At 44.6% G+C, this 106,180-nt stretch overlaps 4 protein-coding genes across 4 annotated transcripts; 3 read left to right on the top strand and 1 right to left on the bottom strand.

Moving 5' to 3' along the window:
- Positions 1 to 50,291: 50,291 nt before the first annotated feature.
- On the top strand, positions 50,292 to 56,950 carry LOC130383010 (glucosamine-6-phosphate isomerase 2). Its single transcript, XM_056590998.1, has 6 exons — positions 50,292 to 50,597; positions 50,958 to 51,059; positions 51,259 to 51,441; positions 52,053 to 52,237; positions 52,728 to 52,902; positions 55,759 to 56,950. The coding sequence occupies exons 1-6, from the start codon at positions 50,474 to 50,476 to the stop codon at positions 55,815 to 55,817; spliced, it is 828 nt and encodes a 275-aa protein (XP_056446973.1). The 5' UTR covers positions 50,292 to 50,473; the 3' UTR covers positions 55,818 to 56,950.
- Positions 56,951 to 58,717: 1,767 nt separating this feature from the next.
- On the top strand, positions 58,718 to 59,899 carry LOC130383147 (cytochrome c oxidase subunit 8A, mitochondrial). The gene is made up of 2 exons (XM_056591204.1): positions 58,718 to 58,945; positions 59,568 to 59,899. Exons 1-2 carry the CDS (start codon positions 58,829 to 58,831, stop codon positions 59,661 to 59,663), a joined length of 213 nt encoding a protein of 70 aa, XP_056447179.1. The 5' UTR covers positions 58,718 to 58,828; the 3' UTR covers positions 59,664 to 59,899.
- A 13,182-nt stretch (positions 59,900 to 73,081) lies between these two features.
- rrh (retinal pigment epithelium-derived rhodopsin homolog) lies at positions 73,082 to 81,106 on the top strand. The gene is made up of 7 exons (XM_056590547.1): positions 73,082 to 76,071; positions 76,638 to 76,828; positions 77,016 to 77,115; positions 77,218 to 77,371; positions 77,519 to 77,687; positions 78,110 to 78,288; positions 80,718 to 81,106. Exons 1-7 carry the CDS (start codon positions 75,960 to 75,962, stop codon positions 80,821 to 80,823), a joined length of 1,011 nt encoding a protein of 336 aa, XP_056446522.1. The 5' UTR covers positions 73,082 to 75,959; the 3' UTR covers positions 80,824 to 81,106.
- Positions 80,941 to 95,771, bottom strand: enpep (glutamyl aminopeptidase). The gene is made up of 21 exons (XM_056590546.1): positions 95,578 to 95,771; positions 93,984 to 94,623; positions 93,571 to 93,712; positions 92,919 to 93,053; positions 91,356 to 91,476; positions 90,695 to 90,849; positions 88,383 to 88,496; positions 87,595 to 87,729; positions 85,331 to 85,396; positions 85,039 to 85,104; positions 84,742 to 84,902; positions 84,313 to 84,395; positions 84,064 to 84,194; positions 83,736 to 83,791; positions 83,498 to 83,645; positions 83,302 to 83,381; positions 82,923 to 83,027; positions 82,620 to 82,793; positions 81,997 to 82,137; positions 81,644 to 81,725; positions 80,941 to 81,569 (listed from the first exon to the last, which is right to left on the bottom strand). Exons 2-21 carry the CDS (start codon positions 94,616 to 94,618, stop codon positions 81,423 to 81,425), a joined length of 2,877 nt encoding a protein of 958 aa, XP_056446521.1. The 5' UTR covers positions 94,619 to 94,623; positions 95,578 to 95,771; the 3' UTR covers positions 80,941 to 81,422.
- Positions 95,772 to 106,180: the final 10,409 nt, after the last annotated feature.

Genomic DNA, 106,180 nt, shown 5'->3' with positions numbered 1-106,180 from the left:
ATAACTCTCCATATAATCCATTTAATATATATATTTCCCTCAAGCCATATTGATTTTGTATACGTCTCAAATAATCTTCTGTCAATGTTCTTATTGCCAACTCCATACACTGTGAGACAATAAAGCAGTGCCTATAGAGGTCTAAACCGTGTCCTTGTTATGCTTTACAAATGAGACATGCTTTAGGAATGAGAAAAAACACTCAGGGACCAAAACACTTATCTCACATACACATACAAAATAAATATGATAGAATTATTGTTCTATTTCATCTGTCTATTTCCTAAATAATATATCTAAAACGGGTTTGTATGCATGCATGAAGACCCCTCAATTGGAGTATGACTTAATTATAAATACTGAGCTTGTGCAAGATAATATTTGGTCGAAAACAAGATAAGTACCAATGAAATATGTCTATCTATCTAGAAAGATCTATAAATCAATATAGATAGATAGAGAGACAGATAGATCAGTAGATCTCGCTCCTTTTAAGGGAGAGTGATTGACAAGGTTGTAGCACCCCCCTGACCTTACCCTGATCCTCTTGCGCCCTCCCCCCATATAAAAAAATAAAAATATTAATAACAATCCCACTCACACTTTTGTTATATTGGTTAAAGGTGTCATTGCATCATGTTTCATTGATTTTGCAGTGGTCACTAATGGCAATGAATGCCCTCAGAGTCGGTTTTGGTGAAAAAAATATCAAAAAATATTCATGGCATGCAAATGTCTCACCTCTGATTGCCAAGATCGCGCCCAGAGGCCTATATATTTTGTATTTGAACTGCAACAGTGTTCTCGAGGAGACTACGCTCAGAGCAGCTGGAACCGACCAACAGCAAGAGGAAGGAGGAAAACGGGCTGAAACAAAATTTGTTATTTTTTCTTCCTATCGGCCATGTTTGATTGTGTTGTGTTGGTTATTGAACTGTTAAAGGTTGGGTACGCGATTTGCGAAACGCCAGCAGATTTTGAAAATACACAACTCAAATGGTCCTACCCCCTCTCCTTCAACGCTGACTCTGACTCCACCCATTCCAAGTACCTGGATGCGCAATCATGCACGAGCGCGAACAGAGATTTCTGAAAACGCCGGTTATGTGTTGTCGTATCAACGGGGAGAAACGGGATTTTAGGTTCTGAAGCGTCACATTATGCACCAGGAAATGCTTAACGTCATGTGAGCGTCCGCTGTACCGTATTGGTCCGAATATAAACACAAACCCCATTGTAATACGACCTGTATTTGGAAAAAAGATTTGAAGACCAGATCTTGATTTCATGAATAAATAAATTGTATTAATTGAAATAATATACGAAAATAAAAAGGCATAGAATAAAACACTGCATTGCCCCTAAACAGTAGTGCAAATAGGCCGTACTGATGTGTACACCAAAGACTTCCTGACACTCCTCTGCCCCGCTGTGTTCGCTCTGGCTGTGGTCGCTCCGAACTGTTTCGGCCCGTGGCAAAGCGAGTCATCCTCGCTGCTGTCCAAGGCATGTTGAGACGCAGCATTTATTTAATGCTCATATGTGCTGAAAAAAGGTCATATGAAAAAGTGTGAGGGTAGCGGTGGTGCGCTAAACTTGTTCTGTGAGCAGCTGGATGTGAACCATGGTGTGAAGGAAGTGAACACAACGATCGATTTTCAACTGTGCGCGCATGCACTGGTGTAATTGAGCTGCGCTGCTATATATCTTTTTTATCAATGTGACGAGTTGCGAGTCTTGTGCAGGCCGGTTTTTTTTTTTTTCCAGCACCCCCTGCTGAGAATACGTTCTCGCGGCTATGGTTGCACCAGATGTTATAAACATTAAACGGTCACATAAATCATTACTATTTTTAGAAAATGTATGTTTGTTTCATATAATTGTATTGGAAGTCCTGGTTTTCACTAGGGTTGCCGCGCTGTGGACATTTTCACACCGAGTAATACACTCGTCTCAACACCGGTATTACCGAGTATAAACGGTATAAACTTTGAAACTAGGTCAACCGCCACACAAGCATCGGTTTTTAGACCCTTCTCGTCCTTCAGTTGCCGCCAACGTTCAAAAGCAGCGCCTAGGATTATTCTTGATTTCAGTTTTTCTCTTTCAGCGTTTTTATTATCAATTACTCTCTGAAAAAGAGTTTTCCTTCTCTTTGCTGGTGGTGGTGGTGGTGGTGGTGGTGGTGGGGATGGTGGCGTCTTGTCTGCCATGGAAATTGTCTTCTACTGCTAGGTCCAAATGTGTATTAACTAGTTCCAGTAGATACCGCAGGATAACAACAAACAGGAGCTTGCTCTGGGTCACGAGCTCTGGGTCACGAGTACTGCACGAAGGGGTCGCGCGCGGGGCGCGGGGGAGGGGGAGTGCAGTACGACCGTTTGATTGACGTACTTACTGTCCAATGCAACGAGGTGGCAATCCAAATGATTGGCTGGAGTTTTTCGAGCCCTGCCCGTTCCACAGATGATTGACAAGTTTAATTTTCATGTCAGTACTTCTGACTCAGTGGCTGTAAGCGGGTTATGATAAGGATTTCAAGTGATTTTGCAAAAATGGCCAAAAAAGCGAATTCCGTACCCAACCTTTAACCAGCGAACTTGGGTTATGTTTATCAGCGTTACTATAGAGATTATGACGATAGCTAATGCAACGGGGGTCCGGGAGTGTGCGGGACCGAACCGCGCTGCCTGTATGACCACTGTTGAAGGCCTAAACACACCGGCGCCGACCGGCCGCGCTATGAATCGTCAGGCAACGCCCAACTAGGCTTCACGCCTTCACGCCAATGTTCTATTTCCTAGCGTCGCCGCCGCGACTTTCCGTCTCGTAAACGGTCGTTGCCATTTGAAACGGTCGATGCCATTTCCGAACATTTCCGATTGCGTCCGCTCTCCGATCTTGAATTGATTAGCCGCGTTGCCCAATCAGCGTTGAGCTTGACCCGACGTCACTGGCAGAGAGTAGTGAGCTTGGACAGAAGCATACGGCCGACATCTTTCTTTATTCTGTGTGGAAATAGTAACATAGTTACGCCATTAAATGCTTTTATGGAAACATTTTAACGAGAAATGTGCATTTTACTTTCATAATGTTCGCTCGGTGAATGTGAAGGATGTGTGGTTTGATAGTTATGACGAAGAGGGAACGCTCCGTTCACTTGCATGGACAGAGTCTCTGGTTACTAAGCAATCTCAACGTCTTGGCGGACTATATATCTGCTGATCAACACTACGAATGCTGGAAACACACCAGACACACCATGTGAAGTTATTTAACCCGATTATTGTTATTTATATCCGAGCATATCAGTCTTTATCATGGGTGTCTTTACGGGGACAGTTGCTGTTGGCATCTTACATTCAAAGGCCAACTGTGAATAATGTACTTAAGGTAATCATCCTTAAATTTTATTGATGAATAGCTGACAGATGTAAGTTTATTTTATTCAAATATCATCCCTTAAATTCAAATGGTTGCTAAGCAAAAGAGCCATTATAGCAAAAAGTGTTGCAACTGTCCCAGGTCTCCTCTATTCAATCAATCATTATGTATGACTGGCATAGATAGTTTCATAGATGTTTTTTTTTGTTTTGTTTTGTTTTGTCTTGTTTTTGTTTTATTTATTTCTTATTGCTTATGTTTATTTATTTATTTATTTATTTATTTAATTATTTTTTCCACAATGTCTTGTTTTTTTTTTTTTGTTTTTTTTAAATATGTATGATGACTATATGCTCTGTAAGGTGACCTTGGGTGTTTTGAAAGGCGCCTCTAAATTAAATGTATTATTATTATTATTATTATAATTACTCACGGCAACTGAGCGGAAAAAAACATTCCACCCTGTGCTGTTTTTAACTGACTCCAAGAGCGGACGCAATCGGACATGGTCGGAAATGGCATCGACCGTTTCACGAAGCATTCGGAATTCAAGATCGGAGAGCGGACGCAATCGGAAATGGCATCGACCGTTTCAAATGGCAACGACCGTTTACGAGACGGAAAGTCGCGTCGCCGCCCCTGAAAAAGCGCTTTTTAAAAGATGGTTCGTACATCCCGGGTCCCGTAGGCACCTCTATATCTACTCCTCACCACTGGATGTCGCCCTCTTTCGTTTGTGAGAAACAATTACTAGAATGGATGATGAGAGACTGGTCGTCGAGGTGGAGAAATATGCCAAAGTTCACGTCATTACAAAGACAACTCCAAAAAGGACATTGCCTGGCAAGCCATAGCTCTGGAGATTGGCTCTTCAGGTGAGAAATCAACAATGGTGGACTAAGTACCCAAACCATTAACCATAATGGGAAATAGACGAAATCAAGTCACATCCAGTATAATCACACCATGTAGGTAGAAACCAGATTACTTGTAATATATATATTTTTATTTAAGGCAAGGCAACTTCATTTATATAGCACGTTTCATACATGAAGCAGACTCAAAGTGCTTCACATAGAAATACAATAAATATACAATAGCCTACAATAAAATAGATAGGCTAAGTAAAAGAAAACACAGGCAAAGTTAAAAAATGCATTGTCATGTATTAACTGTCTCTCTGGGTTTAAGGAAAAATAACATTAAGTGTCTCGAGCACTCAAATAAAATAGACTGCTGAGTCCAGCACAGCAATAACATCACTGTATTTATCCCGAGGGATCAAATATATGTATATATACATGTATATATATATATACATGTATATATATATATATGTATATATATATATATATATATATATATATATATATATATATATATATATATATATATATATATATATATATATATATATATATATGTGTATATATATATATATATATATATATATATATATATATATATATATACACACACATGTATATATATATATATATATATGCAAAAGAGTATTTTTACCAGAGAGGGATAATAACTAAATTATAGGTCATCATGACTAGGCTACACCATATGGTTCTGCCATTGTACACTTCCTAGTGGCGAATTGAAATATTGGCGGTGCCTCTCAGGATCTGGATGGAGCTCCTGGACCAGATTGTGGTATACCCCCTGTTCTTGTCTCCGTTCATTGATGGGGTGCACCCAAACCCTTCGTCTTCTCCTTGCCCGCCTACGGCGCAGCAGAAGAAGGGCAACCACCCTCTGTCTGGGAACAATTGTTCTGTTGAAATAAAAAAAACCTCAATAAAATGTAAAATAGCTTGTGTTCAATTAAAATGGATAACTACTGGCTGCATACATGTAAATGTGTGGCTATGTTAAGGCTATATAGATGGATAGATAGACAACTACTTTACTATATAGCCATCCAGTAGCTCAATACAATAAATACACACAATAACAATTGGCCTTAAAAGGTGACTGCACTATATACTAAAATGGCTTAATAGAAGGTCCTGCACTTATCGAGATTGTTGATGCAGTAGATGAATAATTGCAAAATATAAAATAAATAAGAAATGACAGTAAATAAAACAATAAAGTGCCCTACAAACTAAGTTGATCTGCTGCTTGAAAACATACTTTCACTGTGCAGATTGTAATTAAATTAATCAAATTATTCAGCCAAAAAGATGGAAAATAAATAAACTAGGCTACAATAGGCTACTCACCCATTGCGTTTCGTCTCTTTGTTGCGGTTGATTGACAGGTGACTTCCTGATTTTATACTGCAGCGCGACCATCGCGCCGCTTCCAGTTGGTGCTAGGGGCGGCTTTTGATGCGCGTGAAATGCGCGCCGCTGCGCTTCGGCGCCGGTGTGTTTAGGCCTTTAGGCCTTTAAGGACCGAGCACGCACCAGAAGGGGCAGACAGCCGAGTTGGAGAGACGCAGTAGGGGGAGAACGCACCAAACCGTACTAACGCCAATACGCTTCCCCCCAGGACTGAGCGCCGTCCACGTAGCCAGACCAGAGCCTGAAGGCCTAAACACACCGGCGCCGAAGCGCAGCGGCGCGCATTTCACGCGCGTCAAAAGCCGCCCATAGTATGGTGACAGATTAGTGCCATAAAGCACTCATGTGATAAAACATGCAAACATTTTCCGTGCTACGGCTCACGCCTAGGGATAATCCAATAGCGATAGCCTTAAAAGGCTGCGCCTATACTCATAGAATCTAGAGTTACAATACGTAACTATCGTTTCAGCCATTTACTGTACAATTCAGAATTGAATGAGAGGAGGGCTGAGGAGGGCTGTCAATCAAATATCGCGCTTCAGAAACGGCCAATCATAGGAAAGACCGCCCTGCCTTGGTTCCCTCCCCATAGTGCCAAAACTAAATTTGCGTGCGAGAGCAGAACATGGAGGGTGTCCAGAACATCAACGAGGTAATGCTCTCGAGGAGCTGTTTTCCTCGCTCGGGGAGCAGCGCTTTGAGTGCGCGCGCGCGCAGAGATAATTCGCGAGAGGCTGAGGCTGTTTTGTGCGACCAAAGTTATTTCCCGCTCTCGCTTGCAACGAGGTAATGCTCTCGAGGAGCTGTTTTCCTCGCTCGGGGAGCAGCGCTATGAGCAACCCGGTATCACGCCAAGGCGTAAAATAGATACGTTTGTCCACATCGCAAGGCGTGTTCAGGTTGACGCTTTGCTCGAGCAAAGCGTCACCCTGAACACGCTTTCTTCTCCATTCGAAATTAATGGGGGAATAGCACCAACAGGGGGCGATATGTTCTCCTAGCATTTGGTGAAATTGTTACGTAGCCCATATTAATCGTTATTATCTGAATGGGAAATGCAATATTTTAGGACAGATACACCATTAAACGTGTTTCTAATGACATTTTTAGCGAGAAATGTACATTTTCCTTGCATAATCTTCAGTCAGTAAATGAGTATGATCTTTATTAATCTTTATTATCTGAATGGGAAAAGCAATATTTTAGGACCGATTCACCGTTAAACGTGTTTCTAATAACATTTCTAGCGAGAAATATACTTTGCTAGGTTGCTAGGGACGCTGCTTTCGCTAAACTAGCAACTCATGTGTTTCCTGCATTTGTGTTATTAAAGCGTTACTTTATGTAACTTTTAATGATATTGTAATAACCACAGGCGAGGTAGTGAGCGAAGTAAGCTTGATAGCAGGTTTATTGGATTCCACAATCGGACAGGCAGGCACAGCTCCACCGGAAAACTACAACAACCAAAACTCCCGCCCGGAAGGAAACCCCCGGAACCCCCTCTCAGAAGGCCCGCCCCTTCCTCCCAAACCCTGTGACGCTACAATATCATCTTGTTGTTAGAAACACGTTTATCTGAATGCCAACCCAGTCGCCAAAAGCATACGTTGACAGTGTACGTTTTCGTGAACACTGGATTACGTCGCATTTCAACATAAAATAGTGTGTTAAGCACACACACACACACACACACACACACACACACACACACACACACACACACACACACACACACACACACACACAATGCATTTCTCTGCTAAAACAACAACTTGGGCTGCTTCTATGACATTTTGGGTGGATTTTGAACGGTATGTGGGCAGGACGTTTTTTGCAGGCAGGACCTGGCAACCCTGCGCTGTTGCCCGAGGTGCTGAAATGCTCCGGAACAGATCTGGATCCACCATGGCCAAAATAATTGTATCCCCCTCGGGGAAGACCCAGGACTAGGTGGAGAGATTATGTCTCAACACTGGCCTGGGAACGCCTCGGGATCCCCCCGTCAGAGCTGGTCAATGTGGCCCGGGAAAGGGAAGTCTCGGGTCCCCTTGGTGAGATGAGATGAGATGAGATTATCATTCAACTTGAACATGTGTTTTTACAGTATAGAGTGGTGGAGGGATGATGTATGTTGGCCAACCCGGAAGTGAGCGTCGACCTGGGTTTCCCTTGACAAAAAGCCAATGGATTATTGCAGAAAAATTAGCATATTTGAAGCACCTCCACAAAAACTGAAAATAAATAAATAAATAAAAATAACCGTGTTCCAAAGAACGAAATGTAAACAAATGCATTCTGAATGGGAGTGTTTCTCCAATTTTTACATGCTACACAGAACGAAATGTAAACCCATACAAATAAAGACTTCATGGTCATAATCATTTAAAAATCATTAATCTCCTGAGTGTGAAGGGTGGTATTCTATTTCTTTCAACGGGGCTGCATCCAGTCACTTGACCGTCATGGTTGCTCTGGTGGTTGCTATCGACTGCCCCCTCTATGGCTCCAAAAACCACGCGGCAAAGGAGCTGATATTCCAAGGTATCCTTAAAGGCACCTTGGATGTTTTTATTTTCTGCAGTTTAGACTTCTTCTATAACCTATTTTTGAAAGCAAAACACCAAACTCATTGATTTAACGAGGCAGGGTTATTTGAAACAATTTATTGAATAAATATTTGCGAGAGGTCATTCCATCTCCTGAGTTTGCTTCCTAATTATGGCTAGTGTACACCCCTACTGTCCACAAGTACCCTGCTCTCTATGGTGCATGCATAGAAGCTCTGCAGGACTGGTTTGGAGGCTCTGAATTTCTTCAGCCTCCTGAGATGGTACAGTCTCTGTCTGGCTTTCTTTCCCACGGTGTCCAGGGGGGTAGACCACGTCAGATCATCTGTGATCTGGACACCGAGGTACTTAAATGTATCCACCCTCTCCACAGGGGTCCCATTGATGGATACAGGCGTGTAGTCCCGTTCCTGTGTCCTCCCGAAGTCCACCAGCATCTCCTTAGTTTTGCTGGCGTTGAGGTGCAGATTGTTTTTCAGACACCATTGTGTCAGGCACCTCACCTCCTCCAGGTAGGCCGTCTCATCGTTGTTTTGGATTAGGCCTACCACTACGGGGTCGTCAGCAAAATTTATGATGGTGTTTGAGTCTGCGATGGCTGCACAGTCGTGGGTGTACAGGGAGTACAGTAGAGGGGACAGAACACAGCCCTGGGGGGGCCCTGTGTTGAGGGTGAGGGGGGATGAGGTGTGCCGGCCAGCTTTCACCACCTGAGGTCTCTCTGTGAAAAAGTCCAGGATCCACCTGCAGAGGGCGTCGTTCAGCCCCAGGCTCCTGGGCATTTTGATGCGGGGGGAGGGGAGGATGGTATTAAAGGCTGAACTATAATCAACAAATAATAGTCTCACATAGTTCAGCACTTTCCCCTTACTCTTGTCCAGGTGTGATAGGACAATATGTGAGTAATGGCATCCTCAGTGGATCTGTTGGGCCGGTACGCGAATTGTAGAGGGTGTTGGGCAGTGAAGAGCAGATGTGGGCCTTGACCAGCTTCTCGAAACACTTCATCACCACAGAGGTAAGAGCAACTGGGCGATAGTCATTATGACAGGCTGGTCTAGGTTTTTTGGGTATGGGGATGATGGTGGACCTTTTAAAGCATATGGGGATGATGGACTGTGCCAGGGACAGATTGAATATAGCCGTGAACACTGGTGCCAATTGATCGGCGCAGACCTTGAGAACCCGCCCCGCTATCTCATCTGGTCCTTCAGCCTTCCTGGCGTTCACCAGCTTAAGTGTCCTCCTGACATCATGTTCAGAGAGAACGAGTGGTCCTCCACTCCCTCCTACTCCGTCGCTCTCCCTCCCTGGTGCAACGGCTCCTTGGCAGGTGTCAAAGCGTGCAAAAAAAGTGTTGAGGTTATCCACCAACTCCTTACTTGCACCTCCCGAGGAGGGGGGCGGGGGTTTGTAGTCCGTCATGATTTTTAGCCCCTGCCATACGCTCCTGAGGTCTCCTTGCTGGAATTTGGATTCCATCTTCCCCCCATATTCCCTCTTGGCATCCTTCACTACCTTTCTCACATTGAATGCTGCTGCTTTGTAGTCATCCATATTGCCAGTCTCCAATCCTAATTTATATGCAGCCGTGCGTTGTTTCAGGGCATTCCGGGTATTATTATTTATCCATGGTTTCTGGTTTTCAAATACTTTAACTTTGGGGACATGCATGTCTGTGGTTGTGTTATGATCAATTAGGAGGCCGAAGCCCTAAAGGAAGTGATGCAATAGGTGACAACATTTAAGTAAGCTGTACCTTGGGGTCTCTTATATATCAAAGGGGGTCTCAAAGGACGCACATACGCTTCAACCTGTGGCTCCAGCCATACAGGAAATGACTGAGCAAGTGCTCCATCTCGTTGCACCTCACCCAGCGGCTCGCTCGCTCGCTGAAGTTCTTCCCAGACCTACACCGTAGCCATCCAACATGCATATCTGAGAATCAGGCCTCTCTTTAATAATGACAAAAAGTTATGAGAGAAATACACATTAACTTTTTGTTATCTCATAAGCGGCGTGGTGCCGGCTCCTGTTGACCTTTTGACCCCAGACTTCTGGGGGAATAGCTGAATCAATTCATTAGTCAATCAGAAGTATGTAAACATCTTCCCGGTGGAGTAAGAGGGCGAACAAGGTGTCCGTCAACATCTACGCTTCCAGGCGTAGTTCGAACATGTTTAATGGTAGTAATTAGTTGTCGAAATTGGAGGCCTTATTCAATAATGAGCAGCTATTGATTTGCTTCCCGATATAATTATGTGACAAATGACATGTTATTTAGCATCTACACATTGAGCTACATGCTTGGTGTCCAATGACACCAAGCATGACACTCTAGCAAATGGTAACATGTATTTTACATGGTACACCTATGGTCTAGGGCAGGGGTGCCCAACCAGTCGAAAAAATTTTTTTTTTTTTATTTTTTTTAATAAAATTAAATTTGCGAGGGACATATACGTGCGGTAGCGCATGTGCTGTTAACAGCAGTTGAAAGCCGTCAACAGTAGTTACACACTCCTAAACGTTGGCATGGCTGAGGGGAAACAAGCTAAGACCTACCATTTTCACCCTGAGTGGGAGGAAGATTATTGATTATCGTTGAGAAGGTGCCGTGCGCAGACGGAATGAAACCCCCACTGAAGTCCGTAGGTTCACGATACAACCCCCCCCCCCCCCCCCCCCCCCCCCCCGTCAACAATTGTTCTCTACCCCCCCCCCCCCCACCCCCCCCGCTTGAAGGTAGGTTTGCTGGTAGATCTCAGGAGGTTGGCTACTTGAAAAGTAGATCTTGGGTCAAAAAAGGTTGGGCACCCCTGGTCTAGGGCATGATCTCGGTGTGGCAAGAGGGCGAGCTTGATCTCATTGGACTCAGCTTAACGTGTAGATGCTAAATATCATGTAATTTGTCAAAAATCCCCATCGGGAAGCAAATCTATATTATATATATTTTCATACTTCGAATGGATTGATTCATATTTTAAGGTTCTCGCAGTGAGACTTTAAGCGGCTGCAGCAGAAGTGTTGAGACGAAAGATGATATCAAGACATTTATAGAATATTCCCATTCACATTATGATTCTTCGTCATAACTATCCAACCAAACATCCTTCACATTCACCGAGCAAAGTTTATGAAGGTCCTAATCGAAAGTGGTGATCGACAGGGAGGGGAGACAAGGATAGGGTTAGGTGGGGACACAGGGCCAGAACACTGAGGTGTGCGTGTCCGGGGCCCATTCGCACCGGTGCCTCGATAAGGGGCCAACCGGTCTCTGTGGAGAGCCACCCTCCTTCCCTGAGGTGGTAGCTGGACCCTGTACACCACCTCCCCCATCCTCTCAAGGACCCTGCATAGCACGAAAGTTACCTCTCTCCTCAGGAAATGGCACTTATCAGGATGGAGCTTCAAGCCCGCCGCAGCTACTCTCTCCAGAACCTGACGCAGCGAGACAAGTGCTGTCTCGAAGGAGCCCCCGTGTGCCAGTATATCATCCAGGTAGACGATACACTGCTGCCGGGGGAAGCCGGCGAGCACTCTGTCCATCAGCCTCTCGAAGGTCGCAGGTGCATTGCAGAGGCCGAAAGGGAGGACCCGAAACTGCATTCTGCTAGTGCAGAATGCAGACTTCGGTCTGGCGTCAGGGGCGAGAGGGCACTGGAAGTAGCCGGAGCGGAGATCGAGTGAGGAGAACCAGGACGACCCATATATATATATATATATATATATATATATATATATATATATATATTGTAGCGGGCCAGTGGGTGTGGGGTTTCCACGCCACCAAGTCAAATGATACACACAACACAGAGAGCAGTTCAATAAGGTGATTTATTCCAAATAGACGAATAAATGTCACCAGGGTGGGGAAAAGGGTAATCCAGAGTCTGTAGTCCGTAATCCGTAGTCCAGGGGTCGTCGCCGGGAGGGTTCTCACACAAAGTGGTCGGTACACAAATAATCTGTCAATGTTCAGGTTTCCTGCACTCTTTGGCCACACACAGTTCACAGAGGCTCACGCAGAGGCACTCCATAGTAGGCTTCCCTCCATGTGGTTACATGCTCCCTTTTATCCCCAAGCACTCCTGCCTAATGCACCTCAGGCTTGCATCATTAAGGGAGGCAGTCCCTGTAAAGGTTGGGGGTGGAGCCAGCATGCTGCCACGTACCTCCCCTCAATCACCACCCCTCCCTGGCGTCTGCCACACACCCTCCCCCTCAGCTCCGACCGGGAGGGAGGGGCGGTCCAGCTCCCCAGAGCATCCCTCCTGGATAGGGCATCCGCATTCCCATGGGCTGCCCCGGACCTGTGAACAACCGAGAAGGCAAAAGGTTGTAATGATAGGAACCAGCGGGTGACCCTGGCGTTACTGTCCTTATTCCTTGACATCCAAACCAGTGGTGCATGATCTGTGACCAGGGTGAAGTGGCGCCCCAACAGGTAGTACTTCAGGGTTTCCAGGGCCCACTTGATGGCAAGACATTCCTTCTCCACCGTGGAGTATTTTTGTTCCCTCGGCAACAACTTCCGGCTGATATAAATAATCGGGTGTTCCTCACCTTCATGTAGTTGTGACAACACTGCCCCCACCCCTGTTTCCGACGCATCCGTCTGCACCACCATTGGCTTGGTGAAGTCCGGGGTTACCAGCACGGGTCCTGAACACAGTGCGCTCTTTAGGTCCTGAAAGGCTTTCTCCGTCTCCTCGGTCCATGTGACTTGGGCGGGCAGCCGGTCCCTGGTCAGATCTGTCAGAGGGCTGGCTACGGATGCAAAGTGGGGAATAAACCTCCGGTAGTAGCTAGTAAGCCCCACAAACGTGCGTACCTGTTTCTTGGTCAGTCCTGTATCGCCTCCACCTTCTTCCTCTGGGGTTTCACACATCCCCTCCCAATGGCGTAGCCCAGGTACTCCGCCTCCTGCAGACCGAGCTGGCACTTCTTTGGGTTAGCCGTTAGCCCCGCCTCCCGTAAGGCCTGCAACACTGCGCTCACCCGCTTCACATGAGTGTCCCACTCACTCCCATGGATGACTATATCATCAATATAGGCCGCCGCGTACCCCCGATGGGGACGGAGTACCCGGTCCATCAACCTCTGGAAGGTGGGCGGGGCCCCGTGCAATCTGAAGGGTAGCTTCCTGTAGTGGAACAGCCCGTCAGGAGTGGCAAAAACGGTTTTCTCCCGCGCCTCGGGAGCTAAGGGTACCTGCCAATAACCCTTTGTCAGGTCGAGCGTGCTGATATACCGGGCGGTCCCCAGCCGTTCTATGAGTTCATCTATTTGGGGCATGGGGTAGGCGTCAAATTGAGATATCTCATTTAGCTTCCTAAAGTCGTTGCAGAAGCGTATGGTGCCATCGGGTTTCGGCACCAACACTATGGGGCTGCACCACTCACTGTTTGACACCTCAATGACTCCCGCTTCCAACATAGTCTTTACCTCGGTCCTGACGGCCTCTCTCCTGGCCTCCGGTATGCGGTAGGGTCTCAATTTCACCTTTTTCCCGGGCTCAGTGATGATGTGGTGCTGTACCAGATTGGTGTGGCCCGGTTCACTGGAGAACACATCCTGGTTCTGGTCGACCAACTCCATGAGCTCCTGCCTCTGTGCTGGGCTCAGCTGTTCCCCTAGGGCAGGGTTTTTCAACCTTGGGGTTCCGACCCCATGTGGGGTCGGCTGGAATTTAAATAGGGTCGCCTGAAATGTCTAGTAATTGATAAAAAAAAAAAAAAAACTCTACAAATAATCGTACATAACTGTCACCTATACTTTCATTTTCTCGAATATAAATCTAGTTCAAATAAAATGCAGCAAATATCTGAGCTGGTGCATCTTTGAGTTCAAGCTCAAACCTGTAAATTTTAAACACAAACTTGCAACCAGAGTGTATAAAACAAAATGGAACGATTTATTCGCCCGCCTGGCCCTGTCCCTCCAAAGATAGTTCCAAGAGGAACTGTGGCACAGACACCAAAGACACAGCGAACATACGATCAAAGTTTCATTCAGTATGGATTTACAAGTGTGATGGAATGCTACGAGGAGAAGCCGAAATGTCTGCTATGTGGTAATGTCCTGTCTGCCGAGAGTATGAAGCCAAACAAACTCAAAAGACACTTTGAGACACCACACAAAGAGCATGTCGGCAAAACAAGAGCTTTTTTCGAAAATAAATTTGCCGACCGAACAAACAGCAAGTGTAGGCCTACTTCAAAAAGGCTGTGACTGCTAGTGAACGGGCCCTGAAAGCTTCTCTTGAGGTGAGCTATCTCATTGCTAGGAATATGAAGCCACATAGCATTGCTGAGACTTTAATATTGCCAGCTGCCATCGAAATGGTAAAAACGGTGTGCGGGGAGGAAGAAGCTAAAAAAATAGCTAAATTGCGCCCACCTCAGACATACTGCACCAGGTCGTAACCATAGTGAATTACATCACGCCACATCTTCTGCGCGCACGTCTGTTTGCAACAATGTGCGCCCTCGTGTAGGCCACACATCCGGACCTCATCGGCCCTCGCCCTCCTCCGGTGTCCTCTTTCCTTTAGGTTCCCCCGATCTCCCCCCTCTCCGGCCAAACTGGCCCACAGTTGGCTGAACAGTGGGGAGTCCCTCCCAATAAGAACCGGCACTGGCAGGTTTGGGACGACTCCCACTGGTCCCGTGTATTGCCCCTTTGTGGTCTGTAGGTGAAGGAGGGTAGTTCTTAGTCTCCCCGTGTATGCATGTTACTGCCACAGTGTCCCTCAAGCTCGGGGACCGGGCGAAGTCCGGTCGGATCAGGGTCACCATACTCCCGGAATCCAACATAGCTGTCGTGTCCCTTCCGTTGGCCTTCACCGGAGTGACTGGGGAAGGACCACTTTCCTCCCCCCAGCAAACCGTCAGCAATCTGCAGGGACGCCCGGTTGTTAACTCACCAGCTGATGCCGACGGCATCGAGACATCACGACTCGGACAGGTCCATGAGATGTGTCCCGGCTCGCCACACTCGTAGCACTTTCTGCTGTCTGGGTTCAGGAAGGGCCGTCGTCTCGGGGGGCTGGCTCTTGGCGTCTCCCTGGCCGGGATCCTGCCGTGGTCCTCCGTCCTTATCCGCTCCTGCTCCTTTGGGCGAGGGTTGGGTTCCCCCCTCAGTGGACGTCCACTGCGTAGGACTTCCACAGCCGCCTGGTGACCTTCCACCAACTCCACCAACTGATCTGCGCTCTGCAGGTTAGCTTGGCTGGCTAACTTTTTAGCCTCGTATGGGAGGGATCGCAAGAATTTTTCCATGACCACCTTCTCTGTGGCCGTAAGCGTCAGTGGGGCAGCCGTCAGCCAGCCTTTGGCCAACCTAATTAGATCGTGCATTTGTGAGCGCGGCGACGCCGTTGCATCATAAGTCCACTCATGAAACCTCTGTGACCTACTTATCAACGTGTATCCATACCGGCGTAGTATTTCCTTCTTCAGCCCTTCGTAGTTAGACGCCTGATCATCCGTCAGGTCCTGATACGCCTTCTGTGCTGTGCCTGACAGGAACGGTGCGAGTAGGCTGGCCCATTGTGCTGGATCCCAATTCTCCCGAACCGCCGTCCTCTCAAAGGTATTGAGGTATGCCTCTATATCAGGGGCCAATTTTTTTTCAGACAATGGCATCGCGGGCCATAGCTTTTTTTTTTTTTTATTATATTAAAATAAAATAAACATCATCTAACTTTTAGAACGCATTTAATTTAATTCCATTAAAACGTTTATTTGCTTATGTTCGCTGGTTTTATGCCGCCTGCTGCATCTCGTGTCGTCTCTCATGAAACAGGCGCTTGCCTAGTTGCCTAGCAACTTGCCGTATACAAATATTATTTTAGATGACGTGTAAAAATGATTAGCTGAACATTGCTAAGCTAGTTATCGATGCAAAATGTCGTTGTCGAAAGCCTTGAAAAGAAAAATTGATTCAGAATGCAGGACCTACAAAGAAGATTGGAAGCAGAGGTATGCGTTTATCCTGCCTGCATTTATTAATGCCAAGCCTACATGTCTCATTTGCAACGAGGCTGTTGCCGTTTGCAAAGAATATAACATCAGAAGACACCATGAGACAAAACATGGCCAGTTCAAAAACGCGTATCCTCCTGGGACAGAGGTGCGAACGAATAAAATGAAAGCATTGGAGGCTGGATATGCACACAGCAACAAAATACTTGTCAGGTCATTCACTGAGCAGCAGAGGGTTACAAGTGCGTCCCTTAAAGCAGCATGGGTTCTTACCCGTCACAACAAACCATTTACGGACGCAGAGGTTTTTAAGGAAGTGATGGTGGCTGTTTTGGAGGAGCTGGCTACAGATAAGTCAATGGATGGAGTGATTGCCTCAGTGAAACAAATGCCGCTCTCAGCGAGGTCAGCTTCCCGACGCATAGAGAGCCTATCTGACGATGTGCGCGGATCAATTATGAGTGGCCTGAGTCAGGCCAACTACTTTTCCGTTGCCATTGACGAGAGTACAGACAACACTGATATCAGTCAGATGTGCATATACGTGCGGTATTTTGATGGGAAGGAGTTCAGGGAGGAGTTGTTGGCTCTAATTCCATTAGAAGGGAACACCACTGGGGAGGTTATGTTTGCCAAAGTGGAGGAATTGATTAAACAACATGTACTACCAATTGAGAAAATAAACCTCATCGTGACAGACGGTGCACCTGCCATGGTTGGTTGCCACAGAGGTCTGGTGGCCCGATTGAAGGAGATAGCACCACAAATGCAAGCACTACATTGCCTAATTCACCAGAGTGTCCTGTGCGCCAGACTCAGTGGCGAGCTGAAGAGTGTCATGGATAAAGTGATGAGAGTCATTCATTTTGTCCGGGGTGCATCAAGCACACAGCACCGTCTTTTTCGCCAACTTGTTGCTGAGTCAGAGCCCTGCTACGAAGATCTGCTACTTCACAATGACGTGCGCTGGTTAAGTAAAGGAAAGGCACTGGAGCGCTTCTGTGCGCTACTAGATCAAGTGAAAACCTTCCTGCGAATGAGCAAGATGCGTGCTTCAAACGATCACCTGGCCTTCCTAGAAGGTGAAATGTCCATCTCAAACATCGCGTTTTTAACTGATATTTTTGGCCATCTTAACCAGCTGAACCTGCAACTACAAGGGAGAGGGAAAACCATTGTGGACATGATCGAGAAGATGGATTAGTTTACAAGGAAGCTGGAGTTGTTCCAGTCTGATCTAGCAAGTGGAAGGCTCTTGCACTTTGCAACATTAAAATCACAGGGAGGGGGGCGAGTGACAGGAATTATGACTGAATTCCTTGACAAGCTACGGGACAACTTTCAGTCGCGGTTCCGAGACTACTGTGTCCCAAGGGAAATTGTTGGCTTTGTCCGCGACCCATTGTCCACGCGAAGCGAGGAATTCTCCTCACTGGCCAAAACAACCATGAGCTTGTTGGACGAGGCAACGCTTCAGTTGGAGCTCATCGATTTCCAGTCAAGCTCCCTCGTCCGTGATGCGTTTAGTGCGCATTCCGTGGAGGATTTCTGGATCGGATGCTCAGAAGAGTACATGGGTATCAAGAAACTTGCCCTTTATGTGCTGACGATGTTTCCATCTACCTACACGTGTGAGTCAAGCTCTTCGTCAATGAATGCAATCAAGACACACGAGAGGAACCGTCTGACCAATGCAAGCTTGGAGAACTGCTTGAGGATAAAAGTGACATCCCTGTCGCCCGACATCCACAAAATTGTGACCGAAGGGAGGAGCCACTTTTCCCATTAAGTGAGTAGCCTACTGGCCTTTTTAAATAGTAGGCCTAAATAAAATGCCCAGTTATATTGTTTGATCTTATTTAAATTGTAAATTCCCTTTTTTCTGTCTTTAATCAGGAGCAGCGCAGATCCTTCTCCCACGCGGACAATGTGCATTCATCTTTCACTTTCTTTAAGTTTTATTTTAATTGGGCCATTTCACATTTGAGCAGACCTTGTTATGTTGTTAATTTAACGAAACGTAGACTATTTTTTACCTTGCCCACTGGAGGAGGGAGACAGGACACTTTTGGGTTTTTTTTGCACAAGATTACGCGCACTGGCGTGCCAATACCGTTCCGACTTGTGCGTCATGGATAACTGCACAGATGTTCCACCTGTTGTTTTGTCACTTTAGGACTATCATCTATACCTCAATAAATGTTTCGAAATTTATGGGATTGCTGTATGCCTTTTTTTTTCTTCAAAGAAAAATTTTTTCTTCAAAAATATGGGGTTGAATTTTTATTTTTTTTAATTAATTTTTATTTTTTATTTTACATCAAATTAACGTCATCTCGTGGGCCAGACAGAATAGATGGCGGGCCAAAATTGGCCCGCGGGCCCCTATTTGCGACCCCTGCAGTAGATGAATAATTGCGCAATATAAAATAAATAAGAAATGACAGTAAATAAATCGATAAAGTGCCCTACAAACTAAGTTGGTAGATCTGCAGCTTGAAAACATACTGTCACTGTGCAGATTATACATTTTACAATTTATTCAGCCATCCGTGAGGAACTCGGATTAGAGCCGCTGCTCCTTTACTTAGAAAGGAGTCAGCTGAGGTGGTTCGGGCATCTGGTAAGGATGCCCACTGGGCGCCTTCCTTGGGAGGTGTTTCAGGCACGTCCAGTGGGGAGGAGACCTCGGGGAAGACCCAGGACTAGGTGGAGAGATTATATCTCAACACTGGCCTGGGAACGCCTCGGGATCCCCCCGTCAGAGCTGGTCAATGTGGCCCGGGAAAGGGAAGTCTGGGGCCCCCTGCTTGAGCTGCTCCCCCCGCGACCCGACCCCGGATAAGCGGATGACGATGAGGAGGATAAAAGATGGAAAAAAAAAATTAACTAGGCTACAACAGGCTACTCACCCATGGCGCAAAATGATCGACAGGTGACTTCCTGATTTTACACAGCAGCGCGACCGTCGCGCCGCTTCCTGTTGGTGCTAGGGGCGGCTTTTGACGCGTGTGAATTGCGCGCCGCTGCGCGTCGGCGCCGCCGCGCGTCGGCGCCGCCGGTGTGTTTAGACCTTACGCCTCGTTTCCACATACGTAGATTCTCGTATGCGATCCAACCGTCCCCGACCGAAAGTCCATTCATTCCTATGTGATTCTCCGTAATGTCAGTTTTTCCTCCGAGACTCCTCCCTAGCGTAAAATTTATGTCCGGTATGTACGTAATATACATTCAAAAAATGTAACTTTCCCCGTTGTTTTACGGAGATACCGTTTGAAAGTTTGTATGTTTTTCACAAAACATGTAAGTACCTGGCAGGCCAAACTCCTCACCGATCTCTTTCCAAGCCTGGTTGGTTTAGTTTTTATCTCTGTATATGCCGATCCTCATGTTCCAAAGTACCGGTCTCGTTAAAAACGGCCATTATCATACGCTCCCCCATCTTTTGTCCGTAAATAAATTCATGTCCGTACGTAAAACACTAGCGACTCCTTCCGTAAATTTACGGAAGCACGGATACGAAAAACATACGTATGTGGAAACGAGCCGTTAAAAAGTAGCTGAGACGGTAGAGGGGTTAGAAACCAATCAATGAAAATAGGCTAATTATTTCAGGTAGCCTATTTTCTCACTCTAAAAATTGGAAAACCCCCCAGGGGGGCAGTACCGCTCCCTGGGGGGCGTTCGATTGAGAAACCATGCACATTCCATTTGCTTGTGATGACGAGCATCAGATTAAATAGAATCACGTTATCCACAGATTAATTACTTGTGGAGAAGGAGGTAGCAATGCTGTTGCTATGGTGATACTCTTAGTGGTTTCCTTTCCCATTAGCAGTATGAACATAAACACGGCGTGAGGCAGAGTCTCGACAATAGCACAAAGAAAAATACAAAAGTGAACTAAAAAGGAAATGTGAGTACCCAGGCAACGGAGAACACTAAATGTTACACCAACCCAAGTAAGCATCAAAGGTGTCAAAGCATGTATGTGGCATACGGCCACATAAATGGCACACGGCCATTGAAAATCTGGATCAAATGACCATGGTTTTATATACCTAAACTATTTGGAATAACTTTCACTGAAAATATGTTCTGATCATCATGATTGACTTTATTGTATTGTGTGAATATACAAGTGAACACACAAGCCACAGACAGAAGGTGCATTCATGCTGTAGAGTTTTAAACCGTCTAGGAGTGAAGTGAATGATAAATACAAGACGAGCAACAGCTTCAATCTTCAATTGTCCAATAAGGCTGCGGTCAAAAGGCTTTAAGAGACACTCTGTAGGAGGACACATCTGAACTAAGTGTCAGTCACTTTTTTTTGTAAAATAAAGAGAGCGGGAGGTATTCCTTACACTTCGAAGCTTACAGTAGACGCATTGAGTACCAGCTGAGTACTAACTGAGTTCCCACCAATGGAATTAAATAATAACATTAATTTGAGGCAAGTGGGCTTCCCTTGGCCATGATGAGGGTTTATATCAGATCTCCTATCTAAAGAGGAACAAGCCTTGCTAAACAATTCCTGCCTGTCAGCTTGGGAGAGCTTGAACTTCTTAAGTCAAGAACGGTTATCTACCAGATATAGTTTGGAGCTGGAATATCTTTGGACTGGAAAAAAATATGTTTATCTTTTACTTCCAAGCGAGAAAAGATAAATTGGACTCACTCAGGCAAGGCAGGTAGGTCTTTAAGCCCGCTTGAAAAAAAAGCACTCCAAAGAGATGCCCTAAAGGAAAAAATTTAATTAAAATTAAAATTAACTTTTGTTTTGATGCTCATAGATGGACTAATGCCTGGAGGGGTGATGAATTCAAAACTTTAAAGCTTCCACCTTTAATCTGTATTATTTTAGTAGTAGTAGTAGTAGTAGTAGTAGTAGAAGTAATAATATCATTAGTAGTAGTAAAAAGTAATAGTAGTAGTAGTAATAGTAGTAGCAGCAGCAGTAATAGTGGTATTAGTAGTGGTAGTAGTAGTAGTCGTAGTGGTAGTAGTAGTAGTGGTAGTATAAGTTGTAGTAGTAGTAGTAGTGTTATTAATAGTAGTAGTTGTGGTAGAAGTAGTAGTGGTAGTAGTAGTAGTAGTAGAAGTAGTAGTAGTGGTATTAGTAATAGTAGTAGTAGCAGAAGTAGTAGTGGGAGTACTACTAGTAGTAGAAGAATAAGTAGTAGAAGTAGTAGTGGTGTTGTAGTAGAAGTTGTAGTAGCTGTAATAGTAGTAGTAATACAAGTTATAAAGTGTAGCACCCTCCACTGGGGTAACATTAAGCAATATATCACGAAATGGAGTGCTCAGCACGGCTGTGATCCGGTCGTAGGTACGAGGCCGTAGGCCGAGTGCCGAAGATAATCTCAGCCGTGCGGATATTCAGTGCAACAGCACCACCTCAAGTGTATTGCTTAATTATAATACCCCAGTTGAGAACACTTCTATAAGCACCATTTATTAGTTAGTAAAGAACTAATAACAACAAATAACTAGCAACAATAGATTAAGATTTGTTTGTTTATTTAATAATTATTTGGCTCCGCCAACACAAATAGGAACCGCATAGCCGTCGCATTTACAAGAATCTACAGAATGAAACCCAATAAACCGCCAATGTTTGCAGGGTCCAGGTGGATAAATTGGGGTTCTAGCTCAAGCAGGCAATTTATCTCGGAGAGTGTAAAGAGAGCGCGGACCGTGCCACGAAAAAGGCGTGCATAAAACGGCATATTTGGCAGTGTTAAAAACGCTCAGTGAGAGAGGGCTGTATCTGAGTGGAACGGCTCCAAATAAGCAACAAATTCAGTAAAGTGTCAACTGTGTTCTCTGTGTTGTTCTACTAAGCAGCGGACGCTTGGTGATGACGCTGTGGTAACCGGCTTGGTGAATGAGCCGAGGTTCAAGGATTAAACACGAGGCAGCAATGGGTTAAGCCGACTTCGGCGTTTATTCAGGAGTCTCTCTCAGTATAATGGCGCACTAGGGTCTCCGTGAGCCTCTAGGTCTCGCATTTGTTGCGTAGGCCTACTCCTGCCTTGTCCCTGCTCCCGCTCCGTAGCTTCTTTTATGCTGGTTCCAGGCCTTCCTCCTCCCAGCCGCCAGGTGTCCCCCATCCCGCTGATTGTGGGGAAGGTCCAGGTGCTCCCTGTCGCCGGCTGGTGGGTGGCGGCGGTATACCCCGTCCTCCACGGTCCCTCGGACCCGTCCGGGCCGAGGTTTCAGGGGCGGGATGCCACAACGCATTACGACGTGATGACGTATGTACAGGAGGCAACCGTACTCAGGCCGATTTGAGATTGCCTAGTGTGAGCACAGGCCAGCGCACAGCGGGAGGGGGGGGTACGGTACAGGTGTGAAATAGAAATGGGCAGCCATTGTTGTGACGTCAACTCGGAGGCTTCGGGTTCTTCTAATTCCGCACCAAGTTCCGAGGGAAATCTCCGACCTGAGTGTTCAAGGCGATTTCCTCCGATCTTAAAGTGAAAAGGAAGCAATCAAATAAACAGATGTCTATAGCACTATAAATATTTCAATATACCATAAATACAAATAAATTCGGAAATATGAACCATTATTCAGAATAAAGCACAAACAAGTTGCATAAATTATAATGTTTTCAGCCTGTGCGCCGCCATCTCTGTTTTCAGAATACGATGACGTCACGGGAATGGTTGGTAACATTCTATGTTGTTTACATAGCGGCTCATAGCCTCACTAGCCGCGTTTACATGGCACATCTGATCCGCATAGATTTCTATGCGGCATAGATCTGTTCCTAAAATGTGTTCCGAATGTACTGTATACATGGAGTACCAAAAGTGTCCGTGTCTCTCGCGCACACCTGACACATCTCTGGACTGGCGGCGACATAATGGATGTCTTATCACTATCGGGGATTTTAAATTTGATTTTAATGAAAGCACAGCAGGAGAGAGCTTTCCTCTGCCTGCTGCTTCAATTAAGAAGGAAGAGGACAGCGCAGCAACGTATTATTATATATTAACCCTAAGCTCCGCCGCAAACATGAGGAATTTGGATGCGAGTCCGCAGCCAAGACTGGTGGGAGAGAGTGGTCTTACGGGAATTTAGTGACCAGGAATCCTCGAAGGTCCAATTGCGAACTACTGCAGCTGCCATTTCTCTAAGTTAAGAAGTATTTTAACGTTCAGCCTGCAAAAGTACAAGTAGTAGCCTACTCATTTACAGTTATCTCGGACACTACGATACGCAAACACGTCATTAATAAACACCCATGTCCCGTCGCTTAGCAACCGGACACGCTTACCGGACTACTTTTACGGAGTGATAACAAAGACGTGAATCAGGCAATAAATCCACTTTCCTTGACAGCGGTGAAGTTCGGTGTGCTTAAAAGTACCGACGGTACATCCACCCCCCTCTTTCATTTTTGCATATTTGTTTATTCAGTTCATTTAATTACTCTCTCTCCCTTTCTCTGTAATTATAACCTACACATATTAACTAATTTCACCAGACTGAAACTCTCCTCTGTGCTGCTCTGGCCTCCCGCGGCCGGGGGCCGGCTGCCCTGGGGAGGGGGGGGTTCATCAGGGGGGATAGGGTGCTTCGGGTGTGACCTCTATCGCGTTGGGGGTCGGAGATGCCGGAGGAAAGCATCTGGCCACACACGCACACACACACACACACACACACACACACACACACACACACACACACACACACACACACACACACACACACACACACACACACACACACACACACACACTCTCTCCCTCTCACAAACACCTCCCCAAACCCTCTCGTAATCTGTCCTTGTCCCCGTATAATTCTTTATGTTTGGTATATGTTACATGTCTATCGCACATATCTGGGTTTTGTCGTGTTATGTGGTGTCTGTAAATGTATGTTTTGTGGTGGTTATCATAATTCACCCACGGAACTATGGGTGGGGGGGGTGTTTATTCCCGGACCCGTTTAGCGGACGGAACGACCGTCCAGTTTAGTCCGGTTTTGACTTTACGAATGAACGGCTTTTTGTATTGTGTTCATTAAAACTTGGTGCTGGATACTCCGCCTCCGACTCCCGTCTCTCGGCACTACACTGGTGACCCCGACGAAGGTCTCGCTGAAGCTTCAGAGACCAAAACGAACATGGCGAATAATGTTTTTATTAAGTTGCCGGAGTTCTGGGAGTTTTCACCGACGGCGTGGTTCGTGCAGACAGAGGCGCAGTTCGCGATCCGTGACGTCACGGACGACACCACCCGCTACTACCACGTCGTGTCGGCGCTGGGGAGATCCACTGCGACCCGGGCGGCGAATTTCATAGCGAATCCCCCGGACCACGGCAAATACAGGGACCTCAAAGCCTTCCTATTGAAGACTTTTGGGCTGTCACAGTCAGAGCGGGCCCAACGCTTGTTGGCTATTCGGGGCCTCGGGGACAGCAAACCCTCTGAACATATGGAGATGATGCTCAACCTGCTGGGTGCTGAAGAACCTAACTTCCTCTTCATGGAGCTGTTCCTCCAACACATGCCACCCCAGGTCCGGACGGCGCTCGCGGGCACGAGGATTACTGAGCCACGCGCGTTGGCGGAGGAAGCCAACCGTTTTTTCCTGGCTGCTCAGAGTTTCGCACCCGAAGTGCTAGCCCCAACACGCAGTGCCTACCCACCGGACAGGGACAGGCTGACCAACAGAGCCCCAGTAGCCGCCGATGGCAGTGCCAGCAATGGTATGTGCTATTTCCATGCACGTTTCGGCGCTAAGGCAAAGAGGTGCCGGTCCCCGTGCAACTTCAAGCCGACGGGAAACGCCAAGGCTTGCGCTCTTTAGTGGCCGTGAGTGCAGGCACGTCAACCCGGCTATTGTTCATCAGGGACGCCCTCTCCGGCCGCGAGTTTCTTTGCGACACCGGGGCTCAGAGGAGCGTCCTGCCGGCTACGGTGGAGGACACGGCCCCTGGCGTCCACGGTCCACAGTTGAGGTCCGCTAACGACACACCCATCCGCACGTATGGTACAAAGACCGCAGACCTGTGCTTTGGAGGCCAGCGATTCAGGTGGGATTTTGTCACGGCCGACATCTCCTTTCCCCTCCTCGGCGCGGATTTCCTTTGTGCGCACAATCTGCTTGTGGACGTGAAAAACAACCGCCTGGTGGACGCACGGACGTTCTCATCGTTTGAATGTGCCCGCGGTCGGGCGGCTTACGGCGGGCTCTCCAGCTCCCTCTCAGAGGGGGACGAATATCAACGCCTGCTCAGGGAGTTCCCCGGTATAACCCGACCTACCTTTTCCGCGGTCACGGCGAAACATGGTGTAGAGCATCATATAGACACCAAGGGTCCACCCGTCTACGCTAGGGCCCGACGACTCAACCCCGACAGGCTGAAAGTCGCTAAGTCGGAGTTCGCCAACATGGAGCGCCTGGGCATCATCCGCCGCTCGGACAGCCCCTGGGCCTCACCACTCCACATCGTTCCCAAGCCAGGGTGGCGACCTTGTGGGGATTACCGCCGCCTGAACGACACTACCACACCCGACCGCTACCCAATCCCGCACATCCAGGACTTCTCAGCACACCTGGCAGGCAAGCGGGTCTTCTCGAAGGTGGACCTGGTGCGCGGTTACCACCAGGTGCCGGTGCATCCCTCGGACATCGCCAAGACAGCGGTGGTGACGCCGTTCGGGTTGTTCGAGTTCCTGCGTATGCCGTTCGGGCTCAGGAACGCGGCTCAGACCTTTCAGCGGTTAATGGACTCGCCGCTCAGGGAGATGCCCTTCGTTTTCGTGTATTTGGACGACATCCTGGTCGCCAGCTCCTCCGAAAAGGAGCACCAGGGTCACCTACGCGACCTCTTCATGAGGCTCGACCAGCACGGGCTGATCGTCAACCCGGCGAAGTGCCTGTTCGGGTTGTCCTCCATCCACTTCCTGGGGCATCTCATCAACAAAGAGGGGGCCGCCTCTCCTCCGTCGAAGGTGGAGGCAATTTCTGCTTTCCCCCGCCCACACACGGCTCGGGCGCTCCGGGAGTTCCTGGGGATGGTGACGTTTTACCACCGGTTCATCCGCCAGGCGGCTCACGTCATGCGCCCACTGTACGGGGCTCTCAAGGACAAGTCCCCTAACCAGGCTGTCGACTGGACGGCGGAGAGGGAGAAGGCGTTCGAGGCCACGAAGGCCGCCTTGGGCGAAGCCGCCATGTTGGCCCATCCATCGCATGATGCCCCCATCGCCATCACCACCGACGCGTCTGACTACGCCGTCGGCGCGGTGCACGAGCAATGGGTTGATGGTGCATGGCAGCCGCTCGCCTTTTTCAGTCGCCAGTTGACCCCCAGGGAGCGCAAATACAGCGCGTTCGACAGGGAACTCCTTGGACTCTGGCTGGCGATCCGCCATTTCCGATTCCTCCTGGAAGGGCGGGAGTTTGCGGCTTTCGTGGTTCACAAGCCTCTGACGTTCTGCATGTCCAAGGTGGCGGAGCCGTGGTCGGCCCGCCAGCAGCGTCAGCTGGCGTACATCTCCGAGTACACCACGGACATCCGACACATTGCTGGCAAGTCTAACGTGGTCGCAGACTGCCTCTCGAGAACGGTCATCGGGGCTGTCCAACTGGGCCTGGATTACGTCCGCATGAGCGTGGACCAGGCCTCCGACCATGGGGTCCAGGCCCTGAGGGATTCGGACACGGGATTGCGTCTGGAGGAGGTCGCGGTTGACGGCTCGGACGTGAGGCTATGGTGCGACGTCTCCACAGGCCAGCCTCGACCGCTGGTCCCGTTGTCCTGGCGCCGGCCCGTTTTTGAGGCGTTGCATGGCCTTTCCCACCCCGGCAGGAAGCCGTCTGTGAAATTGGTTTCCCAGAGGTTTGTATGGCAGGGACTGAGAAAGGACGTTAGTGCTTGGGTCAGCTCTTGCGTTGACTGTCAACGATCCAAAGTGCACCGCCATATTAAGGCCCCCCTTGGAGAGTTTACTGTTCCCGAAAGGAGGTTCGACCACGTCAACGTCGACCTGGTGGGACCGCTTCCCTCCTCTCAGGGGTTCACCTACCTCTTCACCATGGTCGACAGGACGACCCGCTGGCCTGAAGCTGTTCCCCTCTCCTCGACGTCGGCTTCTGACGTGGCACGCGCGTTCATCGGCACTTGGGTCGCGCGCTTTGGGACTCCTTCAGACCTCTCCTCGGACCGGGGCTCGCAGTTCACCTCGGAACTCTGGAACGCGGTGGCTGAGGGGTTGGGGGTCAAGCTGCACCGCACTACCGCCTATCATCCCCAGGCGAACGGCTTGTGCGAACGTTTCCACCGTTCCATGAAGGCAGCCCTACGGGCCAGCTTGAAGGACGGCGACTGGGTGGATAGGCTGCCATGGGTGATGCTCGGCCTCAGGTGCGCCCCTAAGGAGGACCTGCGGTCCTCTTCGGCGGAGCTGGTCTACGGGCAGGCCCTACGAGTGCCAGGCGATTTTATTCCCGACGCCTCGGTCCCCTGGTCGGCGGCCAAACAACGTTCCTCCCTGCTGGAAACCGCTAAGGTTTTCGCGCCTGTTCCCACGTCGCAACACGGCACTCCCACTTTCCGCATGCCCCCCGATCTGCGCACGGTGGACTATGTTTTCATTCGCCACGACGCCCACCGTGGTCCCCTACGCCCTCCCTACGATGGCCCGTTCAGGGTTTTGAGCCATGGAGACAAGTGCCTGGTGGTGGACGTCGGGGGTAGGCCCGAGACCATTTCCTGGGATAGGGTTAAGCCGGCTAACGTGGACATTTCCAGACCGGTGGAGGTGGCGCAACCCCCACGCCGGGGACGTCCGCCTGCGCCGCTCCCCGCGCTGGCCGTTGAGACTCCAGCGACCTTGTTGAACCCCGGGACCTCCGGGGTGGCGGACGGCGCCGACGTGCCTGCTGCTTCCTCTTCCTCGGCCCCTGTCATCCGCTCGAGACGAGGTCGGGTCGTCGCCCCTTTCCGTCACGAGGACTTTGACTATGGGTGAATTCTGGGGGGGCTTGTGTGGTGGTTATCATAATTCACCCACGGAACTATGGGTGGGGGGGGTGTTTATTCCCGGACCCGTTTAGCGGACGGAACGACCGTCCAGTTTAGTCCGGTTTTGACTTTACGAATGAACGGCTTTTTGTATTGTGTTCATTAAAACTTGGTGCTGGATACTCCGCCTCCGACTCCCGTCTCTCGGCACTACAGTTTGCACTTTGGAAAATAAAAAATAAAAAAAGTACAGACGGAGCTCAGTGGACCAATTGCGAACTACTGCGGCTGCTCTAAGTTAAACCCAAATCTATTCGGAATAAGTGTATACATGGCGATTAAAACGGACTACACCACCTCTTCTATTCGGCATAGTATATATGCCGAACAGATAATTGTATTCCGAATGAGGCGTATACATGATCATTTTCTGTTCCGCATTGAAATCTATGCGGAACAGATGTGTCCATGTAAACGCGGCTACTGGAGGTGATAATAACTGACATCTCCCGGCTCTGCCCGTCCACAGGATGTTGTTTACAGCTATGAAAAGTAGTACACGGGTGCAGCAGCTGGGCTACCACGCAGTCTTACAGTTCATTCATTTCATGATACATGTAATTGTCGTGCCATTTGGGTGTGCACATGAATATGCGAAAATAGTGCAACCGACGGTGTTTGCAAATGGATTATTTCCGAAATCAATGGATTATTTTGGCGATGGATTAGAAATGATCAAGAGCATGGAGCGAGTCTGCAAACAAGACAATCTTCGAACAGTGAGTGTACTAATTTCTCTGTTTCTCTAGCACTAGAAGCTAAGTTTACCTCTCATTCCTCTGCCTGGCAAGGGCGTTTCTGCACTCTTTCTCTGCGCATGAGAGCAGCGCCCGGGTCCGATTTGACAGGTCTGTCCGTGTCTCCAGTAGCCTGGTTCTACCAGACTCTCGTACTTCACTTCATTTCATTTCATTTGTACAGAGAGTCTGGACCTAATCAATTGACAAACGTTAACTCACTTGAAGGCGGGTGTCTGTTGAAGTTTAAAATGATTGGATCTGCCCAGTGCCACTCTGGATCTGCCATAACCAATCGCTAACGTTTGGTTGTGACGCATGTCATGCGCCGGGAATCACGCGCATGTTGTACACAAACCAAACACCTTGCGCGTCTGCACGAAAATGTCCGCCAACGACAGCTGCAGGTTTTGTTTGTCGAATTTAATTTATCAGGGAAAAATTGCACATTGTAAATCAACTACCGACCTACAACAACAACTCAAACTGGCGTACGACTTTATCGTCATTGTTCTCAGACACGCCCTCTGTTCGCTGATTGGCGGCCGCTGTGGCGGCACCAGAAAACCAAATTACATACAGCAGGTCCAGACCTAGTACTGAAGGGAAATTCAAATTGAGCGGAAGTACTTAGGCGGGCGGAGCCAGGCTATGTCTCCAGCACTATAGCCACTAAAATTAAAAATTGTTGGCACAGCATCTGGCTTCAGCCGATTGGTGGGACAGCAAAAGCTCCCTCTTCAATGTAATCAGCCTCTATAAAGTGGTCGCTACATACTCTCTGCCCTCATCCCATTCGGGGGCTGAGGCGTTTCAATGCAGCTAACCATCTTTGGAGCAGTTTAGGCTTCTTGACAGGAATGACATGGCAATGAATTTTTTTACCACTCTCTTTTACCCGATAATATTTGTTTGAACATCCAGGGGCAATACAAAATGACCCCCCTGTTCTTCTTCCAAGATTTGACATGTTTATTTGAAAGCGCTAACCATTCTGATGACGTAGCGCCTGCATTTTTAAAACATGGCCGCGCCCTAGTTGCGAAAGTCGTTATCAACATTTCATTTTCCAGTGAAACTACTTGAATTTCAGGCCTAGTTGCGAAAGTCGTTATCAACATTTCATTTTCCAGTGAAACTACTTGAATTTCAGGTTTAATGAAAATCCATGTATTCTCAAAAATGAAAAAGCAACCAAAAAATTGTCACAGTTCTCATTGCTTCATCCAGCCCGAAGAACATCGAAAAATGGAGTGCGGATATCGAGCACCCAAAGAGAGCAGTCAAAGAACTACGAGCATTCTTGGGAGTATGCAACTACAACAGGAATTGGGTGGAAAACTACACTGAGATTGCCCAACCCTTGAACGACTTGCTGAAAGGACGACCAGACTCCAGGGATAAGATCAAGATGGAAGACGAAGCACGAAAAGCTTTTGAGGAGTTGAAGCAACATCTGTGCGAAGCACCAGCGCTAGGACTTCCAAATGTCCACAGACCCTTCACACTCTTCGTCAACGAGTACAACGGGTTTGTGACGTCAGTGCTGGCACAGGAACACGGAGGACTATTGAGAGCGGTGGGTTACTATTCTACAAAATTGGATACGACAGCCTTGGGCTTTGGTCCATGTTTGAGAGCGGTACAAGCTGTGTACCTCTCCATCCAGCTGGTGAACAATCTTGTGCTGGATCAGCAACTCTCCATCCGCTGCCCACACTCTGTCAACGCCCTGCTGGCCGGTAGGAAAGTACCATGCGTCTCAGACAGCCGATGGGGGAACTGGCAAGCCGTGCTGGAATCTCCTAACATTTCACTCCAGAAAGCATCAGTCTCAAACATCTCCACAATGATCGCCCCCACGGATGCAACGAATGAAGTGGAGGACCATGTGTGCGAGGACTTGGTAACCCTGATGGAAGAGGGGCACTTCGTGAAGGAGGACCCTCTCCACAACCCGGATCTGGTCTTGTTCACCGATGGTTCCTCCCTGGTCGAAAATGGGATCCGTGGAGCGGGATACGCGGTTACAACAGAGCACGACGTATTGGAATCCGGATCAATGGACCCTGGAACGTCAGCACAGCAAGCAGAACTCAAAGCATTGACCCAAGCACTCAAAATTGCAGAAGGGAAGTCTGCCACAGTCTATTGTGACTCCCGATATGCATTGGGTGTTGTAATGGATTTTGGCATTCTGTGGAAACAACGTGGTTTCGTAACGGCCAAAGGCACACCAATCAAGAATGGCGAGCTGGTTGCAGAACTATTGGATGCTATGCTACTTCCCAGAGAATTGGCGGTAGTGAAGGTAAAAGCACACACAAAACTGGAGACGCACGAAGCAAGAGGCAACGCCCTGGCAGATGCGGTATCCAGAACAGCCGCAAGACAGAAAGACGAAACGGAAAACGACAATGGCAAATGTATGAGACTGAAGAAAACGGAGCAACCTACAACAAAGGAGGAACACAAGGAAAGCTTGAAAAGCATCATGGAGATGCAAGACGCCGCGAGTCGAGAAGAAAAATGGACATGGATTGAGAATGCAGCAAAACTCCACGACGACAACTTATGGAGACATGGGAACAGAACTGTTGCACCACAGAGCCTACTGCCATATCTGGCGACGCAGATTCATTCACTCGGGCATGTGGCCGTGGAAAAGATGCGTCACAGGTTTGGGCAAGTCTGGTGGTCACCCAAATTCAATGCTGCGGCAAAAGACATTGTGAGGAGATGTGCTACATGCCTCAAGAACAACCACGACAGGAAAGTGAAACTGCCAATGTTGAAAGTCCCCGCACCACCGGGTCCTTTCCGATGCTTACAGGTAGACTACATCACACTCCCTCCATGTAAAGGATATCGAGAAGTCCTTGTGGTCGTCGACAAATTCTCCCGCTGGATCGAAGCATACCCAGTCCGACGGGCAACAGCTGCAAACACAGCTAAAGTGCTAGTCAAAGATTTCATTCCACACTACGGGCTGCCCGATCAGATCTGCTCAGACAATGGAACCCATTTCACCGGAGCGGTCTGCGCCGAGGTGAGCCGTATGCTGAACATAACATGGTCCTTCCATTGTCCGTACCACCCCCAATCGTCAGGGCAGGTGGAACGAGCCAACAGGACACTGAAGGAGCGATTGGCGAAGATGCACCAAGAAGGGACTCCATGGGTAGACGCGATGCCCATCGCCTTGTGCAGCATGAGAGCTACATTCAACAAAGACGTGGGACTGTCCCCCTACGAGGTCGTGTTTGGCCGATGCTTCAGTTTCCCAGGCTCTGTTGACTTGCGGACTGCAGACGTCCACCTGACATCGGACACACTGATGAACTACTGCATCCAACTCTCCGAGGCTCTCCAGGTGACATCAAACCAGGTCAAGGAAGCTTGGGCAGAGCCCCCAGAAGGAGGACACTCGTTAGTGCCAGGACAATGGGTTATGATCCACAAACCACAACGATTAGCATTAGAGGCTAAATATGAGGGGCCATACCAAATTCTATTAGTTACTCGATCCGCTGTTCGTGTAGCTAAGAAGACGAAGTGGATACATGCAAGCCACTGCAAATTAGTTGATTCACTGACTTGGAATGACACTCGTTAGATTTGGCACGCAATCTAACTGATACGGGGTGAAGAGTAGGGAGTGTTTGAGTGTTTGTTATTTTCATTCCTTTATTTTCACGAGAGGTTAGTTTCGGAAGATGCTAGGACTTTTGTCACCACCTCTCTAAGTTCATGTTGGTTCCTTCTTGACACAACTGCTCAGCTTTAGAACTTTTTGTTTGTTTTGTTTTATTTTTGAACAAAGGTTCAATCATTCATTCATTCACACAAGGTTTATTGAGAACTATGATGACTGATTACTGATTACTGATATAACCATTTTCGAATCAAGCGATTTATTTTTGTAAAATTTGTATCTGTTTTGGTTTAATCATGTGTAACCTAATGAGTTTGTTATTTTCTTTATTATAGTGGCCTACACCTGGTTTACTTGTGTATGATTTGAATTTACTTGTCTTTTGCCTTTTATGCTTTCTTTCATTGATTTAGTTAATTATTAATGGGTCACCAGAAAATACACTGAATTCTCTTTTTGTGGGTGATCTTTAAACTATGTTTAGTATGATCAAGAGGGAGGAATGTAGAATGTTGGTGTATTTTAGTGTCTCTCTTATTGTTCACATTTCTAGTCTAGGAACAGGCCAGGGCCTCTCATACTGATACAAGGTGTTATCCCCAACATTCTGCCATTGTTATGTCTCAGGGTTGAACCTGGTCCTCCGGGACATGGCCAGGGCCAAATACCTTATCAAGGCTGAGAGTGCGTCTGTTCACGTGTTATTCATCTATCCCCTTTATGTATTATACTCGCCCCAACTCTTTGGTTCGACGAGAAGAGGGTTCGACAGCCAAGGAACAAGTCATCGACCACCGGGTCCACTATAGATTATTCAACCTAAGTCTGTATCTCGCTGTATTACATCCTGGAATAAACCATCTATTCAACCCTCTAAACCAACCTGTCAAGCTGCTTTGATTTCGACTTCAAGAATTACTACTACGACTGAAAATACACAACGCAGAGTCTGTCCGAACAGTTTAGAAATAAGCTGAAATCTAACACCACTTTAAGGTCCCAACCTCCGAAATTCCCGGAAACTTTGACTGTTTTGAAGGCACCATTGCTCCAAGAACGTCACTTTATTAAGATGTTGGATAATGTTAGGTTTTGTGTGAGGCCACTTTGTGAAATACAGCTCTTCGCTGCTCTCGACGCGAATGATATACGTCACCACCCGCACTTGGAACTCCGGTACAGACATGGCGATCTCTCTGCTCCACTTCACCGCTTTTTTCTAAGGGGAGGCTAAAAGCATCGAAAGAGGTGAAAACCATTATAAGTTGGGGCATGTGGAGAGTTTCAGTTATGCCGATGGGGAGATTGTTGGTCTTGTCCACGCCAGTTGCAGGGAGCGTGACGTCACATACGAGTCTTTGTCATTGTGTTTTCTCTACAGCCTTTAACTGAACAATAGCACATTAAACGGTCAAACTCTTGACATGAAAGATCATCATTTATATCCACAAACAGCATGTGTTATCCGGGTAATATTGTAATGTGTAATATTATTCGATCTCATAGGTCACATGGGCTCTACCGAAGGGGCGTGACTGAAAAGAACAGAACTGAGTGACTTCGCCACTCTATACGGCACTTTCTATCAAAATAAAAGTCCAACAAGGCAGAATATGAGTCAATATAAATTCACAAAAAAATAAAACAATAATTATAGCTTGTGACGACTCAATAGTGCTGTGTATTCTTTAGAACAAATTTAGAAATTGGGTCCTTTACATTACTCCTGAGCAACCTTTGCGAAAGGAAAGGAGATAGTGGTATCCCATTATCCTTTACGGCGGCAATATTTAAAACGACATGCCACCGATGAAGTTTACCGACTCTACGCGAAGACGCATGAGAGACGCGGTAAAGCAGAAGAATAGAAGAGAAGAACATAGGGCCCTATCTTGCATCCGGCGCAAGTGACTTAGTCACTGGCGCATGTGTCGTTGCTAGTTTACAACTGGCGCAGAGCGTTCTTTTCCCACCACCGCCACTCGCCGGTAAATTAATAATAATAATAATAATAATAATAATAGATTCAATTTATATAGCGCTTTTCACGTTCTCAAAGCGCTTTACATAGGGGAAGTTGATGGGGCTAGAGATAGTGAGTGATCTAGGGGTAGGCAGAGGAGAAGAAATTAGGGATTGATCATGCGCCCCAAGGGGCGGTTCGGCGGAAGGAGGAGGCGTGTTCAAGTGCAAACGGTATTTTGCCGTTTCTGAATACCATTGCGCTACTGACCAGGAAATACCTGGTTTAAAGTCAGTGGCGCGTTGTTCAGATGCTATTTTAAGGGCGCATGCATACATGCGCATGCGATGCATACGGATTGCTTGTGCACCTCGCGCATACACTTTGCTTCTCCCATCTACCTAGCCGCACATTCTTGGTAAATTATTTGGGAAAGAACAGCTGATGCAGCGGTAATAAGTTGTACTTTTAAATCAATGCATCTGCAAACACCGTACAGCAAACACATATTTTCTTGACAGAGACATCGTGTAGGCCTACATGCCCATAACTTTTAGGATTGATGAGTATTTGATCGTGAAAAACATTTTTTTACCGCAAGTGAGTGTTAAAAAGAATGAATGAATGCGGGCGCGCGTGTGTGCTCTGTTTAAACACACGCAAACTAAACACGTAACGCATAATACAATCAATGGCAATGCCTAATATGCATGTCTATAACATGCATATTAGGATAGCATACAATACTGATAAGAAACAATGTTTATAATGTATTGCGTATATCATTAAATAGAACCACAGTTACCGCATATCATATGTTATATCAATCATATACGTTTTCTTTGCCGAAATTTATTTAAGGATTCAGTATTTCTGAAGTTGTGGAAGAAAACCCCTTATTCCATGTGTGAATTAGGCCATATTATTTGGCAATAAACTGAGCCATTTGCAGTTTGAAATTCATGTGCATCTGTCTCATCGGAGACTGCAGACGCGCTGTCAAAATATCAACTCGTCCGATTCAAATGCGCTCATGGCTCTTAAAGGGGATGGGAGCTGGCACTCTCATTGGTTTGTTGGACGTTACGCCCAAACCACACCTACGGGTAACTAGGCTGCTTCAGACCAACCCTTTTGACACTTGCGCCGCGACGCAAGCGTCATTTATCCGCCTGTAAAATAGCGATCGCACCGTAGAACCGCCCACAAAGCTACTTGCGCTTTGCGCTTCCCACTTGCGTTTCAGACCGTTAAAATAGGGCCCATAAAGTTCATAATAATAAATACCAATTCCAGAAACATAATTATTTGAATATAAATGAATTCATTAGTACTGGGGGCAGTTAATTTCAACATCAACATAAGTTTAGCCTCTTTTTTTCCACATGTGAATTGCAATTCAAGTGGCCTAAAATATTCCCGTTGGCCAAGTCCGACCCAAGTGATTCTCACTGTTGGCGATAACCTGATTGAAATCAATACGACAAGAACGCATGGATCTGTTTAAAAACTTTTTTGAACAGTGCTGTCTTTTCCTATGTTCGAAAGGAAGCACCTTATCATCTCTCCTTAACCTGATGACGTTTTCCACAAAGTTTAAGGAGTCTGTTTCTGAGTTCATCTGGGTGCTGTGTGTTGTTCTCATCAGGTGGCGCCTGTTGCGTCTGTAGTGCTGACCAAAAGATGTCACTATGTCAAAGGACCATGGCTCGTCCCTCTCTGCAGGGACCACAGCTAGACTCCAACCTTGCGGTGTCTCCATGTGAACAGTACTCCCAGGGTGCAGCTCTGGAAGCCGCTTTGCTCCTCTGTTGTAGTACTGCTGCTGCCTTGTTTGCAGATTTTGGAGAGTTGAGTGCTTCTAAGGACTCGGCCCATGAGAATCTGTGCTGGGGAGTACTCCATGCCTTTCACAGGTGTGTTCCTCAGGGGGAGAAGTGCGAGATGGGGGTCGGTGTTTGTTTGTTGTGCTTTCTTCAGCACGTGTTTCACCATCTTCACTGTTCGTTCTGCTTGTCCGTTTGATTGTGCATAACACGGACTGGAATGAGTGAGTAAAATGCCCCATGCCCCATGCTTGTCATTTCCTGACTTGCAATTGGAACATGGTCACACACAATCTCTTTTGGTATTCCGATTCGTGAGAAGACCGATTTCATCTTGTTGATGACAGTTTGTGTTGTTTTGTCTTTAATGTTCAGTACCTCTGAGTATTTTGAGAGGTAGTCCACTATCAGCAGAAATTATTGACCTTTTATTTCAAAGATGCCGACTCCCACTTTAAGCCATGGAAGCTCAGGGATGTTGTGTGAGATCAGTGGCTCCTTCTGGTTCCTGGGCTGGAACTGCTGGCATGCTCAACACATCCCGACCATCTGTTCTATGTCTCTCGTCATACCCGACTAGTACCAGTGTTTCCTGGCCAGTGCTTTAGTCCACTGTATCCCTTGATGACGAGCTACATGCAGCCTCTGCAGCATCTCCGATCTCATGGTTGTTGGTAGGATTATCCTATCTGCTGCAAACATTACTCCCTCTCTGACAGCCACTGTGTGTCTGATTGGCCAATATTGTATCAGTCTAGAGTCTACTTGTTTTCTGTGTCGGGACCAATCAAGTCTGTGTGTGTCGTACAATAGCTGCTGTGTCTTGTCATTCTTCGTTTCACTCTTGAGCTGCTCTATAGCCTCTGTACTCAAAGCGTCTGTTGGTTCCAAAGCATAGACAACTCTCTCATCTGTGACATCATCTGCAGCCATGTGTCGCTCGTGTAGTACAGCTCTTGAGAGTGTGTCTGCATTCAGTAGCTCTTTACCTGGTGTGTAGGTGACATTTAAGTCATATCGCTGTAGCTGAAGCAGCATCCTCTGCAGCCTAGAAGGAGCTGTTCCAAGTTGCTTTCTCAGGATGTTTTCCTATGGTTTGTGGTCTGACTGAACATTAACCCACACCCCATATACATACTGGTCGAACTTTTTGACAGAGAAAACTATGGCTAAAAGCTCCTTCTCAATTTGTGCATAGTTCTTTTCTGTCTCTGTCAGTGCCCTTGACGCGTACGCTTTTGGGAGGTCATCTTGTAAGAAGCATGCTCCTAGGCCGCCCTTAAACGCGTCAGCCTGTATGACGAGCTGTTTCTGTGGGTCGAAGAATCCGAGCACAGGAGCATTTGTGAGAGCATCTTTCAGTTTTTTGACTGCTTCGTCATGTTCGTGTTGCCACTGCCACATATTGTCCTTCCTGAGCAGCTGTATCAGTGGCACTGATATGGTGGCCTCGCCTAGGATGTACTGCGCCAGTTATTTTGTCATGCCTAACATCTGCTGTAGTCCCGCTTTGTCAGTGGGCGGAGGCATCTCAGGTATGGCTTTAAGTTTTGCCCCTACTGCTTTCACACCCTCTGAAGTGACGATGTGGCCCATGTAGTTGACGCTGCTCACATTGTACTGCACTTTCTCTTTGTTGAATTTCACATTTGCTTCTTTTGCGCTGGTCATCACTTTCTGTATAATCTCATCATGTTTTTTTTCTGTAGCTGCAGCGATGATCACATCGTCAGCTATGATGTGTACTCCTTGTATGTCACCGAATGCTTCACAGTTGTGCTGTTGAAAAACTTTGCTGGCTGACTTGTTTCTAAACGGCAAACGTTTTAACCTGTATCCCCCGCAAGGTGTGTTAAATGTGCACAGCAGCGATGACTCTTGAATATCTATGCAGCCGGGTAGGACTAGCATAGCCTTGGGGTCTGTGTGGATGCAAATGCAAATGGCGGCGCACGTAGTTGCAGCGGCTCAGTGCTTTCCCTGTCGGTACTTTTTATGCATGTGTGTGTAAATGCTGTTTTGTATCCGGTCTACATTCTGTGCGGAAAACAACTACAGCCGGCAGGATCTCCTGAAGCTTGGAGTTTGCTGCGAGCAGAGTGTCTCATCTGACTTTCTCCACTCACACAACATTCCTCCGGACATCGTGAGGTGCCCCGGCTATTCATGGATTACCATCCCAGCGGGAAGGCGAAGAAGACGCAGGGAGAGGAAACAGAAGCGGGGCTGCAGGGCCGGCGTGCTAGCAAGGCTACGGAGGCAACCCCACAAACCACCGCTTCCCAGCATCTTCCTTACTAACGCCAGATCCCTCGCTAACAAAATGGACGAACTGAGGCTACAGGTTGCAACCAACACCACCATCAAGGACAGTTGCATCCTGTTGATCACAGAAACTTGGCTTCACTCACTAATCGCGGACTCAGCTATACAGCTAGCAGGCTACACAGCACAACACCAGGACAGGACAAGTAACTCCGGTAAAAGCAGAGGAGGGGGACTGTGTGTTTATGTCAACAACAACAGTGGCTATAGACCGTCACTGCTCCCCAGACGTAGAGTATGTGACTATCAAATGTCGGCCCATTTATCTCCCTAGAGAGTTTACTGTCGTCTTGATCACTGCTGTTTACATCCCACCGGATGCTAACGCTAACATAGCTCTCGGACTTTTACATAGCAGCATTAGCAGTCAGCAGAGCAAGTATCCTGATGCAGTGTTTATCATTGCAGGGGACTTCAATCGCGCTGACCTAAAAACAGTGCTCCCAAAATTCCAACAGCATTTTAAGTGTGCGACCAGAGGAGCTAACAGATTGGACAAGGTCTACTCAAACATCAAGGGTGGCTACAGGGTCAGGCCACTACCACACCTAGCTCAGTCCGACCACCTGTCACTGCTTTCTGTTCCTGCATACACCCCCCTCAGGAAAACTGCTTTGACTACTAAAAGGACTGTTAAAACATGGCCCGATGGAGCCTCTCAGCAGTTGCAGGACTGCTTTGACAGGACCTGCTGGGAGATATTAGAAGATCCAGACCTGGAGGTGTTTACAGACAATGTATTATGTTATATTAAGAACTGCATAGACATTGTCACAGTGGACAAACGCATTTGTGTCTATCCCAACCAGAAGCCCTGGATGACTAGGGAGGTCCAGCAGCTGCTAAAGGAGAGGAACACCGCCTTCAGATCAGGTGACGGGGCTCTGTACAGTGCAGCACGCTCCAGTCTCAAGAGGGGCATCCGGAGGGCGAAGTCGGACTACAGGAGGACCACCTGGACAGCAACAACACCAGGCAGGTGTGGCAGGGAATCCAGAACATTACCAACTACAAGACCAACCCAGGAGCTGCTGAAGGTGATGTCTTGCTGGCGGAGGAGCTGAACCACTTCTTCGCCCGTTTCGAGGCAAAGTCACCAGATGCACCACCCCTGTGATGATGAAGTGCTTTGAAAAACTGGTTCGTAGTCACATCATGTCATTCATCCACCCACCTTTGATCCACATCAGTTCGCTTACAGGGCTAATAGATCTACTGAGGACGCTGTGGCCACAGCCCTCCATGCTGCATTGTCCCACCTGGAGCAGCAGGGGAGCTATGCTCGGCTGCTCTTCATGGACTTTAGCTCTGCTTTTAATGCAATCCTGACCCACAGACTGGTGCTCAAACTGTCTGACATTGGAATACCTCACTCAACGTGCCTTTGGATTAAGGACTTTTTAACGGACCGCACTCAGAGGGTAAGAGTGGGCCCCCACACCTCCACCGCCCTCAGCCTCAGCACTGGCTTCCCACAGGGCTGTGTGCTGAGTCCCCTGCTCTATACCCACGACTGCACCCTTGCCCACCACAGCAACACCTTCGTCAAATTCGCAGATGACACCACAGTAGTGGGGCTCATCTCAAGGGGGGATGAGACCGCCTACAGAGACGAGGTGGAGTGTTTGGTGGGGTGGTACAGTGCTAACAACTTGCTCCTCAATACAACAAAGACCAAGGAGCTCGTTGACGGTCATCCAGCCGCTGATGATAGGCGGGGTCTGTGTGGAGAGGGTCTCTGACTTCCGCTTCTTGGGAGTGAACATCATGGAGGACCTGACCTGGGGCGTCAACACCACTGGGCTAGTGAAGAACGCCCAGCAGAGACTATACTTCCTGAGAGTTCTCAGGAGGAGCAACATCCCCCAGAAACTGCTGGTGTCCTTCTACCGCTGCTCAATAGAGAGCATATTGACCTACTGTCTGTGTGTCTGGTTCTCAAGCTGCACTGTGGCACAGAGGAAAAGGCTCCAGGGGGTCATAAAGACAGCGCAGAAAATCATCGGCTGCCCTCTTCCCTCTCTGGACGAACTGCACAGCTCCCGCTGCCTTAAAAAGGACATATCCGTCCTGGAGGACTCATCACACCCCGGTCACAAACCGTTTGAACTACTGCCATCGGGCAGGAGATACAGGTCCATGAAAACAAGAACAAACAGACTACAAAACAGTTTTTATCCAACAGTCATAACCTCACTAGGGCTGGCCCGAATTATTCGAATATTCGAATACTCGTTCGGAAAATTAGTATTCGAAGCTTAAATCAGTATTCAGAGCTTCGTTTTATTTTTTTCACGTGCCTGACGTTACCAGAGCGAGGGAGGCAAACTATAAGCGAAACCAAGCAGAGAAGCGAGAGAGGTGGAGGAAGAATAGATATGTTTCCCTTTACTTTACAACACAACATTAGCGGGATCTTGGGAGGAAAAGTAATGCTTAGCGAAATGCTAACCTTAGCTTAGTTGTTTGTTTACGTTCGCTGTACAGCGCTGCGCCAATCAACTGTGACTGGCTTGCTGCAGAGCGTGAGCGTCTTGGGAATACCCGGTCAATATAATGGATATAATATGGACACATAAGACAATCAATATTCGGTATTTGTTATGGATTTATTGTACAAATTCCCTGAAAAGATGCATGTTCCAGGATGAATTTAAAAGCTCCCCTAATGGCTGAGATGGCTGTTCGCTTCAACGGGGAAAAACTAAGGAATTCCAACTTACTTGGGCCTACTAATTAACGTTCAAAAGCTATTAAATCTTCAACAAAATATGAGATACTGTCAAAATCGGTTCCACAGAGTATATAGGGATTATTAATGTTGTTTTTGATGGTGTGTTTTTCTGGAACGAGTATTCGAATATTCGCTCGGAAAAACTAACGAGTATTCGAAGCCTGAAAAATGGTATTCGGGCCAGCCCTAAACCTCACTAAATGTTGCTACCAGAGCATAGTTGTGTTGTGTATCACATTTATAAATGTGAATGTTTGTGTGGGTGTGTCTAATGTGTTTTTTTGTGTACTTAGTTGATTATAGTTTTTATTTATACGTACTACCTCAATGTGATGTTTTTGCACTGAACAAGGACTGCACTTAATTTCGTTGTACTTGTTACAATGACAATAAAGATCTTCTATTCTCTATTCTATTCTTCTGGATGTGATAATCTCCGGCAAACTCCCCCAGACCTTCAAAGACTGTTGGGTGTTGAGCTATCAGCTCTTCCTTTGTAGTTGGATGTTTCATGTCCAGTTTGTTGATGTCCAGCCTTTTTCTCAGGTGCAAGTCTTCACAAGCATCTCCTCCTAGGATAGGTGTGGATGAGTGTCTTGATATGTAAAACGGCAGACTTGAATGAGCTTTGGGTGTGGAGCACGTGATTGTGAGTAACCCCTCTGGGCCTCAGCCTCATCCCTCCATAAGCCACCAGCACTGTTTTTGTAGGCTGAAGCCACAGGTGTGCTCTCCTTTCACGTCTTGCCTTCCTTTTCATGGACTTTAACGTCCTCAGTGGTAGGACATTGGCCTATGCTCCTGTATCCAATTTGAACCTGATGGGCATGTTGTCAACCCGTATTTCAGAGTACCAGGACTTGTCACGGCTGGAGTCTAGCTGGTCACTGTTCCAATAAACAGAGTGTTAATTTCTGGATTTATATCATGAACTGTCCTTCTATGCTGTGCTTTACCTGACCCACACATCTTTGCATAGTGGTTCTGTTTACCACACTTATGGCAGGGAACTCAATATGCTGGGCATTGTTTGGGCTGGTGTGATTTTCCACATTTTCTGCATGTGTTTACATTACGGATGGACATGATTAATCGTCGATCGACTAATTGATCGTTAAGAATTTCGTTGATTACGTAAAATTTTCATCGATTAAACTAATGCAGTGTGCAATTAAACATTTTACCACACAGGGTCAATATTTAAACTTGCGGCTCCTCCCCCGCAATAAAAATCCCGCTTTAAACGGTGAACTCTTTACGCCTAGCAGCTATAAAAAGCTATAAAAACTGCAAAATTACTATTAATGCAGGCTATGTGGAAAATGCGTCGACTTCGGCGAAGCCTGGCTCCGCACTCTTCCGCTACATAGCTAAGATGGCTGCCGTTGAGGACGAAAAGTGAACATCGCCACACACTTCGCGATTTGACCGTTTTCAGTACACGCCCGATCTGAATCGGAACGCCCTACGTACTCAAACCTAGGCTAGTAAGTACGGATAGTATGGATATTGGAACACGGCGATGTAATCATGAAGCGGACGAGGCCACGGCGAAGTCTGGTGTGGGACCATTATGTTATAAAACATGACTTCTTGGAGAGCACTATAGGCCTACCACTCAAGGCGAGGTTAGCATCGAAGCAGAAATAAAGAACTTTCTGAGCCCCTGGATTGTGGAAAGTTGTTCCCCCGCCTTGCCAAGTTAGCATCACGGCAACGTCAGTCCCCTCAGAGCGGGTGTTTTCGGCGGCTGGACTGACGGTCACCAGGCTGCAGTCGCGTCTGACCCCAGAGCATGTCAACATGCTCATCTTTCTGAACAAAAATCCGTAGACTGGTTGGTTAAGTTATAAGTTATAACATGATTGTTTTTTTTATATTATTATTGTTATTATTTTGGGGAGAAACTAGGGTTGTGTTTATTTTTAGTTATGTTCATGAGCACCGGCTTCGAGCTGCATGCTCCGTTGCTTAGAGCAGAGAAGCGCATAACTATTGAACGGATCTGGTTTAACTGAGGTGTTCATCTAATAATAAAGATCTCAATGAGGAAAACACTCTGCTTTTGTATTTTCATTTCATTTTGAATATAGCATATAAATACTTAAGTAATATCACACGAGAGGGAGTGCGTTGTATCAGCACGGCTGTGATTGTGCCGAAGATAATCACAGCTGTGCTGATATTCACTACAACTGCACGACCTCGAGTGTGATATTGTTTTTATACAACAGTTCTACAAGCACCATTAATTAGTTAACATTTGTTTGTTTATTTAATTATTTATTTGCCACCGCCAACATAAATGGATCCGCTACTGGGACTGAACTGTTGCAAAGCAACACACACACTAGCTAGCAGAACATAAACAGCGGAGTGATACAAGTATAGTTAAAAGTCCCGGTGCTGTTATACTTGGTCGTAACTCAATTTTAATGTAATATATTAACGATTTATCGACTAATTGATCGTTAATTCTCCCGACGATAGACTAAGACAACTTAATCGAATGCCCATCCCTAGTTTACATGCCCGCTGCTTTGTGTGTGTTGAATAGGTTGCTTTGGTCCTTTATATCGTGGTTCACGGTCTTGTTTTTTTTTACTTATGCCTTTTCGACTGTAAGGTTTGGCTCTCTTAAAAGTCTCTCTTTAAGCTTTAAGTCGCAGGTCATCCATACTGAACACAATCTTGTCTCTGATCATTTCATTTTCCGAGGCGCCACATTACAGTCCTTACTCTTTTGTCTGAGCTCTGTCACATATTTATCAATGGAGCCAGAGACTGTCATAGCATAGGGTGCGCCCAAAACTGGTGCCTTTCAAACACTGTATTCTTCTTGGGCAGACAATAGGCTTCAAAAGCCACGAGGACATTATTCATAGTCTTTTCTTCAGGAAGGCTGAGTGTATTATACACATCGAGAGCCTCCTCTCCTAGTGCGTGCAGTAAGATGGCAACTGTGATCTTCTCGTCCTTACCCTCTGCACCACTCGCGTCATGTAGATTTGGAAGTACTGTTTCCATCTTCTCCAGTTTTCTCCCAGGTTGCCTGTCATCACTAGTGGCGATGGTAGTTTGAACTGCTTCATCATACCGTCTCCTGTCGCTGCAGGTCTCCCTGCGTCTCCTATTCTTTGAGGGATGCTACCGCTAGCACAACTTTTAGCAAGCAAAACTCTGGTGTTTTTCTACTTCGGCAAACTGATGAACTGGACCGACTTCTGACACCATGTTATAGTTCTTCATGACCAGGTGAATCGACAAACATGACGGACATCCGTAGGCTTGTCTTTAACTCCAAGAACGTCACTTTCTTACACACACGTGTGGCCTGCATTACATGCACTCCAGTAGACCGGGAACTAGACCCCTAACAACAATGTATCACTCCGCCTACACCTTATTAACATCATAATGACAGTATAAGTGTGCGGCACTATATACTACAGCCCGCAGGGACCTCTTTGCGCTTATTTGCTGAATCAGATAAATCAGTTATTAAAACTGCTTGCGATGGTTGAACATGAGGGAGAATTTATCAGTTGATGCTTATAATTTTAAGCTATAATGTATCGGAATGCGAATGTTTGATTGGGTGTTAAGTTCGCCTCTTAGTGCTTGCTTCAAGTTGACTTTAGTTTATCAATATAATGGGCAGCCATTGTTGTGACATCAACTCGGAGCCTCGGGTTGCCCTACTTCCGCACGTAGTTCCGAGGGAAATCTCAGACTTAACACAGTGTTCAAGGCGATTTCCTCCGATCTTACGCCTCGTTTCCACATACGTACATTATCGTATGCGATCCAACCGTCTCCGAACGAAAGTCCATTCATTCCTATGTAAACCTCCGTAATGTCTGTTTTTCCTCCGAGACTCCTCCCCTCCGTAAAATTTCTGTCCGGTATGTCCGTAATATACGTTCAAATTTTTTTACTTTCGCCGTCGTTTTACGGAGATACCGTATGAATTTTTTTTTTTTTTTTCACAAAACATGTAAGTACCTGGCAGGCCAAACTCCTCACCGATCTCTGTCCAAGCCTGGTTGTTTTTGTTTTTTTATCTCTGTATATGTCGATCCTCATGTTCCAAAGTACCGGTCTCCTAAAAACGGCCATTATCATACGTTCCCCCATCTTTTTTGGCTGGCGTAAATAAATTCATGTCCGTACGTAAAACACTAGCGACCCCTTCCGTAAATTTACGGAAGCACGGATAAAAAAAACCATACGTATGTGGAAACGAGGCGTTAAGGTCCCAACCTCCAAAATTCTCGGAAACTCCAACTGTTTTGAAGGCACCAATAGAGTTGCCCAGTTGGCAGTCTGGCTGAATGGAAGTGGACAGCGTCTATAGAGTGGCGAAGTCACGCCCCTTCCGGTAGAGCTCATGGGACCTATGAGATTGAAAAATACGAATGGGTGTCAATTGAGAGAAAATAATTATTTTCTGGTCCCAGTCTTTATATGCCCTTGATTACACATACGTTGTTTGTGGATTTAAATGATAATTTTTCATGCAAAGAAAACTAAAAATGTTCGTGAAAAAGTTTGATAATTTTAGGTTTTATGTGAGGCCGCTTTGTGAACTACAGCTCTTCGCTGCTCTCGACGCATATGATATACGTCACCACATGGCACAGAGAGATGGCACATAACTAAAACTCTCCATATGCCCCAACTTATAGTGGTTTTCACCTCTTTGTATGCTTTTATCCTCGCCTTGAAAAAAAGTGGTGAAGTGGAGCAGAGAGATCGCCATCTCTGTGCCGAGTTCCAAGTGCGAGTGTGGTGACGTATTTCATATGCGTCGAGAGCAGCGAAGAGCTGTAGTTCACAAAGCGGCCTCACATAAAACCTAAAATTATCAAACTTCTTCACGAACATTTTTAGTTTTCTTTGCATGAAAAATTATAATTTAAATCCACAAACAACATATGTGTAACCCAGGGCATATAAAGACTGGGACCAGAAAATAATTATTTTCTCTCCATTGACACCCATTCATATTTTTCGATCTCATAGGTCCCATGAGCTCTACCGGAAGGGGCGTGACTTCGCCACTCTATTGCCTAGCGTTGGATTTCACCGCTACTCCTCCCCTTCTGGTTGCTGGCATTTCCCCCCGGAACTATTTTGAATGGACACCACTGCTGCTTCCCGGGCCTAGCCCCGCCCTAGACGATTGTGATTGATTTAAAGAAATAAAAACAGGACCGCCCAGTTTCCCCACGGAGAGACGGCTCGAGGTAGCGTGGGTGGATTTAATGAATCGCTTCCGTGACCCAGTTCGCGTAATTCAGTTCGCCACGAGGAGTCGTTCGTTCGTTCGTTCAGTCGAGTTTCCGGTAGCACTAACTCCACTGAGTCTGACTGACTCAGCTGAGAACCGTGGAATGGGGTCCATTCCATGATGCGATTCACCGCTACTGGAAACCAGGCTGAACGAACATACGATTCGTGAACGACTCCTCCCAGTTCAGTCGAGTTTCCGGTGAATCGAAACTCGACTGAACGTGGAGGAGTCGTTCGCGATTCAGCCTAGTTTCCGGTAACGGTGAATCGCATCATGGAATGCACGCCATTGTACGGTTCTCAGCTGAGTCAGTCAGACTCAGTGGAGTTAGTGCTACCAGAAACTCGTTCGTTCGTTCAGTCGAGTTTCCGGTGAATCGAATGGTGAACGAGACGACCGAACGAACGAGAGAGAAGAACCGGTTCGGTTCGTTCGTTCTAAAGACTCGTTCATTCGAACCGGTTCGCGAACGAACGAGCCAACACTATTCCAGACCATTTTACTTGCTGTAGTTTGGTCTGGCTTTGCGAGACTACCCAGTTGGTGATGATTTACGAGTGACGCGCATGAACATGAACGTTTTACTCAATAGAATCAACCATCATATCAGATACTTTACTATCGATTGACGTTGTAACGTCTGTTAGCATGACTTTGCTCAGTTTTAACCATTGTGTACTGGTAAACCAGCTCTAGATAAGGGGAAGTGTTGCCTTCCATACAGTGGCAATAATGCATAAATAAAAGTGCTACTCATAACTAAAAGCAAAAGGATAGTAGGTGATAGGCATCAAGGAAACAAAGGCATGCAAACTTGAAACTGATTCTAAGTTCTGACTGGTTTTTATCGGATAAAAACCCCCTGCTGTGAAGAACTTTTAGATTCCTAACCAGCTGTTTCCCAAATGCACATGAACGGTCGCTGTCGGGAACACACGTAACACCGGGATTCCACCGGACGCGTACGCGCCGCGGAACGGCTGCGCCGCGGAACGGCTGCGTCCTCTGCCCTGCGTCCATTCCTACCGGGCGCGTAACGGCAGCGTAGCGCTGCCTTGCGAGCCAGCCGTATTCACGCAAGTTCACGAGATCACGCGATAATTCTAAACCTAATGTACTCACCTTCCACTCCCAAAACTATTGCAATTAAATGCCACACTTTGTCCTTTCTGACATTTTCCTTATAAAAAGGATGATTTGGTACATAAATGACTTCATGTTGCTGAACTTTGACAATGAGTCTCTCGTCGTCCATGTTGCCGACCCTCTGAGACCCTTTGATTGATTGACTGCTGACCTGGTGCCACCGGTCATGACGTAATAATGTTGATGTGAAGTTACATGAGCTGAGTATTGTGTTTTATTTTGAAAATTGACCGGATGCTCTATGGCTTTTACTTTTCACTTCCTGCCCGGCTCGACCTGCTCTGTCGAAATTGACGCGGTTTAGCAGTTGCTCGCGGCAAAAATAGAATTGAGGCCCAAATACACCGGCGCCGAAGCGGTGTATTATATTATTCCGGGTGTACTAGCCCACACCGGCGCCGACTAGCTGCGCGGCAGCGTTCCGCGCCGCGCCGCCCAACTATTCTTCGAGCCAATGTTCTATTCCCAAGAGTCGCCGCCCCTGAAAAAGCGCTTTGTAAAAGCGGGTTTGTACATCCCGGGTCCCGTAGGCACCTCCATATCTACCCCTCACCACTGGATGTCGCCCTCTTTCGTTTGTGAGGAACAATTACGAGAATGGACGATGAGAGACTGGTCGTCGAGGTGGAAAAATATGTCTAATTGTATGACCAAAGTTCCCGTCATTACAAAGACAACTCCAAAAAGGACATTGCCTGGCGAGCCATAGCTCTGGAGATTGGCTCTTCAGGTGAGAAATCAACAATGGTGGACTAAGTACCCAAACCATTAACCATAATGGGAAATAGACGAAATCAAGTCACACATAATCACACCATGTAGGTAGAAACCAGATTACTTGTAATATATATTTTTTTATTTAAGGCAAGGCAACTTCATTTATATAGCACTTTTAATACATGAAGCAGACTCAAAGTGCTTCACATAGAAATACAATAAATATACAATACAATAAAATAGATAGGCTAAGTAAAAGGAAACACAGGCAAAGTTCAAAAATGCCTTGTCATGTATTAACTGTCTCTCTGGGTTTAAGGAAAAATAACATTAAGTGTCTCGAGCACTCAAATAAAATAGACTGGCTACTGAGTCCAGCACAGCAATAACATCACTGTATTTATCCAGAGGGATAAAATATATGCGTATATATCTATATATATATATGCAAAAGAGTATACCAGAGAGTGATATAACTAAATTATAGGTCATCATGGCTAGGTTACACCATACGGTTCTGCTATTGCACACTTCCTAGTGGCAAATTGAAATATTGGCGGTGCCTCTCTGCACGGAGCTCCTGGACCAGATTGTGGTATACCCCCTGTTCTTGTCTCCGTTCATTGATGGGGTGCACCCAAACCCTTCGTCTTCTCCTTGCCCGCCTACGGCGCAGCAGAAGAAGAGCAACCACCCTCTGTCTGGCAACAATTGTTCTGTTGAAATAAAAAACTCAATAAAATGTGAAATAACTTGTGTTCAATTAAAATGGATAACTACTGGCTGCATACATGTAAATGTGTGGCTATGTTAAGGCTATATAGATGGATAGATAGATAGCTACTTTATTGGTCCCAATGGGGACCAATAAAGCCATCCAGTAGCTCAATACAATAAATACACACAATAACAATTGGCCTTAAAAGGTGACTGCACTATACTAAAAAGGCTTAATAGAAGGTCCTGCACTTATTGAGATTATCGATGCAGTAGATGAATAATTGCAAAATATAAAATAAATAAGAAATGACAGTAAATAAAACGATAAAGTGCCCTACAAACTAAGTTCGTAGTCTTTACATACTTTCACTGCACAGATTATACATTTTTCAAATTATTCAGCCAAAAAGATAGAAAATAAATGAACTAGATTACCATAGGCTACTCACTCATTGCGTTTCGTCTCTTTGTTGCGGTTGATTGACAGGTGACTTCCTGCTTTTATACTGCAGCGCGGCCGTCGCGCCGCCTCCTGTTGGTGCTAGGGGCGGCTTTTGACGCGCGTAAAATGCGCGCCGCTGCGCTGCGGCGCCGGTGTATTTAGGCCTTCAGGCCTTTTAAGCGTGAGCGTCATCACTGGCGAGCCGTCTCGTTATCACCAGGAGAGTGAACGCACCTCAAAATTTGGCCCGAGTTGCTGAACGGAAGCAGAATCATAACAGCGTCATGAGGTGTCGTTCACGCGCACATTCCAACGTCGCCAAAATGTTTTCCCCATAATGTCCAGCAATGTGAACGCGCCATTTCTTCCATACACGTGACCACACCGTTCTATAATCACGTGACCACACCGTTCTGTAATCACGTGACCACACCGTTCTATTATCACGTGAATTGTGTGAAGCGATCACGTGAGCCAGACTTAGTTGATCTGGGACACATTAACAGATACTGGGGTTTCACTTTATGTCCGTTGCTGCCGTGTCAATTTAATCTCTAGAGTTTCGCATTGTTTGGGGTGTGACCCGTCATTAATCTGAGGTCTAATCTGCTGTTGACCACCATGAGGCTGGTGATCCTGGAGCACTACGACCTGGCCAGTGAGTGGGCCGCCAAGTACATCCGGAACAGAATCATCACGTTCAGACCCACAGCCCAAAGGTACTTCACCCTGGGCCTGCCCACAGGTGAGGGACACAGACACACAAACACTACTGGCATGCTATCTTTCTATCAGTCTATCTTGTCTATCTTGTCTATCTTGTCTGTCTGTCTGTCTGTCTGTCTGTCTGTCTGTCTGTCTGTCTGTCTGTCTGTCTGTCTGTCTGTCTCACTCTCTCTACACGCAGATTAAATAAAACTATGTTGGTATTATCTAACGGAATTGCATGATGCCATCTTTCTTCATGAAATAATGCAATGGAAGGAGGCATTCGTTGAATGACCAGCATGACAATAATCTATAAGCCTACACATCATTTGATGTAACAAATATAAATGTGTCAATCATGTCATGTGTTTTTTTTAATTATGGCATTTTATTTTAGGAAGCACTCCATATGCCTGTTATAAAAAGTTAATTGAATATCACAAGAGTGGGGATCTTTCTTTTAAATATGTGAAAACCTTCAACATGGATGAATATGTGGGTGAGTAATTGCCTTTTTCTGTGTCATCCATGTGTAACATAAATATATAACATTGCCTACACATCAACATTTGCTATTTAATTTAAATGAAACTTGTGTCCAGATGTTCGTTATGTTACGTTTGAATCAAACTGCAGTAAAATAAATGCATTTGTACTGCCATCTAGTGTGTAGATGGTTAACATGCACCCCTCTGTAGGCCTGCCCCGCGCCCACCCTGAGAGCTACCACTCATACATGTGGAATAACTTCTTCAAGCATGTTGACATTGACCCGGCAAATGCTCACATCTTGGATGGAAATGCACAAGACCTTGAAGCAGAATGTGCTGTCTTTGAGAAAGACATTGCAGACGCCGGAGGAATAGATTTATTTGTAGGAGGTTGGTAGTGCTCTTTATTTGTTGGTGAGTGTTTACATGTACACAGCAGAGATGGTTAAATTAAAGTATTAGGTTAGAGATGGTCAGAAAATTGTGACGTTTAGGTATGAGAGTTAGAGATGGTTAAAGTTTGAGGTGTTAAGGAAGGTTAAGTGAAAGAGTTAGAGATTGTTCAATTTAGTTATTATGCTAGAGATGATGGGTGTTGGTGTTGGGTAAGAGAATGGTTGGGTGAAGGTATTTGGTTAGAGATGGTTCAGTTTAGGCAGAGATTGGTTTAATTTGGTGCTACCCACCAGCTGTCAGTCGTTCCATTTAACCACGCTCTATATTGTGTTGAACTGTGTTTTCTTGGTCTGTTAAAATCTTTAACCATTCATGCATTTATTATGTAGGCAATCCATGCAATCATGGATATAGCATTTCATTATTTTAGAAGTTATTGGATTTGCAATATTGTCTGCTATGAATAGATGAAATGCTCCTTTTAGCTGTATTATTATGCTAACAGAGGCCTTAGGTTTATTTTATGGTAAGAATTTGATTTCCCTTTTTCTGTGTATTCTATGAATACCTTTTTTTTTTTTTTGAGTATCTGTTATTTTGTCCAGGCATTGGCCCGGACGGCCACATAGCCTTCAATGAGCCGGGTTCAAGCCTTGTATCGAGGACCAGAGTGAAGACCCTGGCCAAGGACACCATAGTGGCCAACGCTCGCTTCTTCGGGAATGATCTCTCCAAGGTGCCCACCATGGCACTAACTGTCGGGGTTGGGACTGTCATGGATTCCCGAGAGGTGAATCTCTTATTCTTCCACCATCTAAATTTACCCAAATACCGAATTGAATCTAAATGCTATCCAAATATGGAGCTTGAATCTTCGGGTGCCATATTTGGATTTGGTAATTATTTAAAGTTGTAATTTATAAGATTGAGCCCCTCCCACTTAGTTGGAGAATTTCAGAATTAAAACAACTCTATTACTGGCTGTGCCACTGTGTGATGTGAAGTAGCGTAGCTGGGCTGGCTGGGTGGTGGGGGGTGTTTGGGAGTGAAGATGGTACGATTTTTGTCAACAAACTGGGAGGTACGGGCTAGCTCAGTATTTATTTCGAGAACATATCAGTTGTACGATGTGATTTTATGACTAGGAAATTTCATAAGATGGTACTTTATAAATCCCAGAAATATCTAATGTCATTGTCAAGGAATTTTAAGGAATTCTATGAATTTTAAGATATCAAGTGGTGCTTTAGATGTCACATTTGTACTTCCTTGTTGCTCAGGTGATGATTGTAATCACGGGTGCTCACAAAGCTTTTGCGCTGTACAAAGCCATCGAGGACGGGGTGAACCACATGTGGACGGTCTCAGCCTTCCAGCAGCATCCACGCACCATCTTTGTCTGCGACGAGGACGCCACACTGGAGCTGCGCGTCAAAACCGTCAAGTACTTTAAAGGTGAGACTGAAACATTATGCCTCGTTTTCACTGTTTGGTTCGGTGCAGCTTGGTGGAGTAGTGAAGGTGCGGTTTGGCGCAGCTCAGTTACGGCTCGCTTTACCATCGTGTTTCCCTACCCTTATGGTAGGGAAATGCCTGCTACTAAGTCCAAGGGAACAGAAGAACGCGACACAATGAACAAAGAGCAGAGGTGTCAAAAGAATTCACATTCATTACTCAAGTAGAAGTATAGATACTAGCGTTTAAAAATACTTCTGTAGAAGTTGAAGCATCAACTCAAGCTTTTTACTTAAGTAAAAGTATAGAAGTACTGGTTTCAAAACTACTTAAAGTATTAAAGTCAAAGTAATGCAAGGGGAAAAAAATGGCATTACGGACAAAAGCTTAGGCCGTGAAGACACATACAAGGAATTTGGTCTCTGCATTTATCCCATCCGTGAATTAGTGACACACACGCAGCACACCTCTATAGCACACTGCCCCACTTCCCCCCAAAAAACATTTTTCTAAAGGCCATCTAATGACTATAATGTTAATGTTGAAGAAATTGGGGTGCACCTGTTTCAGACACATTTATGCCCATTGAAAATGAACGCATATTAGTACAATGCAAATGCATTAAAGAACCATATATGTGTACTACTGAGTATTAACATGTATATCATGGAGCGGAAGATATGATGACTAGTTCCCTGTAAGTATTGGAATGGTGCAAAAAGTCAAACTTCAGAGGCATGTTATCAAAAGCCTTTATTGGGAATGTAAATGTATGTATCCAAGCTTAGCTGCAGGAATTTAACATGTGACGAGTAAGAACTTGGCGAACTGGGACACACCATTACAAATCAGCAGTGCCCAGCTGACGGTGCTAACCAAACTTTTGCTAGTGATTAAACATTTCCTGAAAAAAACCCCACAATATCTACACCAGCATCTACATCAGTTATGCACCGACCATGCAACAAAGAGTTACCAATAGGCTTTAAATTACTCTTATAACATTAACCTCACTACATAACACACCCTCATTACATAACAATACTATGGAGTTAGATTCATGCCAAAATCCCGCACGCACGCAAAACGTGTTTTGCTCACGCAAAATGATTCACACACACGTTCAGTGTGGTTTGCAAATACAAAACATCATTCACAAACTAAAGCATTTTGCTTCAGAAACAAATACAGTTTGTTTTACACAAAGTACAAAAAAAAATCCTTCAAGTACACAAAACAATTCTACAAGTACGGAACACGAAAGCTGCGCGTGGATCGGAATGCATTTGCGCACGGATCGGATTGCATTTGCGTGAGGAACAGCAAGGCGGAAAATTAGTGCCAAAAGTCACGTGACAAATAAATGTCCTGTTATTCACACTACACAACAGCAGGTGGCGGTGTTGAGTCAGTTTAAGGCCGCCAGGACGATCTTTTTTCTCCCCAAAATCTTTATTTGATGCCGGCCAAACGTGTGTGGATTCAACTCCATACTATGCGACTTGCCGCCCCTTGTCACGGAATCGTACGACACGGAGAAAAGCTAGTTTGGGAGATTAAATTGAACAAAATGAGCGGCCAACAGGTGAGTCCAATGGAAGTGTCGCCACTCTGTTATGGCATCAAATAAAGATTTTGGGGAGAAAAAAGATCGTCCTGGCGGCCTTAAACTGACTCAACACCGCCACCTGCTGTTGTGTAGTGTGAATAACAGGACATTTATTTGTCACGTGACTTTTGGCACTAATTTTCCGCCTTGCTGTTCCTCACGCAAATGCAATCCGATCCGTGCGCAAATGCATTCCGATCCACGCGCAGCTTTCGTGTTCCGTACTTGTAGAATTGTTTTGTGTACTTGAAGGATTTTTTTTTGTACTTTGTGTAAAACATACTGTATTTGTTTCTGAAGCAAAATGCTTTAGTTTGTGAATGATGTTTTGTATTTGCAAACCACACTGAGCGTGTGTGTGAATCATTTTGCGTGAGTAAAACACGTTTTGTGTGCATGTGAATCGTTATGCGTGAGCAAAACACGTTATGCGTGAGCAAAACACGTTATGCGTGAGCAAAACACGTTATGCGTGAGCAAAACACGTTTTGCGTGTGTGCGGGGTTTTGGCATGAATCTAACTCCATACAATACCCTCACTACATTATGTTACCCTCATTATATTATCCTCATTACATTACCCTCAGTAAGGTGACCTGATGGGGAAGTGGTCTTCTTCTAATGGATAGATTTATTTATTGTTGGGTCAGATTATTTACCTTGGTACAGGATATATATACCAAGTTTAATTTTGAAGGCATTTGTAATAGTTTAATTCATACTGCAGCATTGGTGAATAATTGATTTTGATTTGTCAATAATGTTCCATAGGAGTGCATTATCTAAGGAAAAAAACAAGAGGGTGTCTCGTTATTGGACATTCATCATGTGTGACAGGGCTTGTGATGAGGCTGCCACGGCCAAACAACATTATATTCCAATAATGGGACACAACAGAATATTTTATTTTGCTTTTACCAACAATGATTAAATATTACTTAATTGAATTTAAAATATCCTTCCGGGGCACTCTAAATATTGGTTTGCGTTGGCTAGGAAACATCTCGTTAATTTGCCCAAGATGCTGCCATGACCAGCAGACTAACTTTGGATGGATGTTTTAACTTTTTATAATGATGAATTAAAATGTTTGAGCAATTCATTTAGAGAAACATAATTGTACTTCGACTAATTCATGATGTTTGAGGTTGTATCAGGCCCTTTTGGTAGGCCTATGTGTCTGTTTCTGTGAAAGATCCTCATATTATTATATTCACCTTCTACATTTTCTCCTTGATTCTTACCAGGTTTAATGCATGTTCATAATAAACTTGTGGACCCAGTGCTTACCATGAAGAACGATTAGTCTTGAAGTGAAAGTGATGAATAAATACCAACCAAAATGTTGAAAAGGAAAGAAGAACCATATCCAGAAATTCTTCAAGCAACCACGATTGTCCCCTTTACCTTCAATAATGACTGTTTGGTTTAAGCTAGTATTTGGCAAATTTGCCTGAAAAGCATTTTAATGTTTACATAAAATGAAAATCGGTTACAAAAAAATACGTTTGTACTTGTACGTTTTAGTATTTCTTATTCTTATTCAAGTCAACAGTTGTTAATTGTAGGCCTACTTACGGTTAAGTGTTTTTCAAAAGTTACAAGGTCGAAAGGCATTTGTCATCAAACCACTCTAGTGAATATTCCATAGTAAAGGTTTATTTTTTTTCTTTGCATAAAAACATTGCAATACAAGATATACTTGTTCAACAAAGTTACTGATGGGATAGAATCAAACATTCTTTTTTTTTTTTTTTCGTATCTGAGCAGAACCAGAATGTGTGCGAATGGCTTAAAAAATAAAAAATTCAGGTTTTGCGTAATGCTATTAAGAAATGCCTTTAATCATTTTGTTGCAAAATGGCTTGTTTTAAATATGGTGTAAAAGTAGGCCTATATATTAGTGCTGGCAGTTTAAGGCGTCATTAACGACGTTAACGCAAACCAATTTAACTGCGTTAATTTTTTTGCTTGGCAGACGTTGTAGTTTTTGTCACCTGCTGTCTAGCAACAATCAACAGTCACGTTAGAAAAACTACAGCAACATACCTGATCTAGCTACACGCAGCACTCGAGTTGAGGGGAGATGAGGGGGGATGGCATCCCCCTTTGGAATTAAAATGATCAAAATCATCCCCCTTCTGAAACAGCCATCCCCCCTTCCCATCCCCTGTTATTTTATCAATTAATGTGGAAATATTACCGCTATTTCATTATAGCGGTTTCCTTTTTCAATTCGGCGCAACGTATGGTTGCCACGGTGTGGACGTTTTCATACCGAGTAAAAAAAAAAAAAAAAAAACTGTTGCCGGTAATACCGCATACCACGGCAACCCTAGCGCAACGTTACTTTTCTCAGGGACAGATTTGACAGCGATACTGCATTCTCGGGCAGTATGCTATTGCGCAAGCACGCAGGCGTAGGCCTACTTGCGCATTAAGGCCGATGCATACCTCCGGATACGGACAGTTTCGTCCGGTCCCGGAGGTGTTTCATCGATCTATCGATCTATCGATCTATCTATCGATCTATCGATCTATCGATCGATCGATCTATCGATCGATCGATCGATCGATCGTAATTTGTATATACTTATATTATACTATATACCTGACAATTTTATTGTTTATTGTTATTGTTCCCACGAAACACCTCCGGGACCGGACGAAACTGTCCGAATCCGGAGGTATGTATCGGCCTTTAGTGCCACGAGCTCTCATTCCGCACCGTACGAGACAGACACTGGTAGCATGAAGCTGTCTCTGCATCTCAGACATCGCTTCCACAGGCAACTAGCTCTCTCCCCTTTTCTCCCTTTCATTCCAACCTGTGAGCAAAGCTAGTTTCCCTTCTCTGCCGAATGCATTTTTGAAAAAAACGAATAAGTATCAGTTTTTAAAATCCTTAAATGTGATTCATGCCTCCGAATCGTGTGATGCGTCCGATCAGCTGCAAAATAAGAGCGATGACATGACAGTAGTCATAGCTCTTATTTTATCTCCAAAAATATGATAATATAATAATAATAATAATTATTATTATTATTATTATCACACCGTTGTTGGTCTCCCACCTGTCATCAGCACAAATGATCTGTCCCTAAAAGTAAAAATCCACCACCCCCCCTGGCTTTTTTTACACTCGACCACTGGCTACACGGGTAACAAAACGACAAGCACGCTGCACAAACTTGTTGGGACAAGCAAGGATACGGAGCGGGTGAAAAACTCCTTAAAAGTGTGTGTGTGTTTGTGTGTCACTCTGTTCGAGCCTGCACAAGAGTTGTGTGCGTATGTTCAGTGGGTGAGAGGTTGCGGGCGCACCGCTCAGGCTGACGGACAGCGCTGGAAGGAACTTTTATAAACGCAATATTGTTATCCCGCAGTATTCAGCCTGACAGCCCCGAAACGTTAACGGCCCACCGAGAATTCTCCCGGATTACGTGTGTGTGTGTGTGTGTGTGTGTGTGTGTGTGTGTGTGTGTGTGTGTGTGTGTGTGTGTGTGTGTGTGTGTGTGTTAGCATTTGTGCCAGGCAAACACACGGCAAACGGACAAATTAGAAATAGATTTTTGTGCGGTAGCCTATGTCCCTGCTTCTGAAATGCGCGCACATCTCCACCCACTCTTTCCATCAGCATTCCTCTGTGCGACCATCCCTGTTGCGTAATGCGGATTGCGTATGTCCTCATAGATTGTTGAAATCATATGCTGGATGCTTTATTCTTTCTATGTGTTTTTTAGTTTATGATCGGGCTATAATACTAATAAGACCACGTTGGTTATGCAATCGCGGACAAATACGATGCCCTGCAGCCGGAGCCGCAATTATTCTCTCACGCACCATGATGAAGGAACAAATGTGTGTACTAGGAACTAGGAACTAAAGTTCTCGCGTATGTTTACTGGGACCCACGCCGGCGAGAGACATCTGCATTCTGATTGGCTGGCAGTCATTTACAGCCGAAACGCTACTAGCTCATTTGCATAGAGTTTAGCTGTTTTCAACTCTCATTTACAGCTTTACAGCTTTAAAGCTATTGCTCAAGCGTTTTATCGGTCCTATCGCATTATCGCTCATGTCTAATATAAAGTTAATGGGTGTTTATCGCTCAAAACGCTTTACAGCTTTTGGTGTGAACGCACAGTAACAGAATATAAAGGTCCAGGGATTATTGTCATTTAAATTTCACTCCCTAGCACTAGGAGGCGCTAGATTATTTTCTTTTTTGTTGTTTGGCTGTGAAAACGGAACAGAAGGATACGACCTCTAGTCGAGTCGATACCGCACAAAGCGTCTCTACAACAGAACCGAATCATGTCTGGACTCGTTAAGGCTGCCGCGGCCCGTGTGGCCCCTGCAATGCGGACCGGCATCATCACCCAGCGGGCCTCCCTCTACACCCGGCCCGCTAAGGAGAAGCTCGGCACCGCCGTAAGTCAAGTTTATATCGAAACGCTCGGTCGACTAGGACGCTCCTCACAAGGTGGCGTCTTTCGCTGCACGTTTCGGGCGACGTACTTATAGACCTGTGTTTTAACCTGATCTATAACATGTTTAACCTCATCTACAATGCGTTTAAACCTAATCTGTAATATTTTTTAAGCATGTATGCCAGCTCTACGCCATTTAAAGTGAGGTAAACTACTAGGATTCCACATCAGTGTCTCTACTTCCTCCCATTTAGGTCTAACGACTGAAGCGTTATGACATTCATGCATGCAACCATGGATACATTAATTGTAGATTGACTAATGATTAGGATTGCCTTATTCTAGAAGGTATTGTATATGAAATGATTTTCTGTGCGAATGGTCCTAATAGCTTTTTTATTGGGTAAGGTTATGATTAGATATTACAATATATGTTTCATGTGCGAAAGGATTCTTGTATCAATAGGTTGTGGTACTTTCACGTGTATACATCATGTATCATCTTCTATATAATATCTCGAAGGTCAGGGATGTTATTGTGAAATATGTTTTTGTTAAACTATGCAATATACGTTACATGCTGTAATTAATAACTTTAATTGCTGTTCCTATTTGTTGTTTAGGAAACTGCCATCGGACTGGGCATGTTCTCCTTGGCCATCCTGGGACCATCTGGATGGATTCTAGCCCACTTGGAGGAATACAAGAAGAAAGAATGAGGACATTTGATTGGTGCATACAACTCCTCAATGAGTTTCCTGGGACCATGAGCAGATACATGAGTGAGAGGGCGCAGTCTGAACCTTCTCTCTACTCCTACCTCAACGGCAGTTACATTCTTCATGTTCCATTTGAATACCGTTGACTTGTTATTTGACATGTGCCCTTATAAGGGCATTCTAACAATGTTAATAAATTATATTTAAATACTGAAATCAACATCTTGCGTCTAGAAGGTTATACATTGAGGTAATGAATAACCTTGAATAACCTTTAAATATGCTTTTCAACTATTTAAGTGAAGATTTTGAAGGCCCAATTTTACCACAATGCAACTTTGTCTCATCGGCAATGAGAAGTGATTGATTTGCTTGGTAGAATTACATGACGGAGGCATAAACCAAGAGGAATAACACATAACTGCACAAATTGTAATGATACTGAAAGCTGCATTTGTTGCTGTGGAGAGTGGTCTTCCAACCAGTAAGACAGGCTGTGTTATATAATATGGTAATGGCATGTGCAAAAAAGAAAGGTGGAAATGTGGGTAAGAAAATTTAGGAGGGCCAGAAAGACGTTATCAAGCCAGATTAATGGTGGTCAAGAAGGTAAAAAAAACATGTTCTGAATTAAACGGACACCCGTTTATTAGCAGAAGGGATGCAAACAGGCGGGGGTGAAAAAGGTAAGTACATCCGAGGAATGGAGGGTGCTGTAAACCAGTGATGGAGGGCGGGGAGGGGGTTCGCGTCGGGATGGTGCACAAATGCTATGAGGACTGGAGCAAGCCTATGTAACTGGGTGCTGCTGTTCACAATATATACAATACTCATAACCGCTAACCTTTTCTATAGTTTCTAGAACTTATCATGTGCTCAGACTGCGTGCCAGTTCCAAGGGATGGGAAGTCTGACACCGAGGCGCCGATGCTCGTGTCACTTCAGCAAAGCATTCTGCGTCCGCACAGTATGTGGGAGCTTGTTCCAAAAGGAGCACTCTCTTGGTAATAAAGACACGGCTCGCCAGTGATGACGCTCACGCTTACGTGTGTTCCGGATCCCGACAACGACCGTTCACGTGCACTTGGGAAACAGCTTCGTAGTAGATATTTTGAAATGTTGTATTTGGGTTACAACAAACAAACATAAACCCATCCTTTATTATAGTTGACAGGGAGATTTTATAACCCGGATTAGAATTGTTTTATCTTTGGTTGTTGAACAGAACGATCAGTGTAAGTGTGTGGGCCAACGATAGCATGAACATTTTGCGCAGCAGTAGTACATTCATGTAGCTACTCAAGTACGTCACTTTGTGTACGGAATTGCAGGGAGTTGGATTCGGACCATGGACGATTCAGACATCGAGACGACGCTGAATTGGCATCCGATTCGCAGCATCCGATTCGGCTTGAAAACCACTTAGAATCTTCAAATCGGTCCTGATTGAAAACCACTACACCTAGACTCTTCAAATTTGGACTGTCATTATCACAGTGAGGCTATACATTATGTAAAACATAGTTTCAGATTTGTGAAACCTTTACCCTATTTGTGAAAATGCAATACAGGCTTATTTGAATGCTTTTTAGGGGTCCAGACCGCATTGCATTTTCACAAATAGGTTAAAGGTTTCACAAATCTGAAACTATGTTTTACATAATCTATAGCCTCACTGTGATAATGTAGTCCAGATCTGAAGAGTCTAGGTGTAGTGGTTTTTAATCAGGATCAGTTCTAATGCGGTCTGGACCCCTAAAAAGCATTACAATGTGCCTTTATTGCATTTTCACAAATAGGGTAAAGGTTTCACAAATCTGAAACTATGTTTTACATAATGTATAGCCTCACTGTGATAATTTAGTCCAGGGCCCCGTTTCCCGATAACGATGGATCCACGCTCGTACGAACATTCTCACGATGGATCTTGCGATCCATCGTCAATTTCTTTGGAGCGTTTCCCGAAACTCCTCTTAACGTGAACGCGCATTCGCTGCACCCACGACGTCGTAGGATTGTAACTGTCTACTGACACGGTGCTGAAATGGGCTCCGTAGGAGGGGGAGACGCAGGAATGTCGCAGGAAAATTGTGTTAAAAAGGGTTAAAATATATCCCCATCAAGGACAACAGCAGAGTAGCCTACGAAAAAAATAGACTGCAATTATATGAATGCTAAAGACATTAAAACACAATTGATTAGGCTTAAACCGACATATATCAGTCCTAATCCTGAATGCACTGTGCGATTCACGGCATTTTCCCCCCTTAAATAATTCCTCTTCACACCTGTGAATAACCCGGGAGACGTCCATGATGAGGAATACAACGAAGCCCACCGTCTGGCCCGGTGCATCGTTGAGCGCACGATCGGGAGGTGGAAGTTGCGCTTTAGATGCCTTCACAAGTCAGGCGGAGAGCTCCAGTTTTCTCCGGCCAAGTCATGCGCCGTGATATGTGTGACGGCTATGTTGCACAACATTGCAGCTAAGGCTGGGGTGGCATTGCTTGAACCGGAGGACGTTGAGGACGATGACGATGAGGAAGATCGGTGTGAGGACGGCCTCCCTCATAACTACGCGGCTGGTTTTCATGCGCGTCGAATAGTGATTGAGACTTTTTTTTAACCCCCTCCACCCTCCCTCATGTCACTAAACATTCCCGTCAACGTGACCAATCCCCACCATATCCCAGCCTTTTGCCTGCTCCTTTGCTTGTTTTTTATAATTGATTTTATTTCTTTATTTTCTTATTTTTTTTAATTTCTTTTATTTCGTTATTTTTTATTTTTTTTGATTTGTTTAATTTAATTTATTTTAGTAGCCTATGTCAGTCTGCAAAAATCCCCCCACTTTCTCTCACACATTTTGAGTGCCCTGCCTGCAAACATTTTCTGGACTGTCCCGTTTTATTTTGGCCATTTGAACATCTTTATTTATAAATTAATTAATAATCTTTATTAATTACCAAACTAAGAACATAAAGGCGCAATGCGTTTTAATAAAACGCATCCAATAGACGGAATGTCCGATGGTGTCGCCACTGAGGCTATAGCTGACGATGCTCTTAGCGTCCTACGAGTACCTACGAGCACCCCTGGAGTACTCGTTAGCTACGAGCGTTTTCAAGACGTTCGTTCCCCACGATGCTTTCGGGAAACGCGTTGAAAACTCTACGATGCCCTTTCGACGCACTTCACGATCCACTTAGGCTAACGACGCTTTCGGGAAATGGGGCCCAGATTTGAAGAGTCTAGGTGTAGTGGTTTTCAATCAGGACCGATTTAAAGTGGACCAGCTGCTGAATCGGATGCTGCGATTCGGATGCCAACTTCAGCGTCGTGACATCGAGAGGGTATGCTGTCGCTGTCGCCAGTCCCCGCAGGAGAGTTGTCATAGCCAGATGCTGTGCGGAAGATAGGGACACATTTATGTTTACGTGTCAATGTTTCAAAATAAGCATTGTAAATAAATATTATTGTGTATGATTTTAAAATGCTAGAAAATTATTATTTTGGATATTGAAAAAAATGCAAGTGACAATTATGGAAGCATATATGTAGCAACATTCATTGACAATTCATTATGCAATTTTATAATGTAATTTGTAAATGCGTTATTCAAAGTGTATTATATGCAAAGGGATAATGTAATCCTCAATTAAATTTGCAAAAGTTATAACAATAAAAATAGAATAACATTTGGTCAAATTCTTGAGTTCCTTTATTCAAATTGAAAAGCTATAGCGTCCCCGTGATTGCAATCCACTTCGCCACGCTCCGTGTGTTGTGATATTCAAATGCATCAATCCGCAAAACGCTTTGCAAAAGATTTGGCAAAACGTTTTGCAAAACGTAATCCAAAACGTTTTCCAAAAAGTCAATATGCAAAGTGGCAAATGTATCAGCCAATCAGTGTCTGGGCGGGAACTACGTCACTTGCTCGTAATTTCCTTGTTCACGTTCGTATGTGTCTTGTATTGAACATGTATTGTTTTTGTATTGAACGTGTATTGTTTGTTGTATTGAACATGTATTGTTTGTTGTATTGAACATGTATTGTAAGGTTTCTTACATTACACCTCTAGTCAAGCAAACCAATATTTTATTATAAACCTTATACGGGCAATTGCCCTGTCGCTAGCTTAGCCACTTTTGAGAGTTTAACATGGTTTTAAACTCAAGAACTCACGTGACGTCTTAAGCCCCATTGCTGTGTCATATGTACTTGTGGTTTAATCTGCAGCTGCGTTTTACCTTGATCTCAATTGCTGTGTCTTCAGAGAAATTCACATTAGACACTAGAGGGCGTATTTTGTGCGTGTTATGGTACGAACACACCAAACGCGTAACCCGCGTAAGATTTACGTGCGTAACGCAGCTAAAATGTTGCTTGACCATTTTGTGTCAAAAATGGTCCTACGCAGCTACGCGCCTATGCTCCTACGCGCCTAGATGAGTCCATGTCCATGCAAGTTAACGGAGCGTTCCCTCTTCGTCATAACTATCAAACCAAACATCCTTCACATTCACCGAGCGAACATTACGAAAGTAAAATGCACATTTCTCGCTAAAAATGTTTCCATTTTGGCGTAACGTAATGGCGTAACATAGTTACGCCATTACGCATTTAATGGCGTAACTATGTTACTATTTCCACCCAGAATAAAGAAAGCTGTCGGCCGTGGCTGCGCTGGAGTCCGAGGTAGGAAACCCAAACGCCGCCGTGTTTGGGTGATAGAGTTTAGATCGGGTTAGATTAAATAATCTCGGATATAAATAACAATAATCGGGTTAAATAACTTCACATGGTGTGTCTGGTGTGTTTCCAGCATTCGTAGTGTTGATCAGCAGATATATAGTCCGCCAAGACGTTGAGGTTGCTTAACAACCAGAGACTCTGTCCATGCAAGTGAACGGAGCGTTCCCTCTTCGTCATAACTATCAAACCAAACATCCTTCACATTCACCGAGCGAACATTATGAAAGTAAAATGCACATTTCTCGCTAAAAATGTTTCCATAAACGCATTTAATGGCCTAACTATGTTACTATTTCCACACAGAATAAAGAAAGATGTCGGCCGTATGCTTCTGTCCAAGCTCACTACTCTCTGCCAGTGACGTTGGGTCAAGCTCAACGCTGATTGGGCAACGCGGCTAATCGTCATGCGTAGGAGCGTAAAAAGTTCAATTTTTTGAACTCCGCGCGTATATATACGCAGCTCATACGCGGCTAAAATGTTGCTTTAGCGCATGTAACGCATCTACGCAGCTCATACGCGCGTAAACCAATGGTTCCCTATTGAAAAATTGCCGATTTTATACGCGTCGTACCCGGGTAACGCGGTTGGTGTGGCCGTACCTTTAGTCTAATCTCGACACTGACGTGGTTTTAGAGGAGACTAAACCAGTTTCCAGGATGAAACAAGGCTCCATCAGAACCGACACACACACACAGAATTAGTTTTATGAATTATTATTAATAGGTATGATACATTTACACTTATTACACCAGATAGGCCTTCAGTACAATACAGGCTACAATATAGAAGTTGCTTAAAGTGCCCAACTCTACAAAGAACAGATTATTTGTCTGTAAAAAAATAAATGAACGCACAGAGGATCGTACCATTCAACGAAACCTAAAAAGGTCAATGCTTAACTGAAAATGGTTAGCAATGACAAGTAATTGATTGACGTAGGTGAGGGCAGATTCCAGACTCAGATTTCCACAAAAAGTAGCCGAGATTAGGCTATTTCATGATTAGCGTTTTTATTTATTATAGTTTTATTAGGCCTATATTAAAGTTCACTTTACATTCCCATTAAGTTTTTGTTGGTAATTATAGCACAAAATGCATCCACCATCTGCTGGGGTATACGAGAAATCAGAGTACTTCCGCTTTCCAAGCAGTTTAGTTTTAGGTCAGCTAGAAATCAGCTGATCCTGTACGAGTCGTTACACAGCAATCACGTTCAACCTCGTGCGCAGCTGCGTGTTAAACTCCAAAACCGCCGGAGTACGGTTTAAAAGCGCAGCAATGCTAACTGACAGAGCAATTGGCCCCATTATTTTATTAGCTAAATGGCATATTCATAAATGTAAATACTTGAATCAGAAACCGCTTTTTGTTGTGTTTGAGAATGAAACCAGGCAATAGGAATGGGAAAGCTATTAAACACTTATTAAATACAGACACACTATTTTTTGTGTCTGTATTTTGTATGTCTGCCATTTCTGTACCCCCTGGCTGTAATGCTAATTGTCAATAAAATGTATATAAAAAAAAAAAAACTTTTGTATGTGTCAGGTCAATGGTCACCAATGGAGGAGATTATTGATGCGTCCGAAGTTTGGCCGATGATGTGGAGAACAATCGTGTTGAAGACACAGATGCAGTTGATAGAGGGTGTTGTCACGGCTTTCAAGCATGCAAATTATTGAAACCTTACGCCCCGTGCCCACTACATGCGTCCGTCGACTGATCCCCATTGACTTTCAATGGGGACGGACGTGATATGCATTGTGGATCCGTCCGTTCCGTTGGAGCCGTCGGCTCCGTCAAAAAGTTGAAAAATGTTCAACTTTTTCGGCAGCGACGGATCCGTCATCCAATCAGATCGCGTATGCAAATTTAAGCACTGTGACGCGACTCGGGCTCTGACGATACTGGAAAGCGGGAAAGCGGGTCATCTTGCATCGCAACCATGGACATAATAAAGGATGGACCACGGACTGGAAAATGGCCGCCCATTCATTCCTATACAAACTGCTCAGTGGCACAGGGTAACATACAGGAGCGATTTGCTTCCGCGTTATGGGGCCAAGACACGTGGCCTAGTCTGTGACGTACCGGATGCAGAAATATAGAACTGATACCGTAATGCACCGCTTCTTTGTCTATGGATCTTTTGAATAAATGGATCAATGCATGATGAATCACAATGATCGCAAACAGAGGACCGTGAGAGTTATTGAGCAGCAGATGAACCAGTCCAAAAATCGGACACGTTAGCGGAGCACTGAACTAGGCCCTCTCGAATGCCATTTGTTTCACTACGACTCCTTTCAGCTGCACACCCCTCTTCCCCAGCGAGATAACGGCTAATAAAACGCTTGAGGTGGTGTTTTGGAAAGAAAAAACTTTGATTGATATCCAGATTGATGATATCAATCCTTTGATTGATATCCAGACATTTTTTGCGGAGACACAATCCTGTTCCCCACTTGTATTGGAGTGGACGGCGATATCTACTTCTGGGCCACATGAAATGACGGACCCCCGTCCACAGCCAGCTTAAACAGCTACAATACCAGGCTTGGCCTCTGAGCACTGGTGGATTGCGGAAGTATGCGCCTATCATGGGGGCCTGATCGCAACAAGCAGGAAGAAGCGGGAAGAACCCGGCGAAGCGATTTGATTGGCTGACGGATGCCTCTGCAAAGACTACTCCCCAGCCACGCCTTCCCACGTCCTTTGACTGACTGGTGCAGTGGGCACGAGGCGCAGAGACCGTGGAGATACCCTTGGAGGCAATAGGAAGTGACGTAATTCCCGCCCATACGCTGATTGGCTGATACGTTTGCCACTTTGCATATTGACTTTTTGGAAATCGTTTTGGATTACGTTTTGGAAAACGTTTTGCAAAACGTTTTGCCAAATCTTTTGCAAAGCGTTTTGCGGATTGAAATGCCAATTGAATATCGCAACACACGGATCTTGGCGAAGTGGATTGCAATCACGGGGACGCTATAGCTTTTCAATTTGAATAAAGGAACTCAAAGAATTTGACAAAATGTTATTCTATTTTTATTTTTATAACTTTTGCAAATTTAATTGAGGATTCGTTGTCAATTTGCATATTAAATTACACTTTGAATAACGTTTTTACAAATTACATTATAAAATTGCATAATGAATTGTCAATTGCATAATGTAATGACTTATTGAATTGCAAATTGCATTGCCATTTGAATTTTGCTACATGTATGCTTCCATTGACAATCCTTCATGGTTTTGTTTTTTGCCTTACGGCTATTGAGTAGCATCTCCTTGATGGTTCTTTGGATTTCCTCGTGACACTTGTACCCGCACAAGTTTGGATGTGGGTAGTGGCTGTATCGGGGCAAGCAGGCCGAGCCATCCTGGTTCATCGAGCCTCGTAACTATAACCAGAGACGGACAGAGTACACAGCTTCCTTGAGTAAAAGTACAGATACCCCTTGCTAAATTTTAAGTATCAAGAATACAAGAGTACATTTTCTAAATATTGCATTACTACTGCCACAGTGCGTACATTTATGTAAAGAAACGTCCTACATGGAGTTATGAAAATGTTAATAACTTGGAGAATGTAAAAGTAATTGAAAGTAAAATCAAGTCATTTTCATATTTTTACCATGTTGCTTTATTTAACATTTCTCACTTGCCCACAAGGCAATAGCACAATAGTATACAGTATAACAGTATACTCAAGAACATAAAAACAATTGCTCAGCTTACTTAAATATAGTATCAGAAAAGAAAATTCAGCTAACAATGGTATGTGAGTTTCTCAGTTTCTTCATCAATCAAATCAACAATCGTCTCTCATCTAAATCTGACCATGGAGTTGACTTTGGAGGAAAGTGAAGATGATTGCTGATAGGCTGAAGGCTGTCCTAATCAGTGACACCTGCACAATCCAATAACGTTTGAGAGGGAAACAACAAATTTACGGTTTCCGAGATTTTTCTTTTCTCCTTTTTTTTTCTTTTTTTTAGAAGAAGTAACGGGTACTCACGGTTATGGATAGAAATGTAACAGAGAAGAGTACAATATTTGCCTCTCAATTTACCTGAGTAAAGTCATGAGTACTCCCCAAAAATGATACTCGAGTAAAGTACAGGGGTATCATTTATAAAACTGTGCGTGGGATCGTTACTAAAAGTGTACGTACGCCCAAAAGCCAAGTTTTGCGTGCGCCAAAAAATATTCAGATTTATAAAACCCTGCGTACGCACACCGTACGCAATCTTTGCTTTATAAATCACATACTGCCTACAAGTGTGCGCAGCGGAAACAGCTTCACGTTCCGCCTTGCACACGCCCCTTTTTAACCATAAATGGTCAATGCAAATGACCTCATGAATGCGATCTGCATATAAAACAGACTCAGATGCAAGTATTATGTCTTGTCGGAAACAATGGCAGAAGTACTGAGAAAAGTAAAAAAGCGAAATTTCACGGAGGTTGAAGTGGAGACACTTGTGGGTGAGATGGAGGCCCGAAAAGTAGTTTTGTTCGGCGGTCACGGGATTGAGATCGCCAACAACAAAAAGCAGAGTGAGTGGCAACATGTTGCTGCAGCAGTGAACTCTGTCAGTAGCACGGAGCGCACAGTCCCAGAATTAAAAAATAAGGGGTCTGACATAAAGTTACATATTTTTATGTAGCCTACCAATAAATCGTTATGGTCCCTAAAGACCCTCTCCCTCCGAATCCTGCCATTTGCATGGTCCGCCAGAAGTGCCATATGGTACAGCATTACCACGGCGCTCACCTCTGTATTTATAGGGTTAAGGTAATAAGACTGACCGAGAACACCTTGGATAATCAGTTTGTAATCACCCACGTAAAATGTTCTTGAACATAACCCCTTTTTAATGCCTGATTTGTCATGAAAAGCATCAAGAGTAACGGACAACGATTGTGATGAGGAGTGTGGCTTGGTTTTGCACACTTGGGATTTAATTTACATTTGATTATGTGTTTACAGTGTCACATAAAAATATTATGTTATTGACACATGTTTGACACATGCTTTATTCCATGCAGTCGCGCCGTCAGTGGACAGTATGGAGTGACGGGATTAAATATAGAGATTTTTTATTTTATTTCTGTTCTAAGGGGATGTTTCTGGAGCTATAACTGAGAAATAACGCAGTTGACTTAAATTATTCTGATTACATCGATTTAACGCATGATACGGGTTGAAATTAAATTTATGAAGGGCGATGACAAAACATAATCGTTCTTCTCACTCTACAATTCTTCTGTCTGACTTCAGTTCACCACCACACCATCTGTGTCGCCAATTCTCCTTTTCCTCCAAACCATGCGTACTCATGGGTCAGAGTTTGCTTAGGGCTGCGCACATTCTCCCGTCAAGTTGGTTTTTATAGATCACAACCTTGGCGTGGAAAGTCACGTACGCCAATTTCAGCCCCGTTTTGTGCATACGCAACGGTTATAAATGAGACCCCAGATCCCTCAAAATTGTACTTAAGTACTGTACTCAAGTAAATGTACTCCGTTACTGTCCGGCTCTGACTATAACTTTTTAACAAACGTATTTACAAGCGGGAAACTACACCAAAGGTATAATATGGCTAAAGCTATAATGGAGGTTGACGTCTCGTAACAGTTCTGTTACCGCTCTCGTGCAGGGTTCTGCATTATATGGCCAGCCGGACATATCACATGATATAGGCTAAACTCTGAAAATCAGAGGCATTTGAATACAAGCTATGATCTAATGATTCTGTGATTTAGCCTGTATCTGGGGGACGAGATCGAACAGCAAAACAACCATGGAAACAAAGGTGTTTGGTAGCGAGTACTCTTACACAAAGTGTAAAACACAAAGAAAGTAAGCAAGCTAGAAACATACAGGGCTCACAACAAAACGGTCGAGCAAACACATTTTTACAGAGACTATCAACATCAAGAAGGCCACGAGGACTTTGCCGAGGAAACTTCTAACAGAATAATACCAACATCAGCATTGATCGCAGTGGTGCCAATTGAAGTTTGCTATTGCAAAAAAAATGCAGGCTGTAAAGCTTGATACAAATGAATATCACTTACCTCAAAATGGTACCCAGTTTTCTCTGTCCATCCCCCAGGATCTATCCTTTGTGCAAGATCTCTGTATTGTGCAATCAATCAGAAAGAAACAGTAAACCCCTGATGCACTCACTATCATCTCGTCTTTATGATGGCATATGAATGTGACTGTCTTAGCGTAAGGTCCACATGGACCTGACCTTATAACATAAAGCAGGGGTGTCAAACATATGGTCCAGGGTTGAAACCACCCCTTTACATCATTTCATGCGGCCTGATCTCAAACGCTTGAATAATAATTGCAGCTCTGTGGCCTGCTTGAAATCAGTTTTAATGATTCACAAAATAATAATTGCAATTCCGCAACACAACTCAGGCAGGTCGGCATGCACGGCATGTCACTATTGAACTCAACTATGGTGCAAAACGGAACCGTTTAGCGACAGGAAAGGAAGACGAGATGAAGTGGTGAGGAAGTTAGAACACAGACTTATTGGGACTGTGATTGATATGGCCAGAAACCAGACAGTTTATGGTCACGCATGTAGACGAGACGAGGCATGGCGGCCCTCTGAGGAAAACCATAGTGCTCATGTGGCCGTGCTAAAAATTAGTTTGACACCCCAGAAATAAAGGAACTGAACCACTGAACTGAGTCTATAATGCAAATGTGGTTTTCATTTTGTTGTTGGGCAGTGCTTCTCTCGTCCCCTGTACTATCAAGGACAAAGGTTTACTGGCAATTTCATAATCGAATGAGCTTAATACAAAGAGGCAAACCAGACATTTTTCCACAAATGGTAAAACTGGGTGTTTGTGAGTCTTCCTTCTATGTAAAATGAGCAGCAGACTGACTGATATCTGTGTAGCATTAAAAGACAGAATAACCTATTCCGTCTTTTAATGCTACACAACCATATCTCTATTGAGGTTATTAGGTACCAGATAGAAGTTTTTTTATTGAAACATGCAGTTTTTTTCTCTAAACAACCATGTAATGCAGGAGTAGATTGTCTTCTCCTGCATTACCCGGTATGTTGGCCGTCTAGGACTATAGGCTGTTAAATGAAACAGAAACAAGAAATATATAAAATGTTGGTATCAAGAAATCCAACATCCTGGCCTATGAAGCACACAACGGTCACTGAAACATACTGGTCAGGGTGAGTAAATAGCAGAATTTGAGGATAAAGGATCTCTTATTAAAGGTTTAACCTCACAGTTGTACCTTTTGTGGCATGTTGGAGAGAGCTTTATAAGTATTGTCGTGTGTGATGGAGATTTGATATGTAGACTTTTTGTTGGGTTCATCGAAGCAAGGGAACGACTTGCGGGCATCCGTAGGCTCGTGATCGGTCGCTGCAATCTTTCTAATACACAAAATAAAAAATAAAAAGGTCTTACTGGTACGTGGTAAGGCAATAAAATAGGGATCATGCCATTCTGGATAGTCACACGATTCACACTCAACATATGATTAGCACTTTAGTAGAATTGATTTCAGTTCACCGCGTGTGGTGTACCTGCTTCATTACCAGGTATGTAAGATAACCATATTTATATATTTTTGTAGCATATCTGTTACTACTTTGATGACTTTTAGCCTATTGTGCTGAGTTGTCAAATGTATATCAATGAACTTACTTGACAATCCCATCTTCTGTATAGATGACCCTGTAGAACCCAACCACCGACCCATTGAGCCATCCACGAAAGTCCAGGCTAAGGATGTACATCTCCCCTGGACCAGTGGCGGGCAGCTCCTCTGTGGCCTCCACTGGGTCACCAGCTGCAGCCTTGGGACTGCTGTGACAAATGTCTCCCGCATGTGGAGCCACAGGTGGCGGGTGGGCCGGCTCACCTCCAGATGGATTGCCACGCTCCCCTGGTAGACGTCCGTGATCAGGTCGGGCAGCAGATGGAGGTCGTAATGCACAGGCTTCACATAATCAGGGAGACGGAAATCCCCCCAGCCACCGCTGGAGTCATTCCAGGGCGTGCATGGTCCCCTTTGGACGGGTGGCGGTACAGGCCCGGTGGTGGGCTCTGGAGGCTCTGCGCTGGGGTCGATTACAGAGCACGGGGGGCGGCTGAGACCCACACCCAGACCCACAGCCACGGCAGAAGCCACGACAGCTAGGCAGATGAAGGCTACATGCTTACCACGAATACAGTGGGGCTTGACCGGCTCATCCTGGTCCATGCGCTCCATCATTCAGTCTGGGTTGAAAATGTAGAATAGAGGGACTTAAAGTTCTTTTAACAGGTGTGCAAAGTTCAATGATATCTCATGTAGTACAGCCCCTCAAAGACACACACACACACACACACACACACACACACACACACACACACACACACACACACACACACACACACACACACACACACACACACACACACACACACACACACACTTAAAACAAAACAATTAACATGCAATTTGCATCTCTCTCTATCTCACACACACACACACACACACACACACACACACACACACACACACACATACATACATACATACACACACACACACACACACACACACACACACACACACACACACACACACACACACACACACACACACACACACACACACACACACACACACTCAGGGACACAAAATATCTAATTCTACTCACAGATGCATGCAGAGGGAGTTAAACTTGAATAAGTAGTTTGAGATGTAGGCCTATCTGTGCAATATCCATCTGTGCAATATCCATCAACATCCACCAGAAAGTAAACCTCCAACATCCACCTAAAATAAATGTGACACTCGTGAATCCGCCTCTCATCTATGCTCATGGGTGTATCTCCCAAAGTGCATCTAACATGTCTTTCAGGTCCCGTCTTTAATAGGTCCATGGTCCGAGGGTGGTTTCAAATAAAACCAGACCTATGCGGTTTTGCGTTAGGATTCGTGTGGACGCCTGAAGCAACGTTAGAGTTGTGTTGAAAGTTACAGGTTTTTTTTTAAATTATTTTTGTAGCTTTGAATACAGCCCCTTGGTCAATTTAATTACTAACTCTACATTAAAAAGTATTTCAACTCAATCTAAAAGGTTAAACAACTACTTTCTCCTCCTAAACTTGAATGTTTTTATACACCCCGCAGGCTGGATGCGCGCAGGCTTGATGCGCTCCACTTTTTTTTGTGGAGAACCAGCGCCTTGAATATGTAGGTACTACAGCGTTTGTACAGCTCATTGCGTTTCCCCAATGAGTCCGTCTATACGGAGATATTCCTGAAACGCATTAAAGGAAAACGGAGGGGGAAAGATCGTTTTCGCCTTGTTACTTAGGCTACTTGGTTGCTATTTAAGGGGCGCCCCAGTGTCTCCGCTCGGACGTCCCTTAGAGAGAGCATGGCCACTTCCAAAACCTCTCTCTCGCCACACATCATCCGAAATGCCCTATGAATGGTTATGCAACCTAATCCCACCATAAGATGGTCAAGGTTGACCGGGACCTCTCGGCAGCAGACCGATTCAATGGCAGTGTCCATGCTCCGGCAGCACCCACACGCACACCAGTCACATCGAGAGCTGGAATCTGAAATTGATGCCTCTCCACCGGGTGGTAGTCGGGCATTACTGGCATGTACCTCACAGGCTCAAACGCGTTACCAGCCATATTAAAATCACTATTTTCCACGGTGGAGTGTAGAAGACATTTGCGTGTCTGCAGCAACGACCTAGTCCTACCATGCCAGTGACGTCATCGGCGCTCTAATACTTAAAGACACATTTTCTTTTGTTGCTAAAAAAAAAGCTATATATTGATTTAAAAAAAAAAATGTAGTGTCTTTTTTTTATAATGGTCATATCTAACACGTTATCGATGTTAATTATTTCAGTTCAGTTCATCTTTAAAGTGTTGACATTTTCAGATACATCGACATAGCTTCGAGTTTTCCTGTTGCCTCGACACAAAACAACATGTGATGGATAATCCAAGAAAACGCTCACGAGTATGGGAGAAGTTTGAGTTTATTGCTAATAATCTTAAATACGACTCGCACTGATCGTTGTAGGCCTAACTGCAATAATAGAGCATCGCCTAACTATGACGTGAATTAAATTGTGGGAATCGAACCCCGGACGTCTGCAGGATTGGTGCCACGATACCATTCCTCCAACTATAAGTCTGTTTTTGGAATAACTATACTACACTATATTATTGAATAATTAATATAATGTCATGTAATTTTTTACATTCAGTGAATGAATTCATATTCATTGAAACACTTAGAATGAATAATCTAAGTGTTTGAGGCACGAAAAGTGCTGTTTTAAATTCAAGAGAATGATCACTTCTTCCTAACAGTTGATGCTGTATACAGATAACGTGGTGAAAAGGGATTAAGATTGATTTAAATGACTTCTATACTGCAGAAAATATGTGACAAAAATAATTCAGCTCACTTACAAAACGGCTGAGGCCACTAGAGGCCTGTGTGTGAGGGCAATAGACTCTTATTAGCCTACCGTAAATTCACAAAATCCCAAGAACGTACAAACGGTAATGTAAAGAAGGCCTTAACTCATTTCATTTTCCAACATATATACTTATTGGCATTATAAGCTATAACTAGTATGTGCATGAGTTTCAGTGATTTTGGAGTAGGCCTAATTAAGTTGCACATGGCTGCAAGGGCTGGATGTGTCCGAGTCAACGTGGGAATGCGGTGGTTATGAATGTTATGCTGATGATATACAACCTCCTTTATTCTGTCCAGGTTAGGAACCCCCAGTGGAAACTATTTTAAGCATAAATAAAACTTGGGGAAACGCAAGATGTCTGATTGCAGCATGGTCTCAAGTTCCCTGTGATCCCGTCCATAATACGGTCATGGCTGTGAGGGGTCAAAGCAAAACAGGCTGCAATAGATTTACATCAAGTTGAAAATCTATTTATTGTTGTCCCATCACCTCTCTAGAAACTTGGAACACGATGGAGCTTGAAGAAGAGAACATAAACGCCAGGTTAAAAACAAGCACACAAAAATACAAATATGGCGGATTTATTAATGAGTTAGTATGTTGTATCATGATAAATATCCTAATGAATTAATCAAAGAAAAACTTGTTTTTATTAGAAGGCAATGCAGGCCACTACTTAGCATTTTTGTGAAACCAAGACTCATGTTGGCAACTACATAATCCCACGTGAGATGTAATCCTCTACGGCTAGAAACAAACAGGCTGCTAAGAATTGGTAATAAGGGTGAAGGTTCTAATCCCTCACTTAAAACCCCCTCCCAAGCTCCTCTACCAAGTCCCTGGAATTCTGCAACAGGTTTTAGGGTGAAGTGGCAGAATAGTTTTTTTTTGGTATTATTTTTGGTATTATTAATATTGAAACTCAAACCTAGCTACGTGAATTCGACTGAGTATAGTATTACTGGGAACATTGTTATTTTATTTAATCGACAAAAGCGATTCACTTTGTAGTTCATTAAAATGGGACTAGATTCTTTGGTTAACGCTTCAGATGAAGTCATACCTTATGGGGGGAAGAGTGCTTTCACACAGCTGGAGCATAATATTGTGGCCAGCTACCTCATCACTGCAGGTAAGTTTATTATATGTATTTTTTTTATTAGTCTAAGTGGCATAATATAAATAAATGTAATGGTAAGCAATCTAACATTTTTATTTGAATTCATTGATAATATTTTCCTGCAGGTGACGACAATAGTATCCCAACTTCCTAATCACAATAAGCAATCTCTATTTGGTTTTGGGATTGCCTACAGCACCACAAATATAGAGCGCTTAATTACTGAAATCAACAATGCACACATTATGGAGAGCTAAGAACTGGGTATTGAACACTGAATACTGTTGAAAATGTATAGTAGACATGTAATTCGTTCAATTCTAGTCATTTATCATTCAAGTTACGAGGTCTTGGTATTGTCAAGGAAACCAGATTTTGAATCTGGCAGTTTATTGTTGTATATTCTTTCAAAAGTCTATTCCAAGTCCAGCTAAGAAAGCCTGAGTGCTTAGAAAGCCTCTTTTAGCCTTATGTAACGACTTTGCCAGGCCAAGGTATCACGGGACAGCTGGTCAGCTAGACAATAGAAATGATTGTTAGAAAGAGAACCTATAATGTGTGTACTTTGTCGCCATCAGGCATTGTCAGTTTAGCCAGCAACATTGTGGTGCTGCTAATGTTTGTGAAATATAAGGAGCTCCGTACAGCCACCAATGCCATCATCATAAACCTGGCATTTACTGACATCGGTGTGGCTGCCATCGGTTATCCATTATCTGCTGCCTCCGATCTCCATGGCAGCTGGAAATTTGGATACACTGGATGTCAAGTTGGTTGATTTATATTTATAATTTCCTTTATTTATTGAAAAAATACCACATCACCTACTTTTGTTAAGAATTATTGAGTTGAAAGCAGACCATGTCATCTCTGAATTGTCTAGTGACAAAAAGTACTTGCACTCTACAAGTTCAGTGTGTTTCGATAACTTCACCCTGTGTTATTCATCATTTCAGATCTATGCAGCACTCAACATCTTCTTTGGCATGGCCAGTATCGGTCTGCTGACTGTGGTCGCCATTGACCGATATCTCAGCATATGTAGACCTGACATAGGTAGCACATCCACACAATCATTCTGTATCCACCCTCTCCATGTGATAGTGCTGTCAATCAATGAAACCAAACCCCTATATTTGTTTCTTTTCCCCCGCAAAGGCCAGAAAATGACTGTTCGTTCATACACACTGTTGATTCTAGCAGCCTGGCTCAATGCTGTGTTCTGGTCGTCCATGCCCATCGTTGGCTGGTCGGGCTATGCCCCTGACCCCACCGGAGCCACTTGCACCATCAACTGGAGGCAGAACGATGCGTAAGTTCCCTAGTCCTATATAGATGTTAATATAGACAATTCTGTGTGGCCCTGTTCTATATATTTAATCATTTTTGTATCAATCATATATAGGTTCAGAAAAATATATTAAAATGTGCATTATCTTTATTTTCCTCTCTTTCGCAGCTCTTTTGTTTCTTACACAATGGCAGTGATAGCTGTTAACTTTGTGGTACCCCTGGGTGTCATGTTCTACTGCTACTACAATGTGTCCATCACTATGAAGAGGTTCAAAGCAAGCAACTGTCTGGAGAACCTAAACATGGACTGGTCGGACCAGATGGATGTTACTAGGGTGAAGAAACCTCTAGCTGAGCCTATATCCAAATAGATGAGGTGTTATATACGGATATCCCCATTACTTGAATTAGTAGCATTTCATGATAGTTGAATGTGGCCAATGTGGTATTTAAAGCCCACTGTAGGTACATTTGGACTGATATGTGTCTTTAATAGCTCAAGTCAGAGGTCATTTGTTCAAGGCAAGGGTTGCCCATCTTTCACAGGTACAATTTAAGCGCTAGCTTAAATAACAAATTCTTTCAATCAAGATTATTGAGTGTACCGATGTCCACCTTCAGATGAAACGTATTCATATTTCATTATTGATTGTAGTATATGAGGTTAACAGGAAGGGTCAATTGGTTTGCTTGCTGGAATTATCAATTTTTTCTTCAAATGTTTTAATGATGCTCTACATTTTTTTCTGCCCCCCAGATGTCAGTAGTGATGATTGTCATGTTCCTGGTGGCTTGGTCTCCATACTCCATAGTCTGTCTGTGGGCATCATTTTCAGACCCAAAGAGCATTCCTGCCGCAATGGCCATCATTGCTCCACTCTTTGCAAAATCATCCACCTTTTACAATCCCTGTATTTACGTTGTTGCCAACAAAAAGTGAGTTTCTCTCTTTCTTAATGCACATGTGATTGCTATGTATGTGTGTGTGTGTGTGTAGGGACTTTAACAAAGCAAGTCTTGCTTGTTGTTTACAGTTGTACTGTTCTCATTGAAAATTGACAGTGCTAATCTTTATTTTTTATATTGTCTGGCTAGTTGCTGAATCAATCCATGAACCTAAATTTGCCTATATATATATATATATATATATATATATATATATATATATGGGTTGATCCAATATTTTGAATCAACCCATCAATTGGTTGTAAAATCTTCAATGATTTACATATATTTACAGCTCAGGCTTTTGTTTAATATATTTGTCTCATTGAGATGGGAAAATATGATAGTAAAATGTATTGAAAGGTTTAGGCCTTACTCTGCTGTCTAAGGTTATGGCCTTGTGAGACCATCCAAATTTTCCAGATCTTTAAATTAGTCGGAATATCAGTCTGGCTCTGTCAGTATTTGAGTTCCAAATATGTCATCAGCCTTAGGTTTTTTAAAAACCTCCTGCCATGTACCGTTACCACTAGCACGCTGATGTTCTGCTGCCTCCATTTACCTCTTCTCTAATATAGAAAGAAGTTTGATAGTACTGTTTTTAGGATTTAATGAGGCACAAATAAGACATACATTCTAATTAAAAGTTTATTACTATAGCTTTCACTACTGTTGATACGCCGAGCAGCCATCTTGGATCCTGTGGTCTCAGTTTTAAGGTCCTTCTTTCTTTACAAGTCGGAAATCTGACTTCCTAGTACAAATTGAACGTACCAGCCCTAACCCTACTTTCTTTATTGAACGAAACTAAACCATCATTGGGTTGGTGTGTGTATTGTGAAAGGTTGACTATTTCCCTGGGTGGAAGTATTCAGGGTATGGGCGTAGAGAGGCAATATCCTTTAATCTTAGACATAAGCTCCCGCCACATGTGTAAGCTGCATACTTTTTTATACCTTGATGGTTAATTTAGTCTAAACATGTGCACATGATTAAGTGCGCGTGAGCATGCACGTACCCGGGATTAAGCCCATGGCATTGAAATGTTTCTCTTGAGTGGTACAAGCTCCAGCAAGAGTTTCTTCACCAGCGATGTAGAGCCTCCCAAACAACATTGGTTGTCTAACCCTCCCTGCAGCACAGGCCCACCGGTGGCCATGCCATGGCACACCACCAGGCTGGGGGCTCTCGCTGAGGATGCAGCCCACTGGGGGGCCATCTCTTCCTCTTAGTTCCACCTCTTGTTTGCGTTATCTGGAAGGCGGATTAAGTTGACAACATGGAATTGACCACAGCCTGCTAATGCTATGGAAGAAATTAACCCTACATTTTATGGCAAGCTATGATTATTATTAGGCCTATATATCATATAGATACATTAATGGTGGAAAGTAGCTGAACACCTCTCCCCTATAAGTTAGGTTTGACACGGCGCCAGGGAGCAGGTTCACTCTGTTCCTATCTTGTGCGCTGCCACATGCAGGGTCCAAGGATCAGGATGCACGGACGTCAAACTTTAAAAAATATGCTGACACACACACACGAACACCATCAATAAAGTTCAAAGGTAAATCGTGACCTGGAAAAACATGTTATGTAAATCAACATTATCTGTATGGTCTGACATGTTGTGGAAGTCTTGGAGGATGACTTGCAAAAAGTGAAAACAATATTGGGTATCTAAGGAGCAGGACGAGAATCATTCTGCAGTGTGTTTTGCGAACCACAAGAAACATCTGTCAGTGTGTTTTGCAAGCCACTCTGCTTTGTTGTCGCCTGTTCGCGGGTAGCAATAAAGTCTTCTGTCATTCTTGCTCCGGACCCCTCGATTCCTCAAGCTCTCTTAGTTTAGTTGAAGTGATAGAACTCGGTTATTTTCTACTACAATGCTAACTGGTTCGCGGGGATCACCGAACCAATCTACAACCAAGTTGTGCCACTGCTCTTATCAATCCCCGGGATCACAAAGCCAAAGTCCTGAACTAACCCTGTTTCTGACCACAATGTTAATCTGTGCTTGGTTTGTAGGGCTCCAGTCGAGACTCTATACCCCTCTGTACACAAGAGTAATATCTTGATTATATAACTTTTTAATCTAGATTTAATAGCCCACCTGTTTTTTCAAACACCCTCCTCCTCATCTCCTTGCTATGTAGAGTTTGCCGACTGACATATAAGCTTAGTACAAGACAACGCTTCAGCAAGAGATTCAAGTAGCGCAAACTACCTGCAAAGGTGGATTTGACAATTGATCTTTTTTGGAGATTTGAAGTGAGACTCAGACGCCCATTTGGTCTTTCCTCAAACTTGACTGTTCCTGGTCTTTGGTCTGGCCTAATCTTTGGCTAGACTGAAGGGACTAACCGTAGTGTGTACATGATTCAGTTGTGCGCTAATGTACTGTTGGACTCTTCCTTTAGGTTCAGAAGAGCAATCATAGGAATGCTTCGATGTCAAACCAGGCAGCGAATGACCATCAACATCGAAGTTCCAATGACCGCCTCACAAATACCATTGACCCAATAGTTGATGTAAAACGACATCGCTTAGTTGGGTGTCTTAGTATCGTCTGTTGGATATCCTTTGATGTTTTGAACATTCTTTAATTATACACATACTCTGCTGATTAGAAAAAATATGCCATGAATACGAAAAACGAAATGATGGCAGTTTATTTATCTGAGAGAATTCAATCTTTTGTTTGTTCTGAAATTATTTTGTATTGTATAAAACATTCAATTAAAAATGGACTGACTGTTAATGGCAATTCCCATCAGAATATAGTTTTGTAGTATGCATACAGGAAAACATTATAAAGATGGTATACGTAAACAATGGTGGTTTACGGAATGTTATTTAAAAACGACTTTATAAATCAATTGATCACTTAAGGGTTGAAACATACAGATTTGCATAAATTGATTATAAATATGAAAAGTATAAAGAACAACGTATTGCTAACAGAGCCCCAGATTTAAGTCCTTTTAGTGACTTAAATTTGATATCAGCTACGACAGCCACAAACAACATATATGAAGTTGTGTAATGGGAATGTTTGAAATGAGACACATACACTGGAATTGAATGGTTGTGTATTGAGATAATGTACGTGGCCAACAGAAATCTTATTCAACGTTGGTTTCCAACCATAAGCGAATGGCTTCCTTGTTTGTCCTGATCCACTCGATGTTGTTCCTGACCGTCTCCAGGGCTTGCTTTCTGGGCATTTCCCCAGCACCAGCATTGGGTCTGAGTTTGAAAAAGTGCTCCATCTAAAATACAAATATGGCTGTATTAAGTATTTCCTTCCCATACTGGTGTCAAGTTTCGAAGTGTATGTTCTCACCTTCCAGAGCTGAACTTCTGTGTTGTAAGTAGTCGTGATTCGGCTCAACAGGCGGCCCAGGTTTCTGTCGTTAATGGTGTATCTGTTGATAATGTACAGATTTGATTATATAAAAATGTACATGCTCCATCCCCTCACCGAAAAATAGCTTGTCTAATACAATAATGTTACTAAATTGTTGTTGCGCAGAAATTAGTTTAGATGATTCAATTTTTTATTGAAACGTATTACTACTGTTGTTATTGTTATAATCATAATTATTATTATATAGTATTGCTGGTACAGTCAATTTGACAAATTTGAGTGAAAATCCCTGCTTCTCCGTTCCACTTTGGCACTTGGATTGCACTGACCTGTTCACTAGGTAGTCCCAGTTTAGGGTGGCCCAGTCCCAGGCCATGCTGCTGCCCAGTGGATTCAAGGACACATACCGCACCACAGTGAACAGATCCTGGCTCCTCATCACACTCTCATCCTTAGTGGCCTCTAGCAGCCTGGGAGACATGACACACAAAGTGTTTCCAAGAAATATATACAGATAGAGAGATAATGTGTGTTAATTTATTTATATTTTAATTCTGTAGATTGCTCTACAGAATTGCTCCAATTTATTCACCCTTATTGTGTGGAAAGAGCCTGAGGGTTCTGGTAATAGTACGTGCACATGGTGGTTTGTTGTGTGTGTACATGTGTCGTTTGCCTTGAATGTACACATTAGTCTTTTTTTTTCAGGAGATTCGTCAATTGTCTAGTCTATTTGGTTGTTTCACTGCTTCATCAGGTTGGATTCTTCATGTTCTATCACTAAATATCCACATACGAGTGTCCATCTTTTATACTTGAGCTGTGTCATTGTCTGTTCTTTAGTAAAGTAAAATAAGTTAATAAATACATAATAATAATAATAATAATAATAATAATAATAACAATGTACAATTAATATTTGTGCACATAAGAGGGGGAGGCTTTAAGTTACTTGTAGAGAAGATTCACATCCTTCACAGATGCCAGCCCATACAACAGCTTGTCCTTCTCTTGGGCCAATGTAGAATCTTTGTATTTCTGGAACATAACGTTCCATTTGTCCTCCGTGCCAGAGTTCCTCATCCCATAGCGGTAGACAAGCAGCCTCAGGTTCACCGATACACGACTAAAGAGGGAGAACATGGGATAAGTCTATTTGGAGCACACATTAATGTCTGTATCAGTGATGTCTTTTAAGTGAATGTGTGGTGGCATGACCCTGATAAGACACAACAACTGTATTGTGGGCAGATACCTGATGTTACCAACAATCCACTGATCAAAGAACTCTGATGCCTGAGCTGTTGCAATAGGATCCTCCATCTGGCAAGCAATGCCCAAAACGGTCTCTCGCAGTAACCTGAGAGAATTTGCCCGAATGAATTACAGTATAAATGTAATAAATAGCAGTGAATTTAAATCTACAAATGCATGATTTACTTGTCAACAAATCAAGTGTATAGTTTAGATTAAAAAAAAAAGCAAACAAATGAATCAACTAGTAGGTTCATTGTAATATATTTGCTAATTTAGTTAAAAATATGAGAAAAAAAACACCAAATCAGAACTGAAGAAAGCAATGGGTAGTATAACAGACTTGATTTAACAACAGTTATTTTTCTTTCAGGCCCTACCTTTCTGTCTGTGTCTGTGTTCCATCATCTTTCCAACCAAGTTGGGTTGATATTGGAAAAACAAGGTTGCGAAATAATTTCTGAATCATAAAAGTTAATAGGTTACATACGTAAAATAGAAAAAGGATCAAATGTAAATGTTAGAAATGGAATAATGGTTTGACAACTAGGGGGGGTAAAAAGCAGGTGGCTTCACCTGAAATGTAGGGTACAGTGTTGTGTCTGACAACATGTCCCGGACGTAGGCGATGGAGGATGCCAGGCGATCCCACACTATATAGTCCTCCTCACTGACCAAGTACTTGGTCAAATTAAAAGCAGTTCCATAATCTACAAGGCCAGCCCTGATAAAGAGAGAAGGAAAAGTAAGGGCACAACATACAGCGGGAGGAACATGCTCAATATGATACGTTTAGAATCAATGTATTATCTACCTGGCCAGTGCAAAAACATCATCAACATAACCGGTACGATCCGCTGCATCAAACACCTGTTGAAGCGAGATGATAAAAGGTTTTTGTTTCTCAATTCACTGTCAGGCGAATTAAAGTAGCATTGAATCCTAAAATCAGCTTTTAGGACATGTGGGCATCCATTATCTGTCATAAATTGCAAGTAACCTTTCCCACAACCAGTTGCATTCCACACAACCATACACAACATCTAAATCTTTCCAGCCTTAAATTGTTGTCCCCTATTCAATTATGCTGTTGTGCACTTATGATTCACTAGAAGTGAATATGCAGATTTAGGATGGATTACCAAGTGGTTGGTTTGAAATTGTAGACTTATTTCCATCCACATGTCTTTGTCATGGTTGACTCTGTAGAATCCAACGTAATTGTTGTTCACTTTAATAAGTTCCCCTGACGTAGAGTTGCTAATAACAAGACCTGAAACATCAGAATCATCATTTCAGACTGCAGGTCAAACCAACCACATCAATTGCTTTATATTTAAATGATCTACAATAATTTCCACAATTTTCTCAAATTCAAAAGGCAATAGTACTTGAGCTAGTTTTGTTGAACATCGAAGTTATGTTGACATCACTACTCAAAACCTTTGCTTTAACTGGAAATGTCCACTTGTAGCTGCAATGCAAACAAAAAACACAAGATATACTTGTCAACTGCGGATCATGGATCAGCACATTAATGTTTTGTCTGTCAGATGCTTTCTGGAAAATATTTTCTGGCCGCAGCCGGTACTACAGACATTTTAGTTAGATTTTCATAGCCGGATGAGTTGATTAACTTTCAAATAACTAACTTTAATAAGTTAGGGTTAGAAAGTCTCTGTTGAGGAAACAATTAGAGCAGTCTTTTTTGTCTTTATAAATAAGATAAAGCTAGCGTTACTACGGTTTGAATGGAAACATCCGTAACAATTATGGAGTTCAGAAGGAAGAGGTTTCTGAATCCGTTCAGTATATCAGACCCAAGAGGTGACGGAGGCTGGCTCGGGTCGGCTTTTGGATCCAGGAGAAAGCGCTTCTGAGTCAAAGTGGCGACGCGGCCTGAAATTAAAAGGTCTAAAACGGGATAGCCCATCTGCTTGGTCCATGTGTCCATCACCTCTGCAACGGGCAGCCCATTCACCTGTGGGAGGATCCAACCAATACCAGTTTGAATATGTTCTCTAAAACAGTGGCCCAGTCCGGCGATATCTTCTCCCGGTATATTATAATGAATCACGCTAACGTGTAATCGAAAAGATGACCAAATACAACCATACACTAGCAAGCGATGCCCAGAAGTCCTCAGTCTTGGCATTCTTAAACTGGTTATCCTTCAAGTATTTCTATTGGGAGAAAAATTAAATGAACACAACTAACGCAATAACTAATTTTTATGTGAGAGAAGAACACAGCAAAAGAAAATAGCAACTAGTATTGGAATAAGTTGAAAATATTTGAGAGTTATGGTCATTTAAATATTGTTATAGAATAGCTAATATACTAAACAACTTCAATTCAATTTGGGGGCACTTCCGACAGCTAAATATCAAGTGTATGTATTTCACGTACCCGACAGCCATCTCTGAAGTTGTCTTTTCCCATCCAGTCCTCCAGCATCCGCAGGATAGACGCCCCCTGACACCAAGAACAACTCAACATCACATCCTCAGAACAGAAGCCCCCTGACACCAAGAACAACTCAACATCACATCCTCAGAACAGAAGCCCCCTAACATCAAGAACAACCCTCAATATCACTGTGGTCTTCACAACATCTGGCCCCATTACATTTTAATTTATAGTTGATATTCCATCGCCACCAGTTTTAAATGTTTCAATCATTGAGGTGCTTTCTTTTTACAAGTAGCAGACTCTCACCTCCGACGAGGTCAACAGAATAATAACATCTAACCATGCCACCACCTGCTCCCTTGACACTATCCCTTCCTCTCTCCTCCAGGCTTTCTCAAGTGACATTCTGCCATTTCTCACCGCACTTTTTAACTCCTCCCTCACTTCATGCATTTTTCCAGCGTCTTTCAAGACAGCCAGAATAAAGCCTCTCCTCAAAAAACCGACCCTTGATACCACCGACTTCCAGAACTACAGACCGGTATCTCTTCTTTCATTCCTCTCTAAAACACTGGAACGTGCTAACCAACTGTCCTCCTATCACTCATCTAACAACCTGCTTGACCCTCACCAGTCAGGCTTCAAGAAGGCACCCTCCCCTGAGACGGCTCTCCTTGCGGTGACTGAGCCCCTCCATGCTGCCAGGGCCTCGTCCCTCTCATCGGTTCTCATTCTCCTCGACCTTTCCGCAGCATTTGACACGGTGAACCACCAGATCCTCCTTATCAGGTAACATGGAATGGCTCCTGGTGTCTGGTGTCCCTCAAGGCTCGGTACTGGGGCCCCTTCTGTTCTCCCTCTATACCAGATCCCTGGGCTCTGTAATTACATTACACGGCTTTTCCTATCACTGCTATGCTGACGCCACCCAGCTATTTCTCTCTTTCCCCTCATCAGACAAAGCCCATATACCAACACTCATATCTGAATGTCTGGCAGACGTCAGCACTTGGACAACTGCCCATCACCTGAGGCCTAACCTCAACAAGATTGAGCTCCTCCTAATGCCAGGGAAAGATTGCCCACACATGGACTTAATGGTTACTGTTGAGAACATCACTGTATCTCCTTCTCCAACTGCCAGAAACCTTGGTGTGGTACTGGACAATCAGTTATGCTGCACCGCAAACATCATCGTCATCCGATCCTGCAGATTGGCACTTAACAACATCTGCAGGATCCGGCCTTTCCTCACAAGGGAAGTAGCTCAGCTTCAAGTCCAATAACTGGTCATCACCCGCCTCGACTACTGCAAATCGCTCCTGGCTGGACTCCCTGCCGCTGCGATTAAACCTTTGCAGCGCATCCAGAATGCGGCAGCGCGCCTCGCATGTGACCCCCCTCTTCCGGGACGTCCACTGGCTCCCTGTAGTAGCCCGCATCAGATTCAAGATGATGGTACTGGCATACAAGGCAGTCGATGGAACTGCTCCTGCCTACCTCCAAGCATTGGTAAAGCCACACACCCCAACTCGATCCCTCCGCTCAACTACCTCAGCTGGACGTCTGGTACCGCCACCGCTAAGAGCAAGCAAAGGTCGATCAACAAAGTCACAACTTTTCTCTGTTTTGGGTCCTCAGTGTTCGAACGAGCTCCCTGCCGATGTCAGGATTGCAGAGTCGCTCACCAGCTACCGCAAAAGACTCAAATCTCAACTGTTCAGAGTTCACCTCGACTCTGCATAGCTACCCAGCCCCTTCCGGCCACCATTGTATGTTGTACGTCCTGGCACTTAATGTACGCCCTTATTGTACGCACTTAATCTACATGGCACTTATTCATTGTACTTAATTGTGTAACATCTGCAGTAGCTGCTAGCATTGCTATACACGGGGAATGGGTTAGCCTAGCGATTGTTAGTATTTGCTCTTGCACTGGCTTTATGAACATCTTTACTGTACTGACAGCGATATATTGTTTCACTTCTTATGACAAATGTAATTATTTTAATTCGCTTTGGATAAAAGCGAATGCTAAATGCCCTAAATGTAAATGTAGCAGACAGATAGTCTGAAAGACATTAAAGTATCAGATATTAAATGAAGACATTCAAAATTTATGACACAAACTTATAAGACCAGAAAATCCACATGAACATTTCAATTAGAAAATAATTCTCCTAAATTGCAGTTTGAATTACACCAAATGTGTAATTGAAATTAGTTCACATCCAATGAGATTAAGGGCATTCATGTTTCACCTTGCTGTATGATATGCCATCGAACACGGAGGTGATCTCTGCAGGTGTGGATACGTTGACAATGATCGGGTGAGAGGACAATAGGGCGTCGTCTACCATGACCGGCAGCACGTCGCTAATGAGCATGATATCGCGCTGTTGGAAATGTAAACAACATTTAATGGTGTTGAAAAACTGTATATCTTTCATGTGTAATACATATTAATTAGAGCTGTCAAGCGATTAAAATATTTAATCGTGATTAATCGCATTAATGTCATGGTTAACTCACGATTAATCGCAATTAATCGCAAATTATTTTTCTATGCTAAATATCCCTTGATTTTTTTGTCCCATAATTCTTCTCATTTTAATTCTCTTATCAACATGGTGAAGTGCATCGGCTTGCCTTTTGCAAATGATTTTTTATTGATAACAACATTAGCATATACTGATCAAAACAGGACGATACAAAAAAAGAGCCTATAGTGCAATTAAACGACTGCTTTGAACAAATGTAATTTGAACATAGCAGTCAGGCTACTGCTTCTTTGTTTTGAGCCAAAAAATAAAAAAAAAAATCTTTTTTTTTTTAAATAAAATAATTGCGTTAATCGCGCACTAAATTTTTTAACGCCGTTAAAATTGGTTTGCGTTAACGCCGTTAATAACGCGTTTAACTGACAGCTCTAATATTAATACATCAAATCATACACATCACACCATATTCTCAGGATATTATGTTTCCAATGACCTTAGCAGATGAGTTTACATAATAATGCAACAATAACCAGGGCAGGAAAGCTCACCATTCCCCAGGTAGGTTCAGCCTTCTCTACGCCGATGTACTCAAAGAAACTAGCAAAGCCCTCGTTCAGCCACAGGTCATCCCACCAATCCATGGTCACGATGTTTCCAAACCACTATGGAACCCACATAAAGCATGACAGACAGACAGATATAGATGTAGATAGATAGTAAGAAAGATATGTAGGTTGCAATGTTTACTATCATAGAAACCAATCTTTACAGTACCCTCTACAGTATCAGCCTTGAGCTCTTTTTCCGAAGTCATAACAACGTTTACCTTGTGTGTCATGTGCAGATTTATTTCCTTATTGATTTGATAAAAAATGGAACCAAAGAAGTTGCTATCAATGTTTGCTGTTCCCGCTCAATGTCATTAAAATCAAGTTCTTTGATCTAATCTAAATTAGTGAGTGCAGATATCTTAATTAATTGCATCAATAAAGACTGCTAACAATTCCACGACACATAACGTATTATTTAATTTCTCAGGTTTACGAGGCCCAACACAACTCAAGGCCTCCTAAACCAGTAGCAGGAGGTTGTTAGGGACAACCACCCAACTTAAAGGTCAGCGTTAATCCAGTCTCTGGTTAAACATTGGTGCTTGTTATGGCCCTTTCCCCTAGAGGTTTTGGACCTTTCCCCTAGTGGTTATGGCCCTTTCCCCTAGAACAGTGGTTCTCAAACGGCACTATTTAGTGGTAGGCAGAGGAATTACATTATTATTATTATTATTATTATTAATAATAATAACTAATAATATCTAATAATACTTTAGCCTATACCGTAAGTCGAAAACTCTTGAAATCTTCAGGTATGGTTACCAATAACCCCCACTACCCATAAACCCAAATTTGTGGTACTGCACCCAAAGGCGGCGCTATTGTAAAGATCATGAATTAGGCTTATTTCTCCTAACCAGATTGACCTGGACTCAAAATTCTTTCAGAATATAAATCTCTAGAATCAGATGCATCTATAAAACCCTGGTCTTCTGCTCTAAAAATGTTTACATTTCCCACAATTTCATAGAAAGGCCAAACGTCCACAGTCTCAACCCATTTTCCCTATATGACCATTTTGTTATTGTATAACTACCATTCGGCTATTTTTAGGTGGATACCTTTAACAGTGCACATTTTCAGATCTGTACTCTTTTAAGAAAGCCCTTAATTCTCGTGAAATATTTGCTTGGAGTTGTCTTGATGTTGGGTGCTTATCAATCAACATTTTCACGTTTTGAATGAGGCTTGATGCAGTTCAGGAATGTCAGTGGCTCAACGGGATAATGCCGTGTACTGGTGATCCATAGGTTGAGAGTTTGAAGCCTGATTAGAGCATTATGAACAAGCTGAACATGACATTCTGTCATTGCCACTCATTTAAGAAACACAACATTGAACAGCACCTGAAATTCATCAGGCAATCAACATTCCGGCTCATTCGTTTCCAAGAATCGGACTGCCCAGACACAGTATGGCGTTAAGGGGAGCTTCTTCATTAACCATTTTTCCTTCATAATTAACTCTGTCATATTTATATTTCTTCTGTTAGTGTTCTTGACTACAACTGTTTATTTCCCCAGAATTTCAAAGATTTTTCATATGCTTTGAAGAAAGCCCTTAATTCACTTGAGAAATGTGTGCTTTGTTTTCTGGATGTTATTTTATTAGTTTTCTGGATGTTGTGTGCTTATCAATAGACATTTTGACCATGTGAATGAGGCTTCAGTTCAGGTTTATAAGTGGAACATCTTTCCTTAAATATGAAAATTATATGTTCTTCCATTAGTTTGTTCTTCACTTTTAATTTTGCTCGGACCCTGTTAATCACAGCTTGTGGTTATATTTATTATTTATTTGTTACGTTTTTCCCTTCCTGTAGTATTTTTTTTTCAATATCAGCCTGTTTTGTAGACATCCACGATTACAAGCTAAACCGAGGGCAAGATATATACTGTAAGTGCTAAAATTATTAATGGTTAAAATACACTTTGATCGTGGCTCCAAGCGGGATCTATTTGGAAATGAAGTGCAGACAGAGGCAGAATACTTCAAGCAAAACTGTAAAAAACAGTGACGTGAACAGAGCAAAGGTGGTAAGTGGTGGTATGTGGGGATGTTCTTAGAAATGAATCCATGAAACCATCGCATCTCAAACGTCATCTTACAACCACCGAACACACAGCCTCCTCATTACCCTTATTATTTCATATAATAATTCCCCTAGAGTTTGACCGTCAGTGTCCAATGCTAAAGCATTGGACACTGACGGGCAAACTCTCCTCCTCTTCTCCTTGACATTATGTCACCTGATGGACCAGCTCGTGGGCGATGACGCTCGCCACCCTCTGCTTGTTGTAGGAGGAAGACTCCTCCTCGTCGTACAGCAGGTTGTTCTCTCGGTAAGTGATCAAGCCCCAGTTTTCCATGGCACCCGTCCCAAAGTCAGGGATGGCGATCTTATCTGAATAATGATAACAAAGTGTAGATGAAAGAAGGAAGTGATTAGGGATTTCTATCAGGTGTTAAGGTGAGGTGTTAATGGCTTTAACTACGATCATGACAAACATTGAGCAGTGACGGTCCTGAGATTATCATCATGAGTAGTATTATGATTGATTCCCTCATAATAGGAACTATTAACCCTACACTATTGGTTGGCATGAATTGGAATTGTCCAACTACAAATATCTAAACGTAGTATTTAGTGATCTGTCTATAGTTGCCAAACCAATAGAGGGTAGCTTGCTATATTTTTTAACCATTAGGATCTATTTGTGTTATGGTCTAAAGTTACACAAGGAATACAATGCATACAATGAAATCCATTAATTGTACTCATTCTTCATTCAATATATTATTTTCACATTTATTATTTAATTTTTTAATAAAAAAACATTATCTACACATGAGGGAGGAGTGCATACTTATGCCAATAGCTGGTATGGTAATACAATTGTTTTAAATTACCTAGTTTTCCTATGGAGTACGTCATGTTGAAATATTCCTCAAAATAGTCAAAGATTATTTTGGTGGTGCTGGCTGCGTAATCTGCTGTTCTGATCTGGCTCGGCTGGGCATAAATTCTTAGCTGTGAACAAAAAATTTAACAGGACAGAAATGTGTGAATGTGTATGTGTGTGTGTGTGTGTGTGTGTGTGTGTGTGTGTGTGTGTGTGTGTTACTGCGTATCCCTGCATGTGCATTGGCCTTGTGCGATTATTGTCACTAATTACAAAAGGACTAAACTAATTTCAAAATAAACATGGCATCATCACCTCCAGGAGTATGACAGACTCCCAGACCATCAGCCATGGGGACATGATCCGGTTACTACCTTAAGGCCTCCCTCAGCTCTCCTCCAGCCCTTAAGGCCTCCCTCAGGTCTCCTCAGGCCCTTAAGGCCTCCCTCATGTCTCCTCCAGCCCTTAAGGCCTCCCTCAGGTCTCCTCAGGCCCCTTAAGGCCTCCCTCAGCTCTCCTCCAGCCCTTAAGGCCTCCCTCAGGTCTCCTCCAGCCCTTAAGGCCTCCCTCAGGTCTCCCCCAGCCCTTAAGGCCTCCCTCATGTCTCCTCCAGCCCTTAAGGCCACCCTCAAGTCTCCTACGGCCCCTTAAGGCCTCCCTCATGTCTCCTCCAGCCCTTAAGGCCTCCCCTCAGGTCTCCTCCAGCCCTTAAGGCCTCCCTCAGGTCTCCTCCAGCCCTTAAGGCCTCCCTCAGGTCTCCTCCAGCCCTTAAGGCCTCCCTCATGTCTCCTCCAGCCCTTAATGCCTCCCTCAGGTCTCCTCCAGCCCTTAAGGCCTCCCCTCAGGTCTCCTCCAGCCCTTAAGGCCTCCCTCAGGTCTCCCCCAGCCCTTAAGGCCTCCCTCAGGTCTCCTCCAGCCCTTAAGGCCTCCCTCATGTCTCCTCCAGCCCTTAATGCCTCCCTCAGGTCTCCTCCAGACCCGTAATGCCTCCCCTTAACGTGCTCTGAGGTTTGCTCCAGGTTCCTACAGACCTTTCAGAACCAGGTGCCCCCTCCCCCCTCAGACTTTAGTTATTGCTCAACTGCCTCAATTCGGTTTTTTGTCCTGGGCCCTGGACCCAGCCAACATCACTAGATGGGTCTCCTACCCCCTCGACCACCCCTCATAGAGACCACGGGTAACGCTCTCTCCTGGCTTCAGCCAGGTTTCCCCAAACAGGTTACTGTCCTCCCTGCCCCAGTCGAACAAGGCATGCTCCAAGGTTCTGTGCTTGGAGCTCTCCTTATAACCAAACACATGCTTCCTCTTGGTGAAATCATCAAATCGGCCATTGTAACATGGCCTCAGTTACAACTGCTCCACAGATGCCTTGGTACAGAACCCTACCAGCCCTTCTCAGTTAACATCGACATGCATTGGGGGGAGCTTCTGTTAGAGTTGGCTGTAGAAGCTCAAAAGCATTTTTTCACCCTACATGGTGTAAACCTTTTATTATCTGTTCTCTGAAACATTTCTGATCTGTTTCACATTTAGCATTGCAGGGTGTATGAAAAAACAAAGACAAACTCACTGGAACGCCTTTTGCAGAAATTCTCTCCACATGGTGAAATTGGTGCACAGCAAAACAAACTAGATAAGTACTCATTGGTACCGACTTCTCAAATGTGGTTTTCATTTTGTTGTTGGGCAGTGCTTCTCTCGTCCCCTGTAATATCAAGGACAAAGGGTAACTGGCAATTTCATAATCCAATGAGCTTAATAAAAAGAGGCAAACCAGACATTTTTCCACAAATGGTAAAACTGGGTGTTTGTGAGTCTTCCTTCTATGTAAAATGAGCAGCAGACTGACTGATATCTGTGTAGCATTAAAAGACAGAATAACCTATTCCGTCTTTTAATGCTACACAACCATATCTCTATTGAGGTTATTAGGTACCAGATAGAAGTTTTTTTATTGAAACATGCAGTTTTTTTCTCTAAACAACCGTGTAATGCAGGAGTAGATTGTCTTCTCCTGCATTACCCGGTATGTTGGCCGTCTAGGACTATAGGCTGTTAAATGAAACAGAAACAAGAAATATATAAAATGTTGGTATCAAGAAATCAAACATCCTGGCCTATAAAGCACACAACGGTCACTGAAACATACTGGTCAGGGTGAGTAAATAGCAGAATTTGAGGATAAAGGATCTCTTATTAAAGGTTTAACCTCACAGTTGTACCTTTTGTGGCATGTTGGAGAGAGCTTTATAAGTATGGTCGTGTGTGATGGAGATTTGATATGTAGACTTTTTGTTGGGTTCATCGAAGCAAGGGAACGACTTGCGGGCATCCGTAGGCTCGTGATCGGTCGCTGCAATCTTTCTAATACACACAATAAAAAATAAAAAGGTCTTACTGGTAAGGCAATAAAATAGGGATCATGCCATTCTGGATAGTCACACGATTCACACTCAACATATGATTAGCACTTTAGTAGAATTTATTTCAGTTCACCGCGTGTGGTGTACCTGCTTCATTACCAGGTATGTAAGATAACCATATTTCTATATTTTTGTAGCATATCTGATACTACTTTGATGACTTTGTTTTAGCCTATTGTGCTGAGTTGTCAAATGTATATCAATGAACTTACTTGACAATCCCATCTTCTGTATAGATGACCCTGTAGAACCCAACCACCGACCCATTGAGCCATCCACGAAAGTCCAGGCTAAGGATGTACATCTCCCCCGGACCAGTGGCGGGCAGCTCCTCTGTGGCCTCCACCACCACATACTCCTGGGGCTTGTATTCAAAGCACGCCTTCACCCCCACTTCCTTCTGACCTCCCTGGGTCACCAGCTGCAGCCTTGGGACTGCTGTGACAAACGTCTCCCGGATGTGGAGCCACAGGTGGCGGGTGGGCCGGCTCACCTCCAGATGGATTGCCACGCTCCCGTGGTAGACGTCCGTGATCAGGTCGGGCAGCAGATGGAGGTCGTAATGCACAGGCTTCACGTAATCAGGGAGACGGAAATCCCTCCAGCCCCCGGTGGAGTCATTCGAGGGCGTGCATGGTCCCCTTTGGACGGGTGGCGGTACAGGCCCGGTGGTGGGCTCTGGAGGCTCTGCGCTGGGGTCGATTACAGAGCACGGGGGGCGGCTGAGACCCACACCCAGACCCACAGCCACGGCAGAAGCCACGACAGCTAGGCAGATGAAGGCTACATGCTTACCACGAATACAGTGGGGCTTGACCGGCTCATCCTGGTCCATGCGCTCCATCATTCAGTCTGGGTTGAAAATGTAGAATAGAGGGACTTAAAGTTCTTTTAACAGGTGTGCAAAGTTCAATGATATCTCATGTAGTACAGCCCCTCAAAGACACACACACACACACACACACACACACACACACACACACACACACACACACACACACACACACACACACACACACACACACACACACACACACACACTCAGGGACACAAAAGATCAAATATGCCAACTGCACAAGGCTGTTTTGGGCTATTGCCCTGTTTTATCTTTATTGTCGGCCTTGATTTTTAAAGAGATAAGGTCACCTAGAAACTTCATCTGAACATAAAAGATTCCAGCTCATTTAATAATTGTTGTGTCAAGAACAGTGCAAAAATTGGTAACTTATGAAGTGGGACACATAAAAATAATATAGCTCTATAACAGGGCTATTCATAAAGATACATTTAATAAGTAATCAAGAGTAAATGATAAATTATAGTAATGTGGCCCTCCCACCAAATTCCTTTATAAACAAAGAAGGAACTTAACAATGTCTGCATGGGAGGCGACTTGATGAAAACTACAAAAAAAAAAGGCTTAAAATGTAGATATCCTGTTTTCAAAGAGCATAAACTTCTATGCACTACAATCTGTAATCCATTTTTCCTCAAATGTATCAAGGGTTGAATGCAGAAAAGCACATCAAATATTAAACAAAAGAGAAAATACTTGCTGATCAATAAATTCTGAGGTTGACATTTATTTGAATGAAATGAGTGAGCAAGTGAGTAAGTAAATAAGTAAGTTCCTCACTTAACATAATTTAAATCAACCAATCATACAAAATGAAGAATAAATACCAAAAACAAAATAACCCAAGGACTTCAATCAGTAACAAGTCCGGCCTTTCTCTTTTAGGTGTGCTTTCTTGGAGCTCGTTTCAATTGCCGACGACAAGAAAATAAGGAATGTTTCCTACTCACGAATCCCAACCAAACGGAAAGAGTGATAGATGTAGCTCAAGAATGAGATCAACTGGAGAACCGCCAGCTGCTGTCCAGAGGTCAGAAGTTTTCTCTTTCTCTTCGTGATGATTTGCACGAGAAGTACATTGCTAAGGTTCTTAGAATCAGGCTCCACATACAGGAAGTCCATCCAAACAAGGTCCCTTGGCCCATCACTTGAAATATGAGTCAACACAGCTGCAGTCTGGAGTGATTATAGTTTCACACACCAAGCACAGGTTTGGCAGTGTTTCTCACGGCCTATAATATGTTTTCTTGCACTAAACCAATTGTTATGTCGAACCATAAATTATCAGAAGAGCAGAGCCAAACTGCCATACTATTGAGCAAGCAACAACTGTTGACAAATCTCCTCTTTTGGGCTTGTGAGACTCTGTGTGAACTCCAGCTTTTCCCAGTTAGAAACAAGCAACAAGCCTTATCATCTTACATTGTTCTCAGCAGTATTATTTCAGTTTCGATTTTTTTAAACTATTTCAATTGTATTTCAGTTTAGTTATCCATTATTGTCCCTTTTTGGGGGCGATTCTTTCTCTGCTTTTGACCAATCTGGGAGCTGGGGCACACAGGCCCACCCGGAGCAGTGGGCCCACCCGGAGCAGTGGGCATCCGCAGGCCAGCTCCTGGGTAGTAGGTGGGGGTTTCAGGTGCCTTGCTCGAGGGCACCTCATCCGTGGATGAAGACGTAGGAGAGTGCTGCACAACTACTCCCTCCATCCACATTTTTTGTGCACCAGTAGGGATTCGAACCGTCCACCCAACCGTTTACCGGTCCAACTCCTTAACCAGTAGGCCACGGACACCCGGATTACAGTTTCTGGAACCACCCAAATTGTAATTAGCATCAAACTGCAAGGCATAAGGCAAGTTTGGGACAGCAAATGCCAAGGGAGGGTATTCTGTTAAAATGGGCTTTATATTATCAAAAGTATTTTCACATCCAAATTGTATGTTACAAAAACATCAAAAAGACTTCTTCCTCTTGTTAATTTGCTTTGTCGTATCCTATCTTTGCTTTTGTTCCTGTTGTCCAGCAGTGAGGCCACCTTGTTATAGCAGCTTCAGTGAGTTATATTTACTGATTGAAATGTGTAATGTCTGTAATAACCAACCAAAAAGGTGGAAAGAGCAAAGACCATGAATGATTTCAGGCCCGACCATGTCTTAACAGCTTAGGTTTTAGATTTGGTAGAAACACCGTCCCCTGATACAACCGGCCCCAAATTCAGCGGTACAACCACACATTCAACTCTTACCAAATCTATCAGACGGACGGCAGTTATGTCTTTCTTATCAACAAACGCTGGAAGTTGTTGTTGTTGGACCTGCTTTTACAGAAAATATATATAATATGTAATACATAAAAAAAGAATAGACCCCCCTACGAGGTTAAGGGGAACAGACCCTCTGAGGGGGGACGGACACTCTGAGGGGGACAGACCCTCTGAGGGGGACAGACCCTCTGAGGGGAGGGGGACAGACCCTCTGAGGGGGGACGGACCCTCTGAGGGGGGACGGACCCTCTGAGGGGGGACGGACCCTCTGAGGGGGACAGACCCTCTGAGGGGAGGGGGACAGACCCTCTGAGGGGAGGGGAACAGACCCTCTGAGGGGGGACGGGCCCTCTGAGGGGGACAGACCCGCTGAGGGGAGGGGAACAGACCCTCTGAGGGGGACAGACCCTCTGAGGGGGGACAGACCCTCTGAGGGGAGGGGGACAGACCCTCTGAGGGGAGGGGAACAGACCCTCTGAGGGGGACAGACCCTCTGTGGGGGGACAGACCCTCAGAGGGGGAGAGACCCTCTGAGGGGAGGGGAACAGACCCTCTGATGGGGGACAAACACATAAGCTTCAGATTCCCAGGCTAGTGCCCTGTCTCTGATAAGTCATTGAGATGCTTTATAGGGTCTTCCACATTGCATCAAGTATTTATTAAAGTATGTATTTCATGTTTTAATAATAAGTAAGTATGTGGTTATTAATTTACATTTGAATGAATGAATGAGTTCATTATTAATTTATTGATGATTGATTTAGGAAGGGAAGGAGATGTGACAAAGGTCTTGATGTGTGGTAGCACAAACATCACAGATTTTTTTTTTTCAGCATTTTCAGCATTGTAAAGCAATATTTCCATTTTATTGTGTATTCAGGACTGACAATAAATTACATTTAACATAATTTGTATGCAGTCAAGCCATACGCTAACTGAATCACCAAGAGCTGATTAAACCTATTTAAATATTAGTTGATTGTGTTTGCGTTTGTTTGTGACGGGGCTGTCCTTGGTAATGAAGTGTGCTTATGACATTTCTTTAAAGTTAAATTGTATCTGGACGATACAATTTAAAAGATGTTTTCAGCTGAGCTTGAACCAACTTATTTGTAGTAGGATGTGCGCCTCCTATCACCCGACCACCTTAAGCTTGATGTTTGCTTCAGCTATTCCCGCCGTGTTGCGTGCTTGACAGCGGTATTCTCCAGCATCCCTGAGTGACAGCCCGCTCAGGCTAATGACGGACCAACGTAATCCCACACCAGGCGACACCTGCAGAACTGTGAAAACGTTCAGGTCAACATTGGGATATCTTGACGGGAACCTCTTGGAACGCAGCGAAACAAAAGCAACAAAAAACACAAAAAAGAAGAGGACCTAAATGTAACTGACAAAAAACAGGCTGCGATGCAAGCGGCTCTGTGCAGGAGTTGTCTTCAACTTTTAATTGCACTTCTACGCTCAATTGGAAGTCCCTTAGAACAGTCTCACCATAAAAGTCCAGTCAACTTTGTCACCTGAGTGAAATGTTTATTATTCTGAATATAAATCTCCCAACTCACCTGGCCTGTTAACTTTCTGGTTAGTTAAATGTACTACAAGATACATTGAGAAATTGTGAAAGGTGCGGCTACCTGTAGGCATCCTAGAGCAAGAAGCCTACAGGCTTGGAAAAACAAGTCAAATAATTGACTGACCTGCTCATATATAATCAACCGCCACACACACACCTTCAAAATTATAACATACTTACAACTCTTTAGATTCTTTGGTAATGGTTCAATATTTTCAGGGGTGTCTGGTGGACAGCATCCTGCAGAAAACACATGAGTCACATGCTTTGTTGGTTGACTTGTTACTTTAACTCTGCATAGATAAAATTGATTTCTTACCAGAGTAGGTTGATGTTTTGATCCACGTCAGAGTTGGTGTCGGGAAGCCAGTTGCATCACAGCGAAGGATTACATTACTGCCTAGAGAGGAAATGACTGTTGTTGCTGCTGGCTTGACTGAGAGCCGTATACAGTGGGATGTCTCCTTTCCTGGTACCTCCACAGTGGGCCCGTCAATAGACTTGCTGCAAGTCAACATCTGGTCAATCAGAACCACAAGGCTTCCCCGAGACATGGATAAGGACCTGACCATGGAAATCTCACAGTTACACAACCAAGGGTTGTCATGGAGACCTGGGGAGCAGGAAAATGTAAGGTTAGCAACCTAAATGATCGTGGTATGCAAACACTATGGATATTTAAAAACAAAAATCATACCTAAAATCTTTATTTTCACAAGCCCACCCTCTCGACCCGTTCGTGGGAACCACAGGTTAAGCAGCTCAGCGGGCAACATAGTTAATCTAAAAATAAAGAAAAATAGGAAAAACATTAGGAGGACAGAGGAGCAGAGATTATCCACGTTAGAACCTGATAATATAACAAATCTGAAGTACATTGCCTATGATTTTGCCTCTCTAATGATAGTTCGATTTGTCCTATAAGCCCACAGTCATACCTTGATGAATATGTTCTTGTTGCCTACAGACCTGTTGCTGGAGAGGTCCAGGTAGGTGACGTTGGGCAGGAACAGCGCGGCCTGGGCAGGCAGGCTGGATAGACGGTTGTTGTGTAGGCCCAGGGTGCGAAGGAGGGGCGCGTCCCTCAGGCCCTCCCAAGGGAAGGCCGAAAGCAGGTTCCCGTCCAGGCGCAGCTCATGGAGGGACCTCAGATTAAGGAAGCTGCTTGGGTGGACAGACGTGATGCAGTTATAGGTCAGCCACAGGAAGCGCAGCTGCGAGAGGTTGTAGAAGGCTGCGCGGGGCACTCTGGAGACCAGGGTGTTCTCCAGACGCAGCCGGACCGTGTCCGCGGGGGCGTTGGCGGGGATGTACCGCAGCCCAGGGCCCCGGCACTGGACCCATCTAGCAGATTGGAATAAATAGAAGGTTCCATAGACATAAACAACATGCATTCGACATTTATGATCAGGTTGTATTAGTGACTATACCGTAACTATACTTTTCAGTTGTTTTAATTATTATATTATTATAACAGTAATTTTGAAATCAGGAAGGGGAACAATTTCTGAAAACAATTCAGCTTGTGCAGCAACGTGCATGGATGGGCTTCATGACAATTAAAGGAGACAAATTCTGGTGTTTTCCCAACAAGTAAACATAGTATATGAGTTCCAGTTTTTGAAGCTGTTTGCTGGAAATAGAAAAAATAAAATCTTGCGTACCGCTACTCCCCTCTGTTTCAGTCCCTTCAGAATGCGCTGTTTCTGATGTCTGTAGCTTTAATGCAAATTAGCTGCTGCCTGTTATGTATGAAAAAAGATGTGATGTCACAGAGCTCTAGTCGGAGCTTCCCTACTATAAGAGTGCAAAACCAATTAGAACACGGTATGTCGTAAACATGCGTAACATAACATGCATTGTTGCAGCAATGTCAAACATAACATTCCCCCCCCCCTTCACAAGAATTCAAGTGTGATACTCAGTCTCAAAGTCCTGCAGACACCCAGGCCAGTTCTGTGCACGGACCGGGCGGGGCTCAGGTGGGGCACTGGTCTCAGGGTTGGGCTCCGGGGCCCCTTGCTGGGCAGGAGGCAATGGCGCATCACTTTGCAGTGAATCCCAGGCCGCAGAAAGGTCTGACTGCCGGGCTGAAGAAGCTGTAGCAGGAGCTGTGCTCAGGCCAGGTGCAGGAGGAGCTAAAACCTTGCGCAGGCGGCTGCCATGCCAGCGGGTACCATCTACGAGCCTGAACGTGGCAGGGCCAAGCTGCTGTCTGACTTGCATTAGTTCCGACCAGATTGACACCAGCTTGTTGTTGCGATGGGGTCGTCGAATTCTGACCCATTCTTGAGCGGCAATGGCTGGTGGTCTGGCTCGCCGCCTCCGGTCAAACCGGTTCTTCATCTGGCCCTGATGTATATTGACCCTTGCTTGGGCCGGGTGCACTGGAGTGTGGACCAGACCAGGGTGAAGCCTGTCCAGCGGCAACTGTAGCTCCCGCCCCAGCATGAGGGAAGCCGGAGAGACCCCAGTGGTGGCGTGGGGGGTAGCACGGTAGTGCAGTAGTGTCTGGAGTAGACTGGTGTTGAACTTGCACCCTTGAGCCAGGTGAGCCCTAATTCCATTCTTTAGTGACTGATTTAGCCGTTCAACCCCCCCGTTGGCTGATGGGTTATAGAAAGCTATGCGAATATTGTGAATTTCTTTCTCTTTCAGGTAGGAACAAAGTTCTTGAGACCCCATTTTGGGCCCGTTGTCAGTGGTTTCTTAGGCAGACCCCAGCGAGCGAAAAGGGAGTCTAAGACGTTAATCACTACCCCAGCCGTTACTGTGCCGGCTGCTGCCACCTCTGGCCACTTGGAGTGGAGGTCGTGCGGCACTCCCTTCAGCTCACCAAAGATGACGAGTTGAAGCTGCTCCCAGGACTGAGGGGGGACGGCCAGTCCAGGGGCTGCATGGGTGGGGGCGGGGCTGGGGCCCTGGTCTTGCCGCTGAGAAAGCAGGCGGTGCAGTCTCTGACCAGGGTCTCAATGTCTCTGTCAATCCCCGGCCAGCATACCAGGTCCCGGCATCGTTGTTTGAGCCTGACTATGCCCAAGTGGCCCTCATGCGCCATAGCAAGGACATGCGCCCGAAGGACACTAGGGACCACAGTGCAGAGCCCTCTCGCAACACAGGAGTCATTCCAGCATGCAAGTTGTTCGCGGACCCTGAAGTAGGCCAAAAGATTGTCCGGCAGGTTGTTAGGCCAGCCATTCCGGATGTACGAGGCCACTAGGGAAAGAGCAGGGACTGAGGCGTCCTGCAGCTCACTCAGTGACACAGTTTCCTGCAGTGGCGTATGGAGAAGCTGTATAATGTTATGCTCTGCCTCGTCATGCACGCTGTAGACTCTGCTGTGGGTGTGCTAATGGAGCGAGATAGCAGGTCGGCCACTACGTTGACCCTTCCTGGTGTGAACTGAAGACGAAAATTTTACTGCTGTAGGCGGTCGGCCCAGCAGTGCAATATGAGTGGTTTTTGGCCGGTGCCTGACGTGGCCAAGAGGGTGGTGAGGGCTTGGTGATCAGTCCTTAATATGAATTCACGTCCATACAGGTACATGTGCCAGCGTTCAAATGCCCAGAGACAAGCCAGTGCCTCCCGCTCTCCCACAGAATACCGTTGTTCCGTAGGGCTGAGTGCATGGGAAGCAAAAGCGATTGGCCTTTCCACGTCACTCTGAAGTTGAGACATCACGGCGCCTATTGCTATGGAAGAGGCGTCGCACTTCACAAGTGTGGGGCTGGCCGGGTCGTAGTGTTCCAGGATTTGTGGTGAGGTGAACTGCATCTTCAGGCGAAGGACTGCCTCAGAGCATGCTGGAGTCCAGATCCAGGGCTCATCGGTTTTCAGTAGTTTGCGCAGTGGAGCAGTTGCGTCGGAGTACTGAGGTAAGAAACTGAGAAAATACGCAGTCATGCCCAGGAAGGAGGCAACTTGCACTGATGACGTTGACTCAGGTACGCATTGGATGGCCTCCATGTTCGACTGAAGTGGGCTTTTACCCCCTGCTGAGAGGCGGAACCCCACGTAGTTAATCACAGAGGCCACAAAGACACATTTGTCAGTGTTCAGCATAAGGTGGTGCTCATCATGGGTAGCGGCATTGATTCCATGGACAACGATGTCGTCAAGGCCACGCCAGGGATCCCAGCCAGGATGGAGGCCATGATTTTTTTGAAAGCAACTTGGGGCTGAATTTAACCCAAAAGCCAGCCCGTCAAACAATGCAGGCCACTGTTGCTGCCACAGAATGGCGACGGTGTGGATCTCTGAGCCTGTGGTGTCCAGCAGTGTAAATCCTAGGTTGTGAAAGAGGTCGAGACCAAGTAGATTGGCCCCATGGCGTGACACATGAAATGTGAAGGCTGGCAGAGCCCTTTCACCATAGCGCACGGACAGCTTGAGTGAACCTACAATGTCAATATCGGCATTTCCGTAGCCACGTAATGTCGTGGAAGGTGGTCCCAGTGGTTTATGCGAGGATAAGCATTTCCTTGTCAATAGGTTCAGCAATGACACATTGGCACTCGTGTCAAGGAGTAGGGGTAGAGTGACATCGTCAACTGTTAGAGAACAGGTTTTAAATTAAACTTGTCCTGAGTGGACATTGTGGATGACCGTCGGCTGGGTTACTGTGTATTGCCGGTGGCCTTTGGTTGGAGCGGACCTACAAACTTTATGAAAGTGGTTTAGCTTCCCGCAATTGGAGCAGGTTTTCCCATGTACTGGACAGACTTGTGCTCTAGAATTGTGCGTGGATGAGCCACAGTTTCCACATTGCTGCTGTGAGCGATCTCGGGGCTGTGAGGCTACTTGGACACTGTCCGGGAAGCTAACAGAACTGACAGGGCATGTTTCTGGTTGGGTGGAATCAGCTGGAGTGTCATTTTGGGCTGAAGACAGGTTTGCCGCGCATTCCAATGCCGCCTCTACCTGTAGAGCTATCTTAATAGCCTGAGCTAGTGTCAAGTCATAATTTTCTAGTAACAAATTGCCCCTAATTTTCTCACAGTTTGTGTGTAAAATGAGTTGATCCCGTATCATTTCGTTTTGCATTAAACCTGCATAGGCTAGCCAAGCCTCGCAGGTCAGCCACGTATTGGGAGACAGACTCACCGGCTCGTTGGTGTCGGCACCAGAACTTAACGCAACGTAGGAGAGCGCTCTGAGGGGCTGCAAAATGTTCCTCAAGGTGTTCAGCAGCACCCTTCTATAGGGTGGATTCAGCAAAGGTTCCAAACACTCTCTGTCCCTCTGCCCCAAGGCAGTGCAGTAATAGTGCATGTTTCAGAGGTTGTATGCATTTCGGAGCACCAGAACCCAAAACAACATCCCAAATATTTGGGATTGAGGAAGTGTTGTTGTCATAATATGTCAACTATAAACGTATTAAACTATAAAGAAACTATCGCCTTAACGTGTATTAAATATTGCAGCAGAATTATTCCAATAACAACAATGTTGAATGCAAAACTAAAACAAATATCGACACAAGCCTTACCCAACCTGAGCTCCAGCTTGCCTTTCACTCCGTCAGAGCAGGAGCACTGGGAGGGACAAGAACCGACCGTCAGGAGAACACTCTGGAGAACCAAGAACAGCAGATACATCCTTCAGCACGGAGCTCCGACCCAACCAAAGCTCTTCATGGCTTTATACTCCCGGCCCGGGTCTGGTCCCTCTGGGATCTCCTCGACAGCACCTAGTAAAACTAAAGATTAGCAGGGATTAAGCAGGGTACAAAAAATACATTAATCCTGAGTCTTAGTGGGAGAGTACAGAACGTCAGACAACATAAGAGACTAACAAATGTTAAATACACATCATTGAAATATGCTATTCAAGAGATATGTTTCTTGTACCCATTAATCTTTCATGGAGGTATCCATAGAATGAGTGACAGGTTGAATACACCAGGTTCTAGTGACGTCACTCCCACCATGATGGTGATGATGGCTCCTCCCGCGTCATACCCCACGTGATGCGGAAGAAGTCGATCGCTTGTTTTGATATCGTGTTATGCTGACAGTGTCAATCAATCATGTCCACCGCACTACCGCCAGTAAATGACCATCATGTCAATCGCCACGAGTTTGAAGGATATATGAGTGACAGCAGGTTCCACGATCCGTATAGAAGAGACCCACAGCAGCACTACCAGGTAAAAAAACATCTAGTGATCTGAGGAGCAGAAGTTATAATAATTCTACTTCTGTAAATAACTGACAGTGTGTTGCATCGCATCCCTTCGGGTTAACAAGGTCCCGTTAAGATACAATCAAGTTGTGGTACAGTTTGAAAGCATGACGCTCCTCGGATGTGTGTGTGTGTGTGTGTGTGTGTGTGTGTGTGTGTGTGTGTGTGTGTGTGTGTGTGTGTGTGTGTGTGTGTGTGTGTGTGTGTGTGTGTGTGTGTGTGGACTAGGATGTAAAGCAATCTCACGGACGTTTACAAAGTGTTTATTATGTACGTTCGTATATATATACATATTTATAACAATAATAAATACTTCTGACTGTGTATTACTGCCAACTACTGGCGACCAAGGTGATGCACATTCCTAAATTATTGTAAAGAAAAAAATGAAAGATAATATGTTATTTTCATGCCCCATTGAAGCCCAGCTTTGATTTCTTCAAGTACTTTAATTCACTTTTATCCCATTGCCAACTCCAATGCCTCCTTATGCCTGAACCTGTGTTCAGACCCCTCTCATTAGCATAACCCCACCCTTCAGGTGAATAACCCCTCCCAGTCCTCACCAGTTATAGGATGCATGGAGCTCAGTTGAATACGCATCCTGCTTAGCATTTCGGACACGCATAGTATACCCCACAGTATAACGGTGTGTTTGGATGCCGGTGAAGCTCCGTCTGAGCAGCGGTTTATTTGATGAGGGTGAGGGTCAGGCTTCATATATTATAATGCTGTGGATGGTATAGTCTTCACATTCTGGGGGAGGTCATCGGTGACTTAGTTTGGTGGTATGAGCCTCATTAAAGAGGCCGTATGAGCCTCATTAAAGAGGTGGTCTGAGCCTCAATAAAGAAGCAGTCTGAGCCTCATTAAAAAGGGAGTCTGAGCCTCATTAAAGAGGCGGTCTGAGGCTCATTAAAGAGGCGGTCTGAGCCTCATTAAAGAGGCGGTCTGAGCCTCATTAAAGAGGGGGTCTGAAATCTCATTAAAGAGGCGGTCTGAGGCTCATTATAGAGGTCTGGGGCCGTATTCACAAAGCATTTTATCTTACCGCTAGGAGTGCTCCTAACTCGCGCTAAAACATTTTACGTAGGAGTTTTTTCTTAAAAGTTATTCACAAAGCCGCTGAGACCTACTCTTACTAAGGATAAATCACAAAGAGTGAACTAAGAGTGACACGCCGTTGCTATGGATTACGTAAATTCTCGTGCACGAGTTTAGAAGCAGTCAGTTTGGTGATTGGTTGTTCAGACGAGCCCACTGAATCACCGAAAAACAAGGAAATAGCCTAGGCTAGAAATGAATTCCTATTAAGTAGTTATAGTGCAGTTAGCAGAATACACGCATGATGACAATTTTGTGCAAACCACGATAATGACGTTGTGGCCTGCACGTTCAAGAGAGAGAGAAAGCAAACAATAAAATACGTAAAATTTAAAAGAAAATAAATGTTATGAACTACACAAGTGTTGACAGATTTGTGCCAAGGTGTTTACCTAAAATGTGTTTTCAAAGTGATCCCTAAATG

This window comes from Gadus chalcogrammus, chromosome 5, assembly GCF_026213295.1.
Source record: "Gadus chalcogrammus isolate NIFS_2021 chromosome 5, NIFS_Gcha_1.0, whole genome shotgun sequence".
Lineage (NCBI taxonomy): Eukaryota > Metazoa > Chordata > Actinopteri > Gadiformes > Gadidae > Gadus > Gadus chalcogrammus.
The sequence above is the reverse complement of the archived record's forward strand: the minus strand, read 5'-3'. Positions and strand labels throughout refer to the sequence as shown.

Bases quoted from the DNA above. Each gene is read 5' to 3' on its own strand.
- LOC130383010 (XM_056590998.1), top strand. From the start codon at position 50,474: ATGAGGCTGGTGATCCTGGAGCACTACGACCTGGCCAGTGAGTGGGCC. The intron at 52,238-52,727 runs GTGAATCTCTTA...CTTGTTGCTCAG, and splicing joins CTGTCATGGATTCCCGAGAG to GTGATGATTGTAATCACGGG. The intron at 52,903-55,758 runs GTGAGACTGAAA...GATTCTTACCAG, and splicing joins AACCGTCAAGTACTTTAAAG to GTTTAATGCATGTTCATAAT.
- LOC130383147 (XM_056591204.1), top strand. From the start codon at position 58,829: ATGTCTGGACTCGTTAAGGCTGCCGCGGCCCGTGTGGCCCCTGCAATG. The intron at 58,946-59,567 runs GTAAGTCAAGTT...TTTGTTGTTTAG, and splicing joins AGGAGAAGCTCGGCACCGCC to GAAACTGCCATCGGACTGGG.
- rrh (XM_056590547.1), top strand. From the start codon at position 75,960: ATGGGACTAGATTCTTTGGTTAACGCTTCAGATGAAGTCATACCTTAT. The intron at 77,116-77,217 runs GTAGCACATCCA...TCCCCCGCAAAG, and splicing joins CATATGTAGACCTGACATAG to GCCAGAAAATGACTGTTCGT. The intron at 77,372-77,518 runs GTAAGTTCCCTA...TCTCTTTCGCAG, and splicing joins AACTGGAGGCAGAACGATGC to CTCTTTTGTTTCTTACACAA.
- enpep (XM_056590546.1), bottom strand. From the start codon at position 94,618: ATGATGGAGCGCATGGACCAGGATGAGCCGGTCAAGCCCCACTGTATT. The intron at 84,195-84,312 runs GTACTATTGCCT...CTGATGTTTCAG, and splicing joins GTTCAACAAAACTAGCTCAA to GTCTTGTTATTAGCAACTCT. The intron at 83,028-83,301 runs GTAGGGCCTGAA...AAATTCTCTCAG, and splicing joins ACACAGACACAGACAGAAAG to GTTACTGCGAGAGACCGTTT.